At 43.3% G+C, this 144,179-nt stretch overlaps 1 protein-coding gene across 2 annotated transcripts; it reads right to left on the reverse strand.

Moving 5' to 3' along the window:
* Window positions 1-35,239: 35,239 nt before the first annotated feature.
* LOC121287178 (mesoderm induction early response protein 2-like) lies at window positions 35,240-91,503 on the reverse strand. 2 transcript variants are annotated; one of them, XM_041204803.1, is made up of 13 exons: window positions 91,449-91,503; window positions 81,705-81,792; window positions 70,176-70,297; window positions 69,077-69,211; window positions 66,991-67,114; window positions 63,603-63,691; window positions 61,980-62,052; window positions 57,615-57,766; window positions 56,285-56,366; window positions 55,787-55,881; window positions 47,545-47,672; window positions 40,915-41,045; window positions 35,240-36,587 (listed from the first exon to the last, which is right to left on the reverse strand). In XM_041204803.1, exons 1-13 carry the CDS (start codon window positions 91,455-91,457, stop codon window positions 36,118-36,120), a joined length of 1,698 nt encoding a protein of 565 aa, XP_041060737.1. In that variant the 5' UTR covers window positions 91,458-91,503; the 3' UTR covers window positions 35,240-36,117. The 2 variants fall into 2 exon arrangements, with proteins under 2 accessions (XP_041060737.1, XP_041060738.1); XM_041204804.1 differs by having other exon boundaries at window positions 91,288-91,467.
* Window positions 91,504-144,179: the final 52,676 nt, after the last annotated feature.

The following is a 144,179-nucleotide window of genomic DNA, read 5'->3' on the forward strand; positions in this document are numbered from 1 at the left end:
GTTATCTAGTAGCATGATTAATTGTTAATAGTCACCCTCATAATGTTCCACAAAATGCACACAGAAGTGGACATGCTAACACATGGAAGCTATTTCTTAATTCATGAACTCTGTGAAGACGCACTCAGTAATGAGGCAGGTATTAATGCTTTCAGCATCTGAATGGCCATTCTGAACTCTAGCGAAAGGAAATAATGATTTAAAATGTACAAAATATCTATGTTTTTGCTGTCAGATCACTATTTAGTAATCAGCTGGCTACAATCATATCTCATGTGAAATTTGCTATTATCCCTCAGCCTCGTTTTACAATACCATGTCGCTGTGTCCCAACCTAGCTTAGCAAATTCCTCTAGGCAACACTTCCTCCAGTCATTTGACACTTAATTATTCTTGGTTTCCTGTTCCACCACCAGTTGTCACTCTTTGAGGCATGTTGCCAAAGGAACATAGGACTTAGGAACAGGAGCAGGCCATTTGGCTCTCCGAGCCTGCTCAAGCATTCAATAAGATCATGGCTGGTCGGGTTGTCATCTCCACTCCACTTTGCTATCAGCCCCCCATAACCCTTGACTGTCTTGTCTATCAGAGATCTGTCTAACTCTGCCTTGAATAAATGCAATGACCCAGCCTCCACTGCTTTCTGGAGAAGACAATTCCATATACTAGTGACCCTTTGAGAGAAACAATTTCTCCTCATCTCCATCTTAAATCACAGAATCACAGAATTTTAGTGGCAAAGGACGAGGCCATTCGGCCCATCGTTTCTGCACCGGCTCTCCAAATGAGCGTTATGACCTAGTGCCACTGGCCTGCACTGTATCCCTGCACAGTTTATATTCAAATAATCATTTAATGCCCTCTTCAATTCTTTGATCGCACCTGCCTCCACCACACTTCCAGGCAGTGTATTCCAGGCCCGAACCACTCATTGTGTGAAAAAGTTTTTTCTCACATCATGGTTGCTTCTTTTGCAAATCACTTTAAACCTGTGCCGTCTCATTCTTGATCCTTTTACAAGCTGGAAAAGCTTCTCCCTATCTACTCTTTTCAGCCCCCCTCATGATTTTGAACATCTATATCAAATCTCCTCTCAGCCTTCTTCTCTCCAAGGAGAACAGTCACAACCTCTCCAATCTACCTTCATAGCTGAAGTTTCTCATCCCTGGAACTACTCTTGTAAACATCCTCTACACTCTCTCCAATGTGTTCACATCCTTCCTATAATGTGGCACCCAGAACTGTACACAATACTCCAGTTAAGGTTGAACGAGTGTCTTATGTAAATTCAGCATAACCTCCCTGCTCTTGTACCCTATGCCTTTACTAATAAAGCCCAGGATACTATATGCTTTATTAACTGCTCTCTCCACATGTTCTGTAACCTTCAATGATCTCTGCATATATACACCCAAGTCTTTCTACTCATGCACCCTCTTCAAAATTTCACCACTTATTTTATATTGTCTCTCCATGTTTTTCCTACCAAAATGCATCAGCTCATACTTCTCCGCATTGAACTTCATCTGCCACCTATCTGCCCACTCCACCAACTTGTCTACATCCTCTTGAGGTTGCACACCATCCTCCTCACAGTTCACAACACTTCCAAGCTTCATATCATCCGCAATCTTTGAAATTGTCCCCTGCACCGCAAGATCTAGATTATTATTGAGAGGAGAGTGCAAGAGGAGGACTCTGGGACAGGCAGTCAGCAGCACCTAGAGGACAGTGCAAGAGGGGGACCCTGGGGACAGACAGTGAACAGCACCTAGAGGAGTGTGAGAAGAGGACCACGAGCTAGGTGGTCAGTAGCACCTAGAGTGTGAGAAGGGCAGCAGCGGCGAGAGATAAAAACCGGCGGCAGAGAGCCCCTTCAACCTGTTTCTGCCCATCAGAGTCAAAGTGTCACGTCAAAGGAAAACAGGTAGGTGATTGATGGGTATCTCTTCCGTGTCTCTTTTCATTGGCCAAGTGCTTTAAATCAGGAGCTGAAGAATACAGTTAAGAAATTCACTTTTAAAATATTTGACATCCAAATTAATTAATTAAATAGAATAGAGATGGCTGGGCAGGCGATGTGTTGCAGCTGTATTGCAGTGGGAGGTGGTGGACGCCAGTGTGATCCACGGTGACCACATCTGCAGCAAGTGTTGGCTGCTCGAGGAACTTCAGCTCAGAGTTGATGAGCTGGAGTCTGAGCTGTGGACACTGTGATACATCAGGGATGGGGAAGAGTTACCTGGACACTGTGTTTCAGGAGACAGTCACACCCCTTAGATTAATTACGTCAAATCTGGACTGTGGTCAGGGACAAGAGGGTGTAACTCCGAGTGAGGCAGGTATGGAAATCCAGAATTTAGCTTTGGAGGAGCCTCAGCCAGTGCCCTTGTCCAAGGGGTACGAGGTTCTTGCTCCTGGTGTGGATGAGGGCACAGACTACAGGGAGGATGTGCAAACTGACCACAGCACTGTGGTGCAGAGCACCATGCAAGTGAAGGGAGAAAAGGGGAATATGGTAGTAATTGAGGATAGCATAGTTAGGGGAATAGATGGTGTTCTCTGCAGCAAAGATAGAGAGTCCCGAAGGCTGTGTTGCCTACCTGGTGCCAAGGTTAAGGACATCTCTTCTGGGCTGGAGAGGAACTTGGAGTCAGAGGGGAAGGATCTAGAAGTTGTGGTCCACATCAGTACCAATGACATAAGTAAGACTAGAAAAGAGGTTCTGCTGAGGGACTATGAGCAGCATGGAACTAAATAAAAAGCAGAACCACAAAGGTAATAATCTCCGGATTACTACCTAAACCACATGAAAATTGGTGTAGGGTAAATTAGATTAGAGAGGTAAAAGTGTGGCTCAAAGATTGGAGTGGGAAAAATAGGTTCCGATTCATGGGGCCTAGCACAAGTACTGGGGAAGGAGAGAATTGCTCCGTTGGGATGGGCCCCATTTAAACCATAACATAAACAAAAATTGTTGGAAAAACTCAGCAGTTCTGACAGCATCTGTGGAGAGAAAGACAGAGTTAAAGTTTCGAGTCCGTATGACTCTTCTTCAGAACTAAAGAGCAGTAAAAGTGTGGTGAAAGATATACTGTTTAAGGGGGATGGGACAAGTGAAGCTGGATAGAAGGCCAGCGATAGGTGGAGGCAAAGGGGAGAATGCAAAAGATGTCATAAACAAAAGGTCGAAGGGGCGTTGATGGTGGTGATACCGGCTAAAGGAGGAGCTAAAAGTGACATTGAGAGTAGAAAGCAGGATAAGCAAGTGACAGGTGGCCCTAGTGGGGGTGGGGGGAGGGGACGGTGTGGGAGAAAAGATTGAAATAGGTAAAGAGGTGGGGATAAATCAATGAATGGAAATAAATTTTAAAAAAATAATAGAAATAGGTGGGAAACCTGGGCTCGGCACGATGCTGATCTCTTCTTCCGCCGCCTTTGTCTCCGTGCTCACTTCTTTGGGCAGGAGTCCTCTCCCCGTTCTACGGATCCTTTTACCCACCTCCAATATTCTCCCTCCACCTGGATTCCTCCCTCTGGCCTCTTACCTGCTCTTGATCTTTTCATTGAGAACTGCCGGCATTACATCAGTCTTCTCAATTTCTCTGCTCCTCTCACCCATTCTAACCTGTCTCCTTCTGAACTTGCCGCACTCCGTTCTCTCATGTCCAACCCTGATTTTATTATCAAACTTGCTGACAAGGGTGGTGCTGTTGTTGTCTGGCGTACTGACCTCTACCTCACGGAGGCTGAGCACCAACTCTCAGACACTTCCTCCTACCTCCCCCTGGACCATGACCCCACCACCAAGCTTCAAGCCATTGTTTCCAGGACTGTCACTGACCTCATTTCCTCTGGAGATCTTCCCTTCACAGCTTCCAACCCTCATAGTCTCCCAACCTTGGACAGCCGGCTTCTACCTTCTCCCCAAAATCCACAAACAGGACTGTCCCGGTAGACCAATCATGTCAGCCTGTTCCTGCCCCACGGAACTCATTTCTTCCTATCTTGACTCCCTTCTCTCTCCCCTTGTTCAGTCTCTTCCCAGCTACATCCGCGATTCCTCTGATGCCCTACATCATATCAACAATTTCCAGTTTTCTGGCCCTAACCGCCTCTTCACCATGGATGTCCAATCCCTCTACACCTCCATCCCCCGCCAGGATGGTCTGAGGGGTCTCCGCTTCTTCCTTGAACAGAGGCTTGAACAGTCCCTATCCACTACCACTCTCCTCTGCCTGGCTGAACTTGTTCTCTCACTGAGCAATTTCTTCTTAAACTTGCCTCACTTCCTCCAAATGAAAGGTGCAGCAATGGGTACCTGCATGGGCCCCTGTCTCTTTATGGGTATGTGGAACATTCCTTGTTCCAGTCCTATTCAGGCCCCCTCCCACAACTCTTTCTCCAGTACATTGATGACTGCTTTGGTGCCACTTCATGCTCTCGTCTGGACCTAGAAAAATGTATTAATTTTGCTTCCAATTTCCACCCCTCCATCATTTTCACATGGTCCATCACTGACACTTTCCTTCCCTTTCTTGATCTCTCTGTCTCAATTTCTGGTGATAGACTGTCCACCAATATTCCTTACAAGCCTACTGACTCCCACAGCTACCTCGACTACAGTTCCTCACACCCTGCTTCCTGTAAGGACTCCATCCCATTCTCTCAGTTCCTTCGCCTCTGTTGCATCTGTTCTGATGATGCTACTTTCCAAAACAACGCCTCTGACATGTCTTCCTTCCTTCACCGAAGTTTTCCATCCACAATGGTTGACAGGGCCCTCAACCATGTCCGACCCATCTCCCGCGCCTCTGACCTCACACCTTCCTCTCCCTCCCAGAACCATGATAGGGTCCCCCTTGTCCTCACTTTTCAACCCACCAGCCTCCGCATTCAAAGGATCATCCTCCGCCATTTCCGCCAACTCCAGCATGATGCCACCACCAAACACATCTTCCCTTCACCCCCCATGTCGGCATTCCATAGGGACCGTTCCCCCCGGGACATCCTGGTCCAATCCTCCATCACCCCCTACACCTCAACCCCCTCTCACGGCACTTTCCCATGCAATTGCAGAAGGTACAACACCTGACCCTCACTTCCCCTCTCCTCACCGTTCAAGGGCCCAAACACTCCTTTCAAGTGAAGCAGCATTTCACTTGCACTTCCCTCAATTTAGTCTACTGCATTCGCTCCTCCCAATGCGGTCTCCTCTACATTGGAGAGACCAAACATAAACTGGGTGACCGCTTTGTGGAACACCTTCGGTCTGTCCACAAGCATGACCCAGACCTCACTGTCACTTGCCATTTCAACACATCACCCTGCTCTCATGCCCAAATGTCCGTCCTTGGCTTGCTGCAATGTTCCAGTGAAGCTCAACACAATCTGGAGGAACAGCACCTCATCTTCCGATTAGGCACTTTACATCCTTCCAGACTTAACATTGAGTTGAACACTTTCAGATCATGAACTCTCTCCTCCATCCTCACCCCTTTTTGATCCCCTTTTCAAATATTTTTAAACGTTTTTATATATATATATATATATATTTCCCCACCTATTTGTATTATTATTATTTTTTAAGTTTATTTCCTTCATTGTTTTATCCCCACCTTTTAGCCTATTTTAATCTTTCCTCCCTCACCGTCCCCTTCCCCCACCCCATGCCAACTAGGGCCACATGTCACTTGCTCATCCTGCTTTCTACTCTTAATGTCACCATTAGCACCTCCTTTAGCCAGTATCACCACCATCAACACCCATTCGACCTTGTGTTTATGAATCTTTTGCAATCTCTCCTTTGCCTCCACCTATCGCTGGCCTTCTATCCAGCTTCACCTGTCCCACCCCCCTTAAACAGTATGTATTCCACCACATTTTTACTTCTCTTTAGTTCTGAAGAAGAGTCATACGGACTTGAAACATTAACTCTGTCTTTCTCTCCACAGATGCTGTTAGAACTGCTGAGTTTTTCCAGCAATTTTTGTGTTTGTTTCAGATTTCCAGCATCCACAGTATTTTGCTTTCATTTGAACTACGCTGGGACCAGTGTCCTGGCGAATCATATAACTAGAGTTGTAAATAGGACGTTAAACTATTTAGTAGGGGGGAGGGTTCAATTGAAGGGAAGTTTAAAAAATCAGAAAGAAATGAGAGAGCAGAGGTGCAGGGTAGTGAAGAGGCAAATGATAATCAAAGCAAAGTGTGACAGGGAGGGAGCAGAAAACATAAGCAGAAAAGTGCAGCAGAAATTAGAACCAGAACGAGTAATAATGTTAAAAAGTCAAAGCTTAAGGCTCATTATCTGGATGCATGCAACATTTGTAGCAAGATAGATGAATTGACAGCAAAATCGAAACAAATGAATATGCCTTGAAAGCTATTACAGATACATGGTTACAGGGTGACCAAAACAGGGATCTCAATATTCAAGGGTATTCGATATTCCAGAAAAATAGGGAAAAGGAAATGGGGTAGCTTTGTTAATAATGGAAGGTATCAGTGCGGTGGTGAGTAGGATATCGGTGCAATCGGTCGTGATGTGGAATCAGTTTGGGTGGAAATATGGAATAGCAAAGGGAAGAAGTCAGGGGTGGGAGTTGTTTATAGACCCCCCAAGAGTTGCCTCACTGTAGGACAAAGTATAAATCGGGAAATAATGGAGTAGTGTAAGAAGGATGCTATAATTGTTATGGGTGATTTTAATCTGTATGTTGACTGGACAAATCAGGTTGGCAGGGATAACATGGAAGACGAGTTTGTAGAGTGCATCAGGGATTGTTTCTTAGAGCAATACATTGCAGGACCTACCCAGGAACAGGTTATTTTAGATCTTGTAATGTGTAATGAGGTGGGATTAATAAGAGATATCACAGTTAAGGGTCCTCTAGGGGGTAGCAGTCACAACATGGTAGAATTTCAAATTTAGTTTGAGGGCGAGTAACTCAGGTCTCACACCAGTTTCCTCAACTTAAATAAGGGCAATTACAGAAGTATGAGGAAAGAGTTGTCTAAAGCAGGCTGGGGAAATAGACTAAAGCGGAGGTCAGCAGATGAGCAGTGGCAGACATTTAAGCAGATATTTCATAATGTTCTGCAAAAATTAATCCAGGTCAAAAAGAAAGACTCGATGAGAAGGATGAACCACCCCCATGGTTAACAAAGGTGGTTAAGGAGAGTATCCAATCAAAAACGAAGGCATACAAAGCATCGAAAACTAGTGGTAGGCTAAAGGATTGGGATTTTTTTTAGGAACCAGCAGCAGCTGACTAAAAAGCTAATAAAAAGGGAGAAAATTGATTATGAAAGTATGTTGGCAAGAAATATAAAAACAAACAGCAAGAGCTTCTATGGGTATATAAGAAGAGAGTGGCTAAAGTGAGTATGGGATCCTTGGAGGATGTGACTGGAGAATTGATAACGGGGAACAGGGAAATGACAGATAATTTGAACCAATATTTTGCATTGGTCTTCACGGTGGAGGACAGTATAAACATCCCAAAGATATCAGATAAGCAAGGAGCTAATGGGAGGAAAGATCTTGTAACAGTCTTTACCACGAGGGACAAAGTGTTTGACAAACTAATGGGACTAAAGGCAGACAAGTCACCAGGACCTGATGGCCTGCATCCAAGGGTTTTAAAGGAAGTGGCTGCAGTAATAGTGGAGGCATTGGTCAAAATATTCTAGAACCCACTGGATTCTGGGACAGTCCCAACGGGTTGGAAAACCGCTAATGTGATGCCCCTGTACAAGCAGGGAGGGAAACAAAAAGCAGGAAACTATAGGCCAGTCAACCTAACATCTGTTGTTGGGAAAATGCTAGGTTCCATTATTAGAGAAGAAATAGCAGGACATTTAGAAAAGCTTAACACAATCAAACAGAGTCAACATGGTTTTGTGAAAGGGAAATCATGGTTGACAAATTTGCCAGAGCTCTTTGAGGATACAACAAGCAGAGTTGATAAAGGGGAACTGGTAGATGGAGTGTATTTGGATTTTCAAAAGGCATTTGATAAGGTGCCACATAAAAGGTTATTGCACAAGATAGGAACTCACGGTATTGGGGGTAATGTACTAGCATGGATTGAGGATTGGTTAACACCAGAAGACAGAGTGGGGATTAATGGGTTTTTTCAGGTTGGAAAGACGTAACGAGTGGAGTGCCACTAAGATCAGTCCTAGGACCTCCATTATTTACTATCTATATTAATGACTTGAAGGGGGCAGAGTGTAATGTATCCAAATTTGCTGATGAATAGGTGCGAGGGCATGTTGTGATGAGGACATAAGGAATCTGCAAGGGGGATATACTAGGTTGAGTGAGTGGGCAAAAACTTGGCACATGGAGTTTAATGTAGTAAAGTGTGAGGTCATACTCTTTGGTAGGAAGAATCAACGGGTAGATTATTATTTAAATGGAGAGAGACTCCAAAAAAGTGCAAAACGGGGGATCCGGGTGTTCTTGTGCATGAAACACAAAAAGTTAGCATACAGGTACAGCAAGTAATTATGAAGGCAAATGGTATTTTGGCCTGCATTGCTAGTGGGTTGGAGTTTAAAAATAGGGACATCTTGTTATAACTGTACAGGGTGTTGGTGAGGCCCATCTGGAGTGCTGTGTACAGTTTTGGTCCCTGTACTTAAGAAAGGATATGATGCCATTGGAGGCAGTTCAAAAGAGATTCACTCGGCTGATTCCTGGCATGAAGGGGATCAAGAATGGTTAAACAGGTTAGGCCTTTATTCATTAGAGTTTAGAAGATTGAGGGGTGATCCTATTAAAACATACAAGATTCTGAGGGAGCTTGACAGGGTAGATGTTTCCACTAGTGGGGGAGTCTTGAACTAGAGAATATAGTTATAGATAAAGGGGACACTCATTTAAAACTGAGGTGCAAAGGAATTTCTTCTCTGAGGGTAGTGAATTTCTGGAATTCTCTACACCAGAGAGCTGTGGAGGCTAGATCACTGAAAGTATTTTAAAGAGGAGGTAGACAGATTTTTGAAATATCGGGGAGTTGAGGGCTATGAGGAGCTGACGCGAAAGATGAGTTGAGGCCTGGGGCAGGTCAGCCATGATCTTATTGAATGGCAGGGCAGGCTTGACGGGCCGAATGGCCTATTCCTGCTCCTATTTCTTATGTTCTAATGTTCTTACTAATATATATCACGCAAAACAAGGGTCCCAATACCAACCCCTGGGGAACTCCACTATAATCAGTCTATAAAATATCCATTAACCATTACTCTCTGCTTCCTATTTTTCAGCAAATTTTGTATCCCCTTTGTTACTGTCCCTTTTATTCCATGAGCAATAACCTTTTTCAAAAGTCTGTTGTGTGGCACTGTGTCAAATGCCTTTTGAAAGTCCATGTACACCACATCAACAGCATTACCCTCGTCGACTTTTTCTGTTACCTCTTCAAAAAACTCCAGCAAGTTAGTTAGAAATTCATGCTGGCTCTTCCTTATCAACCCATATTTTTCCATGTGACTACTAAGTCAATCCCGAATAATTGTTTCTAGAATCTTGCCACTGACTGACTGACTGATCTGTAATTGCTGGGCTTATCCTCACAACCTTTTGTGAACAAAGGCGTAATATTTGAAATTCTCCAGTCCCCCGGCACCACCCCTGAGTCTAGGGAAGACTGAAAGATTATGGCCAGTGCTCCTGCAATTTCTACCCTCACTCCCTTCAATATCCTTGGATGCATCTCATGCAGTTCCAGTGTCTTGTCAACTTTAGGTACTAACAGTCTATTCACCACTTCCTCCTTTTCAATTGTGAACCCTGCTAGTGACAGAATTTCCTCATCTGTCACCATGGTCTGAGTAGTATCTACTTCCTTGGTAAAGACAGATGCAAAAATTAATTTAATACCTCAGCCATGGCCCCTTTGTGCATGTGTAAATTCCCTTTTAGGTTCCTAATCAGCTCTACTCCCCCTTTTACCACCCTTTACTATTTATATGCCTATAGAAGACTTTGGGATTCCCCTTTATGTTGGCTGTCAGTCTTTTCTCAATCCAACTTCGCTTCTTCAATATCCTTTATCACCTCCCCTCTGAATCTTCTGTATTCCTCTTGGTTCTCAATTGTATTTTCGACCTGACACCTGTCATAAGCATAGTTTTTCTTCTTTATCTTAATTTCTATCTCCTTTCTCATCCAGAGTGTTCTGGATTTGTTTACCTAACCTTTGCCTTTCGAGGGAACATACCTTGACTATGCCCGAACCAATCCTTTTTATTGAAGGTAGCCCATTTTTCAGCTACAGTTTATTCTGCCAATCTTTCGTTCCAGTCTATCTGGCCCAGCTCCGTTCTTGCTCCTTCAAAGTCAGCTCTCGTCCAGTTAGTTATTCTTACTCTGGATTGCCTATCCTCCTTTTCTATCATTATCCTAAAACATACAATACAATGATCACTGTCTCCTAAATGTTCCCCCACTGACACTTGATCTACTTGGCCCACTTCATTTCCAAGGACCAGGTCCAACCAGGTCTTTTCTTGTTGGTTTGGACACATGCTGCTGTAGAAAATGCTCCTGATCGCAATCCAGGAACTTTTGCCCCCCTCCCCGCCCTTTACACTAACACTGTCCCAGTGCACATTTGGGTATTAAAGTCATCCATTATAATGACTCTATAATGCTTGTATCTCTCTGTAATTTCCTTGCAGATTTATTCTTCTACATCCTTCTCACTATTTGACAGTCTATTGTCTACAATGAGCAATGTAATTTCACCCGATTTATTCCTTAGCTCTAGCCAAATTGATTCTGTCCTTGAGCCCCCTGGGACATCCTCTTTCTCCAGCACTGTATTGCTCTCCTTAACCAATACTGTCATCCCTCCTCCTTTCCTTCCTTTCCTATCTTTTCTGAACACCTTGTGCCCGGGAATATTTAACACCCAGTCCTGCCCTTCCTTGAGCCAGGTCTCTGCCATGTGGAAATATGATGTTGTGGTGATAACAATCTGTGCCTGTAACTCCCCAATCTTATTCACTATACTCTGTGCGTTCACATACATGCATAATAACCCTGATTAAGATTTTGTTACTTTCTCCATACCCAGATATTATCTATTAACTTACTATTCTCTATACTAATACTATCAGTCCCTGGTACTCCTCTCTAATATTTTCTCTTGGTTCCCACACTCCTGCTGAGTTAGTTTAAAGCCCTCCCAACAGTACTAGCAAAATGGCCCACAAAGAACTCAGTCCCAGCTCCATTCAGGTGCAACCTGTCCAGTTTGTTCAGGTGCCAACTCCCCCAGACCCAGTCCCAGTAATCCAAAGCCCTCCTTCCTACACCATCTTTCCAGCCATGCATTCATCTGCCTTACCCTCCTATTTCTGTACTCACTGGCACATGGCACTGGGAGTAATCCGGAGGTTACTACATTTGAGGTCCTGCTTGCTAATTTTCTACCTAGCTCTCTAAATTCTGATTGCAGGACCACATCCCCCTTCCTACCTAAGTCATTGGTGCCAATGTGGACCACGCTCTCTGGCTGATCACTCTACTCCAGAAGAATGTCCTGCAGCCGCTGTGACATCCTTGACCCTGATGCCAGGGAGGCAACATATCATCCTGGAATCATGTCTATGACCACAGAAATGCCTGTCTGTTCCCCTAACCAATGAATCCCCTATCACTATAGCTCTTCCTTTCTTCTTCCACTGCTTCTGTACAGCGAGCCGCTCATAGTGCCACAAATATGGCTCTGACTGCGCTCCACTGAGGAGCCTGCACCCTCACCAGCTTCCAAAACGGAAAACTGATTTGTGAGTTGGATCCCAAGGGACTCCTGCACTACCTGCCTACTTCTCTTGGACTGCCTGGTGGTCACCTTTCTTCTCTCTGTCTCCAGGCCCTGAAGCTGCAGTGTGACCACTTCTCTGAACATGCTATCCACGTAGATCTCAGCCTCACCAATGTGCCACAGTGACTCCAGTGGCCGCTTGAGCTTTGAAACCCGAAGCTCAAGTTTCTGCAGCTGACAGCTCTTCCTGCAGATGTGGTCATCTAGGACATTGGTAGCATCCATGACTTCGGACATATTACAGGACACGCATTCCACTTGACTGAGCTGCCCTGCCATGTCTTAACTTTATTTCCCTTATGTTAATTTTATTCTACTTTGGATTATTTATATTACTTTATCATATTGGCCCTAAATTTCCCTTATTCCTGGCGCTTCTCAGTTAAATCCAAGTATAGCAACTTGTTTAAAAGTATTATACTTTTCTAATTGACTCACCAGGTCCAACTTACCAAGGCTGCCGTGTTTCTTTGAGAAAAGGCAGAAAAGGAGAGGAGCACCCCCTCCCTCCTCACTGAACTCTCTGTCACCAAACCCTAACTGAAGCACTCTACTGCAGCCAAAAGCAGCACCCCTGTGCACACTCAAATGATAGACCTTTTATTCTTAAACTGTGCCCTGGCGCTCTCAAAAGTGGAAACACCCTTCTGGTATAAATGCTATCAAATCCCCTCAGGATCTTATATATTTCAATTAGATCACCTCTCATTCTTCGAAACGCCAGTGGATATAGGCCCAACTTTTTCAAGCTAAGATAAGCCCGTCATCCCAGGAATGAGTTGAGTGAACCTTCTCTGAACTGCCTCTAATGCATTAGATCTTGTTTCAAATAAGGAGACCAAAACTGTACACAGTATTCCAGATGTGGTCTCACCAAGGCACTGGACAGCTGCAGTAAAACTTCCACACTTTTATATTCCATTCCCCTTGCAATAAATGCCAACATTCCATTTGCCTTCCTAATTACTTGTTGTTCCTGCATGATAACTTGTTGTGATTCATATACCAGGACACCCAAATCCCTCTGTACCACCAAGTTCTGCAATCTGTTTCTGTTTAAATAGTATGCTGCTTTTCTAATCTTCCTGCCAAAGTGGACAAGTTCACATTTTCCCATAATATACTCCATCTGCCAAACTTTTGCCCACTAACTTAACCTACCTATATCCCAGTGCAGGTTCTCTACCTCCTCTTGACAACTTGCTTTCCCATCTATCTTGGTGTCGTTGGCAAATTTAGCAACCATACTCTTGCTCCCTTCTTCCAGATCATTAACATAGATTGTAAAATAGTTGAGGCCTCAGCCCTTGCCCACAACCCTATTCCCTCTATCACTAGAGATCCCTACTGAGATCTCTCTGCCTTATTGCCTCTATTTTAAAAAGTCACTCCGATCATGCCTTTGCTTATCACTTTGCCCATCTCCACATCCCCTGCTGCTCACAATCAATTTACCTCATAATTTTAAGGCACTTTGTGGTACCATTCTATACTTTAGAAGTACTTTGTCAGCTGTTCATATCTTGTGCCTGAAAAATGAATAATTAATACAAACGAGTAGTGACTGGAAGAATTATTTCAATTAATAATTCGAAGTTATTTGGAGTTCAAATTTTACACGGAATTTGACTTGATTAGGAAATGTTGCATAGTAACAGTTTCATGCAAAAGAGCTTTTGATCAAACATCTTCCATCTCCACGGTATACTCTTGGCATGTTTTGAATAATGCTGAATTCCATTTGTTGACAAGGAGCTATCAAGCTCCTTTCTGAAACCCGTAAAAGTTTCTTATTTCACCATTCATGCCGGTATTCTGTTCCACAGGCCTTTTTTTTCAGTAAAAAGTTCCTCTTGAATTTCCTATTTTCTTTTATTGTCCTTAATTTGTAATATGATCCTTTCATGCTGCCTAATAATTGACATGTTTGTAGTGTGCAGCCAGTGCTAACTGTGCTCTTCAGTGGCTCTGCTCCTCAGCAGGAGGCCCAAAACCACGAGAGACTAGCCATGGTTAAAGCTAGCCTGCGCTGCTTAAAAGCAAGTGCCAGAAATCATTCCACAACTGATTCTGCCCTGGGAAAGACACAAGAACGGAACAACACTGGAGAGAAAGGCTGCAAGACCTTACAATGTTGTGCTTGAGGAACTTGGTTGAAGAGAGGAGAGATATGTTCTATCCACAGGGGGCCAGATGAACTCTCATAAGGGGGTGGAATCAGGTAGCTGGGGCAGCCAATGCTAGGAGTCAAGCCCTGACGACTTGGATGCTGTACTGCAAAGAGGTTCAATTAGCTCATGAGTGGCGAAGGTCATCGAATGCATCTTCAAATGCCAATCTCAACAACTGCACCACTGGTCTCTGACACTGTTCAATGCCCCATATCACCACCGCCCCATCACTCACCTACCGACAATCAATCATGACTCATATTTATCATTTATAGCTTCACTTCACCCTCACACGTTCATCACTGTTTATGGATTGCGCATCGTCAGCTATTCAATCATGACTGCCACCTTACCCAAACATATTGTACAATACTCGCTGACACACTTCCTTATCTCTTGCAGAACAAGGCAGTGCACAATTAGAAGCAGCAGGTTCTAGCTGCCAGGGGCAGGGGCCGTTGCATGTCCTTACCTCCATTTGGGAGACAGTATTTGCCATCATCGGAGTGGCCATCACTGAGACCAAGGCCAGCACTGGGCCAGAAACAGATAGAAGATGATGGTATCCTCTTATCTAATCTTTCATGGTGTATGTTCTTTTTGCTTCCCTGTCTCCCCACCTCAGCACACCCCTACCCCTTGTGCCTTTCTCCTTTAAGACACACAAGAACTGCAACTGGCCAGGCAGTGCTGTAAGAACAACGGGCAGAAAAGGAAAAAAGACAGTGGCTTGATCTCACACTCTCAGCCACCAGCTCAGACACTGACACATGACTACTTTGGGAGAGGTGAGACACTGGGCACAAGCAGCCTGTAGCCAGGGCAGGTGGCACAGGTGCCAGCTTGCAGAGCTCAAGGTTGCACACTAGTTCTGCCACAGAGGACTCAGGTGAGCACCTCAAATGGGTAGGCTATTGAAGGCTGGTGGTTGTGCACAATGAAATGTTTGGTCCATTGGCAGGTCTGCTAGAAAACCTGTATGCAACGTCAAGGCACATGGAGAAATCCCGCTCGAACCTTGCATAGGCCTTTGCGTCCTGTCCAGCATGGAAGTGGTGGCCAACTCTATTAGCACGCTTGTGGACCCACCCATTATGCAGCGCCTAATGGTCAATGTCTTAGCTTCTGGTGCAGTACAAGCAGAAGCCACCCAATATCTGAATTCTGCAGTGAAAGCTCGGATTGAAGTCATGCAAGATCAAGTTGCTGTGCTGCAAGCTCAGGCTGCTGCCGAAGTAGCTCTGGAGGCTGACCATTCACTGGGGCATTCATAGCAGTCCTGCAATCTGCGCTCCAACAGATTATTAAGAGTACTGAGGTACTGCCTTGGGAGAGTGGCAAGTGGTTCCGTTTGTCCTCCCAGCGCTACCGATTCCCGTGCTATTGCTGTCAGCCAGCCAGCCCAGGCTGCTGCCACCTGAATCGAGACAGTGCAGCCAGTACCCCGGGTCTTCCAGGGCTGTTTGAACTCATCCTGCTAAGCCACCTGCTGTCTCCCCCATTGAGAGTTAGCAGCCTTCACCAGCCAGACTGTAGGGTGATTAGTTGACATTTGGCGTGGCTTGCTTCGTAAATTTGCTTTGGAAGGTTTATTCTGTGTTGGCGTTTATTTTTTTATATTGTAGCCAAGTGAACGCTTTGATGGTCAGTGACGAGGGGCCATAAGGGGCATAAGAATTTTCCATGCCCGCTGGCAGTGGGCGGGACAACATGGCGTGATCGGTTTCACGACAGCGAGAAGGCAGGTCGCGACCTTTCGCTCAGCTCGCTGAGGGTGGGGCTGCGTTTCCCGCCAATGGTTGTTGGGGACCTCATTGTAATGCATCAGCGTATCATTCAAAGGCCATCCTGCCAGGCTCTTGGGCCCCCACCGGATCGTCCATCCGCATCAACGGGAAAGCACGTCGAACGTGTTTCTTAACGGCACAGAGGTGACGTGCGCTTGGCGGCCTTCAATTTGGGGAAACTGAGGCGGGTGAACAGAATCATTTTCCACAGCTCGCCAGGGTTGCCTGTTGCTTTGCAGACTTCAGGGGCACCTGTGGGGTGGGGGATGGAGGGGGGGTGGCCTGGGTAGTGCTGCCCTGCCTTGGAGGCAAATGATTTCAAGGGGGCGGGGGGGGGAGTGGTGGGGGGGCCGCGGTTTGTGTCCAGGAGCAACAGCTGCCCAGCCTCAGAAGCGACTGTCGCTGTTGTCGGGGGGTGGGGGAGGATTAACTGCTGCCCCGGCGTTGTATCCCGCGCACAAGAAATCGAGGTGGGGGTACAGGGTAGACGAGGGAAGTGGCCACACAGAAGGGGCACCTGTATAAACTGACCATTTTTCTGCAACTGAGACAGTTCAGGTGCAGCCACAGTGATGTGATTGGGGTCGGGCTCCTAGGCTGACCACCCACGCAAACAACGTGGGGGCACCAATGTGCCACCAAGTGCTCCAGACCTTACACCCTCCCACCCTCCACCCCCATCCTCCCGGCACAGACTGTGAGTCAGCGGCCATTTTACTGGACCACAGAGCAGTTGGACTACACACATTGTACAATCTCCTCAACAACGCTGGCCATGTACCAGTCACTGCTGGAGGTGCTCTCAGTCCCTTGCAATCTCAGCATCTTGGCTAGGAGCAGCCGCCCCCATGTCGCAGGCTGACAGGACAGCCATGCAGCGCACTCATCTCTGGCCATGCGAGGGGCGGCCAGCAACCTCTGGGAAGTGTTAAGGGGCAGCCACACAGGACCAGGAAAGGTGCTAAGTACACCCATGCTAACCACGTCTCTTTCTCTCTTTCACGCCGCAGGAGGACAACATCAGGAGCATGGAGCCTGGTGACCTAGCTGTCTGGCTGATGAGAGCGAAGAAGACTGAGGAGAGAACGACTGAGGCTCCTGCCCGCATATAGACAGGAGCAGCAACTTCAGGAAGAAGGGGCTGCTGGGGCTTTCTGACAGGCCGCCCAGGAGAGACAGAGAGCTGTAGCTGGTCGGCGCCTTGCAACATCCAGGGTCTATAGACGCCACCTATCATTCCTGCAGATGACTGAGAACCATTGTCGCCGATGACTGCTTGTTTAGGGGCCTGGTCGCTCACATCTGCCCCTTACTGCAGGACTTGGTGCCAAGGGGACATGGAGGGCATCTACTGCCAGTGGCTGTGAAAGTGACCGCGGCACTCAATTTCTATGCCAGTGGCTACTTTCAGGGTTCCACAGGTGACGTCTGCAGGATATCACAAGCCTCCACCCATAAATGCATCCATGAGGTCATAGATGCCATCTTCTCCATGGCACACGACTTTGTGCATTTCGCCTGGGACTGGGACAGCCAGGATTGCAGGGCCATCGGATTTGCCTGGATCTCGGGATTCCCACAGGTGCAGGGTGTGTTTTGCCACACCCATGTGGTGCTTAGGTGCTTAGGCTATACGTGGTGGATTATATCAACCACAAGGGCTTCCATTCGCTGAATGTGCAGCTGGTGTGCGACCACCAGAAACACATCCTGCAGGTATGTGGATGGTTTCCAGGGAGTGTGCACGAAGCCTACACCCTCAGTCAGTCACAGATCCCTGGAGTCTTCCAGGGTCCACAGAAGCTGCGGGGTTGGCTGCTTGGGGACAAGGGCTACCCACAGAGCCTGTGGCTGATGACACCCGTGTGGTGGCCTCAGACTGCAGCAGAGCAACAGTATAATGAGGCTCATGCTGCAGCTTGCAACTTGGTAGAGCAGAACATCGGAATGCTGCAAATGTAGTTCCGGTGCCTGGTCAGGACTGGTGGAGTCCTGCAACACAGTCTGCAGAGGGTGTCACGCATCGTCATCATTTGCTGCGCCCTTTACAACCTGGCGCTCCCACGGGGAGATGAGCTGGCTGAGGAGAAGATGGAGGAGCTGCATGTGTCCTCCAATGAGGAGGACGCTGACGGGGATAAGGGTAAGGAGGCCCTCAGAGGCGACGATGATGGGGATGAGGCCCTTGCACTTGCTAGACGAGGCAAGCGCGCTCTGGGATGCCTTCATAGCTGCTAGATTTGTGGAGGATGATGGCGACATGCAACGAGGTGACCCCATAGATCCTCACAGCACATTTATGAACATTTGACTCCAGTCTGGCTTATGGTAGCGTGAATACCCTCTGTGAGAATGCTCCTATCATGGAGATGCAGTGGAGGCTCTAATAGTCGCTTGATTGTTGGAGGATGATGCCGACATGCAGTGAGGACACTCCATAAATCTTCACATAGCCTCTGAGAATGTCTGACTTCTGTTTGGCCGAGGGCAGCTCGCTTGCACTCCATGAGCAGGATCATATCATCGTGACGCAGCCAAGAAACTTTAGAAGCATCTGATCCTTTGTCCACATTCAGCACCTGAGCCCTTCAGGTGCTGGAGCGTATCATCAGTGGTCATAGATGCTGAAGAGATGGGGGCCAGCCCCTCCTTAAGGGTGCTGAGAGCTCATCAAGAGAATGAGAGAACTCTGTGGTGCCTGCCCACTACATTCTGGCAGCAATGACCAGCACCTCCGAGGTACAGGCATCAGTAATGTTTCCAGGGAGTGTGAGGCTGGACCATCACTGTGGTCTGAAGGCTGCATAGAGCACAGGGAAGAGACCCTGGACTGAGACACCTGCCTTTATCTTGTGTAGAAAGGTTTCACAACTGAGTGACAAGAACACTGCTCATCAGAACAAGGAGCCTTAGGCAGGGAGACATTCTTGAGAGTTTACTGACAATAGTGAACAGTATGTACAAGTGATTAACACCCATGCACAGGCTGTGCAGCTAATTCTCCTTAACTTTCCTAACCCTGCCTATACGAATTGCTGCTTCCAGGACATCCACAGTGGAGGTGGAGGCAGTCTGCTGACTGCGACGGTGTCTGTGATGACTCTGGAGGGCCGAGACTTGGATGGCCCTGGCCTGCTTTCAGGGTCCTGCTGTGTGGCAGTGGCACCCTCCTCGGCCTGTGAAGTGGGAGCTGCTGAGGTCACAGGAAGAGGGGATTCGGATCGGCCAGTCTCTCCCGGAGTCACCTGGATGGATGGCCCCAGAGTGAGCACCTGCTGATCCTCCTCCCTATGGGTGCCCACGGGGCCCCAGTTGACTCCTCAAGGAGCAGGGGTAGCTGGAGTGAGACTGAGCTGCCCCATACCCCATACACATTGTTGTAGGCCAACTATGGCGTCATCGATGGAGTTGAGCCCACACAGCAACACAGGAGCGACGTCCTGGGCTAAGATCTCCATAGCCCGGTCAGAAAACGGGTTGTCCAGATTACATCCTCATTTCCTCTTGCTCCTCTTCAACTGCTCACTATACAGTTGATGGCAAGGGCCATACTTTCATGATGGTAGAGATGGTACAGAAGACCATCATGAATCTTGGCACCCACTCTACTGAGGACTGCTGGGCTGCCCCAGTCAGGCAGCCAAATTTTCCTTCCAGCACATTCTGAATTCTGCACTTCATGTGGCAGCATGACTTTCATTGTGCACACATGGGCAGTATGTATACAAAGCTATACGTCATCATCAACAGGTAGCTCTTGTTATTTTGTAGCAGCCTTTGGTTTGTTGCAGTGGCTAAAATACAGATAACAAATTGAACTGCTGCAGAATAAAGGCATCATGACTGCTGCAGGATACCAGGCATGATATGCTGCATATGACCATATATACAACCTGCATACCAGCTCCACATTGAGACGGTGGGATTGCTTTCTATTGAGATGCATCTTAGAGCCAACAAGTGCCCACAAAGCAATGCATGTGCAATCAATGGCACCCTGTACCATAAGGAAGCCTGCAATCCTAATGAGACTGTGCGCTATCTCCGCCTGCTGTTCTCTGGCATGAGAGAATGAATCAGTCAATTCCCTTTGAATAGAGATGTCAATGACCTCCATTATGCAACAGTGGATAGCAAACTGTGAGATGTTGCAAATATCACCGCTCCAGACTGGAAGGAGCCCAATGCATAAAAGTTCATGGACACAGTCACCTTCACAGCCGCTGGCAATAGGGACCTATCCCTGTTCTGAGGTTGCACTTATGGCTGCAGATTAAGTGAGGTCACCCCCTACAGGAGCACAGATATCTGACACACTGTTCTTTGCAGGGAATAGCTCTCTAAATGCCTTGGGCAGACATGGTATCCTGCACAAAACCCTTTTCCCCCACATCTGACTCCTGCTCCAGCTTCTAGCATCTTGCCATGCTCTGTGTGCCCTTTATTCATTCCCCGAGTCACGCTGTGCTCCAAGGGGCATACTACTAATTCTTAGGAGGAACTAATTTATTCAGAAGCCCCTCTGTAGACTTCAGCAACTTTCAAGAACTCTAGTAAACAGCAAACACTTAAGTAAATATGACAACAGCAAGTATAAATCAATCAGCAACTAACCTGAAAGTGGTTGATGATCCTCTTAAATAGCATTGGTGGAAGGGGTGGGGGGAGCGCGGGGTTCTTGCTGCTGAACATGTTCTGCTACACGTGATTAAGAGAGGGTACTAGATGAAGGATTTTTAAAAATCCTTTGATGGGATGGGGCAAGGCCAGCGTATGTGAACCATCCCCAATTGCCCTTGAACTAGGTGGTTTACTAGACCATTTCAGAGAGCAGTTAAGGGTCAACCAAACTTCTGTGAGTCTGTTGTGGCATTGCAGATGATGTGCACCAGGCAGATCAAATCCATGTGGGAACTTGATTTTGCAATTTGTAATTATTTTGAGATGTGTGCCCTGAATTCAATAGTAACAAGTCCACCAAGACTTGAGAATTTTTTAGAAAGCTAAATTAAACATTTATTAACAAAAGTTTTCAAGCACATACATAGGTCTACAAATTACTATAACTCCTAAAACCCATCATTGATCTGGCTTCCAGTTACATCCCCATTAAGACAACAGTAAAAAAATAGACTTTAAATAGATACGGGCAAGTCACCACAATACCCTGGGCAGTAGAATTCAAAATGGCTTTTCCCAGATTCAGTTTCTATAGACAGCACCTTACTGCGCAAATACTGGAGGCATTTCACACTTCCGGTAGATCTTGTAATGCCTTCCCTGACACATAGTTTCATATCCCTTTATACATGTTTCTCCCCTTTAATGCAAATTCCATTGTTCTCATATGTCTTTGGAATTTTACTTTTCTCATAAGATAAATATTTTCACAGTGCTCATACTATCAGTACGCTTTAGGAAAAATAAACACACTGCTTGGCCTAGCTTCTCTGGCTAGGTGTAACATCCTACCATCTCTTTGAAATTCAAACAATCCTGATTTATCTACAAATGCAAATTCTCCTCACCTCACATTCTACAATTTCAGCCTTGCTTCTTTTGATGAGTCAAAGCCTCTAGACCAGCTGTCTCCAATTCAATTAAATCCCACACACAAACCATCCAAAGCCCACTATTAACCTGCTTTTACAATAAATCACAATAATATTATGAGAATTATTATACTTTTGTGACAGTCTGGAGTCACATATAGGCCAGGTTGTGTAAGGACAGCAGATTTCCTTCCTTAAAGGGCATCCCTGATTCATTTTTACAACAATTAATGATAGTTTCATGTCACCATTACTGGACTAGTTTCAATTATAGATATTTTTAATTAATTGAGTTTAAATTTCACCAGCTGCCATGATGGGATTTGAACCCATATCCCAAGAGCATTAACATGGGTCTCTGGATTACTGGTCCAGTGACATTACTGCTATGCCACCATCTCTCCAAATCTAATCCTAAAATGACAGAATAACGTTAAATCAGTGTTACGTGCTGACTGATGCTATGATCTGCCTATGCTTCATACTTTTGTTTGACGCTCAATCCACAAATACCAATGCCCTTACCAATATAGCACCTGGCATACCTCATGCAAAATGTGCTAGCATGTCATGGACCCTGTTTTGGAACTCTAAGGGCATTCGCAGCACCCCATAAAAGGTCTTGTCCCTTTGTGTATAAATTCTGCACATAGCAGTAACACATATTTGGATTCATTTTGCAATATAGTGGAACAACAAGTAATTAGAAGACTATTAGTTCTGAATGATCAAAGACAGACTCATAATACGTAATGAAAAATTTACAGTGAGGTTAATGTGCCATGCCGTTATTCCTTAAGATTAACGAGTGAGATCATTCTCCATTAGAATTTTTTTTCCCCCAAAGCAAAGTACTTTGGCTGTAAAACAAAAACAGGATTACCTGGAAAAACTCAGCAGGTCTGGCAGCATCTGTGGAGAAGAAAAGAGTTGACGTTTCGAGTCCTCATGACCCTTCCACAGAACTGATCTTTCTTTACAGGGAGAGGGAAATATAAGCTGGTTTAAGGTGTTGGGGGGGCCGTGGAGAAGTAGAGGGGGGTGTTAGGATAGGAGCAGATCATCAAAAGATGTCACAGACAAAAGAACAAAAGAACACAGAGGCGTTGAAGTTGGTGATATTATCTAAACGAATGCGCTAATTAAGAATGGATGGTAGGGCACACAATGTATAGCTCTAGTGGAGGTGGGGGACCATAAAAGATTTAAAAATAATGGAAATAGGTGGGAAAAGAAAAATCTATATAAATTATTGGAAAAGAAAAAGAAAAAAAAACAAAAGGAAGGGGGAAGAAACAGAAAGGGGGTGGGGATAGAGGAAGGAGCTCAAGACCTAAAGTTGTTGAATTCTTTATTCAGCCCGGAAGGCTGTAAAATGCCTAGTCGGAAGATGAGGTGCTGTTCCTCCAGTTTGTGTTGGGCTTCACTGGAACAATGCAGCAAGCCAAGGACAGACATGTGGGCAAGAGAGCAGGGTGGAGTGTTAAAACGGCAAGCGACAGGGAGGTTTGGGTCATTCTTGCGGACAGACTGCAGGTGTTCTGCAAAGCGGTCGCCCAGTTTACGTTTGGTCTCTCCAATGTAGAGGAGACCGCATTGGGAGCAACGAATACAGTAGACTAAATTGGGGAAATGCAAGTGAAATGCTGCTTCACTTGTAAGGAGTGTTTGGGCCCTGGACGGTGAGGAGAGAGGAAGTGAAGGGGCAGGTGTTACATCTTTTGCATGGACATGGGGAGGTGCCATAGGTGGGGGTTGAGGAGTAGGGGGTGATGGAGGAGTGGACCAGGGCGTCCTGGAGGGAATGATCCCTATGGAATGCCAACAGGGGGGAGGTGAAGGGAAGATGTGTTTGGTGGTGGCATCATGCTGGAGTTGGCGGAAATGGCGGAGGATGATCCTTTGAATGCGGAGGCTGGTGGGGTGATAATTGAGGACAAGGGGGACCCTATCATGGTTCTGGGAGGGAGACGAAGGTGTGAGGGCGAATGTGCGGGAGATGAGCCGCACACGGTTGAGGGCCTTGTCAACGACCGTGGGTGGAAAACCTCGGTTAAGGAAGAAGGAGGACATGTCAGAGGAACTGTTTTTGAAGGTAGCATCATCAGAACAGATGCGACGGAGGCAAAGGAACTGAGAGAATAGGATGGAGTCCTTACAGGAAGTGGGGTGTGAGGAGCTGTAGTCAAGGTAGCTGTGGGAGTTGGTAGGCTTGTAATGGATATTGGTGGACAGTCTATCACCAGAGATTGAGACAGAGAGGTCAAGGAAGGGAAGGGAAGTGTCAGAGATGGACCACGTGAAAATGATGGAGGGGTGGAGATTGGAAGCAAAATTAATAAAATTTTTCCAAGTCCCGACGAGAGCATGAAGCAGCACCAAAGTAATCATCGATGTACCGGAGAAAGAGTTGTGGAAGGGGGCCGGAGTAGGACTGGAACAAGGAATGTTCCACATACCCCATAAAGAGACAGGCATAGCTGGGGCCCATGCGGGGACCCATAGCCACACCTTTTATTTGGAGGAAGTGAGAGGAGTTGAAGGAGAAATTGTTCAGTGTGAGAACAAGTTCAGCCAGACGGAGGAGAGTAGTGGTGGATGGGGATTGTTCGGGCCACAGCTACCTCGACTACAATTCCTCACACCCCACTTCCTGTAAGGACTCCATCCCATTCTCTCAGTTCCTTTGCCTCCATCGCATCTGTTCCGATGATGCTACCTTCAAAAACAGTTCCTCTTTCTTCCTCAACCGAGGTTTTCCACCCACGGTCGTTGACAAGGCCCTCAATCGTGTCCGGCCCATCTCTCGCACATCCGCCCTCACGCCTTCTCCTCCTTCCCAGAAACATGATAGGGGCCCCCTTGTCCTCACTTATCACCCCACCAGCCTCCGCATTCAAAGGATCATCCTCCGCCATTTAAGCCAACTCCAGCATGATGCCACCACCAAACACATCTTCCCTTCACCCCCCCTGTTGGCATTCCGTAGGGATCGTTCCCTCCGGGACACCCTGGTCCACTCCTCCATCACCCCCTACTCCTCAACCCCCACCTAAGGCACCTCCCCATGCCCACGCAAAAGATGGAACACCTGCCCCTTCACTTCCTCTCTCCTCACGGTCCAAGGGCCCAAACACTCCTTTCAAGTGAAGCAGCATTTCCCCCAACTTAGTCTACTGTATTCATTGCTCCCAATGCCATCTCCTCTACATTGGAGAGACCAAACGTAAACTGGGCGACCACTTTGCAGAACACCTGCAGTCTGTCCACAAGAATGACCCAAACCTCCCTGTCGCTTGCCATTTTAACGCTTGCCCACATGTCTGTCCTTGGCCTGCTGCATTGTTCCAGTGAAGCCCAATGCAAACTGGAGGAACGGCACCTCATCTTCCGACTAGGCACTTTACAGCCTTCCGGACTGAATATTGAATTCGATAACTTTAGGTCTTGAGCTCCTTCCTCCATCCCCACCCGCTTTCTGTTTCTTCCCCCTTTGGTTTTTTTTTCTTTTTCTTTTCCAATAATTTATATAGATTTTTATTTTCCCACCTATTTCCATTATTTTTAAATCTTTTATGCTGCCCCACTCCCACTAGAGCTATACCTTGAGTGCCCTACCATCCATTCTTAATTAGCACATTCGTTTAGATAATATCACCAACTTCAATGCGTGTTCTTTTGTCTGTGACATCTTTTGATGATCTGCTCCTATCCTAACACACCACCTCCCCCCCACCTTAAACCAGTGTATATTTCCCTCTCCTTGTAAAGAAAGATCAGTTTTGTTGAAGGGTCATGAGGACTCGAAACGTCAACTCTTTTCTTCTCTGCTGATGCTGCCAGACCTGCTGAGTTTTTCCAGGTAATTCTGATTTTGTTTTGGATTTCCAGCATCCGCAGTTTTTTGTCTTTAGTACTTTGGCTGTATCTGGGTCTCCTATAGCAATATTCTGTTGTACAACAGAAGTACTTCAGCAATAAACAGAAAATTTTGGGAAATACTCAGCAGGTTAAGCAGAATTTGTGGAGAAAAACAGAATTAACGTTTCAGGTCGATGAACTTACATCAGAACCTTTGCAGCATTAGTTATAAATTGAGACAATTCCTGCAGCCTCCCAGTGCTCTTGCAAACTTTAGTGACTTCATTAATGCACTAACCTTGCGACTAACAGATAAGGGGTGAATCTTTTTTGCCTAATGTTGAAGTGTTACAGGGACCATGGGTGTTCCAGTGGAAAGCATGGGTTTCTGCCTTGTCCACATTGATAGAGAGGCTGATACCAATGTTCACTAAGGAACGGTCTTTGGAAGAGAAACGTTGCAAATATATCTGGAAAACATCAATCAGACAGCTTAATAAAAGTTTGGGTAGTATAGTTCGAAGCCTTATACAGTGGATTGAGAGATTAGAAAAAGTGACAAAAGGCCCATCAACTAGAGATGAGAAATTATGTTTTAAAAATGTTATTCAGGCATGATATAAAAAGAGAAGGCATCTAACCGTAGGAAGAAGAAAGCTAGAGATAATTTTAGTACTGTAATGAAAGTTTGTGCAGGTTTTTCAAAAAGAACAGATAATGACATGCAATTTAATGAAAACAGCTCTTCTTGGAGTTATTGGTTCAGTAATGTATTAAATATTGCACTAATGGTGACAATGAACTATTTTTTCTTCTCCAGGTCTACTTCAATGCCTCAATTTTTTAAAAGGGAGATAAAGAATTGATAAGGGGTAAATCTAGACAAACCATTCATCACCAGGTCAAACAAGCTAGGCAAGTGTTTTTATTTATCAAGGTTTTATTATATAGTACAAAATGACAAACATAGGCTTTTTCACAATGGACAAACAATACTAAACTGGTCACAGTTTGAGAGGGAAGTCTACATTACTTTCAATTATTTCAACTGAATCAAGAACAATTTCAAAAGTACATTAAGAAATGTTGGATACAAATATTCCTATAAAGAAAAACAGTAGAGAAACTGGATAATGAAGCAAGATTACTGAGGTACTGTGTTAAGTATCAAATCAGATTGGCCATGTACTGTAATTTTGCATCACAAGGTGTGGTCCACATCAATCTAACATCCAGGATGAGTCCACACTTTATACATATGTAGCCAGTTACTCTGTGGCTAGTCTTCCGCAACCTGCATGTGAAACTTAAGGATGCAATTACAGTGCATGCAGAACAGTCACACAGAAATATTTGGGCTAAATTAGAAATAGAAGAGGCTTTTGCTGTGGATGGGTGTATCGAAACATTAAAATGTCACAATGCATTTATCGCTTGGTATGCAGACCAGATATATGTATGCAGACGTACATTAAATTCTGGAATTTGCAGTCTTTCAGAAACTTTAATGGGGAGGAAAAGCATCTTATGTAGTGCATCTTTTCAAAAGTGAACAGCAAAGATCCCAGTTATTTCTCACTGTATCTTTTTCCACACTTCCAACAGGCCTACATTCATGTTACTTTGGCAGATGACAGAAAATGGAAGTCAACAAGTTAAAAAGAAATCTTTGAAAATGAAGAATCACCATAGCTCAACTTTTACTTCTGAAACCAATGACCCATCATAGGTGGCACTGAATTATTGAAATATTTTCTCACAACTGAAGTACAGTTATTTTGCACTCAGTTAAGTTTCTATATAAAAAAAGTCCTGTGCCCTCCCTCCCCAATTACATTCATCCAGACCTTTGCCACTTATGATGTGCTATTAGATGGCATACAAAAATGACATGTTCATTTTTGCACCATGTTCCATTTGCAGGGTAGTCTGTAGTGAATAACTTAAGCACTGAAAACAATGCCACAAATGGCATTTTCAAAAACACATTATTCCATGTTAGTAAAAGTTGCACAGCCTGCAATCTCACAATTCCAAATGCACACAAGTACACATTTCTTCCGTTATCTTCACATTTACCACTTTTACTCAAAAGTAATTTCAGATATTAGACAAATCTTTTTCAGATTTTTCCTTTGATTGATCTGTGTTCAAGAAGCCGCGCACACATTCCTTCGATCGGCTCTGGTGCTCATTCAAAAACAAAAGGCATTATTTGCACTGAATGAACAGAAGTTGAGCATAACATATTCATGAATTTATGTAACCTGGAATAACTTACTCTTCTTTCAGATGACAGTGTTCTTTTTTTTCCCTAATTCATGTACACAATTTGATATTTAGATCAGTTACACCCTTTATGAAAGCAAAGTTTCTACTCTAACCATTGCAAGAGTGCCACTCTTTTAAAAACAGCTACATTTGAAAAACAAAGTGGTCTCTTGCACAACCAATATTGCAATGATTTTCAATAAGTTAATGAATTCCAAATACTTCCAGTTAAAGCTAGTATGACACAATTTGCATTTTCATAGAATGGCATTCAGAGTGGCCAAGGATCTTACACACCAACGGGCAGCACTTTGCCAAAATCATAAGATAAAATTCACCATAAGGCAATAATGAAGATATTAAATACTTGTAAAGTGTTTGCTTTCATCACTGTACTGGACTTTCACTTCTTGGACTTTGAGCACAATATTGTAGGCACATTATTACAGACCTGTACAGGCTGGAATTGACAAGTCACAATGACATATTTTTCTGCATTTGAACAAAATTTTCAACATTTCCAACTATTTTGAAGGTTTCAAAAGGGCATTAATATGTAACACAGTAATCCAAATAAGTGGGTTAACTGATAATATGTGCAAAACATTAACTACGTTGATAACCATCTTATTTTCAAAACAGTTTACAATGCATTAAAACACTACAAAAGATCAAAATGATAGGTACAGCACAGTGAAACATGCATTATATGAAGGGGAGAATGTCAGTTGGAATGGGCAAAAGAATGATTTTCTGAATGAGGTGGAATCACTAATAGCTCATTATGGAATAAAATGATTTCAAGTTTTCTTAAAGGAGGTGGCTCAAATGCATTGATAAATTACAACATACAGCAAAATCACTCATCTCAATTAACACATTTTGAAGTATTGAAAAATGTCAAAGTTGAGAGAACTGGAATAAGCTGTAATGAAGCATGGATGTTATGGTGCTTATTCACACAAAACAGAGAAGTGCCACTAATACTGATCTTGACAAAATGTATATGCAACAAAGAGGAATTTCCCTTGGTTTTCAGGGTGGCTGATGAACAAAATACTCCCAATTGAAGTATAAAATACTGTGCAATATAAAACTGAGTTCTAGAGATCAGCCTATGCAAATTTGCAAAAGTGAATGTCCTCGATAGTTCCTTTCAAGTCCTGAATATAAAATCTTACAGGCACAGAATGTTGTTATCCATTACCATCTTTTAAAGCGTAGTGTAGACTTCACCAGCTAAATGACCACAAAAATAAATATATTTCACCATCTAGTGGTTACTTCCTAGATTGCAGCAGAGTGCTTCTTTCTGACAACCTAGGCAGTCCAGGAAATCTACAAAACATACGAACTACAGGAGTTTAAACATCATTACAGCATCAGTCTTATAACTTATATTTACAAAGAAACATCAAAAATATTGTACCACTATTTTTCTTCTTTACAACAGGAATTTCTTATGCAATTCGGACTTTTAGTGCCAAGCTGTAGGTGAAGCCACAGTCCGAGAGTAATAGAGGGCAGTTACATACAAGGAATGTTGCAATTTACAAATGTGCAATTGGCTGTCCAAATACTGGGTCCTTATTCTATCTCATAGTGAAGTCACATACATGTAACATGCATGAAAACAATGTCTAATCCATATACACTTTCTCCAGTCTAGTTAATATATAAAAAAAAACATATTTAGATTCAAATAAGACAACAAATCTGCACAAATAGAGGTTATGCTTATTTTCAACTTCAACGTAAAAAAATAACTATTGTAGATAGAACACATTTAACCCAGTCACATTTTGCCCAGAGCATGGGTTAGAGAATTCATACATATAATTTGTCCTCTTCAATGTACAAATTTTGTTCTTTAAAATACCCGAAAGAAAATATGCATGTTGTTTTAAAGTCAATCTTAGAACATGACAAGTAACTTTAAGCAATGAATGCTATTTTTAAAATATGCACACATGGTTTTCTCAGAAAAATTAGCATTTAAGAAGTCAAAACTAAAAATCTATGGGACTGTATTGCTTCCATCCCTAATGAGAAGTTTTGACCCTTTTGCTAGATAGTTTCACAATTGCCAATTGCCACTGGGTACCTCACTCAAGTGAGGATGTTTAAGCCTAGGTATTGAGTAAGATACTGGTCATGTGAGGTTTGGCTCTATCATGTCCTCACCCAATCTTTACACTTCGAGTAGGGATCAATGTATAGAATTCAGAAGTAGAAACCATGATTGCTTTTGGTCTCCTAACCCAGGGGCACTTAGCCTTCAACTGCTGCTCTGCTTGTGGTCAGCTAGGTATGTACAGAGTGTGAAGCATGGTATCCTCCTGATCTGTTTTGGTTACTCATTGGACCAATTTGCTATGTCATAAGAGACATGTCATAGATCAATTTTTAAATTGGGCAATAATAATTTTATGTTTCAAGCTCATTCTCCTTCTGCAAAGAGCACATTTGAATACTTTATATGATCATGGCACAAAAGGGATCCCAAATCACACTGCATTTGGAGGATATGACACGTAGTACAGGGACATAACTGGTTTCCATACTGATGAGCTTAAATACATTGCTACCCAAAAACTGCACTTCAAGCCTGGTCTTTGGTTCAATTAACTATGCTGAGGTGGGCAAAGTGTCAAAAGATTGATGCGAACACCTGAAATTTAAAATAATGAAAATTTCTACATATAAATATATATATATAAAATAAAAAGTACGAGTGAAACATTGGCAAAACTTCCAAAAAATATTCGGGTTTTCCTTTGTAAAACCAAAAAAAAATCATAAGATTGAGTAAATTTTGGATTTGGTTTTTGCTCATCTTGTGAAGCCAAGTTTTCGATGACACCCAATTATGAAGCATTAAGAAAAGACAGCAAAGGGATTGCACATCAAGACAAAATGACAGAGGTTGATAAACATTAGCAGCAGTAGGACAGTACTTTTCTTTCAAAACACGCATACTTATTATTAGTTTCTTCTGTAAGACAGCACTTTTGTTTCAATTAGTACAAATATAGAGTAAGTGCAACATTTTACAATGCACCGCATGTTTTGTAACATACATGACTTCTCTATGGTTTCCTGGCTACAGTATCCAAGAACAGCCCAAGATGCTTTGGAAAGGAAAATATCAATAACACCTCACATATTTTTCTGAAGCACGTCCCCTTCTAACACCTTAAACTGCACACACCTGTCTCCAAATTCCTGGTTCCCTCCATGGCTGATTCTACCTTGCGATCCTAAGCAAAACAATTAGGGGGAGTTGGATCATCAGCCACTAGGATTCAACACCTGAGGGTAGGTTCTTTGCAACTAAGCTAGCAGGTTGCTCTTCATAATGCCCATTGTAACTGTATGAACTTCCTTGTTTTTGTCTACTGAATTGATGCACAGCTTTTGTTTAATCCATCTGAAGTGTGACTGATAAAAAAATATTATTTAAATTTACGGAACTCCAACCCCTTCACTGACTGAAAACTAATTTTGGTTTGAACAAGGTACACTTAGGCTGGTGTTATGTCTATTAATATTCATTATGTCAGTGAAGGGGTTAAATGTCAGTCACAAATAACTAATGGCTTGCACAGGTTAAATTACACAACTGAAAATGTACAAATATACATTATATGTTTACTTCTAATCTTATAATTCAGTCCATCAATGACAAGGAGGATCAAGTCACTGTAATAGTAACAAGGCATCTATGATGCAGCAACCACCCAAATACACAGTTGTTGTGCCATAGAAATCATTTCAATGCCACATTATAGGGTTATATTGCAATGGAACTCTACATTCCTGTAGGATATTCTCACAAAAATACATGTTATTAGTTCAGATTATGCTACACAGAACAAGAATAAAATTTTCATTCTCTCTCAATATAATACACCATGGACTGTGACTTATTGCTGCTTCTAACCATTGCATGAACACCTACAGCTTTATGAATAGATTTGTCGATTTTTCTTTTTACATAAGAGTATTTGAAGTTTGTGGAAACTGTAAACGTCCATTATAAGTTTCAGAAATACAAACTTGGCGAGGATTGCAGACAATTAAGCCAATCTAACTCAATAGTATTAACTTTTTCATATTTTGCAAGCCTGGCCAATTCCCTGGGTAGTAGTGCATACATACAGCTTTTGTGATCTCCCAACATTGCTCAAGAACACACATTTTCTCCCACACTCAGTTCAGCACCTCAGCTGGCCTCATGGAGCTGACCTTTGGGAGTTGTAGTAAAGTTCCCCAAATGTTAATCAGATTTGTTGTTAGCTAACTGCTGTTATGGACTTAGTGGTGATGTAATTATGATCGCATCTTCACAACAAATGAAAACGCCTTTGTGCCGGGTTCATTGTGATTAAGATGCGAGCATGTTCACTCCTTGCTCTTATTTATTCTTTTCACTCCACAACCTCCAAAAATAAATCAAGTTGGACAAAATAACATTTGCGATTTGGCCATCTTGCAGCAAGTTTTATTAAAAAAAATTATAATCCCATCAAAATTTTGGGGAAACCAGGAGTTATCATAACCACGAGAGGGTTAAAATAAATGCAGACATGGAGTCCATGACACAAGTAGAAAATAAGAGGAAGCAACAAAGCAATGGTGAAAGGTTTCAAGAAGGAACGTGTACATAGAGTGCATGAATAAATAATGCAAATGTGAAGACACATAAAACAACCATCATCTATCAATAATAACAGACAGTCCAGCCTTCACCGCATTAAGGTTTTAAAATGATCAGTTTCCTTAGAGCCGTACCAACCTCACAATTTCATAAAATTTAAAGCAGGAATGGGGAAAGTGGGTGACAAAGTCAGATCAAGGCTTCAGTCTGTTTTAAATATTATGTGAATTAGAAAAGCATGCAGAATGGGACTATTTATGAAGTTCATTATTTTTCTCAGTTGGCAGTTTTAAGCACTAATCTAAAGAATGGTCAGGTTTGTGTGCCCAGTGGTCCTTTCTGGGTGGTGAAACAAAATTCCTCCTCCCTCCTTTTGAAGCGAGAAACATAACACTCCCAAACTTATGAGCAGAGGGAACAAAAAGAAAAGAAAATGTCTGCTTTTCTATGCAATTAATGACCTGCTAATGAAATTACGCACTTCAACACTGCACCTCCCTGTGATTTGTTATCAAGTAGTTAAGTAGAGAGAGCAGACATTCTGCAGATTCTGGCTAAAAGGAATTTCACGCCAAAGAGACTAAGGGGATACTGTGCAAGTGATAACATACAACGGCCGCACACAAGAAACTCTGCAGTTCTAACTAATGGCACTTCATTCTTCACAAAAAAAAGTGAAAAGCCAAATCCTTTCTTTAAGGAGCTCAAGTCCAAAGATATCAAGAGAACGTTATCCAGGTGCTGGCAAGAGAGGGAGAAAAAAATTAAAAAGAAATCAGGACAGAACAACACCCTAACAAACATGAAACACAAGCTGCCCTCCAATAGCTCTGGGGCCGCACTTAAAATGCCAATTTGCCAGCAAGTGGTACATTTGGACACTGGTGATATGCAACATGCATAACGTTCAATGCTGTTCGGAATTTTTGGTTCGCCTCATCCTTATTCCCACACCATATTTTATCAGATGTCACTACTCACCTAAGTAGTAACAGTGCAAGTTTGAATTCATTAGAATACCATTTGAAATAAGTGGTTGTTAGAATATGGACATTTCCAACAGTTGCACAAGCTTGTCCTATACAACAAAAATAAAGAATGACCCTGAGAACATTCCAATTCTGCACTTATTGGATTTTAAACATGGCATCGATGATTACATTGCCCATAGAAGTGACTGTAAGAATCATATTATTAAACTGCAGCAAAACTGAGCATTTGAAGAACTTTCCTCCAAAAATTGCTTGTCATTACGGACAATCTCAGCTTTTTCGCTACTACAAGAGAATTTGATCAAAGGACATCTCTAACTTAACTGCAGAGCTTTGGTTTAGTTTGATTTGTGCCCCTATAAATTTATGGACCTCTTCCCAATAAACATAATGGGACTCATGAGGGGAATCCAAGGTTCTTGTTAAAACGGCTTTTAATACTCATTCACACCGAGAGGTCATGACACGAAATTTTCTTACGCAATAACTGCAACAAATTCATCCTCTCAGATTTTCTGTTTTTATTATGCTTGGAGCTATAAATGGCAAAATGCATAGCTTGCAGGTGGGAACAATTGTCCTGGAATTACATTGTGTTCTCTGGAACACAATCAAGAACAAGAGCAATAATATTGTAGAAAGTTTGTGAAGTACTCTGGCATAGACATGATATAGAGTTTCATGCAAGTTTGTACCTCCTCAGTATTAAACCAAGATTTCAATTAATAGATGATTCATATAAAAAATTAAAACTATAAAGGCTACTGTAAAATAGCAGCACAAATATACAATTTTTACTTCATCGCAAAATCTAAACTTTACGAACTAAATGGCTCTTATGTTTTGGAGGGAGTAACTCAATTGTTCATTATGGTGCAAATGACAGACAGTACAATTTAGAGTACTTCAAGATTCAATCACAATTTAAAGGCAGTGAACTTGGTGTTTGATGCAGCTGCAAACATCCTCTTCATCTTTACTCATGAAAACAGAGATGAACTAAGATAGAATCTGGCATTGGTCTCTAGATATGCAGTACCCGACATACAAGAATACTGCATGTAGAGAGAAATTCTCAGTTTGAGAACTAAGTGGGACCTACTGAGTTGTATGTAAAATGACTTATGACATAGTGACTCTTATGGACAGCCTAAAAATACTGAATAGTAAATAATTCTATGCATTTCTAAAGAGTTCTTTTAACATTCAGTGGGACCATTGGATCAACACATAGGAAAAAAATGTGTAGCAGGTTATGACAACTTAGTTGGGGGAGGAGGGGCCAAGTGATCTGATGACTAAGATTTTCAGCAACATTTAAAAAAAAGTGTAACACAAATGGCTTTACGTGTATTATCCTTTGTGCGTTAGTCTATTGCAGTCTTGCAGAGGCAGTTAGCAAATCTGTTTTCCCAACAAACAGGGATGGTTTTTAAAGTAACACAGTGATGTGGTATGAAAGAGTTAGTAATGTTTGAGTGCACAGATCCTTTTCAGTGCAAGGATTACTGAAGTTTTGTTTTATTAAACATACATGCTGGAAGGCAAAGGTTACTGCAGCCCCCAGGACACTCAAACAATGTTGTGTCACTGTCTAAATTAAACTGCAACTCAACTGTAGTACAGAGAAAACTGCTTCACCACACTGCAAAGGATAGTGCAATTAAACAATTTAAAAACCTACTTCGACGTTACTTCATGGAAGAGGATTTCAATCACAAAGCAATCATCATTTCCCAACGATGAGTATAAATTTTAACCACTGATAATCTAGTTCTTCAGATATGCAGGATTAGCGTCTGTGACAAACTAAATGTGTTTCGATAAAGGAAGCAGTTCTAAATGTTTAACTTAATAGCCAATTAACTGGCCAGCAGCAAGGTGGGTATACCAGTGAATGAATTCCAACTGGACCATGGCTTGGATACTTAGGTGACCTATACTGTCTTCTTTTAAGAGGTTTAGCAGCTATTAAAAAGAATTGTACTTTTATATGGAGGAGGTGGGATGGGGGCAGGTCTTCTCTAATGCAAGGCTTTAATGTAAAAGAAATTCCAAACTTCCACAACCCTTATGTTCATGGAAATACAAATCCTTTCTGGTCCATGCAGTACCCTTTTATTAACACTAGATGTACAGCAAAATATTTACCACAAACCATCATCTAGTGGCATAAATTCAACACAGCAACCGGCTCACATTTTGGTATATGGAGTCCCTGGGACCCAGTTTCAGCAATCCCTAGTACTACCCTGGTTCTAGTGATTGGATAATATGTGCCCTCTCCTGGCACCCAGATCATTGTTTTGTACCAGTTCAAAATGGTTCAAGGTTGGCTCACCTCTGGCAGCTGGATCCAAAAAGGGGACAGATAGACAGTTGATACAAAATGAGGTTTGCTTAAATTGAATAGTTCATATTTGCCCAAACCATTCATAGGCTCAGCTATTCCATGTTTCTCTTTCTTGGTCATGAAAGTAGCTTCTTCCACCATTAAGGTGGTTTGGTTAAATCGAAGATACAACTAGAAATCTGTCACACACAAAATGCACACACACCCTTGTCCAAAAGGAACACTGATTAGCTTCTTAGAGATGCAGGAAATGACTGGAGTTGAACTTTAAACACCGTGCACAATAAAAAAAATGATCATGTCTATGACTAGAATAAAATGCCATGAATGAGACTTGCTGGTGAAATCGATATGAATCCAATTTCACAGACAAAACGAATACAAAAACTGAACAGGTGAAAAGGTTGATCTGTAAAGTGTGGGGAAAGTCTCCTCTCCATGTAACATCCAAAGAGGGTTAGATTCTATCCTTGTATCTGGGCCCAAAAATAAATGGTTCTTTCCTCTCAAGAAACAAATACACACTGTAAATAAATAGAAGACATCACTGATGTCATGCCAAAAATTAGATTTCCAGTAACTTTTAAAGTAAAATATAAATAAAATATTCTGTAAGACGCCTAGCTCTCACTGAGATAACGATTCCGAATGAATAGTTGCAGGGTGGTGCAATGTGTGAGCACTGAGCAAGCTGTTCACATCTCCAACATCAATACTTCCAAAATCCGTCACAGCAACAGACATTTTTGCCTGAGCGATGTGCGAGGTGTGGTTTTCAAAATCCACACTGCCAGGATTATCAGGCAGTCCGGGATTGAATGTTTTGGGTAGAGAGAAATCCATCTTCAATTTTTTTGAGGACATCTCCAACGCTGGTCTGTCCAGAATGACTTGATCCAGTTCCAGCTGGAAAAACCCAGATTCTGCTTGACTTAAGGTAACAGTATCACAGTCGTGTGTGGGTGTAACTCTTCCTTGGCCACAGATGGGATCCAGCGAACAACTTGTTTCAGATCGGTTCACTGGAGGACTGCAGTACTCAAACATCTGGCTGTTACCACTCATGGTGCAAACTGCAATTTCGACATCTTGCTGTTCTGTAACGAAATGTGTGTGGGATGGGTTTGGGAATAAGTATTTTTTAAAAATCAATAGCTTGACATGACATACATTTGATCATCAATGTAGTGGAATTTATTCTTAAGCTAACAGGGAACCAGTAAATGTAATATACCCAAATTTCCAAAAGGCATTCAATAAGATGCCACAAAAAAGATTAACAGATGAGGACTCATGGAGTTAAGGGTAATATATTAACAAGGATACAGGATTGGTGAATAGACAGGGAATGAAGAGTAGGCGTGAATGGGGCATTCTCAAGTTGGCAGGACGCGTCTAGTAGACTGCCGCAAGTATCAGTGCTGAGGCCTCCAGCTATTTACAATCTATATTAATTATTTATTGCTGAAAAAAGAGACATGTCAAAGCTTTTCGACTTGCACTCATCAGGACACTTCGCAAGAATACAATATAAGGGGAAAACAACAATTTATTCTGTCTGAGAAGAGAGTGCTGATTAGTTGGCAAATGGACTCTGATTGGCAGAGGTGTTGCCATAGAGAATGCAATTGATTGTAACTGGCAGCCAACTGCCAAGCATCATTTGAAATTTAAACCAGGCAGCTTGACCCTAATTGGTTAAGGCAATCCTCTGAGAAATGAGTCAGCAAATGGCTGTTACTTATTTTGTTTAGCTGAAACAGGCGAAATGTGTGTACATGTTCTTTCTGTCTGCAAAGCACAGGGCCCTGTGTATTAATATATGTAGCTTCCAGTACTTGCAAATGCACCACACTGTGTGCCCGACTGACAATCTTAAATTGGTTGTCAGCATAATTTTTAGCACACTGAGGATTATTAGCAAACGTTGTCCAATTGTGGAATCGCATCTAATGTTGGACACTGTGTTATGAGTTTTGAAGCACAGGCTGGTTGGGTACCTTGCCCACTGCGAACAGTGGCTGGGACATGTTGTTTGACATGATCTGCCAGTCTTTGGGACGTATAGCCTACATACCTAACATCACACTGGCAATGAAATTCATAAACCACATTACTCTTTCGTGTGATGGGCAGAATGTCTTTTTGGCTTGACAGCAGCATCCTGTTAGTGGCAAATACCACTTGTGTTGCTACCACATTATAGCAGCATGAAACAGCTAGTTTCACCAGTTGCTCAAATTTTGAGATGCTTTGCCTTTCCAGGGTAATCTGAAGTAGAACTGGGCACTTTCAGGACCAAAAGTAATGGTCTTAGGCCCATTCCTGAGTTTGTGTGATATATAGCACAAAATGGTCTGGTCAGGGTAGCCACTATTCCACAGGATGCCTTTGATGCGCCCTGTTTCAGCATCAAGCTTGCATGATAAGCAAATGGCTAGGGTCCTATTTACAAGGTTGCCAATAAGGTCAATCTTATAGCATGTGGAACTGTAAGAATCCCAATGTATATATTGACCAGTGAAGGTAGGCTTGTAGTAGACTGTGGTACAGAACCCCTTGAAAGATTTCTCAACTAGTACGTCAAGGAAGGGGAGTTCATTTGACTGCTCCACTTCAAAAGTGAATTTCAGCACAGGATGGAGCCCATTAAGACAAGTGGATTTAAATTTAGCAAATGTGTCATCCACATATTGGAAATATGTGAGGGGTAGGAGGTTATATGTCATACCATTGAATACATGTTTCTCATGGAACCCAACAAAGATGTTTGCAAGAGCTTGGCCTAGAGGGGTTCCCATGGCAACACCATCTATTTGGGTGCACACGGTGTCTCTAAAACTGAACTCAACTGCGCAAGTTGCCGAGTTCATAAGTTCAGTGAATACTGATTCATGCAAAGGTGGTGGGTCTAGACCGCCATGATATAGTGCAGCAGCACAAATATCTATGGCTTCCTTAAGTGGAATATTGATGAATAGGCCAGCAATGTCAAATGAGCACGTGGACAGAGCACTGCTATCGATATGCAGGTCCTTATGGCCTTTGCAAATGTGAAGGAATCCTTCACTCTGTATGTGGAAAACTTGCTCAAAACTAGTTGTAACAACTCGCCCAACCATTTGGCCAATTCATGTTGTGCAGAACCGGCCACAAATGGGGCGTAAAGGGACATCACATGTCTTGGGCAGCCCATACATATGTGGACGCAGCGAGCCGTGAGGATGAACCCTGTCATATATATCATGCGGCAGCTCATCACTCTTACAGAAGTCCAGCCAATGTTTTTTTTTTAAGCTTACTTTGAGCAAGGCTGTTCGGTCATATTGAGCAGTTGGTCCAATGGATATGAAATTTGGACCCGTCATTAAGAATGGTGTACATTTTGTTGATATAGTCACTCTTTGTAAGGATGTCTATTCCCTTCCCTTTGTCAGACTTACTGGTGTGTATGTCTGAGTTGGTCTTAAGGCCTCACAACACTGCAAGACATTCGCATTGTATGTGAAAGTCAGACGGGTCATTTGGAATCCCGCAATATGCATGCACCCACATACGCCTCTACAACTCAGAGTCCACTTGCCAACCAATCAGCACTCTCTTCTCATACAGTATAAATTACTGCTTTCCCCTTATATTGGTATTCTTGCGGTGTCCTGGTGAGTGCAAGACGAAAAGCTTCAACATGTCTCTTTTTTCAGCAATACTCAAGTTCTGTATTACCAAATGACTATTAATGACTTAGATAAAGAGAGAGTTATGTAGTTTGAGAGTTAGAGAAGTTTGCTGACGATACAAGGCTAGGAAGAAAGTAAGCTGTGAGGAGAACCTAGAGAGGCTGCAAAGAGATGCAGCCAGGTTAAGTGAGCGGGCAACAAGATGGCAGGTGGAGTATAATGTGGGGAAGTGTGAAATTATTCACTTTGGTCGTATGAATAGAAAAGTAGAATACTTTTTAAAAGGCGAGGAAATTATAAATGTTGATGTTCAGAGAGACTTGGATATGCTTGTACATGGAACGCAGAAAGTTAACAAGCAAGTACAGCAAGCAATTAGGAAGGCCATGGCATGTTGGCCTTTATTGCAAGGAGATTGTGGTACAGGAATACAGAAGTCTTACTACAATTGCACAGGGCTTTGATGAGACCACAGCTGGAGTACTGTGTGCAGTTCTGGTCTCCATATTTAAGAATAGATATATTTGCATCGATGCAGTATAGCAAAGGCTCGCTAGTTTGGTCCCTGGGATGGATGAAAGGGTTGTTCTCTAATGAGGGGCTGAGTAAACTGATCCTATATTCTCTGGAGTTCAGAAGAACAAGAGGTTATATTGAAACATACAAGATTCTGAAGGTACTTGACAGGATAGACATTGAGAGATTGTCTCCTCTGGCTGGGGGATCCAGAATATCGGGCCAGGGTCTCAGGATAAGGACTGATTTAGGACTGAGATGAGGAGAAATTTCTTGACTCAAAGGATTGTGAATCTTTGGAATTCTCACTCCAGAATGTTGTGGATGCTCCATCGTTGACTATATTTAAGGCTGGAATAGACAGATTGTTGGTCTCTTAGGAAATCAAGGGATATGGAGAGCAGGTAGGAAAATGGAGTTGAAGGCCAAGGTCAGCCATGATTGCACTGAATGGCAGAGCAAGCCTGACAGGCCATGTAACCTACTCCTGTCCTATCTCTTGTGTCCTATGGACATATAACTACATTAGGAGTAACTTTTCTTGAGGTGCTGCTAATAAAGACCATGGAGCCATTGGGAAAAAGAAATCACATTAAGGGCAGGTGCAAATTTAAATTTGGGATATCTACCTCGCTGATCAACACAAAAGTAGTGTAAAAATACAATAATCTCAGTGCTTCAACCAATGTTATTAACTGGCTATTTCCTCAAAGCCCTGTGAATTCTGGAACTGTCAGAAATGTGCAATTACCAGTTCTAATAGAACATTGTCGAACAGTGTTTTACTGGTTAAACTGGATTATAGCTGTGAGCCAGCATATTACTGCAGATTAAATAGGGTAGCATAAGCGAGACAATTTATTTAATACACTGAACATTTCCTGATCAATGTGCAGGAAAATCACAAGCTACAGCACCAATGCTGCTCAGGGACCCTATGTAAATCACATAGGAAGTTCCAATAGGAATAAGAGACCAATCCAACTGGATTGCAAGATACTGGCCAGAATTTTGCATCTGAACAGCAGATTACAGATCGCGAGTGCAGAGTGGCAACAAGGAAATCCTTGCCATTACATTTAAACCAGAGGAGAATGAAAAAAAAAAATCACAGCAAAAGTCAAAATACTTTAAAAATGTAGATTTTTTTTTCTGAAGCGCTTTAGAGTTTCAGGGTGATAAGCTTTACCTACAAATATTTATGATGTCGCTGGGCAACAGAAGTGATTACCTGAGTTCTGAAGGACTAGTTGATCCTGCTCAGAGTCCAGTCTACTGGTAGCAGAGGAGATGGGTGGAGAGTTTGGAGTTCGGCTGCAACTCTCACCCTCGATACCGTCCAACTCCTGGTCCATGTAATCTCTTACCAAACGGAAACAAAAAAAAAACGTTAGCGCTGCTGGAGAGCAATTTCCAAGCAAGAAGGGAACAAATGTATGGAGAGATTAATCATAATTTCTATCAATTCAGCTCTCCAGTTTTCAGACATACAAACTGCAGATATTCCCTCTTGTCCTTGAATGGGTTGAGTGCTCAATGGCAAATCAGACAGGCTCCATTACAGCCATGTGGTCCTTGCTGCTCATATTTCCAACACGAGCTCCACCCTAACAACTATTTACATCTCAATGTAAAAGAGGATCATCAACTCTTTTTTTTCAGGTTTTAAACAGGTACAAGCCAGATAAACCCAGACCTTAAAAGTTACAACTGCCACACATTAAAATGTGGCCCCATGAAGCCACAATTAATGAGCCAAACTTTAGCAAGGAGACATACAATGGTAATAAATAATTTATAGACACATGTGGGCTCCAGTTCATTTGGGCAGCATGACAAGTTGTCATGTAACTCCATGTCTAACTGTAACTCATTATTACCTTCCTTTTGGCAAGAGATATACAAAATGCTTCCTCCAAAATTCAGCCCTGAGAAAATCTGACTGCAGAAGATTTTCCATCTGACAGCTGATCACTAAGAGTGAACATTGTGCACAAATGCAGCAACTTTCATAATATTTTTTATTATTCATTCACGGGATGTGGGCTTTGCTGGCTGGGCCAGCATTTACTGCCCATCCCTAGTTGCCCTTGGGAAGGTGGTGCCTTCTTGAACTGTTGCAGTTCATGTGATGTAGGTACACCCACAGTGCTGTTGGGAAGAGAGATCCAGGATTTTGACCCAGTGACAGTGAAGGAATGGCAATATATTTCCAAATCAGGTTGGTGGAACTTCCAGGAGGTTGTGTTCCCATCTATCTGCTGCCCTTATCCTTCTAGATGGTAGTGACCATGAGTTTGGAAGGCGCTGTCTAAGGAGCCTTGGTGAATTCCTGCAGTGCATTTTGTAGATGGTACACACTGCTGCTACTGTGTGTCGGTGGTGGATGGAGTGAATGTTTGTGAATGTGGTACCAATCAAGTGCGCTGCTTTGTCCAGGACAGTGTCAAGCTTCCTGAGTGTTGTGGGAGCTGCACTCATCCAGGCAAGTGGGGAGTATTCCATCACACTCCTGACTTGTGCCTTTTAGATGTTGGGCAGGCTTTTTGGGGAGTCAGGAGGAGAGTTACTCCTCACAGGATTCCTAGCCTCTCACCTGCTCTTGTAGACACAGTATTTATATGGGTAGTTCAGTTCATTTTCTGGTCAATGGTAACCCCCAGGATGTTGATAGTAGGGGATTCAGTGATGCTAATGCCACTGAATGTCAAGGGGCAATGGTTAGATTCTCTCTTGTTGGAGATGGTCATTGCCTGGCACTTGTGTGGTGTGAATGTTACTTGTCACTTGTCAGCCCAAGCCTGGATATTGTCCAGGTCATGCTGCATTTGGACATGGACTACTTCAGTATCTGAGGAGTCGTGAATGGTGATGAACATTGTGCAATCATCAGCGAACATCCCTACTTCTGACATTATGATGGAAGGAAGGTCATTGATGAAGCAGCTGAAGATGGTTGGGTCAAGGACACTACCCTGAGGAACTCCTGCAGTGATATCCTGGAGCTGAGATGACTGACGTCCAACAACCACAACCATCTTCCTTCATGCTAGGTATGACTCCAACCAGTGAAGAGTTTTCCCCGAATTCCTATTGACTCCAATTTTGCTAGGGCTCCTTGATGCCACACTCGGTCAAATGCAGTCCTGGTGTCAAGGACAGTCACTCTCACCTCTCCTCAGGAGTTCAGCTCTTTTGTCCATGTTTGAACTAGGGCTGTCATGAGGTCAGCAGCTGAGTTGCCCTGGCGGAGCCCAAACTGGGCATCAGTGAGCAAGTTATTGCTAAGCACGTGCTGCTTGATAGCACTGTGGATGGCCCTTTCCATTACTGATGATCAAGAGTAGACTGATGGGGCGATAATTGGCCGGGTTGGATTTGTCCTGCCTTTTGTGTACAGGACATACCTGGGCAATTTTCCACATATCTGGGTTGATGCCTGTGTTGTAGCTCTACTGGAACAGCTTGGCTAGGGGCGCGGCAAGTTCTGGAGCACAAGTCTTCAGTACTATTGCTGGAATATTGTCAGGGCCCATAGCCTTTGCACTACCCAGTGCCTTCAGCCATTTCTTGATATCACATGGAGTGAATCGAATTGGCTAACGACTGGCATCTGCGATGCTGGGGACCTCTGGAGGAGGCTGAGATGGATCATCCACTCGTCACATCAGGCTGTAGATTGTAGCAAATGTATTGATGTACTGGGCTCCCCCATCATTGAGGATGGGGATATTTGTGGAACCTCCTCTTACACTGAGTTGTTTAATTGTCTACCACCATTTACAACTGGATGTGGCACAGCTTAGATTTGATCCGTGGGATCACTTAGCGCTGTCTATCACTTGCTGATTCTGCTGCTTGGCACGTAAGTAGTCCTGTGTAATAGCTTCACCAGGTTGACACCTCACCTTTAGGTATGCCTAGTGCTGCTCCTGGCATGCCCTCCTGCAATTTTCACTGAACCAGGGTTGATCCCCTGACTTGATGGTAATGGTAGAGTGGGGGATATGCCCGGCCATGAGGTTACAGATTGTGTTCGAGTACAATTCTGCTGCTCCTGTTGGCCCACAGCGCTTCATGGATGTACAGTCTTGAGATGCCAGATCTGTTCAAAATCTATCCCATTAAGAACAATGGTAGTGCCTCACAACACAATGGATGGTATCCTCAATGTAAAAGCTTTCGTCTCCACAAGGACTGTGCAATGGTCACTGCTACTAATGCTGTCATGGACCGATGCATCTGCGGCAGGCAGGTTGGTGAGTATGAGTTCAAGTACGTTTTTCTCTTGTTTGTTTCCTCACCAACTATCACAAACCCAGTCTACCAGCTATGTCCTTTAGGGCTCAGCCAGCTCGGTCAATTGTGGTACTACTGAGCCACACTTGGTGATGAACATAGATGTCGCCCCACCCAGAGTACATTCTGCGACCGTGCCACCCTCAGTGCTTCCTCCAAGTGGTGTTCAACATGGAGGAGCATTAATTCATCAGGTGAGGGAGGGTGATACGTGGTAATCAGCAGGAGGTATCCTTGCCCATGTTTGACCTGGTGCCGTGAGACTTGATGGGGTCCGGAATAAATGTTGAGGACTCCCATGGGAACTCCGTCCCGACTGCTTAATGAGTGTGTGTGTGTGTATGTGTGTGAGAGAGAGAGAGAGAGTGAGTGTGTGTGTGTGTGTGTGCATGCGCGTGTGGGCGGGGGCAGGGTAAGGTAGATTACAGCAAAATACCCTGCATAATTTTTAAAAAAATGAATTACTGTAGTCTATAGGTTCCAGATAAAAAGGATGACACACATTGTATGTTTTCTATATATCAGTAAATTTTGCTTTGGTTTGCCCATAGAAAGTCAGGACAAAGCTTATTTCTCTCAGAGCACATCAGTGATAGTGTAGTTATAGGTGTGGGTGCTCCTTCTATTAGAAATGCATGGTTGCAGGTATGCCTCTGTATCACAGAACAAGGTGTTCAAACAACAAATGCAGGACACATGCAACATTTCATGTTGTACAGATGAATTATTAATCACATTTCAGAAAAATTGTAAAAGCTCTCTTTACCAGGTGGAGTTGGTTGAAGTTCTCTCTCAACTCCTTTTAATTTCAACTACAGGTCTAGCCCAGTAATTCTTATCAGCATTTGCAAATTCTGTTTTTTTTAACTTGATTACATTTTATGTTGTTAACACACCACAATAACATGCCTCCATTATATTTCTCAGCATATACATCCAGTTTAAAACAAAACACAAATCAGTGATCTCAAGAGAACAGTTTGAAGATCATCATTAATACCAGAAGTCGTAGATCTGTATTACAATGGAACAAATAGTTTCCATGTGATAAGCAAGCGTGGTCTACACTATTAATGCAAGGTTTATTTTCAGCTTCACAAATATGCAGCAAATACGTTTTCTAAATGCACAATTCAGAAAACAAAGCTTTTAAAAAGTGCATCAAATCTCTAATTGAAGATTAATGACTTACGACTGGAGACTGCCTATTTAAACCAGTTAACAAATAAGCAGCTGTTTTGCTTCTTGGTTTTCCAATAAACAAATTTATATATAGTAATTCAAGATAAATTGCAAGAATGGAAGTTGATCCTAGCAGGGTTATTGTCCAACATCCATGTGCATGTGCTTAATTGTGCACTAGTGACCCTGGGCTTATTCCTCATTCCACACAATGGCTATCTACTCTGTAACACCTCTACTTTCCAAACTCAAAAAGACTTCTACAGGGGACTTACTTGGACATATTGTAGTACAGGGCAGCGCAGCATGACTTAAAAATGAGCTTGGAAAGAAAATCTCCTTTTGGGGATAATTAACATCCACCTTAAGAGGTGGACAAGGCCTCTGTCTAAAGTTGCAACTCTGACTCAATCATTAATGTATGACTAGACACATAGGTCTGTTGAACTACATGATTCCTAATATTAGTATTGAGGAATTTCAGTGCTAAAAGATGACAATATGGGTGACTTATATCCTAGAATTGTCCACGTTTTCAAAATAAGAGAAGGTGCTGGCTGTGGGATTGGGGGCAGTCTAATAAAATTGGTAACCCAAGGATCGGAATTTGGACCTCTGTCCAATTTTTATATCAAAGGAACGGACTCAGATATAATGTAAACTAAAAGAGGTGGGGAAAGTGAAGAAGACAGCCCAGAAATTATAGAATTTGCTGGACAGGCAATTGAGATGTAACAGACGGGCATTCGGCCCGTTGTGCCTGTGCCAGCTTTCTGCAAGAGCAACTCAGGTCATTGCACTCGCCTACCTTTTCCCTGGGGACCTGCATATTTTTTTCATTCAGGTAACTATCAAACTTGCTTTTGAAGGCCATAAGTGAATCATTATCCGGGATGTTCTGGCTTCGTTTGTCCTACCTTCCTCATTATGGGAATGTGCCTCGACTGTACCTGACCCAACCCTTCTTTGAAGGCAGACCATTGTTCCATTACAGTTCTGTCTGGCAATCTTTAATTCCAATTTGTCTGGGCCAGATCCGTTCTCACCACAATGAAATTTGGCCCTACCCCAATTAATTATTTTTACTTTGGATTGGCCCTTGTCCTTTTCCATAGCCAACCTAAACATTATGATACTATCATTACTGTCCCCTTAATAGTCTCCTTCTGATACTTGATCCACTTGCCCCAACCTCATCCCGAGAACCAGATCAAGCAATACATCTTCTCTCATCAAGTCAGAAATATACTAATACAGAAAATTCTCCTGAACATATTCAAGAAATTCTTCCCCCTCTCTGCCCTTTACGTTATTACTTACCCAGTTTATATTTGGATAATTAGTAATATATTAGTAATAAGCCCTCTATCATGGCACCTCTCTGCAATTTCCTTGCAAATTTGCTCCTCTATGTCATTCCCACTAGTTGGCAGCCTATAGAATACACCCAATAGTGTATTCTATTGTTTGTTAGCTTTAACCAAATAAGTTCTGCCCTTGACCCCTCTAGGATATCTTCTCTCTGCAGCAACATCATACTCTGGTCAAACCACACAGTTCCTGCCACCAAGAAACAAGAGAGGCATTCAAGCTCTGAAGGCAATGCAGAGAAGAGATGCAAGGCTGATTTCTAGGGGTCTGAGTTACAATATTAGTTAAATCTTACCATTAGAGCCTGGAGAAAAGGCAACTGAAAATTAAACTTAAGAGCTATATAAAACAGTAAACAGTATGAAAAAAGTGAAAGAAAAGTAAATATATTTAAACTTAAATCTTGGAACAGGACAAGAGGCTACAGATTCAAATCAGTAAATGGCAAATTTAAACATTAGGAAGTTCATCACTTGGGATGAACATCAATAGAGCATCGGAGGTGAAAACCCTGAAATCAGCTAAAAGCTAATTAGATGCTGTAATGGAAGAACTTAAGGTCCTGTGTAAATGAATAAGCTAAGATGAGCCAAATTGTCTTCCTTATTTGTAACTCACGTTTAGCAAGTTAAGTTTGGGAAGAAAATGCCCTTTGTAATTAAACTATTAATGAATAATACCACTAATTATGTTGTATTCTGGAAAGGGTTTCAAATTTATTTCAAGATGTATTGTAGAAGACCCAACTATCAGTTGAAATATTGAAAGATTAATAACATTCTATTGTGAAGAACAGTCCATGAAGCAAACTTGCACACCAGAAATAGCCCTCAATTAATTTTCTAGACGGAGGAGAGAGAGAGCATGAGTGTAAGTGGGAGCAAGAATGAGTTAAAAAAAGAGAATTAAGTTTCCTGACTTCCAAGTATTTTATTCAAATAATAGCCACATTCATTTTACTATAAAATTAGTAATGACCTACAGGGTAAATATCCAGAGTAATACTTACAGAACACCTGGGTGAAGGCTGTACTTCTTTTTTCCAAATTTGGTTTGCTGGGCAAAATAGTCATAGCGTTCGGATTTCTTCCACATATAATAATATGCAACACACTCGCCAACAGAACGTGTTCTTACCTAGACATATAACATGGGTTCAAAAATGCTGCAATGTTGTAGAGAAAATCTACAATTTTAATGATCAACACCACCATCCAATTTCAAATTACACTGGGATTTATTTTAAAACCACAATTTTTTAGGTACAAATTTCTTGATCAATAATATTTAGACCATAGAGTGATAGAATATTAGGTCCATCACGTCTGTAAATATCTCCCCTCAAATAATTATCCAAATCCCTTCTGAAAGTTACTGCTGAATCAGTTTCTAGCACCCTTCCAGGAAGTGAATTTCAGGTCACAATTACTTGTTCTGTAACAAAATCTTCCATGTCCCCTCTGGATCTTTTGTTAATCACTTTAAATCTATGTCCTCTGATTATGACAAAAATTCCCTCCAAGCTGCTTGAGGGCATGCCTGTTTATCGATGCTAGAGTCCAGAACTCACCACGCAGAGGACAAACAGGTCATACACAAGAAGCTGCCCCTTTAAGATGTACCCATGTGCAACTACACAGCAATCTTAAAGGGGCCATGCAGTGCAAAAAGTGGGCCGTGCACAGCGAAGGAAAATTAGAGGGGACATGGTTATTGACCCTTCTACCACTGGACAGAGTTTCTCCTTATTTATTTATTTATAAATAGTTTGCGTCTGTCTTCAGGGAGGAAGATACAAAAAAATCTCCCAGGAATTCCAGAGAATCACAGAATCACAGTGCAGAAGAGGCCCTTTGGCCCATTGAGTCTGCACCGACAAGTGAGAAACACCTGACCTACCTACCTAATCCCATTCACCAACACTTGGCCCATAGCCTTGAATGTTATGACATGCCAAGTGCTCATCCAGATACTTTTTAAAGGATGTGAGGCAACCCACTTTCACCACCCTCCCAGGCAGTGCATTCCAGACCGTCACCACCCTCTGGGTAAAAAAGTTTTTCCTCACATCCCCCCTAAACCTTCTGCCCCTCACCTTGAACTTATGCCCCCTTGTGACTGACCCTTCAACTAAGGGAAACAGCTGCTCCCTATTCACCCTGTCCATGCCCCTCATAACCTTGTACACCTCGATCAGGTCGCCCGTCAGTCTTCTCTGCTCCAACGAAAACAACCCAAGTCTATCCAAAGGTCTAGTGAGAATGAGGAAGTGAAAAAAAGTATCCGTAAAGAAGTAGTACTGGAGAAATTAATGGGACTGAAAGTTGATAAATCCCTTGGATGTAATGATCAACATCCCAGAGTTTTGAAAGAGGTGGTTATAGAGATAGTGGATGTGTCGTTAGCTATCTTCCAAAATTCTATAGATCCTGGAGTGGTTCCTGTAGATTGGAAGGTAACAAATGTAACCCCGCTATTTAAGAAAGGAGGGAGAAAGAAAACAGGGAACTACAGACCTGTTATCCTGACATCAGTAGCAGGGAAAATGCTAGAATCTGTTATGAAGGATGTGATAACTGAACGCTTAGAAAATAATGGTAGGATTGGGCATAGTCAACATGGATTTTTGAAAGCATAATCATGTTTGGCAAGCCTGTTGGAGTGTTCTGAGGATATTACTAGCAGAATAGATAAGGGGGAACCAGTGATGTGCTGTATTTGAATTTTCAGAAGGCTTTCAATAAGGTCCCACAAAAGAGGTTAGTAAGCAAAATTAGAACACATGGGTTCAGGGGTAATATATTGACATGGACTGAGAATTGGTTAACAGACAGAAAACAGAGTAAGAATAAAGGGTATCTCAAGCTTCAGTGCTTGGGCTCCAGCTATTCACAATCTATATCAATGATTTGGATGTGGGAATCAGGTATAATATTTCTATTTGCTGATAACACAAAACTAGGTGGGAATGTGAGTTCAGAGGAGGATGCTGAGGCTTCAAGACGGTTTAAACAGGAGAAGTGAGTGGACAAGAACATAGCAGAAGGAATATAATATGGAAAAATGTGAGGTTATCCACTTTAGTACTAAAAACAGAAATGCATAGTATTTCTTAAATGGTGAGAAACTGGGAAGTGTTGATGTCCAAAGGGACTGGGTGTCCTTGTTCAAAGGTCACTGAAAGCTAACATGTAGGCGCAGCAAGCACTTAGGAAGGAAAATGGTACATTGGGCTTTACTGCAAGAGAATTTGAGTACAGAAAGAAAGAAGCCTTGTTGCAATTGTATAGAGCCTTGGTGAGGCTTATCTGGGGTATTGTGTACATTTTTGGTCTCCTTACTTAAAATAAGGTATACCTGTCATAAAGGGAGTGCAATGAAGGTTCACCAGACTGATCCCTGGGATGGCAGGATTGTCCTATGAGGACAGGTTGAGGAGAATGGCCCTATATTTTCTACAATTTAAAAAACAAACTTCTTACAGGGCTCGACAGAGTAGTTGCAGGAAGGTCGTTTCCTCTGGTTGAGGGGGTCTAAAACCAGAGGACACTGTCTTAAAATAGGACTGAGATGAGGAGGAGTTTTTTCACTCAAGAGGTCATTAATCTTTGGAATTCTCTACCCCAGAGGGCTGAGGAGGCGCAATCATTGGCTATATTCAAGACAAGAGATTTCTAGATATTAAAGATATCAAGGGATATGGCATTGTGGTAGAAAATCAGCCATGACCTGGTTGAATGGTAAAGCAGGCTTGAGGGGCCGAATGGCCTACTCATACTCCTATTTCCTGTTTCTGTATACTCCATCAAAGCCATTTCTGACTTTGAACACTATATCAAATCTCCTTTTAAACTTCTGTTATCATTCTGGTAAATCCCTCCTGTTCCTTCTTTAAGCCCTGATACCCTTTCAGAAGCGTGTTGCCCAGAATTGAATACGATACGCCAGATGAGGCCTAACCAGCGTTTTATAAAAGCTTAGCACAACTTTTTTTAAAATTCGTTTATGGGATGTGGGCATCGTTGGCTAGGCCAGCATTTATTACCAATCCCTAATTGCCCTTGAAGGTGGTGAGCTGCATTCTTGAACCGCTGCAGTTCAAGCGGTGTAGGTTCACCCACAATGCTGTTAGGGAGGGAATTCCAGGGTTTTAAGACCATAAGACGCAAGAGCAGCAGTAGGCCATTCAGTCCATTAGGTCTGCTCTGCCGTTCAATGAGATTATGGCTGATCTGATAATCCTCAACTCAACTTTCCTGCCTTTTCCCCACCCAGTGACAGTGAAGGAATGGTGATTTTTTTCCAAGTCAGGATAGTGAGTGGCTTGGTGGGGTACTTCAAGGAGGTGGTGTTCCATGAGTTGGCTGCCCTTGTCCTTCTGGATGCTAACTGTCGTGGATTTTGAAGGTGCTGTCCAAGGAGCCTTGATGAGTTCCTACAGTGCATTTTGTAGGTGGCACACACTGCTACCACTGGTGGTGGTGAGGATGGGGTGCCAATCAAGCAGGCCGCTTTGTCCTGGACGGCGTCAAGCACTCATCCAGGTAAGTGGAGAGAATTACATCAACAATCCTGACTTGTGCCTTGTAGATGGTGGACAGGCTTTGGGGAGTCAGGAGGTGAGTTACTTATCGCAGGATTCCAAGCCTCTGACCTACTCTTGTAGCCACAGTATTTATAAGGCAGTTTCTGGTCAATAGTAACCTCCAGGATGTTGGTAGTAGGGGACTGAGTGATGGTAATGCCATTGAACGTCAAGGGGCGATGATTAGATCCTCTCTTGTTGGAGATCATCATTGCTTGGCACTTGCGTAGCATGAACATTACTTGCCATTTGTTAGCCCAAGTTTGGATACTGTCCAGGTCTTGCTACATTTGGACATGGACTGCTTCAGTATCTGAGGAGTCACAAATGGTGCTGAACATTGTGCAATCAGCAGCGAACATTCCCATTTCTGACCTTATGATGGAAGGAAGATCATTGATGAAGCAGCTGGAGATGGTTGGGCCGAGGACAATATTCTGAGGAACTCCTACAGTGATGTCCTGGAGCTGAGATGATTGAACAACAACCACAACCATCTTCCTGTATGTATGACTCCATCCAGCGGAGAGTTTGCCCCGATTCCCACTGAATTCAGTTTTGCTAGGATTCCATGATGCCACACTCGGTCAAATGCTGTTTTGATGTCAAGGGCAGTCACTCTCACCTCACCTCAGTGTTTTGGTGTACTGGAACAACTTGGATAGGAGAGTGGCAAGTTCTGGAGCATGCCTTCAGTACTATTGCCAGAATATTGTCAGTATCCATATCTTTGCAGTATCCAGTGCCTTAATCCGTTTCCTGGTATCACATGGAGTGAATCAATTTGGCCAAAGACTGGTATCTGTGATGCTGGGGATCTCCAGAAGAGGCCGAGATGATCATCCACTTGGTACTTCTGGCTGAAAATTATTGCAAATGTTTCAGCTTTGTGTTTTGCACAGGTGTGCTGGGCTCCCGCATCATTGAGAATGAGGATATTTGTAGAGTCTTGAGTGAGTTGTTTAATTGTCCACCACCATTCACGAATGAATGTGGCAGGACTGCAGAGCTTGGTTGTGGCATCACTTTGCTCTGACTATTGCTTGCTGCTTATGCTGTTTGTACCCAAGTAGTCCTGAGCTGTAGCTTCCCAAGATTGACACCTCATTTTTAGGTATGCCTGGTGCTGCTCCTGGCATGCTCTCGTGCACTTTTCACTGAAGCTGGGTTGACTCCCTCGCTTGGTGGTAATGGTAGAGTGAGAGATATACCAGGCCATGAGGATGCAGATTGTGGTCAAGTACAATTCTACTGCCGCTGATTGCCCACTGCGCCACATGGTTGCCCAGTTTTGAGTCGCTAGATCTGTTCGAAATCTATTTTGGTACGGTGATAGTGCCACATAACACAATGGAAGGTATCCTCAATGTGAAGGTGGGACTTCGTCTCCACAAGGACTGTGCGGTGGTCACTGCTACTGATACTGTCACGGACAGATGCATCTGCAGCAGGCAAGTTGATGAGGATGAGGTCAAGTATATTTTTCCCCTTTTGTTGGTTCCATCACCACCTGCTGCAGACCCAGTCCAGCAGCTATGTCCTTTAGGACTCAGCCAGCTCAGTCTGTTGTGGTACTACCAAGCCACTCTTGGTAATGGACATTGAATTCTCTCACAGAGTTCATTCTGTGCCTTTGCCACTGTCAGTGCTTCCTCCAAATGGTGTTCAACATGGAGGATCACTGATTCATCAAGTGAGGTGGGGGTGTGTTGCTAGGTCTATCCTCAGTGGGACAGGACATACACATGGATGGTGCTACTGGTGTCTAGGACATTATCTGAAAGGTATGATTCCGTGAGTGTGACTATGTCAGGCTGCTGCTTACTAGTCTGTGAGACAGCTCTCCCAGGTGTTAGTAAGGTGCGGGGTTGACAGGGCTGAGTTTGCCATTATCATTTCCAGTGCCTAGGTCGATGCCGGTGATGCTTTCGGTTTCACTCCTTATCCAATTTTCAGTAGTGGTTTGGTACAACTGAGTGGCTTGCTATTTTCAGAGGGCAGTTAAGATTCAACCACTTGCTGTGGAGTCACATGTAGGCCAGATTAAGTAAGGGAGGCAGATTTCCTTCTCTAAATGGAAATTATACTTTTAATTCCAGATTTTTACTGATTTCAAATTCCACCATCTGGGATTCCAACCCTGGTCCCCAGGGCAATTCTCTGGGTCGCTGGATTTACTAGTCCAGTGACAACACTACTACGCCGTCGAAGTCTGTAACTATCCTCCTCACTGTTTATTACAAATATGAGTTTTATGTCATCTGAAAATTTAAAATTTGTATACCAAGGCCAGGTAATGAATATACATCAAATAGAGTAATAGTCTCATACCAATCCCTAGGGAATATCCCTGTATACTTCACCTCCAGTGTAAAAAATAAACTGTTCACCACCAGTCTCAGCTTCTGTCTTTTAACCAATTTCATATCCACATTGCCATTGTCCCTTTAATCCCTTTTCTACTTTGAGGACTGCCAGCTTTTTAAGTACCCCCTCTTTTATTTTTAATCAATCCAAGATTGCGAAGACATCCTCCTTTACAACTACATTGGCAGCATTCTCTTTGTCAGTAAAGACAGATGCAAAGTGCTCATTCAATAGTTCAGTTAAGCCCTCTGCCTCCACAAGATGATCTCTTTTTTGGTGCTTAAACTGCCCCATCTTTCCTTTGGCTATCCTTGTACTTTTATTATGCAAAGTTAATTTTTCTTTTTCAGCTAATTCCTTATTTACAGGATAGGTTATCCATTCTCTTCAGTCCATCTGGATGCATACCTCTGCTACTATGCTGAAAGGTCGTGCAATTTGCCAAGGTCCTGCCAAGCCACTTTACATTATTTAAAACTTATTTACATTTTATATTATTCAAATGGAGAGAGGCTACAGAATGCTAAGGTGCATAGGGGTCATGCATCCTTGTAGACAAAACAAAAAAAATGTTAACGTGCAGATACAGTAAATAATTAGGAAGGCAAATGGAATATTGGCCTTTATTACAAGGGGGATGAAGTGTAAACGTATGAAACTCTTGTTACAACTGATGAGACCACACCTAAAGTACTACATATGGTTTTGGTCTCCTTATTTAAGGAGGGGTATACTTGCATAGGAGGCAGTTCAGAAGAGGTTCATGAGATTGATTTTTGGTTTGGAGGGATTGTCTCATGAGGAAAAGTTCAGCCTATAATTACTGGAGTTTAGAAGAATGAGGGATGATTCTGAGCGCTTGACAAGGCAGATGCTGAGGTGTTTCCTTTTGTAGGAGAAGCTAGAACTAGGGGGCTTAGCTTAAGTAACGGGTCGCCCATTTAAGGCAGACATGAGGCAGAATTTCTTCTCTCAAAGGTTCGCGAATGTTTGGAATTTTCTATCTCAGAGAACTGTGAAGGTGGAGTCATTGAATATATGAAAGGTAGAGGTAGACAGATTATTGAAATACAGGGGAGTCAAGGGCTACGGGAGAAGAGCAGGAAAGTGGAGCTGAGGCCAAGACCAGATCAGCCATGGTGTTACTTAATAGTGGAGCATGGCCTACTCCTACTCTTACTCCTTATGTTCTTAGCAAGTTGCTTGGCTGGATCTACCCAATTCAATTCTGGAACATGAGAAATGTGTTATTTCATAAGAATAAGTTTGAGTGTTTACATATGTGAATGAAGTCAAACGGCTGAGAGAATTATTGTACAACTCCCTTCCTCAAATGGTTTTGACTTTTGTGTAACCTGGTTCTTTAAAGGCCAAAGCCAAAGTGACAACTTCTACGCTATCACTGAATAGAGATTGATGCTTTGGGTTCTTTACCCATTCAGAATCAATGACTATGCATACTTGAGTTGGCTGACAAAAATTGCAAAGCTGAAAATGGCCATGATGGCAATTATATCTGCGCACAACTGTAATCAATTATTTCATCTTTGTACACATTAGCTAAACATGAACAGAGGTAATTTCCAATAGTATCCATCTTCATATACAAGCAAAATAACTTCCACTATTAACCAAGCTGCTGCAACATATTAACTGAGGCTAAATCATTTTTCCTGTCTCACCCAGTGGACCTGGATGTGCAAAGCTCATATGGCAAATAGAGAGGAGTTCTAAAGAGAAACTTAAAATAACGATTACCATGTGTAGAGCTAAGCGACTAAAGAAGTAATGTAGCAAGATAATAAAAATCTTGCATCTACAGGCAATTCCCATCCCCTTTTCACTATAAATGTGGACACAAGAATTTATAATGGAAACATGTTGAATACATGACTTCACAGAGGACTAAATTACACTGTCACATCCTGATCCAATTATCCCATTATTTAACCTCTCTTCACCCAAAGGCTAAACTTGGTCTTGATTAGCTATGTGCAAGACCATGGGAGACTGAGGAGTTAAAAACATATTTTCTATTTATATATTTAACTTGAAAAAAAAATTTCATTTTATCCATAATAAAACCAGAAAATACTCAGAAATTTCAATAGATCAGGCAACATCTGTAGAGAGAGAAAAACAAGAGTTAATATTTCAGTTCGATGTCTCTTCATCAGGTCTAAAACATTAACTTTGCTTCTCGTCACAGAAACTGCCAGAACTGCAGTATTTCCAACATTTTCTGTTTTTCATTTCAGATTTCCAGCAGTGGCAATATTCTGCTTTTAATTCATTTTACCTTATTTGCTTGTATGAGATGGAAGTTTTTACCATGAACTCGAAGCCCATGTTCAAAATTTCTGCATTCCTCTTCACTCCAGGCACACAGTTCATCTGCAAATGCAAAAGTATGACAAGTTATCGTGAAAGAATAGTCATGTGATTTTTCAGGACATGAACAAAACAATTTCTAAGTTTCAAAGGAAAGGTTTATCACAATTGATAGCTGAGTAACAATTTGCAATACAAACTTGTCATTTTCTAATAACTTGCTGTTAGACTATAGCAAGTTACAAAAGTATAAAGGAAATTTCAGAAAGCCTTTCCATTATAATTAAAATATGCAAGAAACTGCAGAATGCAAGTATGAGTAGGTCAATCATGTTTCACACCTCCATTATGCATCTAGCACTAAAGAGGATTGGGTCATTTGGGAAGTGTTGGCAACAGAAGAGGGCTTTTCCCAACTTGAATTACTTATTAATTAGAGGTAGAAAGCATAAAAAAGGCTGCATACCTTGCACTACTTTGACATTAAATCTTAGTCTTCTGAGGGCTTCCTCTGCATTGAAGTTACATTTTACAAGTTCATACAAAGCCTATGGAGTTAAACGGAGATTGAAAAATAATAAAGGAATTGAAACTCTACTTCACCTAAAAATAGCTCTGTAGATAAAAACATGGACTACTTTAGCACTGAAATGACTTCAAGGTCTTAAAGCATTAAATAATTTTAAAATTTCTAAAACAAAATCAGAAATTGCCGGAAACGTGAATCATCTAGGGTGAGAACAGAAAGATCAGGAGCAGCTGATAATTCAAATTTTTGCTTTAACAAAACACATTTATTTTTTTCTCTCAGGTTCAGGTTTCATATCCGATATGTGAACATATCTCTTTTCTCCACAGATGCTGCCTGACCAGCTGTGTGTTTCCAACAATTTCTGTTTTTCTTTCGTAAGAACTAGGAACAGGAGTAGGCAATTCAGCCCATCGAGCCTGCCCCGCCATTTATTACGATCATGGCTGATCTCATTTCGGCCTCAACTCCAATTCCCCGCCCCCTCCCCATAACCTTTCAACCCATTACTAATTAAAAACGTCTATCTCCTCAAATTTATTTAGCATAAATTATTTCAGATTTCACGTATCTTCAGTTTCTTGTTAAAAGTAACCAATGTACATTTAGTTAATGAATAAATAGAGATGAGGAAAGCCACCTGATTTTTCTTAACATCGATAAAAGAAAGACCACCCATCATAGAGTCTACTTCAAGTCTACCATTCTATCCAGATGTTCATTCCATGTTTTAATCATTCTGGGTGAAGAACTTCCTGATGATACTCATCAAAAATTTGCCTTGTGCTAGCTTGAACAAGCACCTCGTTATCTCACTGGCAACAGTTCAGTTTGAAGTAATTGTCCAAATTTACTTTAATGCAAGTCAGTGGTCATATTTCATATGAATGGAAATGTCCTTTTAACAGTGCCAGCTTTACCTTGGCACTTGCACAACCCTTTCTTCTGTGTAGGTTTTGGAAACCTGTTGCTGATCTATGTCCATGAGTTCTTTTTCTGTCCCTCCTCCTGACACATCAAATGGAACATAAGAGCAATGGTAATGGTAAATTATGGTAAGAAAGAACTTTTCTGCAACATATCACAGCTGAATTGATCCTAGCATGAAACATATTTAGGATTAATTCAGTAGTGTATAATCTGGGATCATAGGTTCGATTTGAGTTGGTGCTAGATCTGCATTAAACTTAGATTGTTAGTGTATAGGGCCAAGTGGAGAACAGTTCAATTTCCCATTCTAATTAGTCTGTACGGATTGATTAGTCACCTGTTCACTATCTTTAATGAGTATTCCTTCAGGTAAACTCTCATTCACTTTCTCATCTCTTGCTCTCTTTACTGCTTTGTATAGGAACTCTTCAACTTGTTTTTCTGGAAGAACGTAGGGATCCCAAAGCAGTTGGTCCTCATTGTCATAAACTATAAATGTGGAAAAAGAGCAAATGCAATGAGAGTCAGGATATAAAAATATGAATCATTCAACACCAAATCAATATTATTAATAGCCTAACTGAAGAGTAGCAAGTATATCACTTAACAAAATGAAGCAAAGTTTGATATTTCAAAAATGCAGATTTAGCTGAGAGAACATACACATATAAAGTGCCTTTCACATCCCCAATACACTCCAAAATGTTTTACAGTTAATGTATTACTTTTGAAATGTGGTCATTATTATTTGTAGGCCAACATGGTAGCCAATATACACAGTAGGACCCAATAAATATGTGATGAATGACCAGTTAATATTTTTGGTGATCTTGATTTACATTTTGATCTAGAGAGTCTAGGAGCAAGTTTAACTAACGTCATTTGTTGTTAGATACCCTGCTACAGCGAAACCTGACCAATAATGTTTCTTCCACCAGTGTATCATAGCCAAGTAAAGAGTCAACTCTATTGATGGAATACAGCTGGAATTATAGTTTCCTGCAAAGCTCAGGGCACTAATGGTTCTGCAGATAAGTATGAGTCATGCAGAAAACAGTGGAGACATGAAGTGAGTCAGCATCTGAAGTGCTTCAATTGGGTCAGTGTATTTATTGAAACCGTCATCAGTGAGTAGTTTGTTTACATTAATGTTCCAGGAAAAAAAGTTTGTGAATTTATTACAACAATTAAAAGCAGCCTTCCACAGATTTTGTAGAGTCAGGCCAATATAATACCCTGTACCATATCCAGAAGATCACGAGCAAATCAACAAAAAAAAAACACATATAGTTGATGATTCTAACAGTGAACTTTCATATTCCACAAATGAAGAAGGGTGCCCAGCTAACTGGATGGATAATGCGTAGTTCAGAATAACACTGCCTGCATAAGTTCAGTTCCACTTCCGCCTGAGGTAGACTTGGGACCCGCCTCCTTGCCCTGACCCTGGCAATGGCAAACGACCACTACTATAAGTGATGACTAGCTGCATTGGCATGAGCCTCCAGAACTTATTTTGGTTTATTGAGAAACCTAGGGAAGGGTCACCCACACCTAATGTGCAGGACACCAGCAAAGCCAAAATATGTAGGAGAGGAATAGAGAGTCAGTGTTGATGTACGCTGTACACAACAGAGCAACATCCGACTGCTGAAACAATTTGCTGAATCTTACTGACCCACAGCTGGGAGGAACAGAGGTTGGGGGAAGAAGATAAAATAGAGGAAGCTGTGTAGGGATGGCTCCTTGTCACTGTCCTGCTTCCAGGGAAGTTTCCCAGCAGAGGGTTGCAAGGGTGGCCAATCAGCTGACTGCTGCATAGAGACAGGCAGCCGATTTGAATAATTAAATGACCAATTAAGGGTCATTTTACAGGGTTGCCAGCATATTGCCTCCCCACTGCAAAGGGGGGGGGGGGGCCGTGAGCTTCATGGAAGCCAATCTAAAGGTACCATCGGAGTCGGGGGCTCCAAGCCACACAGCTGGAAAAGACAGCCCCTATGGCCCCAAAGATCCTCAGCAGAATGGACTGCCCTGCAATTACGGGCCCTCCCCCCTCAGCCACCCTGAATTTTAATTTGTACTTACCTCTACAAGGCTACCTCCATATTGAGGCGTCCCACATGCCTCAGCAGTGCCCACCTCTCCTGGTGGCTCTGCTGAAACTTCAGAACTACTGATTGGACAGTAGCATCAAGTGCCCACCCACTAACCTTAATTGGACAGCAGGCTTTCAGGCAGCCATTCAGGAGGCCGCCTGCAGTCAACTGCAGAGCTGGTCCCACTGCTGGCAAGTGTGGGCTTGGAACCCACTTTTCGGTCTAATGTTGGGGTCCTGAGTAAGTTTCTGGGCAGGCAAAGACCATAGCTGAAGCTGGAAAACTACCAATACCAGTGGCCAGTCATGGGCTCGGCAGGGGATTGGGCTCCTTCACAGCAGTGAGGGGGAAGGGGCTATAAACTGATCAAAATAAAGTTACTTTAAATTATAGCATTAGAGCATAGATGGAGCAGAAATTGAGTCTCACAGTGTAGTCCAATATAGACCAGCATTGAAGTGTGGTCTTGATGACCCGAGAAGTACTGGAATTTGGAAGCCAAGTTTGAGAGAAGATCCAGATACAAATCTTTTCTAGGGCTCGCAATAGCCCACCTTCCACTACCCTCCGGGATATCTGCACTCCTCTAAATCTGGCTTCTTCAGCGTCCCCAATTTTAATCTCTGCACCATTGATGGCTGTGCCTTAAACTGCCTAAGCACTAAACTCTGGGATTTCCTCCCTAAACTTCTCCACCACTTGAGCTCGCTTTTCTTTTTTAAGACAATCTTTAAAACCTATCCCTTTGACCAAGGTTTTGTCATCTACTCTAATACCTCCTTCCGTGGCTCGATGTCATATTTTGTTTTAGAATGCTCCTGTGAAGCACCTTGGGGTGTTTTATTATATGAAATATGCAAGTTGTTGTTGTTATAAATGGTTATAAGAAGCCACAGAATGCTAACTTTTTTTTAAATAATGCATCATCCTTATCAAATGTCATTTATCTAATATAGTTTTTTGCAGTGCAGAAGTTAGGTAAATAGACATAAAATACAATGGGTATAATGCTTTAGAATCACTTCATCAGTGCATGATACCAGTGTAAACAGCAGGATCCAAAAGCTTACCATCATCAATTACTGGCACTTAAGAGGTATTGCAACTATTGAGCCTGGACAAATTAAATTTAATGGCTGAAAAATATTTATTCAATGGAAAAGCACATATCCTTTTGGCTTTTTAGATCTTATTACTAGCTCAAATGAACAGGATTTGTGCTGTATAAAAGATACACTTGTAAATAAATTGTACTCCATTTTAAATAATGGTCTAGTTTAAATCTCTAACTCATTCTACTATATGAATGGATGCCTGAACAAACTTATAGAGCAGTAGATCCATACAGACAGAAACATCTTTTGATGGTCAATCAAAATTCCTTCAAGCATCGCCTGACTATTCACAAACTAAATCCAGATATTAATAAACCATCCATCAAACTAGTTGGTGTAACAATCTTAAGCTGTCAACAACAGAAACATGGGTTTATAAAACACTTTTAAGCATTGGAAACAGGTTTTCAAAATGCTTCAATGTGAAGAAAAAAATGGATACTGAATGAGCAGGAAGAACCAGTAGATGAGACTAAATGATGTGGTTGAAAGGTTGGCTGAAGAAGAAAGTTCTGGAAAGATTTCTGAAAGCAGGAAGGAAGGGGTAAGACAGTGGTAGTTAAGAATGAAATTCTAGAACACAGAGGCATGGCGTGATTACCAATGACCTTTGTCAGAGTGTCAGCAACGACGTAAGGCTGAAGGGGATAATTGAGGAAGGGTAGGCGAAACTGTGAAGAGATTTGGAGAAAAGGATAAGAGATTTTGGTGTCAAGGGCGTGGGGAACAAGTGGATGGCGGCAAGAATCAAACTGCAGGAAAGCATGGGGCTCAGATCGAGCAAGCAGGCATTCTGAGTTTGTAACGATTTGTGGAGGATTGGAAGCTGGAAGTGCTCAGGTCAGCTCGATGAGCATAACCTTGTGATGATCAGAGATTCAACAATGCTGCAGGGAGAGGCAGTGGCAGGGATAGGTACCATTTCGAAGGTGGGAGCAGATCTTGTTGGTAACAGAGTTGATGTGGGCGAGAAAACTCAAGACCTCATATAGACAACATGCCAAGTTTCTGTATCACTGAACATTGCCTGAGCTGTCAAATAGGGAAGTTGAGAGGAGCCTTCAGTTTTCTCTACATTGAGTTGAAGGAAATTTTGATTCATGCAAACCAGCATGTAGAAAGGTAATTGGTGACTACTGAAGCCTGTCAGCCCTGCTACTATAGTATAGCAATAAATGCATTTCAACATATTACACATTATATATTAACATTAAAATGTCAAACTGCACAAAGATTATTCGGAATGATTCTAATATATTGCCCCGTGCAATATGGAAAACACAGGTCTGAAATTTATACAAATAGCTCAATGTCGGTTAAAGCCTTTTGATAATCGATAAAACATTTAACTAAACTGCTGCGGGTCCATGTGGACAAATATATTTCAAACGGTGCTTTACATAAAGGGAAGATTAGACATTTACATTTAGAGTACTGAGAGAAAGGTGTAAGGAAATGCCAATAAAAATGAAATTATATATTCCTTACCTTTTTCATTTTGCCTATATCGGCCGATGAATGGTGGAATAGGAGCTTGATACTGAGGTCCAACCATAATTTCCTGAAATAAATCAAGATAAATTTTTTGACACATTATCCTTCAGGATGTAAAATACTCTAAAACAAAACTCTTAAATATCTGAAAAAAAAACTTAAAATAACGGTGAAAAAAAAACAAGCATAGATGCTCTACCTACTTGCATACATATAAAATGTAAGCTAATCCAATGACTTTGACCTCCAAGACATTATGTAAATAACAATTAATCCTAATGGGCTCATATTTTAAAAATTCAGTCAGCCAAATACAAGTCGTACAGTGATAAATTTAAAAAATACTCTACACATTTCGTCGGCACATCATTTCAACAAGGTTACTACTTTCATTCCTCTGAGTACTGAAGAAATAAGGAGTTTCTGCATTTTCATTACCAAGTTCTATTTGAACAAATGGCACCTGAAAAAATAAATTAATTAAATAACACAGTTGTTATTGCTAAGAGACATGACTTCCATTAATGTCTACATTTATCATAACAGGTGTGATGTTTCAGGATATTTCGGCTATTTGTCCACGTAAGGAGATGTTAGGACAGGTCAAAGCTTGACCAAAAGAGGGAGGTTTTTAAGAAGCATCTCAAAAGGGAGGAGAGAGAGGTAGAGAGGCTTACAGGAGGGAAATCCAGAGCTTAGGGCCTGTGCAGTTGAAAGCACAGCTGCCAACAGCGGATTGAAGAGAATTCGGGGTGGGGGGGAATCTGCAAGAGGTCAGGATTGGAGGTGTGCAAAGCCTTTAGAGGATTGTAGAATTGGAGGTGGTTAGAGAGTTAGAGAAGGGCGAGACCATGGAATTATTTGAAAACAGGATGAGAATTTTTTTTAAACGGCGTTGCTCAACTAGAAGTCAAAATAGGTCAACCCAAGAGAAAAATGACTAATTTGCCAGAAGATGCTCTTCCCTCAGATTAAACAAGAAATTGGATAGACATCCACTTTCCACTCCCTCAAACAGCTTTGTTAACTCCGTGGGAGGTGCATTTCAGCAGGCAAAGGGCACCCTTCCATATCTCAAGTAACAATTTTTCATGTGAGTTTAAACAAACAGTCAGTTTTGACAGGCTATCCAGCCATGGGAGGAGTCACCACAGCCAAGGCCAATCTTTCTCATGCTCTTTTCAGCAGAAATCACTAGAGAGCATTCAAGAAGAGGGAAGATGGCTGATTTTCCTCTTGTCTGCCCAGGGGCACTTAGATCAATTGTGGCATCTCAGTACTAGGAATTTAACCAGAGATTTTCCAGGCTGTGTAACTCAGCTATACACTACCTCAATGCAATAACTCGAACTTGCCAGTGTTGTCAGGAGACAGCAAAAGTGGGAAGAAGAAAAAGCAATGAATATAAAATAATAAAACAAAAAAATATAAAAATGGAACAAATGTGGCAAGAAGTAGATTATGTTTTTCAGAAAAAGCATAACTCAATATTCAAAGTTATATTGTGACAGCTGTCCTCCACTGATGTTAACTTATCCGGACCTATGTAATAACACGTTTTCAGACACCGATGAAGGAAGGGAAATATAAACTACACCTTGTCCAAAAGGCACTAACCTTCTTACAGTCATTAGACAAAATGGAATCATCTTCTTCAGAGTCCTCATCTGATAATGACAGTTCCTTATCATCCTCAATAGAATTAGCTGGAAACAAAATAAAGCTGATAATTAATCCATGAACTAAATATTTAATTATAATTAACAGAGGCAATAATTATAAATTTTTATTGCAAGCAGCTTGAGCAATTCTCTGGTGTAAAAGTCAGACCGGCAAACTCATTTCAGGAAATGCAGCAACGTTATCTGAACAAGAATTTCTTTGATCCTGAGAACGATTATGCACGCACAAACTGAACTGAGCATGTCATTTTCCTCTATCCACAAAGAAATAAATGTCTCAATGACAGCTACAGAAATCAAATTAAAAGAGGTTTTACACGCCAACATTGGGCATGTGATCTCCATACCCATTCATGCAGTGCACGCATGTGCACTTTAACCTTTCCAACAGGACACATCATGACAAAAAGCAAGCACCACCTAATTGTGTTTGGGTGGAAAGCAGGTGTGAATTTTGTTGTGCAAGTCAACTTTCTCAGCCATCATTCAACTAATGACACCAAGAACCGCTTGTAACTTTGAGCCAAAAACTTAGAAGCTGCATTAAGATGTGGTACTTCTCTTAAGTTCATGCCGGAATTCAAACTTTTGACCAAAGAGAATGATTGCAAATTCTTGCTCTGAATGGCGTAGATGTTAGTCATGTAAATATGCACATTAAGTAACATTTACCTGTATTGGGTGTGAGGCATCTTTTATTAAAATGGTGTTGCCATAGTCACACCTGTAGGTAGTCAGCGACTTCTACTGGGTAACACTTTTTTCAATACAGCTATCATGGCTTCTTATCTCCAACGGAAACTGGCTCTTTCTATTTCAAATTTCCATCCTTTGGGACTCTTTACTATCGGTAATGGGATTCTTTCATGGGCTGAAGCAGCTTGCTAGTCCACTCTTTCCAAGAAAATATCTGGAATTCCAGCAGTGGGATGGATTGGGGTATGAAGAACTAATGAATAAATAAAGTTTCAAGTTCTACATCCAGTCATATTTCTTTCATGGAATTAAGCTAGGAACAGTAATGGGGGAGGGGGAATTCATTTATTAAGAATCTTAAGATGTTAATCATCTACAGATGAGATAACTGAAAGAAATACGACCTCAGGACTTTAAATTCACCTGAAGGGAAGCTCGCAGAGCTAATCTGGTTTATACCAGAGAAAAGAGACAACACAGAAGTCAAATAACTTGCTCACATGAGCTTCTGGAGAAAGTAATGTATGAGGAATATGGTGAGGTAGACCTGACTGATCCGTAAAAAAGGGAGGGCTTATTGGTCATATTGGCCTTTTCCAGGTTCTAAAAATTTGAATGCACTTGGGAACCTATGCCCCACAGGGTCATAATATATTCTGAAGATTCTTCCCTCTCACCCCAGTCACTTCTTTCTCCCCTAGTCTTCTATTTTCTTCTTTAAATTATCTTCTACTTGGATTTTGTCTGCTTATGACAAAACCCTTCATAATCACAGGATCAATCACACATATAATGTTATCCAGTATTCATGCACCTGCTCCAAACTTCATTGATCTTATCAAATCCCTCTTTTGATTTTCATCTTTAGTCCTAATCTGAAATACTATGTTTACCCCTTTTACATATAAAAAAAAATTAAGTGACAAGACTGACAACCTCAAGGATGCAAGTCAGGCGGGGCTGAAAATAGTTCAATATAAATATTTGGAAAAAGGATTAGCAGAAAGACATAGCACCAAAAGTTACTGGATCACACATCTTACTGGTTACTGTATCTAATAGAATCTCAGATTTAGTGGCCACGTTATAACCACAGACCAATCACATCTCTCAAATTGGATGAATATTAACCAACTTAATTCTTTTAGATTTAAAATGGTATGGCAAAAATGGAAAGAAGTGGTTATAACAATTGTACACAGTCTTATTAAGAGCACATCTGGAATACACTGACCAGGTTTGGACACTTAGTTCAGAATATATATTAAACTAATCTGTGAGCACTCAACATGAGCTACAATACCAAAACTTAAGTGACCTGAGTTATGAAGTTGTCAACTGAGATTTTTCTTCCCCCAGAACAGAAGACTAAGTGAAAACTTAATAAAATTTTTCTATATTAGGAGATTTAAAAAGTTAAAAAAATGGCTCATTTGTCTGCACTGTACAGAGTTTTAGAACTAAGCTGCTTAAATTCAAGCTACATTTTCTTTAGGGGATAAACAACATTTGGAACTAATTGACAGCATAGGCTGTGAACAGAAATTGTTAAATGGGATTTCACTCCTGAGATCTATGAAGGATTCATGGCTATTAAAATGATAAGGATTATTCATTAGAAAGAAAGGAAACATTGAAGTGGGCAAGAGGAGATGAACCGTTAGTCTTCCTATCCGGAATACATCATCCAGGTGGTTCTTGTGTTGCTACAGTCAATGGTCATAGGTGGAATATAACCAATCAGGGATGAAAAATCCACATCGTACAGAGATTTTCCCAAATTATTTGTATTGAGAGATCATGCTGCCTTTCTCCACCATGGTGTGCAAACTGCACTTGGCCAAATTTAATTCAGTCCTTCTCAAAAGGAATGTAATGGAAAAGGCATGGTTAAGATATGGTTAAGACAGCATATGTTCAAACTAGTAAACGATAACTTTAAAGACTGATATAAAGACAAAATACTGCAGATGCTGGAAATCTGAAACATAAACAAAAAATGCTAGAAAAACTCAGCAAGTCTGACAGCATCTGTGGAGAGAAAGACAGTTAACGTTTCGAGTCCATATGACTCTTCTTCAGCTCGAAACGTTAACTCTGTCTTTCTCGCCACAGATGCTGTCAGACCTGCTGATTTTCTCCAGCATTTTTTGTTTTTGTTCAAGACTGATATGAGGGTTCATTTAAAGCAAAGTGATCAACACCTAGGATGGACTTCCAGACAGAGAGGTAGAAGTGAAAACCATGGAATAATAAAAAAACAACAAATAGAGCAATAGGAGCACAGAGATAAAAACAAAAAAACTGCGGATGCTGGAAATCCAAAACAAAAACAAAAACAGAATTACCTGGAAAAACTCAGCAGGTCTGGCAGCATCGGCGGAGAAGAAAAGAGTTGACGTTTCGAGTCCTCATGACCCTTCGACAGAGGGTCATGAGGACTCGAAACGTCAACTCTTTTCTTCTTCACCAATGCTGCCAGACCTGCTGAGTTTTTCCAGGTAATTCTGTTTTTGTTTTTGAGTTGAATAGGAGCACAGACTTGTTCCGGATGAATGAATTATAACAAGTTAAATGGCTTTCTCCAACGGTAAGGACCTTGTAAACCATCACCTTATAGCACTTACATCTCAGAGGGTGGGGAAAAAGATCTGATGCTTCATGGGAAGTGACTGACGGAGTCAAATCATCTGCTGAAGACTGGGTTTCTTCCTCCTCTTCTCCAGAAAGAAGATCTTTAGCGATTTGTTCCTGTCAACAAAAAACAGGGGTTTATCATTTATGTTTTCTTAGTTATTCATATTTCAGCAGTCTTACAGCAAGGCCTGGACAACATTCAGACTTGGGCTGGTAACTGGCATTACCATCATCGAATCGCCCACCATCAAAATCTTGAGGGTCACCACAGGCCAGAAATGGAACCAGACCAGCCACATAAATACTGTGACTACGATAGCAAGTCAGAGATTGGGTATTCTGTGGCGAGTGACTCATCTCCCCACTCCTAAAGCCCTTTCACCATTTATAAAGCACAAGTTAGAATTGTGATGGAATACAGCTCCAACGCTCAAATTCAGACCAACCAGGGCAAAACAGCCCACTTGACTGACAGTCCATCCACCATCTTCAACATTCATCCCCTCCACCACCGGTGCATCAGGTCTGCAGTGTGTACCGTCTACAAGATGCACTGCAGCAACTCACCAGTGCTTCTTCGACAGCCCATAACCTCTACCACCTGGAAGGACAAAGGCAGCAGGTGTATTTGGAACACCACCACCTGCAAGTTCTCCTCAAGTCACACATCACCCTAACTTGGAAACATATCAATGTTCCTTCATCATCATTGGGTCAAAATCCTGGAACTCTATCGCTAACAACATTGTGGGAGCACCTTCACCACATGGATTACAGCAGCTCAAGAAGCCAGTTCATCACAACCTTCTCAAGAATAATTAAGAATGGGCATCAAACACTGGCCTTGGCAGGTGCTCCTACATTCTGTGAATGAATTAAAAAGTTACAAATGTACTTTATAATTCGCTGTGACTAATGATGAAATCAAATTATAAGCATACATTTTCCTTGCTTATTTGGAGAGGACCCTTTGTAAAGAGGACACAATTTGATAGACTCTTTATCGGAAAGTTTAATTTAATGAAATTTGTTGAACTTGATACCAATTGTGCAATAAACTGACAGTTTTTCTTACTGATCCTTCAATCATATAGAACAAAAGATCATTGGGGCCAAGCTACAAAATAGCAATACAACGAATCATGAGGCACTTAAGTCAGAAGAACAAAGCACAAGCGGTTAAGTGAATGTTAGTTGTAAGTTTAAAAGACAGAGATTCAAACTAACTGCCAGACATGAAGCACTTAAGCCTTCCTGTTTTGATAAAAGGTAGCTGCGTTATAGGTCTAAGGATGGAACTGCTACAAAAGCACAACACCTGAAAGGGAAAGACAGGTTAATGTTTCAGGTGTTGACCATCAGAACTGATTTGTCTGCCGTTAATTTTCAGCATTTCCTCACTGTGCACTCCTTCCCAACTCAAAATTCCATCTTTTTCTTAATCATTTTACTTGCATATTAAGTTTTCGAGCTGGTTAGTATTTTCAACTAATATCTGAGAAATGATTGTCCAGCATTTCATGCATTTACGCAGACTCCAAGAAATATGTTAAATGGTGTTTCTGAAAAAAGTAGAAAATGGTGAAAATTGCCAAGTAAGGTTTTTGAATTCCCACTGTGACTATGTGCAAAGTTGATGCCAAAACAGCAGGGTTGTTGGACAAAAGCAGCAGAGAAGCTACAAGTGCTTTTTAATAAAGGTGTGGATTTGGATGCAGTCAGCAACTTCACCAGCAAAAGCTTTTCCACACTAATCAGGCATGAAATTTGCAAATGACTACCTATATTTAATAGTTTTGATTATAGTATGCAAACTTTAAATGTGCCCATAATACAAAAAACACTCTTTTCTGATCGGTTATTCAGATTTTTTCAATAACCAAAAAAGTCACCATTCATTTCCACTATTATTTCATACCAGATCTCTCACAAACTTGTACATTTTCATTTGATCAGTATGAACAACATCAAGGGAGATCCACTAGCTTATTATAAAATTGTAAATGAATGTTGGCATCAATTGGCTGATTGCTTTAAAAAGAATGAAATCAACTCAGCAGATCCAGAAATGATTACCTTATCCAGAGTCATATCCGGCAAGTTATCAGCAAGCTCACTGGGTGAGCTGCCCTCACTTTCATGCTCCGAGATTGGATCGGATGCTTCATAACCATAAAGTGCTAGAAGTTCTTCGAAAGGCACATCACTTTCCTGTATAAAGAGATTAAAATAAGCAATCATGAGTCTTGTCACCTTGTTTCCTTCCTCTTCATTTGAATGGAAATATAATGTACTATAACTGTAAAAGGACACAACGTAGCACAGCAGTGAAACCACAAAGGGTGGTGAAATCACATTACTAGCCTTTACTGACAATTTTATTAAAAACAGCCTATACTGAATTCAAATTATTTGTTAACTAATTTTTAGCTCTGAATCCCACTTTGTTGTGTTATTATCTTAATTATTTATGGAGTGCAGTAGCATTGTGGTCATGTTGATGGATTGGCAATCCAGTGACCTGGACTAATGATTTGGAGAATGAGTTCAAATTTACAGCAGCTGGGCAATTTAATTTCAGTTAATTAAATAAATCTGGAATTATAAAGATAATATCAGTATGGTGATCATAAAACTACTGGACTAGCATAAAAACCCATCACGCTCACCAATATCCTTTACGGAATGCAATCTGCTGTCCTTACGCGGTCTGGCCTATACATGACCCCAGACACACAACAATGCGGCTGATTCTTAACCGTCCCACGAAATGACCTAGCAAGCCATTCAAATGTATCTCAAGAGCAAGTAGGGATAGGTGAGAAATGCTGACCTTGCCAGCCAAGCCCACATCCCATGAATTAATTTTAAAAATGCAACTTATTGGATTTTTTGCCATCTTCAGTGCAAATTGACAATTATTCAGAGTATATTGCAGTTCATCTACCTTTTCTGGATCTATCTTGTAACTACAATGCATATGGACAAATGGTTTTCATTGCTCCAAAGTGCGGAAGTAGCAGAATGGAAACAAAGATGAAATGCTCAACAGTTTTGAGAGTCATACAGAGATGACACTCATACAAATCTAGTTACTGAACAGAATCATGTATTGGGCCTACAAATGCATAGCATTCAGGATTTTAAAGTTTGAAAATCCTTAACATGAACTTACCCTTTCCAGATCCTCAAATGATTTATCGGCCTCAGGCGTCTCCTCCTCTTCCTGAGGCGGGTAACTGTGAGATAGGATATCGGCCAAATTGAATCTGTGATCTGCTGAGCCCATTGAGCCAGCTTAAAAGACAAAAATCGACTTTAACAATTACATATTCTCCTGCACACATTAGTACAGCCTAAAAAGAAATACACAATTCAGAGAGAGTTAAGAACAAATGGACATTAAGCAGAAATCTTCTAAAAAGTTAATTGATTTTTTACAAAAATGTTTTCTCCACATCTACATTATGCAGTTCTAAGAAATTATAGAAATACAACTGTACATTTATACCAATACAATAACCACTCATTACAATGTGCAAAGGTATTTTAGTTTCTGGAACACGTGCGACATTTAGCTACTACCCTTGTGTGTTTCTAAGGCGTCTACACTGGTACCCAGTGCATGCTGATGTAAATTATAGGCTAATTATTATTGGACAATGCTGAGATCCTGCCATGGGAAGCACTCATTTGTGATCTGTTAACATGCTGCTGAAGTGTTGCATGCTAAAACAAAAATGTATACAAAACTATTCAGGATTCCCTAAACATTAGCACTATTTCCCTTTAACACTGACTAAAGTTCAGTAAATATCAAATCTTGGTTAGACCACACCTGGAGTACTATGTGCAGTTCTAGTCACCATATTATAAAAAGAATATAAGGCACTGGTGAGGGTGCAGAGAAGATTTACAAGGATGATACCTGAAATGCATGCGTACACATATCAGGAAAGGACGAACAGGCTGGGTTTCTTTCTCTACAAAAATAAGGCTCAAGCGTGGTCTAATCTCTAGAAGTCTGAAAGGTTTTGTTAGAGTGGATACTGAAGGAATGTTTCCATTTGTGGGGAAGAGCATAACTAGAGGCCATGATGCGCGTATGCACGCACACACAATCCCAGAGCATACAAAATAGGAGTAGGTCAATCGGCCCCTCAAGCTTGCTCCGCCATTCAATAAGATCATGGCTGATTTAACTGCGCCCTCAACTCCACATTGCCACCTACCCGCCCGTCCCCACCCCTCCACACCCTTTCACTCCCTTGTTAGTCAAGAATCTACCTACCTCTGCCTTAACAATATTCAATGATCCTGCCTCTGCCGCTCTCTGGGGAATAGAGTTCCACAAACTCATCACCCTCTTACAGAAGAATTTCTCTTCATCTCCGTATTAAATGGGAGGCCCCTTAATTTTAAACTGTGTTCCATGGTCCTAGCCTCTTCCACAAGGGGAAAACATCTTTTCGGCACCCACCCTGTCAAGTCCCCTTAGGATCTTATATGTTTCAATAAGGCCCTCTTATTCTTCTAAACACCAATAGATACAGGCCCGATCTCCAAACTTTCCTCATAAGATAACATCCCGACCCCAGTTATCAGTCAAGTGAACCTTCTCTGAACTGCTTCTAATGCATTTATATCCAGATGCAGTCTCACCAAAACCCTATAACGACTGTAGCAAATCATCCCAACTTTTATATTCCATTCCCCTTGCAGTAAACGACAACATTCAATTTGCCTTCCTAATCACTTGCTGGATCTGCATACTAACTCTTGTGATTCATGTACCAAGACACCAAGGTTCCTCTGTACCTCAGGGTTCTGTAATCTCTCTCCATTTAAATAATATGCTGCTTATCTAGTCTTCCTGCCAAACTGGACAATTTCACATTTTTCCAGGAGAGGCAATGGCGTAGTGGTACTGTCGCTGGATGAGTAATCCAGAGACCCAGGGAAGTGATCTGGGGACTGGGGTTCGAATCCCACCACGGCAGATGGTGGAATTTGAATTCAATAAAAATCTGGAATTCAAAGTCTAACAATGACCATGAAACCATTGTCAATTGGGTATGCCCTGTAAAAGCCCATCTGGTTCACTAATGTCTTTAGGAAAGGAAATCTGTCGCCCTTACCTGGTCTGGTCTACATGTGACTCTAGACCCACCGCCATGTGGTTGACTCTAAAAGTTCTCTGAAATGGTCTAACGAGCCACTCAGTTGTAACAAACCGTTAAAAAGTCACAAAAAAAGGAATGAAACCAGATGGACACCCAGCATTGACCTAGGTATCAGAAATGACAACGGCAATCACAGCCCTGTCGACACTGCAAAGTCCCCCTTACTAACATCTGGGGGCTAGTCCCAAAATTGGGAGAGCAGGTAGTCAAGCAACAGACTGACATGATCATCCTCACGGAATCATACCTTACAGATAAGGTCTCCACCATCACCATCCCTGGGTACATCCTGTCCCACCTGCAGGACAGACCCAGCAGATGGTGGACAGTGGTATATAGTTGGGAGGGAGTTGCCCTGTGAGTCCTCAACATCGACTGCGAACCCCATGAAGTCACATGGCATCAGGCCAAACATGGCCAAGGAAACCTCCTGCTGATTACCACGTACCTCCCTCAGCTGATGAATCAGTTTCCTCCATGTTGAACATCACTTGGAAGCACTGAGTGTGGCAAAGGTGCAGAATGTACTCTGGGTGGGGGACTTCAATGTCCCATCACCAAGAGTGGCTCGTTAGCACCACTACTGACCGAGCTGGCTGAGTCCTAAACGACATGGTTGCTAGACTGGGTCTGCGGCAGGTGGTGAGGGAATCAACAAGAGGGAAAAACATACTTGACCTCATCCTCACCAACCTGCCTGCCGCAGAGGCATCTGGCCATGACAGTATCGGTAGGAGTGACCAGACGAAGTCCTGCCTTCACACTGAGCATACCCTCCATCGTGTTGTGTGGCACTACCACCATGCTAAATGGGACAGATTTCAAACAGATCTAGCAACTCAAGACTAGGCATCCATGAGGAGCTGCGGGCAATCAGCAGCAGAATTGTACACAAATGCAATCTGCAAACTCATGGTCTGGCATATCCCCCATTCTACCATTACCATCAAGCCAGGGGGTCAACCCTGGTTCAATGTAGAGTGCAAGAGGGCATGCCAGGAGCGGTATCAGGCATTCCAAAAAATGAGGTGTGAAGCTATAACACTGGGCTACTTGCGTGCCAAACAGCATAAGCAGCAAGTGATAGACAGAACTAAGCAATCCCATAACTAACGGATCAGATCCAAGCTCTGCAGTCTTGCCACATCCAGTCATGGATGGTGGTGGAAAATTAAACAACTCACTGGAGGAAGAAGGTTCACAAATATCCCCATCCTCAACGATGGAGGAGCCCAGCACAGCAGTGCAAAAGATAAGGCTGAAGCATTTGCTACAATCTTCAGCCAGAAGTGCCGAGTGGATGATCCATCTCGGCCTCCTCTGGAGGTCCTCAGCATCACAGATGACAGTCTTCAGCTAATTCGATTCACTCCACGTGATATCAAGAAATGGCTGAAGGCACTGGATACTGCAAAGACTATGGGCCCTGACAATATTCCGGCAAAAGTCCTGAAGGCTTGTGCTCCAGAACTTGCCGCGCCCCTAGACAAGCTGATCGGGTACAGCTACAACACTGGCATCTACCCGGTCATGTGGGAAATTGCCCAGGTATGTCCTGTACATGAAAAGCAGGACAAATCCAACTCGGCCAATTACCGCCCCATCAGTCTACTCTTGATCATCAGTAAAGTAATGGAAGGGGTCATCAAAAGTGCATTCAAGTGGCACTTGCTTAGCAATAACCTGCTCACTGATGCCCAGTTTGGGTTGTGCTAGGGCCACTCAGCTCCTGACCTCATTACAGCCTTAGTTCAAACATGGACAAAAGAGAAGAATTCTCGAGGTGAGGTGAGAGTGACTGTCCTTGACATCAAGGCAACATTTGACTGATTTGGCATCAAGGAGCCCTAGCAAAACTGGAGTCAATGGGAATCAGGGGGAAAACTCTCCGCTGGTTGGAGTCAATCCCAGCACAAAGGAAGACGGTTGTGGTTGTTAGAGATCTGTCATCTCAGCTCCAGGACATCACTGCAGGAGTTCCTCAATGCTTGGCCCAACCATCTTCATCTGCTTCATCAATGACCTTCTTTCCATAATAAGGTCCGAGGTTTGCTGATGATTGCACAATGTTCAGCACCATTCGTGACTCCTCAGACACTGAAGCAGACCATGTCCAAATGTAGCAAGACCTGGACAATATCCAGGCTTGGGCTGACAAGTGGCAAATAACCTTCGTGCCACACAAGTGTCAGGCAATGACCATCGCCAACAAGCGAGTAGCCAGCCATTGCCCCTTGATGTTCAACGGCATTACCATCACTGAATCCCCCACTATCAACATCCTGGGGGTCACCATTGACCAGAAATTGAACTGGACTACCCATATAAATACTGTGGTTACAAGGGCAGGTCAGGGGCTAGAAATCATGCAACGAGTAACTCACCTCCTGACTCACCAAAGCCTGTCCACCATCTACAAGGCACAAGTCAGGAGTGTGATGGAATACTTCCCACTTGCCTGGATGTGTGCAGTTCCCACAACACTGAAGAAGCTGGACACCGTCCAGGATAAAGCAGTCCACTTGATTGGCACCACATCCACAAACATTCACTCCCTCCTCCACTGATGCACAGTAGCAGCAGTGTGCACCATTTACAAGAATTCACCTGCACAACTCCTTAAACAGCACCTTCCAAACCCACGACCACTTCCATCTAGGTGAGCAAGGGCAGCAGATAAATGGGAACAGTATGACCTGGAGGTTCCCCTCCAAGTAACTCATCATCCTGACTTGGAAATATATTGCCATTCCTTCACTGTCGCTGGGTCACAATCCTGGAGCTTCCTTCCCAACAGCAATGTGGGTGTACCTACACCACATGGACTGCAGTGGTTCAAGAAGGCAGCTCACCACCACCTTCTCAAGGGCAACTCGGGATGGGCAATAAATGCTGGCCCAGCCAGCAAAGCCCACATCCAATGAATGAAAACATTTTCAAATGTTAAAATTTTTGTCCAATCACTTAACCTATCTATATCCCTTTGCAGATTCCTTACATCTTCTTCACAACTTATTTTCCTGCTCATCTTTGTGTCATCAGAAAGTTTAGCAATGATACATTTGGTCCCTTCATCCAAGTCATTGATAAAAATTGTAAATAGTTGAGGCCCCAGCATTGATCCCTATGGCACTCCACTCGTCACATCTTGCCAACTGGAAAATGACCCAATGATGCCTACTCTGTTTTCTATTAGCTAGCCAATCCTCCATCCATGCTAATATGTTACCCCCTACACCATGAGCTCTTATTTTACATAGTAACCTTTGATGTGGCACCAAATGCCTTCTGGAAATCCAAGTAGAAAACATCCACAGGTTCCCCTTTATCCATTTTGCTTGTTACTTCCTCAAGGAACTCCAATAAATTAGTCAAATATGATTTCCCTTTCACAAACCATGCTGACTCGGCCTGAATGCACTGAAATTTTCTCAGTGCCCTGCTATAACCTCAATAATAGATTCCAGAATTTTCTCTGTGACAGATATTAAGCTAACTGGCCTGTAGGTTCCTGCTTTGTCTCCCTCCTTTCTTGAATAGAGGAGTCATTTTCACTATTTTCCAATCTGATGGGACCTTTCCAGAGTCTGGAAATTCCAGCACTTTGTTATTCACATGAATTATATGAATCATAGATGAAATTGTGAAAAATCTTATGGTTTACATATTTCCTTCAAGTGGAAGACCACGAATAACACATTGATCAAAGCAAGACTAAACAAGTACACCTTTGGTCTGTCTGCAAGCATGACCCAGACCTTCCTTTAGATAAAAGCAAAATACTGAGGATGCTGGAAATCTAGAAACGTGGTCCATCACTGACACTTCCCTTCCCTGCTCTTTCAGTCTCAATTTCTGGTGATAGACTGTCCACCAATAATCATTACAAGCCTACCGACTCCCACAGCTACCTTGACTACAGCTCCTCACACCCCACTTCCTGTAAGGACTCCATCCTATTCTCTCAGTTCCTTCGCCTCCGTCGCATCTGTTCTGATGATGCTACTTTCAAAAACAGTTCCTCTGACATGTCTTCCTTCTTCCTTAACCGAGGTTTTCCACCCACGGTGGTTGACAAGGCCCTCAACCATGTCCGGCCCATCTCCCGCGCAACCGCCCTCACACCTTCTCCCTCCCAGAAACATGAAAGGGTCCCCCTTCTCCTCACTTATCACCCCACCAGCCTCCGTGTTCAAAGGATCATCCTCTGCCATTTCCGCCACCACCGAACACATCTTCCCTTCACTCCCCCGGCAGCTTTCCGCAGGGATCGTTCCCTCCAGGACACCCTGGTCCACTCCTCCATCACCCCTACACCTCAACCACTTCCCACGGCACCTTCCCATGCAACCGCAGAAGGCGCAACACCTGCTCCTTTACTTCCCCCCTCCTCACTGTCCAAGGGCCCAAACACTCCTTTCAAGTGAAGCAGCACTTCACTTGCACTTCCCTCAATTCAGTCTACTGCATTCATTGCTCCCAATGCGGTCTCCTCTACATTGGAGAGACCAAACGCAGGCTGGGTGGCCACTTTGCGGAACACCTTCGGTCTGTCCGCAAGCATGACCCAGACCTCACTGTCACTTGCCATTTCAACACACCACCCTGCTCTCATGCCCACATGTCTGTCCTTGGCCTGCTGCAATGTTCCAGTGAAGCTCAACGCAAACTGGAGGATCAGCACCTCACCTTCCGACGAGGCACTTTACAGTCTTCCGGACTTAATATTGAGTTTAACAATTTCAGATCATGAACTCTCTCCTTCATCTCCACCCCTTTCCGACCCCCCTTCTTCCAATAATTTATAATATTTTTACAAACATATTTTTCTTTTCCCACCTATTTTTAAATGTACTTTGATCTATTGTTTTATCTCTACCTTTTAGCCATTTCGATCCCTTCCCCCCACCCCCACTAGGGCCATCTGCCACTAGCTTGTCTTGCTTACTACCCTTAATGTCCCCATTAGCACATTCCTTAGATAATATCACCACCGTCAACACCCCTTTGTCCTTTTGTCTATGACATCTTTGGCAATCTCTTTGCTGCCACCTATCACTGGCCCTCTATCGAGCTCTACCTGTCCCACCCCCCTCTACCAGCTTATATTTCACCTCATTTCTATATTTCTTAGTTCTGATGAAAAGTCATATGGACTTGAAACGTCAATTGCATTCCTCTCCGCAGATGCTGTCAGACCTGCTGAGTTTTTCCAAGTATTTTTGTTTTTGTTTTACCCAGACCTTCCTGTCGCTTGCCATTTCAACACACCGCCCTGCTCTCATGCCCACATGTCCGTCCTTGGCCTGCTGCAATGTTCCAGTGAAGCTCAACGCAAACTGGAGGAACAGCACCTCATCTTCCGACTAGGCACTTTACAGCCTTCCGGACCGAATATTGAGTTCAACAACTTCACATCATGAACTCTCTCCTCCATCCTCATCCACTTTTTGATCCCTCTAATAATTATTATATATATTTTCTTTTCCCACCTATTTCTATTATTTTTTTACACTTATTTCCATCCATTGTTTTATCTCCACCTTTTAGCCTATTTTGATGCCTTCCCCCCACCCCACCCCACCCCCACTATGGCCATCTGTCACTTGCTCATCCTACTTTCTACCCTTAATGTCACCATTAGCACATTCTTTAGCTAATATCACCACCATCAACACCCCTTTGTCCTTTTGTTTATGACATCTCTGGCAATCTCTCCTTTGCCTCCACCTATCACTGGCCCTCTCTCCAGCTCCACCTGTCCTACCTCCCTTAAACAGCTTCTCTTTCACCACATTTCTTATTCCTCTTTAGTTCTGATGGAGTCATACGGACTCGAAATGTTAACTCTGTCTTCCTCTTCACAGATGCTGTTGGACCTGCTGAGTTTTTCCAGCAATTTTTGTTTTTGTTTCAGATTTCCAACATCCGTAGTATTTTGCTTTTAACTAAGCAAGTATGTTCAGGGAGCATCTCAACTGCTGTTGCTACATTTCATTTACAATTAGTAAATTTCTTTGAAGCCATGGTCAATTGTTGGCTTTATTTTATATATAGGCAAGATTTCAGAAAGTTGCTCTACAGTGCCATTTCCTGACCAGAGTTGCAACTATATAGCTGCAGGCAAATATTTGCATACTGTATAGGAAATCCATTCTAAATGTTTCAATATTAATTATTGATATAAAAGCATGACTAAAATGGCAACAGAAAGTAAAACAGAAATTAAGAAAACACAATTTAAAAAAAATAATTAGTAATCTTCTTTCTAAGAACAAAATGTTGGGCTCAGTATATTCAAGATAAAGATCAATATAGGAATGGTTCTGTGGGGATAGTTCATATGGTTCTGATGAAAGGTCACTCGACCCAAAACATTAGTTCTGGTTCTCTCCACAGATGCTGTCTGACCTGCTGAGTTTTTCCCTCCATATTTTAAATTTAAGTCGATACATGGATAGTGTGGAAAGGTGGAATTAAGGTATATCAGCCCTTATCTTACTGAATAGCAGAGGTTCGAAGGGCCAAATGGCCTAGTCCTGCTCCCACTTCTTCTACTCTCATATTCAAGGACAAGAAAGTGCTTTCTATATTCCCAATGTGGCATTAAATGAAGCATTACCCCATGACACTTCCAAAGTTGCTGTTAAGATATAGGAGCGAATAATTCAAAACTCTGTGCCTCTTGCACTCACAAACTGGGCGGGTTCTCCAGTGTTAAGATGTCAGTTCCTTGTCCTCATTTGCAAAACTTTCCATGGCTTCACTCCTTCCCAGCACTGATCACAACTTCTTTGTCTACATTTACAAATCTATACATTGCCTTGTCTCTTCATAGAAAAGTGATCATCTCCAACCACAAGTTCTCCCATGCACCCTATTCTCTTCTGACTTAATCTTTGTTTCCTGCTTGCTAAACCACTAGTGGGCTTATTTTTCAAAAATGTTTCCTGCTTACTCAACCACAATTGATTTATTTTTCAAAAATCATTCTTTTGAAATTCTCTTTATAAATCATTCCTCCCTTGTCACTTCACTAACTTGCTTGAAAATCTTTTTGTTCGATTTGTACTTTTGGGTTCCACTTCCCACATTCTCTCTCATTGTCACTTGATCCACTATCTCTTTATTAGTAAGCATCCTACACATTCTCCCATGTGTGAGCATTCTTCAAATATCTTTATCTTTCGACTTGGCACTACAGCCTTCCAGACTCAACATGGAGTTCAACAACTTTAGATCATAACCGCTGCCTCCATCTTGTTCTGTGCTTTTTCATTTTTTGTTTTGCTGACTCGGTCTTCATCTTGTTTCTTCCTTTATCCCTTTGTGTTGCATTCAGATGGTTTTTATGTAGCAATTCATGCCTCATTTGGGCACAACCTTTGTTTCTTTGCTCCATCCATCATTTTCTTTGGCTGTTGCATCATGAAATCCTTAGCTATTTATTCTCCCCTGGCCTCCACCTGATCACAGGCCTTCTCCTTTGGTCTTCTTGCCCCCTCTCCCTTCCCACTGACTTAAAAATTCTTACAGTTCTATCTTTCTTCAATTCTGCTAAAAGATCATTGACTTGAAACGTTAACTCTGTTTTTCTCCACCAATACTGCCTGACTTGCTGAGTTTTCCATCTGTTATTTTTCTTATTTCAGATTTCCATCATCCATAGTAATTTTCTTTTTTATAAATATAAGTTGCTGTTCTACCTTTGTCAATGTAGTCTAGCAACAGGTTATAATACATGGATATTCATTGACTTTCCTCACAGTAACCCCAAGAGAATTAATTTAGCTCCAACTGTTTCACAGGATATGGGCATCGCTGGCTAGGCCACCATTTATTGCCCATCCCCAAGTGACCTTGAGAAGGTGGTGGTGAGCTGTATTCTTGAACTGCTGCAGTCCATGTGGTGGAAATACACCCACAGTGCTGTTAGGAAAGGAGTTCCAGGATTTTGATGCAGCGACAGTGGAGGATCATTATCATGATACTTTTCTGTAGTTGCTGTCACCATCTCTACTTTCATAATAGCTGTATCTTTCTCTGAAGGGGATATGATGGTGTTTTTGGCAGTACTATGGAATGTCATATCTTCTAGTTCATAGTTGCTGCCTTGAGGAGCCACAGGTGATGTTAACTACAGCCTTCTAGGACTAGACATTCTCCTCCCCTGTACTCAATGCACCAGGATGACTTTGGCCATATCCATGAAAAACATCTGGCTTGTGAGAATGGTGTAGTGCCTTTATCTTCTTCAATCTATCACAGCATACAATGGACAATTCCATTCCCCTTCCACTGCTTCTTCCCCGTTGTCTGGATGTGTGTTTGTCCTCAGGGAGTTCCATTCTCATCTATTTTAAGGCGGACGGTGTACCTCCAATGAATACTTTTCTTTCCCACATCCCATCACCTCCACAGACCACTGCACTTCCTTATTTATATGGCATAATTCAGTCTCAGAGGGTAGCTTCCATATGTTGGTCTCGACACCCAGCTCTACTTCTCCACTCTTTCCCTTGACCCCACAACCATTCCTGTGCTGCCAATTTCCCTACTCTACATCAAGTTCTGAATCAACCAAAATTTTCTCTAAGTCATGGAAGACTGAAGCCAAGATTTTCAACTCCCACCCTTCCCTGGTCACTGACTCTTTCCCTTTCCTGATTAACTACTCAGACTGACCCAGGCCTCAAACTCCATGCCAATCAAAAGCAGAGCTTAAATCCTACATCATATCCTCCATCAACGCTACCACCCCCATACAGTCGCCCACCTCTGTGCCACCTCACTTCTCTTTTACTGAAACTATTACCCATAACCTTGTCACCCTTTAAACTCCAATTTCCATCTTGGTAAGAGCTGGCAGAGCCAGTCTGCTTTGGGGCGCCAAGACTGAGAGAGTGACACGCAGCATGACAGGTAGAAGAACTGCAGTCAGATAGCTCTATGACAAACAGGAAAACAGGACTAGTCCAGAAATAGATGGATGCACTCCCTCAGAGTGAACAGCAGCACCAACTATGGATTTCTACACATAATGGGCAAAATCTGAGTACTTAAACTAAAATTTTGGAAAATTACTGCTAACTGCCTCTGAAAACAGCTTAATGTTATCGAGGTAACGTTACAACTTTATAGTAAGTAATACTCTTCTTCATATTAGTCATGAATAACGTGAACAGTGCGATACCACAAAAAGTATGATTATTACCCCTCCTGCATTTGCTATTTAGTGTAGATCCCTGAGGCAGAATAACTCTACAGATATTCTCAGGTTTCCGAATGGTTTAACCCCCATATTTACAATGAGACATTCCCCAGAAGTGACATCACCAGAACACTCTGGCAGGAAGGGAAAGCCCCTATTCGAGGGTCTCTTAAGTCAGCAAAAAAAAGTGCCTTTTATATTTAAAGAAAATAATTGTCTAAGGTGTAATAAGTGAAATATTTGAACAAAAAGTGAATTTCAATAACCCTTACGAAGTCACAACTGTTCTTAAACTGTTAATATACTATACCTCCTCCAGACTGAAGCCCGTTTTCTAAGGAACATAGATTCTGTGTTCGATATAACACCACACGTGGACTCTGTCTACCAACAGAGGCCTAAAAGAACAAAATGAAAAACAATTAGCATTGTCCAAAACAGAAACTAGCCACAGTCTTTAGGAAGATATTACAAAAGCTGGACCAATCAAGGGCGCAAGCTGCTGACCTTGAAGTAAGCTTCCCATTAAGATATTGCAATCTGTGGCGTGGTTTCCCTTTTCCCAGCAACAGTTTAAACCTGGCACCAAGTGGAGGGAATGGCTTTGCCCAGTGATGTCAGCAAGCAGGTAAGCAGCGTTGAAATGTTCTCACAGACAGCAAAGCAGGAAGTTAAAAGCGTTCTATATCCTTCACTCCTAATTTCAATTTCCGTCGAGCAAAATAAATCATGATTAGTTTAAAAAAGATGCTAAAACAAGGTTAAACAAACTTTACTTTTTTTATATTAATGTCGAACTTATTCCGGAGAAATCTGACACTCCACAAATAAAATTTGCTTCTGGGCCAGTGAGGGTGTTTAGCAGTATGTCGTTAAAAAACCAGTTACATCTTATTCAACAAGGTGTAATTGTTTCAAGGGTTTTTACAATGAAATTAAAAGTGTTAGAGTGGAAGTTCTGTCAATTCATAAGGTTTCCCTTTGATTGCAGTCTGGTGGGTGCCTCAACAGCCTCTGGAGAAGTGCAAAATCATGAACAATGACTTATGGATTTCCATGGTATTGTGCAGACTTCTAAAGCTGCTGTCAGTTTCAGTGGAGTAATGTCAGCGAGCACTGACAGTTTCACTATTATTACCACCACAAAATCAGGCCAATATCCATTTTATACCTCAAAAAATGCTCTTTTTGCTGCTAAATACCACAGATATTGAAGGACATTCATATCAGCATTGCAGAAGGGAGCTCCAAATTTAAAAGTAATCTTTAAGATTGCCAAAGTCTTGTACGCGCAATGAAATTTAATCAGCCGAGCAGCTTAATGGTGTAGGAGGAGGTAAGAAGGAAATGTGCCTCAACATGGAGAGAACCTTCTTTAACTTGAAAACTTGATTTAGCCAAGATACTCCTAAACCTTAAACAACATCCCATCCTTGGATTATATTTGAATTGACCACTAAAGATTATTAAATTGGTCTGGTCTGCATGCAATTTCTGAAAGTTATTCCATTTTTACCTATCGATTAGTTTCTCTTCCTGCCCAATTTTTTCTATTCTTGGTCCCCTCTTACTTCTCATCAACAAGCTGTGTCTTGGCGACGTCATCTGAAAACACAACGTCAGATTCTACATGTTTGCTGATGACACCCAGTCAGCCTCACCACCACCTTTCTCGACACCTCCACTGTCTTTAATTTGTCAGACTGCTTTCCAGGCATCCAGTACTGGATGAGCTGAAATTTCCTCTCATTAAATATCAGGAAGACAGAAGCTATTGTCTTCGGTTCCTGCACAAATTCCGTTCCCTAGCCATCAACACTGTCCATCTCCTTGGCAACCATCTGAGGATGAACCAGACCATTCACAATCTTGGTGTCGGATTTGACCCTGAGAGGCGCTTCCAAATACATAGCCACACCACCAAGAGCGCTTACTTCCATCTCCATAACATCGCCCAACTCTGCTTAGCTCATCTGCTGCTGAAACCCTCATCCGTGCCTTTGTTACCTTTAGACTTGATTGCTCCAACACTTTCCTAGTTAGCCTCCTACCTACCACCCAGGATAAACTTGAGCTCATCCAAATCTCTGCTGCCCATAACTCGCACCAAATCCCATTCGCTAATCATCCCTGTGTTGGCAGGCCTACATGGACGTTGGCAGGTTGGGAACCCGATTTTAAAATTCTCATCCTTGTTTTGAGATTCCTCCTTGGTCTTGTCCTTCCCCAGCTCTACAGCTGTCAGAGATCTCTGAGATCCTCCAAATCTGGCCACTTGTACATCTCCAATTTTAATCATTCCACATGGTTAGCCGCGCAGGCCTTCAACGCTGAAATTCTATTCCTAAATATCTTTGCCTCGCTATCTCCTTTAAGACACTACTTAAAACCTACCTCTTTAACCAAGCCTTTGATCATCTGCCTTATACCTCGTGGCTCAATGTCAAATTTTGTTTGATAGTAAAACATACCGTGATACTTCACGGGTGTGCTATGTTAAAGGTGCTATGTAAATGCAAGTTGTCATTGTTATCCAGATACTAGCGCATTTCCACACAGTAAGTAGACAAAATGTTTCAGTTTTAAAATTTGAAATCATGGAGATGGAAACAGCATTTGGTTACTTGGGTACACACATCAGCTTGCGGCAAGAGGACTATGAGCTGCTCCTTAAGGCAAGCTCCACACATCTATGGGTTGAAATATTTTGCCACTTAATGCCACTCATAACCAATAACTTATGTATAATACATATGTGGTTTTATTTGTGGCAGTTCATGCACAAAGGAAATTGCAAGCCAACATTAATATCAGATTAATTTCAATCAGAGAACCGGCTATTTAAAATAGCCCATCATTTTTAAAATCAAATAACATAAATTGGTAAAGAAATGCTCAACAAGCCACACCAGTGGTACTTTTATTACATATCCCTTCAACATCCCTATACTACAGCACAGACATAACTGTATTACACATTCCAAAAGTAACAGTAAATAACAAGTTTTAAAATATGTCAAAGAAATCAACTATCATAGTAACTACTGAGAAGTTATGAGTTTGGAGTTTTTTTTTTCCAACTTTGTAAAGGCTTAAAGTTAAGCTTTGCACTCCCTAGATGTCCAGGGGTCCGTCACGTGGAATAACAGGGCTAATAAGTCAGTACTTTTGCAGTTTGACAAATTAAAGTGAAGCTAAACATACATTTTACAACTGTAGCCACTTCCATGCCTGTTAAAAGCACATCTGAACATATATTTGGCAATATATTTATTGCATACCTGCTTTCAAAAGTGATGAATTTACCTATATTACTCATTATTAACGTGATGCATTTAAGCAAGATTGAAACAATTTATATGCAATTATTGTAAAAAATGAAGTTCAAATGCTGGAATGTGCAGCATGCTGTGAATTTGGAGCTTTCTTTGTACAGCAATCGGCAGGGAATGAAATACTGCCACATAAATAGCAAATTAGAGGGAAGGAAACTGTAAAGGGAAGTACTTACCCCATAGCTGTCCAGCAGCGTTAGGTTCAAGCACTGTTCTACCTTTGCAGAGTAATTGTTCCAGATGGGTCTCAAATAACCAGCATTTTGCGGCTGAAAAGAAATCCACCGACATCAAGCAAAGGGATCCTATGGTGCACATCATCTGCGGTTTTCGGTTCCATGGTCTGTCATTAGACAACACCACTCTCATTCTGAAAATTGGTTCCTGTCGAGATTTGTTCTGAACACAGTAGAACTGGTCAAGGACCTCTCAAGTTTAAAATGGCTAGCAAACGTTGAGCGGAGGGACGCCTTTTGTCTTAAGGTCAGTTAGGTATCCGACACATGGCAAGCTATCATCATGTTCATGAGTTTCTGAAGCGAGCCAATAAGTGTTTTGTCTGCCCAATGTAGAAATCTATTAGGGAAATAACCCACTTGCCAGAGTAAAAAGAGCTTAAGCACATGCTGCTACAGGTTGGGTTTAAAGGATCCCACATCCCTCTTTCAATAGTAACTAAAAGAGAATAGGATATATATTTCAAAAGGAAAAATTTGCAGGGCTAAGGAGAAAGAGCTAGCACATTGACAATGGGCCAAATGGCCCCCTTCTGTGCTGCAAGATTCCATGATTCTATGGCAGTTTGACACTAACTTTACAAATAATGCATAATGCACAATGCTGGTATACGAGCTAACATTCCTCAATGACAGAGGAATCTAACCATATTATCAGACCTTACTTTATTCGTATTTTTAAAAAGAAACTATAAAATGATTGAAACATGTCTTTAATCAAAATGCTATTCCGATCCCTGCTCCATTGATGAGGATAGTTTCAATAAGAACATTTCAGCAATTACCAAATCATTTTTTAAAATAAATTCATTGGAAGCGGCATTGTGTTCATCTGTCCAAACATGCTGGTGTATAAAGTTGGCCGGATATGATAAAGTAGTCCTAACAAACCAAATTCAGCATTACAGACATGGTTCCAAATTAACTGTAAGAATTACCTTAAAATAATCCTATTTTTAAGATGCAGAATAAAAGGAACTAATGTTTTATCATATAATGTTTTCGAAGTGCATGCACAACTAAATTAGCTTTGAAATGTGACAAATCAGACTGCATTTGTGCATGTTACGAATCAAACTAATTCTACAATTATCACTAAACAGTAGAGAAAATAAGAGTTCCGCTCTAAATCATACTACTTGGCAATATACTGCCATTCCTTTATTGTTCCTGAGTCAGAACCCTGGAATCCCCTACCTAATGCTATTAATGAAGCACAAGGAAGGCAGTGGTTCAAGAAGGCTCACCACAAATTGTCAGGTTAACTGGCATTGAGCAATAAATAGTAACATGCCAGGGTCATTCACATTCAATCAACATTTTTCCTCAAATAAATTCCTTTGCCCATTTCACTCAACAGCATCTTCCTCTCCAGGTTCTGCTTTTAGATTGCATTACTGTATTTGGGCATGGTAAGGACACCCTAAATCACCTTTACTGAGAACACAAGGGCTGCTGGCTCAAATTTTAGTTTAGATCATTTGCCAGAAAGAAGAAAAGCATTAGGACACCAGTCAAGGTTGACTGAGGAATTTGAAATTCCTATTACCGTATGCCTATCATTCATTGTACCTTAATAAAACCTGCTACAACAGTTTAATATATGGTAAACAAGTATCCTTATACATCAGAGGAAGTAAAACAAAAAGAATTCTTTATGAGAGAAATTTTAGTAGAGATATAGCAAATGAAATACTGGATTATGAAAAATACATCAAACATACCATGACAAGGACAGAAACTGATGCAAGAAACAATTTTCTTGTACCAAATCTGTTGTCACTGATCCTACATTTTGTCACGACTCACTAGGGCTAGTGCGCTGTAATATCAAGCCCCACTGTTCCCCGAGCCATGATAAATGTGAAAAAAGTTTGACCAAACCACCAGATTGCCCCAATTCTACCTAACTACTTAATTTAGGTTAACAGAATACAAGCACCAAGTTTGTAAACTTAATAAGTAAATAAATGTTTATTGAACAAACTGTTGTTAACCAGTGGCACGCACACACGAGACACAAAAGAGACACAAAAACATGGATTTAAGGGTAGGATAAAAAGTTCAATAGCACCAATTCCGGAAAACAAGATTCAATGGATTGATTTTGATTGATGTCTTCCAAATTCCTTCAGTTCTTGTTGATGACACGAGGTCGTCTTCCAGCACTTTCAGTATTTAGTTCACTGGTTGAGCACTTGCCTTTCAATGCCTCTAACAGTGATTTTCCCCTTTGCCTCTTGACAGAGGTTTTCAGAGTGAGAGCAGGTTATAGAGATATGAGGAGAAAAAGCCAGAAGTTTTATTTTTACAAAGCATTGTCAGGAACAGGTGGTGAATTCTATCTCATGACACAATTGCCTTCATAGAGAAAGCAAAATCAATGGTTGATTAACACAGACACCCTAGTCGGGTATTGAAGCGGTGTGCAGAACTAATGATAAATATCATATTAATTTAATCGCATGCACTGTTAATGTCGAAAGACATGTTAAAGTAACACATAATTTGTTACTTCAACATGTCCTTAAACATTGAGCTTGTACAAGTAACAGTACACACAATTAAATACAAATACTAGAAAATGCGCTTCATTCACTCTATTCTACCTCAGTGCAAGCAGAACTCACAGAAGACTACCATCTGAAGAGCACCATATCCTGAGCACCAAATGTCACCGCCACAGATACACATACAATGGCAGCAGACTTAGTAATGTTGAGGAGAAAGCTTAAAAGTAAGGCAAAGTGAGGAAGATAGAGCAGCAGTGGTAGTTTGAGAGGTCCTTTGCTACCCAGTTTGATGCGTACTTCAGAGTTCTGTTACAGTAATGATCAGATATACTGAAAATAAAAAATTGCAGACTTGATCAATCACCTGCATTTGATCCTTAAATTGAGTATTACAATCAATTCAACCAAAAATAACAAAGCCATCAGCAGAATTTATTATAAGTAACAATTCCTGTTGGCCAGTTTGTTGTTTTCGTTCACTTTTCTCTTTCAAGAGTATTCCTTTATAAAATGCAAACAATCAAGGAAAACAGGATAATAACAAGAAAGCCAAAAAAAGAGAACGAGAAAACAAAAGGTGGGAAGTGGTGGGTGAAGATGGAAGAAAGCTGTGCTTTCACTAACATAGGCTTAATGCGAGTGATTTTCCACATTTCAGCACTACACAGTTAACAATGCCATCGTCCCATCTGCCACACACAATGGATCAAGGTGGCACAACTTAACTTGATGGCACGGTAGTATTGCCAGGTAGAAAGAAAACTGTAGAAAGTTATACAAGGCTAGTCCTAGCCTCACTATTCTCATTCCACCAAAGCAGAAAAAGTTCTTCTTGATGTGAAAATACTTTGCGATCAGTATGGGTAGTGTTCAACAGAAAACTTCCCAGGGTTCCATATTCAGTTCGGCATCACTGATGTTAATGGTTTAACATACTGCTTATTGAGTGCAGGTTACTTTCTTTAGATTTGTGGTTAAGTCCACAATTCTTCATTACTGCTGCAATTGTGTGTATGAAACGTCAGTGTTACTGGGCACAATTTTCAGCAAACATCAGTCCATGAATAACCCTGGCCAAACCGTGCAGTCTGTTCAAATTGAAGAGTTTTCCAGATGTACCAAACTTGATGAGTGTGTCACTGTATTCCAATCTTTTGTGACAGTAATCATTGCTGTCAAGACTGAAGAGGCTCAGCACAAGAACACAAGCAGGTTTGATCTTTTAAAGATGTTAAATAGTTTGAAAAGGGCACCATCTATACATAATCTCTCAATCACACCCGACCTGTAGTTGATGAACAAAGTCCACACAACCTTTTCCAGACATCCAAACTTGGACTACAGTTTCTGCAATCAAGACCTGCAGACTTCATCAAACATCGAAGCAGAATTCCAGACTATTATCTGCATTTTTCTTTTATTTGGTGCATGATAACGATCATGTTGATTATGCTTCCTTTCATTCTGAATCCATTCTATATTTCTCAAAGGCACCCGTAAACACTGGCAGCTCCTGTTCCCCTTTGAACGTCAGCGTAAGTTGGATTATCCACTGGCCACATACTGTATTTGCACACTAGGAGGGAGAGAAGGAGGATGCCAAATATATGGCTGTCCAATATCTGGTGTGAAAGTAGCCAAAAGGTTTCTCTCAAGAAATTCTTAATTTTCTTGTACTTCAGCAAGGATGCACACACAAACACACTCTTCATTGCTGAGAATTTGTTTTGGGTTTTCTATGAGAAACTGCAGCCATTATTCAAGGATCACTCACCTTGAAGGGACGTGCAATTTGTATTTTTTAAAGGAATATTCAATTGTCGACAGCATGCTTTAAAAAAAAAAGTATATTAACAGAGGGTTATGCCACAACATTGTGCTCGGTGTTCCTTTTACCCATTAACACAAACGGTTGGCTTGTCGGCAACATTCCACTGTGATCCGGGAAGAAACATTTTTTAAAAAAAAAATAAGTAAATACAAGATTATAGCTTAGTAGCCCTTTGGGAAATCGTATAATTGGGATTGTCACTATTTTGCGAACTAAGATTAATCGAGAATACCCTCAATCCTTACTTTGCATTGCAGGGTTATTTCACCTTTACTCGCTCGGCCCCCGTGTGCTCCTGCATTGCTCGCCGTCCTGTCGCTTCTTTCAGCTTCTACCGAGCTTCCCGGTTCCAACGCTCTTGGTCTATTCAAAACGGAGTTTTTCAAACTCAACAACAATCCCACATTCTACGTGAATTTCGGCTGTTTGACGCACTCCTCCATTCAGTTACAACCAAAGCATTTCCATCTTGCTCGCCTTACGTCATTTGGTCGATCGTCGGGACACAGTTTGCCACACACGATTGTGATGAAACAATGTCCTGCATTGCACTGTTGTACAATACTCCAGGCAAGTTAGCATTACTGTGAATTACAGCGTCCGGAGCACCACTGCCGTGCAATTTAGCGGCAGAAATGAAGCACCAGAAAAAAAAAACACGTCCAATCACAAATCGACAACTCTGCTCAATTTTCAAAAATATAAAACTGTTTCGAAGTTCTTAGGAAAAAAGATACCCCATGTATTTATTTATAGGAGGCCACTAACGCTTCAACTTCTGCCAACTGGCTGAATTGCGCTGGGAGGCTGTCAGTTCAAAGATGAGCGAATCGGGAGCCTGGGCAGGTCCATTTCAGAACTAAAACAATTCCCTTGTTTGTAAGCGGGGTTTTTTCGAAGGGGGAAAAAAAAGTGAAATCTCACCATGGCGATCAACTATGCTTGCAATGTAAACAAGAGCGTATACTGGATCACATTCTGCATATACCTAACCGGGAGGGAGGGAGGGAGGGCGAGAGAGAAAGAAAGGTACATCATGTCATCTATTCCCAATATCTGATCAGAAACTAGGTGAAGGATCCACCGCCACCACCCCCCCCCAAAAAAAACCAAAGTCTCAACTCATGAGGATGTGCATTTCAAATGAAGGTACACTATTAATATATATATATATGCAAAAAAATCTGCTACACATATCTGATTAGAAACTAGGTGAAGGATCCACCACCACCCACTCCCAAAAAAAACAAAGTCTCAACTCATGAGGATGTGCATTTCAAATTAAGGTACACTATTTATATATATATATATATATGCAAAAATATCTGCTACACATGTCTGATCAGAAACAAGGTGAAGGATCCACCACCAACCCCCCCCCCCCAAAAAAAACAAATTCTCAACTCATGAGGATGTGCATTTCAAATGAAGGTACACTATTTTTATATGTATGTATATATATATATATATATGTGCAAAAAAATCTGCTACACATATCTGATCAGAAACAAGGTGAAGGATCCACCACCACCCCCCCAAAAAAAACAAGAAATTCTCAACTCATAAGGATGTGCATTTCAAATGAAGGTCCACTGTGTTAATTTATTTATATATATATATATATATATATATATGCAAAAAAAATTGCTACATAACACGCCATAAATGAAGCGCAGGTATGCAGTGCGAATAACGGAGCACAAATATGCACCAGGTTGAATGGAAACCCTGAAGGCTCATTCCTGTAGTTGCTTTCTGAGCTCCTCTGGGGCAATGTGGCAGTAAGTTTACAAACAGTGAGTAGGCTAAACGCGCAGGCGCAGTGCGCTCCGGGAACTGTCAGGTTGTCACTGAGCCGGGGCCGGGACAGGCGCTCAAACCAACCACCACCACCACCAACCACCACCAGCCCCCCCTCCCCCTCCCCACCCCCACACCCCCCACCACCCCGCCCCCAAACAAAATAAAAATCACTCGCCGTTAATGCCTGCACCCGCCGACTCCAAATTCACCAAAACCAGCGGCTCAAGCGCCGCTCCCTCGATCTATCCCTCAACCGCCGGCCGCTCGGGAGCCAGCAAAAACGCGGCGCAGTCATTAAATCACATCGGGGTAAAACCAGCTCTTGCGCCGCCTCACCTCCGCCATATTGTTTCTGTCTCTGCCTGGGAAATCCGAGCGCCTGGTCCCGGATGTTAGCCGGGGTGGGTGCTGGACAGCGCCGCTGCTGGCGGTCAGCGGGAGTGCAAGGACGTTGACTGCTGGTGTCACTGGGGCGCTATAGTTGCCTTTATTGCGTTTAGAGGGACCCTACCTACCAGGTCACTCCTTCCTCCTTGCAGTGTAAGAGATACCTTGTCTTTCCTCTTTCTCTCTCCTTTTTTCTTTTCTCGTATTTTTTCTCTTTCTTTCTCTCATTCCTCTCTCCTTATTTTTGTCTTTTTTTCTTTCTCTTTCTCTCTCTCTCTCCTCCAGGTCAACAGAACCCCAACAGGACTCAGTTTCTTACACTACAGCTGTAACTATACTTTAGCAGTACTTTATTTGGCCATAAAGTCCTCTAGTAGAAACACCCTGAGGTTGTGAAAAGCACTATAAAAATGCAAGTCTTTCTTTCGCATCAACAGTCTTGTTGGTGTCTGTATGGGTCAATTGGTAACACTCTTAACTTGAGACAGAAGGTTACGTGTTCAAGTTCCATTCCAGAGACTTGAGCGTACAAAACTAGGTTCCCACTCTTGTGCAGCTGAGGGAGTGCTACATTGTCAGACTCAGTGCCTGATCAAGAGATCTAGCACCAAGAAGGGGGAGTGGCCTCCGAGAGCCAACCCCTACCTTTGCTGCAGAGCCTCTTTATCCCATCTCCACCACCCCCATGAACCCCACACGCACTATCCGTAACCCACCCTCAATTCCCTTAGGCCTGGGGTCCCTTGGAGATTGGCTAGGTGCATTACCTGTAGCACCCCTCCCACTGGCGCTATCTACAATGCACAGCTTCCAGCCTCTGATTGGCTGGTAGCTTTCGTGGGCGGAATTTCTGCCCGAGTTCCTTGATCCTAAAGAAGGCTTGCCTGATGGGCACTTAATTCAGCAGGCCTTCCTCAAAGAAGGCGATGTGAGGCTCTTGTGAGCTGTCTGGCCGCTGTTGAGACCTCTGTTGCTTGCATGAAACACCACTGTTTAGTTCAGGTAACAAAAAGCTTCATCAAATAGGTAGCTTTTAAGGAGTATCTCAAGGGAGAACAGCAAGGTAGAGAGATGCAGTGGTGTAGGGAGGAGATTCCAGAGCTAAGGGTCTAGGCATCTGAAGGCATGGCCATCAATTGTGAAGTGATTAAAATCAGAGAAACTCAAGCGGCCAGAATTAGATGAGAGTGGATATTCTGGAGGATTGTGGGGTTGGAGGAGATTACAGAGTTAGGAAGTGCAAGGCCATGGGAGGATTTGAAAACAAGGATGAAAATTTCAAAATCAGGACATCACTTAACAGAGAGCCAACATAGGTCAGCAAGCATAGGGGCAATAGATGAATGGAACATGGTGCAAGTTAAGACGTGGGCAGCGGTTTTGGATGACCTCTAGTTTATAAAGAGTAGAATGGGGGAAACTGGTCAATAAAACATTTGAATGATCAAGTCTAGAGGTAAGAAAGATACGAATGGGTGTTTCAGCAGCAAATGAATTGAGACAATGAAGACAGTGAAGTAAGGCAATGTTACAGAGGCAGAAATTGGCAGGCTTAATGATGGCACAAATATGTGATTTGAAGCTCTCCTTTGGGTCAAATATGACACCAAGGTTGCAAATAGACTGGCTTATTCTCAGATTGCTGCCAGGCAGAGGGACAGAGTTGGTAGCTAGGGAATGCAGTTTGGAGTGAAAACCGAAAACAATGGCTTCAGTCTTCCCAATACTTAATTGGAAGAATTGTCTTGCTAATCCAGTACTGAATGCTAGATAAGCAGTCTGATAATTTAGCAACAATGGAGGAGAGAGGTGATAGTGAGATAGAGTTGGGTGTTGTTAGCACACACGTGCTTTCAGATGACATTGTTGGAGATTAGCATGTAGGTAAGAAACAGAAGGTGACCAAGGATAGATCCATGGGGGACACCAGAGATAATGACCTCTCAATTACCTACATTGAAATCCATTTGCCACTGTTTTGCCCATTCACTTAATCTATGAATATCTCTGTGTAATTTTATGCTTCCATCTAAACTACTTATCATACTGCCTGTCTTTGTGCCATTGGCAAACTTGGATATTTGGCTTTCTATCCCATCATATAATTCATTAAAAAATAAAATGAATAGTTGATGCCACAACACAGATCCTTGTAGGACATCATTAGTCACATCCAGCCAATTAGAGTGCCTGTACATTACCCCTACTCCATGTCTCCTGCAACTCAACAATTTCTTAACCTGGTCAATAATTTTCCTTCAATTCCAAGAATTTCAATTTTAGCCAATGAGGCACTTTATCAAATGTCTTCTGGAAGACCATATCAATGACATCCATAAACATTCCCCTGTCTACTACTCTAGTCAACTCTTCAAAAATACAATCATGTCTGTCAGCCATAATAAACCCTCTACAAATCCTTGATAGGCAGAAAAAATTCAAGAATTCAATTACTCTATTGTTAATTACGGACTCTGAAGGACTGAGGAGCAAATTGGCTGAGGTAGATTGGGAAAATACATTAAAAGGTATGATGGTACATAGGCAAGGGAGAGTCTTTAAAGAATTATTACATAGTTTACAGCAACAATACATTCCTTCAAGGCACAAAAACCTAAAAAGAAACGTCAATCAACCATGGCTAACAAAGGGAGTTAGGCATCATATCAGATGAAAAGAAAATGCGTATAAAATTGTCAGGACGTATGAAATAGAAGCAGAAGTAGACCATTCGGCCCCTGGGGCCTGCTTCACCACTCAATAAGATAATGGCTGAGCTGTTTGTGTTTCAAGCTCCACATTCCCGTCTACCCCGATAACCTTTGATTCCCTTGCCTAACAAGAATATCTACCTCTGCCTTAAAGATATTCAATGACCCCACCTCTACCACCTTCTAAGGCACAGAGTTCCCAAGTCACACAACTCTGAGAGAAAATATTTCTCCACAGCCCTGCCCTAAAAGAGCACCCCTTAATTTTAAAACAGTGCTCCTAGTTCTGGACTCACATACAAGAGGAAACATCCTTTCCACGTCCACATTGTCAAGACTATTCAGGATCTTATGTACTTCAATTAAATCACCCCTCACTCTTCTAAACTCCAGTGGAAACAAGCCCAGCCTGTCCAAGCTATTCTCATAGGACAACCCATTCATTCCTGGTATCAATCTAGTAAACCTCCTCTGAACCACCTCTAATGCATTTACATCCTTCATTAAATAAGGAGACCAAAACTGCACACAGTACTCAGGATGCAGTCTCACCAATGTCCTGTATAACTGAAGAATAACATCCTTACATTTATGTTCAATTCCTTTCATAAAAACATAGCATTCCATTAGCTTGCACAATTACTTCTTGTACCTGCATACTAACTTTTTGTAACTCATGCACTAGAACACCTTGATCCCTCGGCACTTTGGAATTCTGCAGTCGTTCTCCATTTAAGTAACATTCTGCTTTTTTGTTCCTGCCAAAGTGAACAACTTCACATTTTCCCACATTGTACTTCATCTGCCAAATTTTTGTCCACTCACTTAACCTATCTATATCTGTCTGCAACCGCCTTACACCCTCTTTGCAATATACTTTCCTACCTATCTTTGTGTTATCTAAAAATTTAGCTACCATGCCTTCACTCTCCTCATCTAAGACATTGATGTAAAAAGTTGAGGCCTCAGCACAGACCCCTTCCGGGGCTCCACTCATCACATCCTACCAATTGGACAAAGACCGCCATTTATACATATTTTATGTTTTCTTCCAGCTAGTCAATCTTCTATCCATGCTAATATGTTACCCCTAAACCATGAGCTTTTATTTTCCGCAATAACCTTTGATGTGGCACCTTATCAAATGCCTTCTGGAAATCCAAGTACAGTACATCTACAGGCTCCCCTTTATCCACAGCACAAGCTACTCCTTCAAAGAACTCCAATAAATTGGTTAAACATGATTTTCCTTTCACAAAATCACGCTGACTCTTCCCAATTACCTTGAGTTTTTCTAAGTGCCCAGCTATAACCTCTTTAATGGTCGATTCAAGGACCTTCCCCTCGACAGACATCTGGATAGCTGGCCTATATTTCCCTGTTTTCTGCCAGAAGAAGTAATAAACCTGAGGATTGGAAGGATTTTAGAATACGGCAAAAGAGGACCAAGAAGCTGATAAAGGAAGAGAGAATAGAATATGAAGTTAAACTGGCAAAATACTTAAAAATGGACTGTAAAAGCTCCTATAGGTAAAAAGGAAGCGTTTGGTTAAGACAGATGTTGGTCCATTACAAGCAAAGTTAGGAGAATTTATGGTAGAGAATTGGCAGAAAAGCTATATGATTACTTTTGGTCTGTCTTCAGTGAGGAAGATACAATAAATCTCCCAGAATTAGAGATCCAAGAGACTAGGGAGAATGAGGAATTGAAGGAAATTAGTATTAGTAAGAAGGCTGTATTGGAGATATTAACGTGCTGAAGGTTGATAAGTCCCCAGGACCATATATTCTATGTCCCCGGGGTATTGAAAGAGGTCGCTATGGAGATATTGGATGCATTGGTGATCATCTTCCAAAATTCTATAGATTCTGGAATGGTTCCTGCAGATTGGAAGATAGCAAATGTCGACTCACTATTTAAAAAGGGAGGGAGAGAGAAAACAGGGAACTTCAGACCTGTTAGCCTTACATCAGTAGTAGGGAAAATGCTAGAATGTATTATAAAGGATGTGATAAAAGGACACTTGGATAATCATGATCTGACTGGGCATAGATAACATGGATTTATGAATGGGAAATCAGGTTTGACGAAGCTGTTGGAGTTTTGTTGAGGATGTTACTAACAGAATTGATAAAGGAGAGTTGATGGATGTTGTATGCTTGGATTTTCAGAACGCTTTTGATAAAATCCCCTACAGAAGGTTGGCTATCACAACTAAACCACATGGGATAGGAGGTAATACAGTGGCATGGATTAAGGATTGGTTAACGGGCAGAAAACAGAGTAGGAACAAACGAGTCAGTCTCGCATCAGCAGGCTGTGACTGGTGGGGTACCGCAAGGATCAGTACTAGGCCCCCAGTTGTTCACAATATATATCAATGGTTTGGATGTGGGGACAAATGTAATATTTCCAAGTTTGTGGATGACTCAAAGCTAGGCGAGAACGTATGTTGTAAGGAAGATGCAAAAGCATCTTAAGAGGATTTGGACAGACTCAGTGAGTGGGCAAGAACATGGCAGATGGAATATAATGTGGAAACATATGAGGTTATCCATGTTGGTAGGAGGAACAGATGTGCAGACTATCTCTTAATTGGTAAGAGATTAGAAAGTGTAGATGTACAAAGGGACCTGGGTGTCCTCATCAATAAGTCACTGAAAGCTAACATGCAGGTACAGCAAGCAATTATGAAGCCTAATGGAATGTTAGCATTTATTGCAAGAGGATTTGAGTGCAGAAGTAAAGAGGTCTTGCTTCAATTGTATAGAGCCTTGACTAGACTGCACCTGGAGTTCTGTGTACAGTTTTGGTCCCTTTACCTTAGGAAAGATATTATTACCGTAGAGGGAGAGTAACAAATGTTTAATAGGCTTATTTCCAGGATGTCAGGACAGTTCTATGAAGGGAGATTGGAGAAACTGGGCCTCTATTCTCTTGGGTTTCAGAGAATGAGAGATGATCTCATGGAAACCTACAAATTACTTAAAGGGGCAGACAAGTTGATGCAGGTAAGATGTTTCCCCTGGGTGGGGAGTCCAGAACCAGGGGACATAATTTCAAAATAAGGAGGAAGCCATTTAGGATGCAGATAAGGGGTATTTTTTTACTCAGAGGGTTGAGAAACTTTGGAATTCTCTGCCCCAGAAGGCTGTGGAAGCTTAGTCATTGAGTATGTTTAAAGCAGAGGTTGAGAGATTTCTAAATACGAATGACATAAAGGGGTGTGGGGATAATGTGGGAAAAAGGCATTGAAGTGGATGACCAGCCATGATCGTATTGAATGATGGAGCAGGCTCAACAGGCTGAATGGCCTACTCCTGTTTCTATGTTCCTAAAATTTCCCGACAACAGGTGTTAAGCAAACTGATCTAAAATTCCCTGGTTTCCCTCTTTCACCTTTCTTAAATAGTGCAGCAACATGCACAGTTTCCTAATGTAAAGGAACCATTTTCAAATAAAGAAAACTTTGGACTATTTGTAAGGGTGTTTGCAATGTTTTCATCCACTTCTTTTAAAATCCCGGCATGTAAACGATATGGTCCTGAAGATTTGTCACTCCTTAGTGCCAATATTTTCTTTATTACTGTTATTTTTCTTCCCTTAATTTTAGAAAATCTTTGTCCCGGATTCAATATTAGTTTAAATAGTTTTCATTAAATGTTAGTTTTAAAGTTGAGCTGTGACTAACATATTGCTGAAAAAAGAGATATGCTGTCAAAGCTTGTTTTTTTATTCATTCACGGGATGTGGGCTTCGCTGGCTGGGCCAGCATTTATTCCGCTTCCCTAGCTGCCCTTGAGAAGGTGGTGGTGAGCTGCCTTCTTGAACAGCTGCAGTCCATGTGGTGTAGGTACACCCACAGTGCTGTTAGGGAGGGAGTTCCAGGATTTTGACCCAGCGACAGTGAAGGAACGGCGACATATTTCCAAGTCAGATTGGTGAGTGACTTGGAAGGGAACTTCTAGGTGATGGTGTTCCCATCTACCTGCTGCCCTTGTCCTTCTAAATGGTAGTGGTTGGGGATTTGGAAGCTGCTGTCGAAAGAGCCTTGGAGAATTCCTGCAGTGCATCTTGTAGATGGTACCCACTGCTGCTACTGTGCGTTGGTGGTGGAGGGAGAGAATGTTTGTGGATGCGGTGCCAATCGAGCAGGCTGCTTTGTCCCTGAACAGTGTCAAGCTTCCTGACTGTTGTGAGAGCTGCACTCATCCAGGCAAGTGGGGAGTATTCCATCACACTCCTGACTTCTGCCTTGTAGATAGTGGACAGCCTTTGGGGAGACAGGAGGTGAGTTACTTGTCACATGATTCCTAGGCTATGACCTGCTCTTGTATTTATATGGCTAGTCTAGTTCAGTTTCTAGTCAATGATAACCCTGAGAATGATAGTGGGGGATTCAGTGATGGTAATGCCATTGAATGTCAAGAAGCGATGATTGGATTCTCTCTTGTTGGAGATGGTCAATGATAGACACTTGTGTGGCACGAATGTTACTTGCCAATTGTCAGGCCAAGCCTGGATATTGCTGCAATTGTACATGGACTGCTTCAGTATCTGAGAAGTCACAAATGGTGCTGAATATTGTGCAATCATCAGCCAACATCCCCACTTCTGACCTTATGATGGAAGGAAGGTCATTGATGAAGCAGCTGAAAATGATTGGGCCGAGGACACTACCCTGAGGAACTCCTGCAGTGATGTCCTGAAGCTGAGGTGACTGACCTCCAACAACCACAATCAACTTCCTTTTTGCTACGTATGACTCCAACCAGCAGAGACTTTTCCCCCTGATTCCATTGACTGCAGTTTTGCTAGAGCTCCTTGATGCCGCACTCGGTCAAATGCAGCCTTGATGTCAAAGACAGTCACTCTCACCTCATCTCAGGAGTTCAGCTAGGGCTGTAATCAGGTCAGGACCTGAGTGGCCCTGGCAGAACCCAAACTGGGCATCAGTGAGCAAGTTATTGCCAAGCAAGTGCCACTTGATAGCACTGTTGATGACCCCTTCCATTACTTTACTGATGGTTGAGAGTAGACTGATGGGGTGATAATTGGGTGGGTTGGATTTGTCCTGCTTTTTGTGTACAGAGCATACTCGGGCAATTGTCCACATAGCAAGGTAGATTCCAGTGTTGTAGCTGAACTGGAAAGGCTTAGCTAGAGGTGCAGCAAGTTCTGGAGCTCAAGTCTTCAATACTATTGCCGGAATATTGTCAGAGGCCTCCAGGGGAGGCTGAGATAGATCATCCACCTGGCACTTCTGGCTGAAGATTATAACAAATGCTTCAGCCTTATCTTTTGCATTGCTGGCCTGGGCCCCCCATCATTGAGGATGGGGACATTTGTGGAGCCTCCTCCTCAGTGAGTTGCTTAATTGTCCACCACCATTCACGACTGAAGGTGGCAGGACTGCATAGCTTAGATCTGATCCATTGCTTGTGGGATCGCTTAGCTCAGTCTGTCACTTGCTGCTTGTGCGGTTTGGCATGCAAGTCGTCCTGATTTTTAAGTATAAAAGCAAAATACTGCGGGTGCTGGAAATCTGAAACAAAAACAGAGAATGATGGAAAAGCTCAACTGCTCTAACAGCATCTGTGGAGAGAAAAACAGGGTTAACGTTTTGAGTCCATATCACATGGAATTGAATGTTAACTCTGTTTTGCTCTCTATAGATGCTGTGAGATCTGCTGAGCTTTTCCAGTATTTTCTGTTTTTGTTTCACTTTTAAGTATGCCTGGTGCTGCTCCTGGCATGCCCTCCTGCATTCTTCATTGAACCAGGGTTGATCCCCTGGCTTGATGGTAATGGTAGAGTGGGGAATATGCCAGGCCATGAGGTTACAGATTGTGTTCAAGTACAATTCTGCTGCTGCTCATGGCCAACAGTGCCGCATTGATGGCCAGTCTTGAGTTGCTAGATCTAGTTCGAAATCTATCCCATTTAGCACAGTGTTAGTACCACACAACACGATGGAGGCTATCCCCAATGTGCAGGTGGGACTTCGCCTCCACAAGGATTGTGCAGTGGTCACTCCTGCCGCTACTGTTGTGGACCGATGCATCTGTGGCAGGCAGGTTGGTTAGGATGAGGTCAAGCATGTTTTTCCCTCTTGTTGGTTCCCTCACCACCTGCCGCAGACCCAGTCTAGCAGCTATGTCATTTAGGACTCAGCCAGCTCGGTCAGTAGTGGTGCTATTGAGCCACTCTTGGTGATGAATGTTGAAGTCCCCCACCCAGAGTACAAACTGTGCACTTGCCACCCTCAGTGCTTCTTCCAAGTGGTGTTCAACATGGAGGAGCATTGACACATCAGCTGAGGGAGGACTGTACATGATAATCAGCAGGAGGTTTCCTTGCCCATGTTTGACCTAAAAGTATCTGCTGATGCTTTATCCTGAGTGGTTTTCTTGGTAGTTTTTGTTATTAATGGTTCGTCATTGCCTTTCACTCTCAGAGGTGGGTCCCAAGCAGGTCCCAAGTCTATCTCAGCCAGAACGGGAATTGAACTTATGCTGTTGACGTTATTCAGAACCACGTGCCATCCATCTAGCCAACTGAGCTAACCAGCCTCCCACTTAGTGACCAAACCAGGCCAGGAAAGATGAGCACGTTGTCAAATTCTTCTACATCCTGATTTGTGTATCATTCCCAACCTTCTCGCTCTGCCTTGTCAAGTCTACTTCAGCACATCACTCCTCGTACCAACATACCTTGCAGGTGCAGCCATTCTTCTCTGTCTGTGCACTTCTCCACATCCTTATCTGTCCATTCGTTACCAATACTCTTAAACTTTATGCAATTTAATATCTATCCCTCATAGTCACACTCAACTGCCACTCTACATCTATCCATTCATTGGTTTCTTCTTTCCCTTCTTGCAGGAGAAGAGAGTACAAAACACGAGGAAGAGGCAGAGAACTGGAGATCCTCCAGTCATCATATAATGGATAGCTGCAAAGGAGGAGGTGCTGAACATCAGTGAAATCTTGACATGCTTGGCGATTGGAGTTGGGAAGATGGGAGCTGCCCAGTTACACGATAGCAGAATTAAATATCAGATAACCCCATGGCGCACAACATTTACTCATGTTGAATTAAAGTCAGCAGTGAGTGAAATGCATTTTAGGTGCATCATGATCACTTAGAACATTCCCATTCATGTCTTTAATCTCCCACAGATTTTTCAAGCATCCTGGAGCTGGTGCAGGAAGAGAATGACAACAATTCGGAGGAAGTCACTCACTCTGAGGGTGCACCATCACAGGACTCATGTAGAACTTCCACTAACCGAGATACTCAAACTTCAGTGGCACTGGTAAAGAAGATAGTTGGGTTTTCATTTGACCACTCAGATACCACAAATGAGCAAGAGCAGATGAGACTCCCCACTGCTGTCCCTGACTCCTCCGTGTCAGAAGCTGCAAGATGCTTCAAGCTCTGCTGCTGAGCACAGATGCTGGACCTCGGGGGCTGCCAAGGATAGTTCTGAAGCAGCAGCAAAAATGTGTAATGTGCTGGAAGGCTTTCCAGCAGCATTCTTGAAGAGAGATTGGAGGAGTCTGTCTCAAGTATGAGTGATGTAAAGTTGCAGGTCTTTGCAATATCTTCATCCATGGAAAAAGAGTGGTCACCTGTTCAGGCCCTCAAGCCTGGCAATTAAATCAGTGTGTGCAGTCCAATGGCTTGTACACTATGAGTGAAATTTAATACCCCCTCAATCTGGGAGTGGGCTGGTGTATGGGGGTGCTGTTTAACCTGGTGGGGAGGCACAGGGTAGAGAACCTATTGCCTTCCTGACTCCCCCTGATTAAGTCCAGTGAGGGTTGAGGTCCGCCTTCCCAACCCTAGGTCGTTTGAGGCCCTTAAACGGCTACTGGTATTCTACCCTGGCTTGCCTGTGTGTTGGCTGCGTTGGGGTAATCTCCTGCTTGGGCACCCTGCGCCCAATGGAGGACACTGTCGGCAACAAGGACTGCCCTGGAGTGACCCAACACCCCTTACCTTCCAAACCGACCCTCCTCCCTCTCAACAAGGCCTGCCTAATTGGCCCAGCAATGCAGCTCCACCTACGTCTCCTCCTGGGCCTCAGTGGCTGCCCTTCCTCTTGGCCCTGCTGCAATCTCAGCAGTGTCCATGCTCCCGATGGTGCTGCTGGTACTGAAGAGCTGCTAGCAGCTCCCAGAGGTGGGATCCTGGTCCTGAAGACTCCGAGAACCCTGATGGCAGGCAGGTAAGTGACTGGGATTAAATCCCATCGGGGTTCCCGGGAATAACCATGGCAAAATTGCCACTGGCTGTCCAGCTGGTGGACAGGGCAATTAAATTCAGCCCACCTTAAATACAGAATCACAGCATTTTAATGGCACAGAAGGAGGCCATTCGGCCCATTGTGTCTGCACCAGCTCTCCAAATCAGCATTATGACACAGTGCCATTGGCCTGCCTTTTCCCTATACCACTGCACTTTGTTTCTACTCAAGTAATTATTTAATGCCCTCTTGAATGCTTCGATTGAACCTGCCTCCACCACACTTCCAGGTAGTGCATTCCAGGCACGGACCATTTGTTGTGTGAAAAAGTTTTTTTCTCACGTCACATCTGCTTCTTTTGCAAATCACTTCAAATCTGTGCCCTCTTGTTCTTGATTCTTTTACGAGTGAGAACAGCTTCTCCCTATCTACTCTGTCCAGCCCGCTCATGATTTGGAACTTCTCTATCAAATCTCCTCTTAGCCTTCTTCTCTCCATGAAGGACAGTCCCAACCTCTCCAATCTATCCTCGTAACTGAAATTTCTCATCCCTGGAACCATTCTTGTAAACCTCTTCTGCACTCTCTCTTAAATAGCATTCATGAAATCCTGCTGATTTGCAGAAAAGTGCTTCCTAGCTCATTGCTAGCAGGGAAGTGTGGGTGAGTCATTAGAGGGATAATGGTGAAAGGGCAGGGAAATTGGGACTTGGCTCAAAGTGCTTCCGCTTCTTAACCACTGCCCCCTACCTCAGTTGGTACTTCACATTACCTTGTATCCCAATGACAGAGTCTGTCCCTGTATAGGTGCAGCTGGAACCATCTCTGCAAGAGCCCTCGTAGACTCCAAAACCCAGAGAATATTGGCCAAGAGCATCTCAGTAGTAAGAGCAGGATCCTGCGCAACCTGTTTCTACATCTGCTGAAGTCCCAGCTGGTGCACCAAGTGTAAGTGCTTGGGAGATAAGGAGTAAAGATCCGTAGTTGTACAGGGTATGCACAGGGATGTTTCACAGTGTTCGATTCATAAGTTTCAGTTTAATTTTTGAGCCACGTAAATGTTATCTGTTTCCACCACTTTCCAGTGGTCCCCATTTTAGGTTGCTGCCTGGCAAGTGGCCTTTTCACTTGTGACGAATGATACAGCATGAACTGACACTGAGCAACGAGGGTTTATGAGAGGGAAGTTTGGTTGTTTGCAGGACTGCTTTGTGTCAGCAGCATTAGCGCAGTTTGGGGGGAGGAGGCTAAATAACTTTTGAATGTGGTTGTCGGATGGGTGGACTGGTGGAACATAAGTTAACCTCACAATGATGAGGACATCAAGGGCAGCAATGAGCACTGTTGCTGCTGCATTGGTCGCAGCACAGTGCTGCCTCCTCTTCCGCGGAATCATGTGAAGAAGCTATCCTCTGCGGCTTGTCCCTCCTGCAGGTCAAAACTTCATTGCTGTGCAACGTTGTGCAGGGCACAACACACCACAGCCATCTGAAGATCCTTGCTGCTTGGTTTTGAAGGGCACTCCCAGATCGGTCCAGGGACTGAAGCACATTTCCAGTTTGTTGATGACTTGCTCAATGATATATCTGGCTGTCATACTGCTTTTGTTGCATTGCTTCCAAGCCTCATTAGTTGGATTGCGGATGTCATCAGCTACATTTTAAGTGGATATCGTTTCTCTCCCAGCTGCCTGACGGTAAGTCTGTTTTGAGATGCAAAGCAATCAGGGAGGGTGGACTGCTGCAGGATGAAAACAACATGGCAACTGCCTGAGAATCTTATGCACTTCTGCATAAATGTCTTGTGGTTGTACATCAGCTGGGGTGGAAGCCCTTGCAGTTGATGAACACTCCTGGGTGATCTAGGGGTGCCTTAATTGCCACATGTGGTGGATAATGATGCCTTGTACCTGTGGGAATCAGCCAGAAGCACAAACCCAAGTGTCCGCTAACCCTGAATAGCACCATCCGTGGCAAAGTTGACATAATTGCCTGTCCTGGCAAATAAACCATCGCCTATCTGATGTACTTGTGGACTGCTCACTGTGAAATCGAGCAAAGGCCTCCAGCAGAGTCCTGGGATAAGCCAGAGGCAAAGAAGCAAGAGAGCGGAGGTGACTTGGACATACACTGGTAAAGTGTGGCTGCCAGGTTTACTTGGGAGCAGGTTTTGTTCCATCACCTGCAAGAGACCCTGAGCCTCCTGAGACACTGATATTTCAGTAGAGGCAGCTTATCTTCTGCCTGTAGACCCAATGTTGCGGGTATGACCTCCTGTGAGCTGCAACTCTCTGCTCATCCTCTCTGTCCTGTGAAGTGATTGCGCGGTGCAGGCTGATGCTGCTCCTGCAGGTGCTATTGATACTGCTGGTCATCTTGGTATTCCCCTGAGGTCCAAAGTAGAACAGCATAAGTGGCATTCATGCTGATCTGATACATCACAACTCCAAGCTGAAAATCAGGCACACAAACATCCAAAGTTGCGAAAGTAACTTCCCTACAAAAGTTCTATGAAAAAATATTTCAAACAGACAAGCATCAGTTGTGAGGTTTCAGCAGTTATTGGCAGATTTCGCTGCCATGCCTTTAGCCCCCTCAGTTGTTGCTGTCTCCTCACCTTCCTTTAACTGGCGAGTTCCAGGAAGAAGCCCATGGACCTATAGTTACATTCCAAAAGCCATGTTAATATTGCTCTAATTAAGCAATTAACGTATTGAAATTGATGACTCGCCTCTCTCAAGGGGGTTGCCTGCACACAGCCTAATACGCTGAACTTAAATGTGGAAGTTGGCAGGTTGGAGCTGGTTTTCTGCTTTTAAGCCCTCCCACCCACTCCCAAACTCATGTGCACCGGCAAGTTAAAATTCATCCCTTTAATTTTTAGGATGGAATTTTCCACCCCTATTGGCATTGGACGTCATGGTGGCATGAGCAGACATTATGGTCAGAAGGCCAAGAATTGGTTTCACGCCGTCATGAAACCAGTTTGCGATCATCCATTCCACCCATCAATGAAGGGCCACTTTCCTTGGTACCGGTTGTCGAGAATCTAATTTCAATGCATTTGCACTTCATCATCTTGCCTGCTCGCCGGAATCATCCCTCCACATCAAATTTACCGCCCACGTCTGTGGGAAAATACACCGGCCCAGGACACGTTTTGACAGGTGTGTCTTTTAGGGAAGGAAATCTGCCACCCTTACCCAGCCTGGGCTACATGTGACTCCAGGCCCACAGCAATGTGGTTGACTCTTAAATACCCTCTGAAATGGCCGAGCGAGCCACTCAGTTGTATCAAATTGCTTCCAAGTCTGAAAAAAAGGAATGAAACTGGATGGACCAATTGGCATCGACCTAGGCACCGAAAATGACAATGGCAATCTCAGCCTTGCTGACCCTGCAAAGTCCTCCTTACTAACATCTGGGGGCTAGTGCCAAATTTGGGAGAGCTGTCTTACAGACTAGTCAAGAAAAAAGCCTGACATAGTCATCCTCAAGGAATCCTATCTTACAGATAATGTCCCAAACACCAACATCACCATCCCTGGGTATGTCCTGACTCACCAGCAGAACAGACTCAGCAACCCACTGGTGTACAGTGGGAAGGTTAATGCCCTGGGAGTCCTCAACATTGACTCCGGACCCCAGGAAGTCTCATGACACCAGGTCAAACATAGGCAAGAAAGCCTCCTGCTGATTACCACTTGATTGGCACCACATCCACAAACATTCACTCCCTCTACCACCGACTCACAGTAGCAGCAGTGTGTACCATCTACAAGATGCACTGCAGGAATTCACCAAGCCACCTTCGACAGGACTTTCCAAACCTATGACCACTACCATCTAGAAAGACAAAGGCAGCAGATAGATGGGAATGCCATCACCTGGAAGTTCCCCTCGAAGTCACTCACCATCCTGACTTGGAAATATATCACCGATCCTTCACTGTCACTGGGTCAAAATCCTGGAACTCCCTTCCTAACCAGCACTGTGGGTGTACCTATACCACATGGACTGCGGCAGTTCAAGAAGGCAGGTCACCACCAGCTTCTCAAGGGCAACTAGGGATGGGCAATAAATGCTGGCCCAGCCAGCGAAGCCTATGTCCCGTGAATGAATTTTTTAAAAAACCAAGTGTGACGTGCAGAAGTCAGAACTTACTATTAGGGCCTTCTGGACATCCTAGGAACAGAAGATGCTGGAGCGCTACAGCTACCAGACTCTGGAGAAACACATGCATCATATGAAGGTGGATTCTCATAGCCATGGCTCTGCTGCAAAGCAGCTCATGGAAGGTGGGAGGTCTCCGGTAATATCTGGGGTCTGCTTTGGGGCATCTTGGTCTCAGCCATGGGCTGCTACAGATGATCATTGAGGGTGGTGGGGAGAGGAATGTCTAGGTTTGACTGGGAGAGGAAGGCGTACTGGGGGTGGGGGGGGGTGGTGAAGTTTAGGGGGGAACAAAGGTGTCGAGGGGGTGAGGGTGAGTTGGGGGGAGGACAGTATAAATGAGGGAGAATGTGGCAACTGGGAAGGTAGTTGTAAGGAGAAGGAAGGTGTAAGGGAAGAGTTTGGAGGGGGTAAGGAGTTTGGGAGGAGGGGGTAAGGGTGGAGTAGGGGGTAAGGATGGGGGAATTCCAGGTGAGCGTGCATGGGACGGGTCTGTGGAGTCAATGACTGCCACCTGGGGAGCGGACTGAGGGTCGGGGTGTTAAGAGGGAATGGGTGAGTATGAGAGGGGGCTGAGTGAGCATGAAGGGTGGGAGGGTGAAGGTGTAATGGTAGTGATAGAAGGGATGGCAAGGGTAGCTGGTGGGGGCTTGAAGGCCGACATGGACCTTGGGGGTGAGAAGGAGGAGGTCGGGGAGGGAAAGTGTAATGAGGGAGAATGTGGCAACTGGGAAGGTAGTTGTAAGGGAGAGGAAGGTGTTAAGGGAAGAAGTTTAAAGGTGGGGGTAGGAGTTTGGGGTGGACGAAAGAGTCTGGGGGGGAGGAAGGAGTTTGGACAGAGGCTGTGGATGGGGGTAGGATTCTCGGGAATGTGGGGAACATGCACGTTCACCTGGACATCCTGGAAAGAAAAGGGTTCTGGTGGGTAGGTGACAGTGAGGGGTGGCAGGTGATGCCAGGGGGGTGAACAGTGATGGGGAAAGAACATGGGTGACTGGGGGAGGGGGAAGGATGGGGGAGCTGAGCAGAAATGTGACAACTACCATTTTTCTCAAATTGAAAGTGAGCAGGTGCTGCAAGGGACTGCGGTCGGTGGGTGGGTCGAGATGCAGGTCAGCTCAGACGGACAACTGAGAGAGAACCCCAGCAGGCAGCATTGAAAATGCTCGGGACAGTGAGTTGAGTGTGATGGATGAAGGCTCCGCCTGTGAGGGAGAGTGCTTGCATGAGGCTCCGATAGGACCTGCCACACACACACACACTCCTTCCTCCAGAATCACTCATGGTCTGGCTGCATGAAGCTGAACTGCTGGTGGGGGGAATGCAGGGTGCGGACTCGTGAAGCCTGTTAATGAAGCTGAAAGACACCATTGCACATGATTCAGTGAAGTGAATATATTTTCAGATCATAAAATGACAAAACGTGCTCACCCGTGCAACTACTTGTGATCAGAATTTCTAGGCCTTTTCTAGGCCTACCACTTCTTTTAGGTGCTGCCTTGACATCCACAGGAGAGGGGGAGACTGCCTGTTCAATGGTTGGCCCTGTTGCCTTCAGCATGGGTACTCTGAGGAGTCAAGGCCTTTGGGGCCCCAGCTTGCTTTAGCTGTCCTCCTGTGGGCAGCTGCTCCCACTGTGGCGACAGAGGATGAGATTGAGGGGGGGGTCACCGTCAAAGGGGACTAGGAGGCAGAGGACAGCTTCTGAAATTCCTGAGCAGATGACCCTGGGGTGTCCAGCTGCCACTCCTCCTAACTTCGGGTGCCCGAGGACCCCGGCCTGACTCCCTGAGGGGAAGGAGCACCTGGGGAAATGTCGAGTGTCCCGTTTGCCTCAGGCGTTGCCATTGCAGGAACTCACCCATGGCTCCTGCAATGGAGTACAGATCTGCATACATCTACGTGTCCTGCTGGACCAGGGTTTCCATGGCATCAGCCATCCATCCCATGGAGACCTCCATATGCGTGGGCCCCACTTTATCAGAGAGCAGGCGGACGCGGTCCTCCGACTTGCGTGCCACTTTGTTGAGGGCTTCCAACTACTCTGCGTGATTTTCCCCACCTTCGGCTGACTCTTCACAGTGAGTCGGAAGGCTGAATCCAGAGGCTCATCACCTGACCCAGACCTCACTGATGCCTCTTCCTCAGCAGTCCTCCGAGTGCCGGGGAGCTCGGCCGAACCTGCCTCCTCTTGCTGCGGTCCCGCTGAAGCATGTGTCTCTGCACTGGTGGACGGTGCGTGCAAGTGCTGTGTCGGGCCTTCCAGGCTGCTTGTTTGCAGCTTTCCAATGGGGGAGGTGTCCTCTTGGCTGGAGGTGAGGACCTGGATGGAGCTGAGGGACTGGCTGGCTGAGGGGGTCAGTCGCTTGGCAGAGCTCCCTGTGAACCAAAGTAGAGATAATTAGTGCATGGCAGCAGAGTCAAAAAGCAGGAGAGGGAGCATCCCTCTGCACTGAGAGAGGGTGATGTGGTGCAGGATCCTCATGTGGGTGTTTGCTGACCTCACTGTTGCCATAGGCACGGCCCACATCCTCACCAGTCAGCGCAATGGCCCGCTCCTGAAAGTGAGTGAGGGGTCTAATGTGGACCACGCTACCACCGGTCTGGGGCTTCTCCCTGCTGACATGAGCAGGCTTCTCCTGCATGAGAACAGATGGAGAGAGTGTCAGCAGGGCACATGGCATTGTGTGGAATCTTTGTGTGGTGACCAGAGCTATGGACAAGAAGAGGACACGAGCTTTGGAGGATATGAGCCTGTTGGGTATGTGTGAGAATTAGTGGTGTTGTCCCATGAAGTGCGAGATCCCTGTGAACGTGTGATGGGTTTGTGAGTGAGTGTGTGAGTTGCGAGTGATGAGAAGAGTGGCTTACCCTGGCGGAATGGATGAGATCATTCATCCTCTTCCTGTATTAAATGGCTGCCCTCTTTTTGCAGAGTGTTGGCACCGACCACCGTCACCACCTCCTCCCATGTTAGATTGGTGACCTTGCTTGCTGATCTTCGCCCAGGGCAGGGGTAGAGGACTTCACAGCGGGCCTCTGCCTTGTCCAGTAGGCACCCCAGGGAAGTGTCGCTAAATTTGAGGGCGGAATGATTCCTCCCTTTGGGAGCCGTCGGTTCCCAGCAGCCTTCTGTCCCTTGAAGAGTGCTAGCTTTGTGCAGGGGTAGCCTTGAAACATGGCGTCTACTATAGTGAAGGCCTGAGGTGATGGCTGGCCAGTTTAATCAGAGGCTGCGACATCGGTGTGTTTACTGGGACAATTTGGCGCAAAATGCCAAGATTACAGCTGGCAGGTACAACATCCTTTTCTCCGCCTGCTACAGTACTTAGTCCAAACCTGGGACGGTTTCCCCTTTAGTTTCAGGCCAGGTTCACATTTACCAATAAAAACTCAGTTAGTGATGAAATATCTCAATGTTGTGACATGGTGACTTATTTGACAGTAATCCTGTTGGCTGGGATACAACACAAAAATTTGACTATGATACATTGTAGAATATAACACAGTTGAGTTTAAGACCAGTTAAACCACTTTGTGTGTGCATTCCTTGATAAATAAGCTCTCCAGCGCTAAAATCCTCTGCATAGAGAACAAAGCTCAGTTAGCTTGGAAACATTTTTTTTTCAAATTCTCCCGCCTTTCCTTGTGTAAGTGACTGTTCTTTGTTCATGAAGCTGGGCAATGAGTATTGCCAAGATTTTCAACAAATATGTAATTACAGTCGAACCTAATCCTGTCTTTAGTTGAAACTCATACACATAATTTTCAAGTAGGGCTCACTAGTTAGTGATTAGTGGAGGGAATCCTGGCAATTTTTTTGACTTTGTACTGCAACTAATTGTAATGCATTGCACATGTCTCATAGGAACATAGGAATTGCTAGATGAAAGAAGACCAACGTCTATCTAGTTCACTTTCTACCATCCTGGTATGCACAATGGAGTTTTTGACTAATCATAGCAATCTATCTCCATCAATTAATCAACAACAAACTCAGAAACGACATCAGAAAAACTCTAGGGCTGGAGAGCTTTAGGAAGCATAGGTTCAATGCCACATTTTATCTCATCACGGGCACTTAACAATGTATTGTCTCAAATTGTAGGGCTCCTCCAGGTGAGTCTAGCAAAAGCATTGCTCAAGGGCGCAGCTTGTGTGTCCTAAAATGTTCCTTATGGTAGGATTGAGGGCGTGCTGTGCCTGTGCGCACGGGCTCCTGACCAAAAGTCACAAGACATACCAGAAATGGTTACCTCTTGTCCCCCAGCAGCGAGCGTTTGACTTTTCATCATGGGTTAAATACAATTGGCACAGAAATGATAGAATTGTGACCACTTCTGGGAAAACAGTCATCCACATACATGATGCCCTGCCTGGATTGGCTTCCCAGCTGCCCATCGAGGGAGTGCAGTCTCTTTCAGTTCATGAAAATCACAGTATCTTTACAGTGCAGAAGTGTTCATTTGAGGCCCATGCAAGGCAATGTACAGCCAGTCAATGGCATTCTGCAGGCACTTAATGTAATGTCTTAAATTATTTGTATACTGTAAACTCATAAGAACAACTAAACTCAATGCAAACCAAGGATTGAACCTGGGACCTCCTGGTCCTTAGAATTGAGTATCACATTGGAAGAGTGATTATCTGCACACAGCCCTTTAAACAATGGATTAACAAAATTACCATGCTTAGTTTAGTCAGATATATCCTTTTTGTTCAACAGTAGAGGCAGTGAGAATTCCAGTGCTATTATTGCTGGCATTGTGTGTAGTTAGGACAGTCCTTCAGCCCTGCACCAAATCTGGAAAAAATGCTCACCAGAGGTAGATTGGTAATTATTCTTGAGTTAGAGGCTAGATCTTCTATATTGTTATTGTTGCTTTGCAAATGCTCTCTAATCATTGTACTTTGTCTAAATTAGTAACCCTACAGGCTTCGTGCAAAAGCATAAATAGTAAGAACATGTTAAAATCAGGTGTACAAGAAGTTCAGAGAAGCAAAGAATGAAAGATCTAACTTTCATAACTTTTAGCCTTTATGTCGCTACACACAGAATGCATTAAAAAATTATAATATGATACCCAGAAATGTAATGATTGGAATCATTTCAGATCTTCCCAAAAGTGCTGCTGCTGCCTTGTAGCTACCACTGCCAGGAGATCTGTTGTCATGGTATGTCACGCTCGTCCATCTTGCGCCACCCTCACACATCCACTGCAGCTCATCTGCAACCGCTCTGTGACATCTGTCATCCAACCCCTCTTCCTGCTGCCAACCACTTTAGAAGTAGCTCTAGAAGAGATCTCTGTAGTTTTTCAGCTCTGATCAAATGGCTAAAATACTGACATTTTCCTTTCTGGATGCGACTTTTTAAGAGTTCTTTTTGCTCTTGCGACTTCAAGCACCTCTTCATTGATTTTATGGTCTGTATATGGAATTTTGAGCATATGTCTTAGCATCCCCATTTCAAAGGCCTCTGTTTTCTTCCACAACTCTTTATTTATTGCCTAGGTTCCTGAGGCATACGGGAAAGTGGATAGAGTGTAGCAATTTATGGGCAGAATTTTATGTCCCACGGGCGAGCGCTCACTTGTCATCGTGCACTCTCGTGATATTTTGGTTGGCAGGTGCCAGAGCCGTGCCCACCATTAATTAAGATGTCACTGAAGGCCATTAAAAAGCCAACTGATGTCGATTTTTCTTTGCCTGTGTGATGTCACGCTCATCACACGGGCAAAATGGGCAGGCGGCCAGCCGACATTTTCCAAAACCTCATCCACGGGCGGAATAAAAGGGGTGAGCAGCATTACCAGTGGCAGTAGTGGGAACTTTGGTACATAGCTTGCTGCTGGTGACTTATTGGTACTTGGCAGCTTCATCTCTGTTTGGGGCTTCATTCTTAACATTTCCAGGCTTCACTTCAGGGCTCCTTGGTGTCTCCAAAGCCCCCGGAGGATTCAGACCATGTGGACCTTTCCAGGTATCAGACAGCCTTCCTTTATCCTGGTAAAGGGGATTGTGGTCTCTGCTGGTGGCACCACCTCTGAAGAGGAAGAGGGGGGCAGAAGGGAGAGAAGGTCAGCTGTCCCAATGCAGCTTCCAGAGGAGGGACGTGTGGAAGGAGAGGCGCAGGCACAAAGGGCGCAGGAAGTCCAAGGCAGAAGGGGTCGCAGAAGCTGGCACTATTCTGCTGCCAGGGTTTACAGGCAGCAATGCAGCTCCCTTAATATGTCTGTTCTGTTCAGGCAGGTACTGACCTTTATTCTTTACTGTATGGATGAGGCTAGCCAGGCTGAGCGAGTCAGAGGCTTTGCAACAATTGCTGGCTTCCCCCGTGTCCAGGGTGCTATAGACTGCACACATGTGGCTATCAAGGCGCCAGCAGGTGAGCCCGGTGCCTTCGTCAACAGGAAGGGCTTCCACTCCATGAACGTGCAGATGGTGTGTGATCACAGGTTGCAGATTCTGCAAGTCTGTGCAAGGTACCCAGGCAGCTCCCATGACGCCTACATCCTGAGACACTCCCATGTGCCGAAGCTCTTCAGTGCTCCAGCCCGAGTGGATGGATGACTGCTGGGTGACAAGGGCTAACATTTGAATAGGTGGCTCATGACACCTCTCCACCATCCAAGAACAGAAGCAGAGAAGTGTTACAATATGAGTCATGCCTCCACAAGGGCGGTGATAGAGAAGACCATAGGTCTTCTCAAGATGCGCTTCCGTTGCCTGGACCGTTCAGGGGGTGCACTACAATACCCCCCTGAGCGGGTGTCACTGCTAGTGGTTACATGCTGCGCTCTCCACAGTCTGGCACTGGCAAGGGGGACCCACTGGAAGAAGAGGATCTTGACGCAGCTGCTGTAGGTGGTGTGAGTCAGCTTCACCTCTGATTTCTGAGCAGTCCGAATCACTCCCACTCCCTGGGTTCTAGACCTTGGATTTATTTGGGGGTTGTGACAAAGTGCATCAGACAATTGGTTTTGGTGCAAGAAAATTTACTGAAGTCACAAATGAACTTAAAACATTAGGATTACACTGAGATTATACAGACTTATAAAGTACACTTAATTAAGAATGGGGAACACACGGCATAACTAGGGAAAATCACGCTACTAATCCCCTTACCCTTGTCCCACCTCCAAAACCTAACTAAATTGATCTAGGAGAGGTCAGGGATCATGCTCACCAACCAGGGTTCCTTGACAGTTCGAAATCCGGCCAGGTAAGCCAGTTGCTCTTTGTGTCCTCTGGGGCCTGCCGTCCCCACGTGGTCCTGGTCTGTGGAATCTGCAAAGGTTCTTCAGTTGGGTGGAGGGTGCGGTTGTGGGTGGTCGATCTTCATGGAGGGCTGCGGTTGTGGCCTTGTTGTCTTCGGTTGAGCCTGCCACCCTGTGCCCCTCGCCGTGATGTTGCCTGTGGGCCTGCAAACCTCCAGATCTTCTTGCTTAAACTCTGTTTCAACCATTTCAAAAACTGTCCACCCTCCTGCTAGCTGGTTTCTCTCTTCCTCCTTCGTAACTGACCAGGCTAGTTATACTCTCTTCGAATTTCTTATCGGAATCCAAATCAAGGTTAGTTCTTTGTTTGACTTTGGTGGGCTTCCCTTAGTGATTGTTGTCTCGTTGTTTTTAATGGGCTCGCATGATGTTTATCATTGTCTTCCTGCCCCGTAACTAGTTTTGAACTGAAAGCCATTGTATGTGTGGAGTATTGATGGGTTTGCATAATTGCATTGATTGTGCCTTCCTGCATTGGTAGCTAGTAGCGATTATTTATGCAAGATTTTGATGTAGGAGTCCTCCACGTCACCTTGCCTCCCAGCGGCCATTCCTATTAGGGCGAGTAGAAGTATGCCCCCCCACCCCCCCCCATGCTATTGAAATCCTTTCTGTAGGGAGACATAAGAGCATATAGCCAGGTCCCAAACGCATTCACTGGCTTGGGTAAAGCATAGTCGAGTCTTGCGACCTCGACTCAAAACAAACACTCTTAAACAATAATACTTAAACTACCAACCACCTTATTTAAAATGTTACTAAAATACCCAAACTTAACAATCTCAAAATTAAATAACAGAAGCTATGTACATCCAGCACCTGTGCCTGGGCGGCCAGGTTAATCCCTGTTCGGGCTACAGCACACTACTCCCTTCGGTGTGGCCGCCCTGTCCTGTACCTTTGGTCTCTCGCTGGCTGGGGACCTCTGTCCTCAGATCGATCCCTGACTTGAGGGGCTGCCCTTTTAAACTGGGGAGCCGGTGACCACGGTTTCTTTGGCCATGGCGCTCGTGGGGACCTTCTAGGGACTCTGGCTGGTGGGGGTTTTCTGGCTGGTGGGTCTTCAACCTGACCCACTGTCCCCTCTCGTGTGGCCTGTGGAATCTCCACTGCCGCTGGCTGGGGATTTCTATCCTCAGGCTGTATCTCTTCTAAACCTGTGTCAGGGGCTGGTAACTCTCTGCTCTCAGGTCCCACCTTGTCTGAGTCCCAGATGAGCGGGGGAGTGTCCCAAACGGTGGGTGGAATGGCCCTTCCCTTAAAACAAGCCACTGCTCCTGCTTGTACAGTCTGTGAGTTTGCTTCTGCTGCAGGCTGAGGATTTTTATCCTAAGACCTTGCCCCAGCTGGTTGTTCCCTTCTCTCGGATTTAAACAACTTACATTGGTTAATGTGGACTGCTTCCCGTCTAGCTTTATCTATGGCCCTTTCTCCAGCACGTATTGTCAGGCCCAGGAATTTCACCTCCTGCTGGCCAATCTGCACTTTTTTTGAGTTCACTTTAAAACCTTCCTGCCCGAGCAGTTCCAGCAGTTCAGCCAGAAGTGGGCCACGCTCCTCTCTTGAATCGGTGAATAGGAGCAGGTCATCCACATATTGTACCAGCCGCCTGGGCTGTCTGAAGCCCTTTAAACTGTTTGCCATGCATTGGTGGAAAATGCTGGGGCTATTGTGGAAGCCCTGAGGCAGACAGTTCCAGGTGTACTGTTGCCTTTTAAAGGTAAAGGCAAACTTGTACTGATCCTCTCTCCTTAAAGGGTTGGACCAAAACCCGTTGGAGATATCCAGCACCGTGAAAGTGGTTGCGGATGCTGGGATAATTCCTCTCAGGTCAGCAACTGCTGCTACCGTGGGTGCACAGACTGGGATGTTACTGTTGAGCACCCGATAGTCCACTGTGGCCCTCCAGGAGTTGTCCAGTTTTCTAACCGGCCACAGTGGAGAGTTCACGTGGGTGGCTATCGGTCTCAGGACCCCCTGTTGCAATAAGGAGGACATGGCTGCTTCCATGTCTGGCTCCACTTCCCTGGGAAGTTATATTGCTTTTGTGATTGGGCCATAGGGTCCCCATCTACACTGACCTCAAACCCGTTGACCCTCCCACAGTCGTGGTTGTGTGTGGTAAATGTGGCTGGGTGGGCTCTCACAAATGCCTGGAACTCCCTTGGGGTATTACTGACCATGAGTTCGAGGTTATAACCCTCTTTCGGCTTCATGGTGCACAGGGTCCCCTTCCCCTGTTTCCCTGGGATGATACTACTCCACCTTCCTTTCCTGTTTTTGCCCCCCCATAGGCAGTGATTCCTCAAATCCGCTAGGATCCCGTGGCCTACAATAAAGTTGGCTCCCAGGATCCCTTTTCCACCCTCCATTTCCCACTTCATTAGGATACAGGTCCACTTGGAGTGAATTGTTCCTAATCGAATGGTCAGCGGGATGGAAAATGAGCCAGCCTGTTCTTTACCTGTGAATCCTGACAGACTGTATGGGACTCCATTAGATAGAAGTGAGGTGGTGGGGTTAGCTGAATGGATCACGGTACATGATGCTCTCGTGTCCAACAGATAGGTCCCCTTTACCTCTTCTACCTCTATCTCAACGAGGGGTCTCTGCCATAAGTCATAGGTAAGGGAACACAGGTAAACAGGCTGCGCTGGCTCTAGTCAGGGTTGTGGGTTAGATGGGGCTGATGGGGTCAGCGCGCCAGTGGTGGCTGCTACCTTCCCTGGGCCAGTCAGTAGGGTTCTCATGGCATCCAAAAATGACTCAACCGTAGCAGAAGGGATTCCTGTCTCTGCCTTTTTGGCTGGGGCTGAGAAATTCTTTCCCTTGTTATCTTTCCAAGGATTCTTACACTCCTTCCTCCAGTGTCCATTCTTCCCACACCCATAACAGTTGAGCTTTGTGCTGGGAAGGTTATTCCCTTCCTGATGCCACTCCTTCCTACCCTGGTCAGGTTTCATTTCATGCACTTCCTCTTTAGGTGGATGTGCATCAGTTCCTTTACCATTACGGTAAGCTATGGTCAATTGTCTGATCACTGAGTTCGGTAGTCAGGGGATTCTTTGGGTCAAGCCACATTCCTGCTGCGGCCCTGACCTGTGGCAAGCTGTTTTTCACCTGACAACGGAGTCAGTGGCCCCGCTGAGGTCCAGGTTAGCCCGGTGAGGTGTCCCACTGCATGCGCTCCTATACACCGGCCACAACCTGTCTGCAAAAGCCTGCGGGGGTTCTCCTATGAGCTGCACTGTTTTTTCCATCCAGGAGAAAGGACTTCCCTCATTCATCCCCATGGCCTCAAGAACTTCCTCCTTGAGATCCCCATAATCACACTGTCCCATCTTACATTGGTCAGATAGGGACTGGAAGAGCTCACTCTCCAGGGAGAATAGCGGCATTTTGGCCTGTTCAGCATCATTGCACTCGTTGATGCTTGCTGCATGTTCCACTTCCCTGAAGTGGACTGAAGGATCCCCATTTGCCGCAAGTTTAGTTAAATGGCCCTAAGCTGTTGGGTGCCATGGGGAACTATGAGCTGGTTTTGAATGGGTCCCTTATCCCCGTTATCAGCGGGTGGGCTGAACCTTTGCTGCCGGGCCGGGCACATTGGCCCCGGTCCCAGCCTCTCTTGCTGGGGGTTTTCCTCCTTAGCTTCTGCCCCTAATTCCACTGCCTCCTCCTGCCAGATTTTGCTAAAGCTTGGCGCTATGGGTAGTGGTCACGGGCTCTCCTGCTCCTCAATCAGGTAGTACCTTGGCACGACCTGTAGTGTCTGAACCATCCTCTACAGGTTCTCTGTGAAGTTGACCTGGGCTGCACGAGGGCTTATGAGGCATGCCCGACTTTTGCTGTCCTTAGAGCAAGGTTCAGACTCTCTATCTGCTTCTGACAGGGGCCCTGGTCTGCATCCTCAAACCCCTGTGCGCTCACTATCTTATAGGCTGCCGGTAAGCCTTTTACTTTCTCCTCCTGCTCTCTAACTTGTCTTGCTAGGCGGGCATTCTTTTCCCGTAACCCCAGCTCATTGTTCTTGGCCTCAGTGACCTGACACTGTAAATATTCCTGCTGGGTCCTATGCTCCCTCACTAACTGCACCCTTTCCTGGTTCAGAACCTGCAATGCTAACAGTAACTTCTCCCCAGCTAGGGCCTTTGTTTGGACTTCCAGGGCTGACTCCCGAATCTCAGCTGCCTGTGCTTCAACGAGCCAGTCCAATAGTTGGATCTGTTTCTCGAAGCACGTCAGCCAGACGGCCTTTTCTATGGATTTTTTATGATCCTTCCCTTCCGTCCATTTAGTTGCAGAATCTACCAGGCGCTCAGCCTTTAACAGGTTAGTGACTCATTTTTTCCCATATTCACCTTACTGAACACATAATTTGAAATCCTCTCTTCCATTACCGTTCTCTTTTCCAAATCAGTGTCCACTGCATCTCATCAATTTTGCCAAGGTCCTGCCGCGGTCACCATTATGTAGGGGGTGGTGGTGTGTGTCAGCTTCACCTCTGACTTCTGAGCGGTTCGAATCGCTCCCAGTCTCTGAGTTCTAGACCTTGGACTTATTTGGGGATTGTGACAAAGTGCAGCAGACAACTGGTTTTGGTGCAAGAAAATTTATTGAAGTCACAAATGAACTTATAACATTAGGATTACACTGAGATTATACAGACTGACAAAGTACACTGAGCTAAGAGTGGGGAACACACGGCATAATGAGGGAAAATCATGCTACTAATCCCCTTACCCTTGTCCCACCCCCAAAACCTAACTAAATTGAACTAGGAGAGGTCAGGGATCATGCTCACCAACCAGGGTTCCTTGACAGTTCGGAATCCAGCCAGGTAAGCTGGTTGCAGTTTTGGGGTACACCCTCTGTGTCCTCTGGGGCCTGCCGTCCCCAAGTGGTCCTGGTCTGTGGAATCTGCGAAGTTTCTTCCGTTGAGTAGAGGACGTGGTTGTGGGTGGTCGATCTTCGTGGAGGGCTGTGGTTGTGGCCTTGTTGTCTTTGGCTGAGCTTGCCACCCAGTGACCCTCGCCATGATGTTGCCTGCAAAACCTCCAGATCTTCTTGCTTAAACTCTGTTTCAACCGTTTCAAATAGTGCCCACTCTCCTGCTAGCTGGTTTCTCTCTTCCTCCTTTGTAACTGACTGCACCAGTTATACTGTCTCTCGAATTTCTTATCGGAATCCAAATCAAGGTTAGTTCTTTGTTTGACTTTGGTGGGCTTCCCCCGGTGATTGTTGTCTCATTGTTTTTAATGGGCTCGCATGATGTTTATCATTTTCTTCCTGCCTAGTATCTAGTTTTGAACTGAAAGCCATTGTATGTGTGGAGTATTGATGGGTTCACATAATTGCATTGATTGTGCATTCCTGCCTTAGTAGTTAGTAGTGATTATTTATGCAAGATTTTGATGGGCTTTAGTTTTGTGTAACATGAAGTCTTTCTCTGGTTTGATTGTTTTAAAGGGAAGAACGTGTATTCTGTGTCCTCTCGTTATCTGGTTTCAGGCAAAAAAACCACACTGCACTCAACAAGCCCGGTCATGTCCAGTTCCAGGCCTTCATGAGCATAGCCTCCTGTCTGCAGGGTTCCACACTCAACTCAGCAGTTTAAAAGTCCAAAAGTCATATCCTTGTTGATGATATGAAAAATGTGGAAATTTTGAGAACCCTTCACTGCAGAGGCCATAGATGATGAGTCCAGTAGTGATTCTGAAGAGGAACATGGCGAGGAGAATGCTGAGGGCTTGGAGGCAGACCTCAGTAAGCTCCAGGGAGGCAGGGACAGTAGGGATGCATTGATCCAATGCTCCTTCAGCAAGCCTACAAAGATCATCTTCAACCGCATGCTGGAGCTGCCGCCTCCATCCCAGATGTCTGAAATGACCCTTTCATTTGAATCCAAAGTCCACTCAGTGACTGTGCAATAAAGTTTAGAGCATACCCTGCACCAAGAAAACAAAAAGGTGAAGCATACTCAGACCATTACAACATAAGCAAAATTTATCTCATTTTGACAATCCAAAAAAATTTACATAACTTTCCCAGGTCTTCATTCCCAGACCAGTAAAGATAAACCAAACATAAATTAACAGAAAACCACTGGTGACCCGTCCTCTTGTGCTTATGGTGCCTCTAACTTACGTTTCTGGAGTGCTGCTCCTCGCTGGCACCGGTATTGAAGGAAGCCTTCTGACTCTGCTATCCTGTTGGCCTTGATGACCTTAGTGGTCATCCTCTGGCCAGTGGAGCCTGTACTGGCCCCAACCTGGAAGGGAGAAGCCAGTTCCATGGCTAGCATCTCCCCAGTCATCGCAGCCTCATCAGATGCAACAGTCACTGTTGGCGGAGGGGCAGAGATGCTGCTGCCATCATCCAGAGCACCCTGAGAGGAGCCTGTAGAGACGACAAGCAGCTTGTGCACCAATGTGAGGTTTCTCTGGACCCCCCTGCTCACCATTGATGGCACTCAGCTGGGATATTGGGTGCCTCATCCATCTCCCACACTGGCACTGACCACTTGTGAGGGCTTGCAGGCACGAGCGCAACCCCAGGAGCCCCTGATTCTGTCCCTGGAGCTGCATCTCCATGAGAGTCATCACTGTCTCAATGGAGGAGGCAGTGCACTCGGCTATGAGCGTCAACACAGTGCTCACGCTCCACATGGACTCCTCCACAATGGAGACCATGGCACACGGACCCTCATGGATCTCCGCCAGATCCTCCCAGACATCTCACTGGACATCCAGCATCTACCGCCTAATTTTCAACTCCAGAGGTTCATCATTGATCTTTGACTGAGCATCATCCTGGTAAGCATCAGTCCTCTGACTGCCGACACCCTGGGCACTCTCTGCCTCCACCTGTACCTCAAGTGAGTGTGAAGCGCCCTCACCAATGTGCATTGACATTCTAGTCGCCCAACTGATGCCCACCGGGATGCTGGTATTTACGCTGGTGGCTGCTTCAGAGAGCGGGTGTGACACAGGTGCAAGTGAAGCTCCTCTGCCGTCAGGGGTGACCCTTCAGGGCCCACAGAGAAATTGTGTGCTGGTGAACCTAAAAGGGAGAACAACAACATATCATTAGCTTAAGTCATCACACTGTCACTGTGCATGCCAAGCACTCTGGTGAGACAATGGAGATCTGCATCAAGGTTCCATCATCTTTCAATGATCAATGGGAACTCCAGGTTCAAGGCTCCCATCAGTGAAGGGACTACACTGAAATGGTTGGTTACACAATCCGAAACTCTCACCTCTGTGCACTGCCCTTCTACCTTCATCTGGCACCCCCACATCTCCATGCCTGGTTGCACAGGATGGGTGCCACCTCTTGAGCTTGAGGGTGTCCTGCTCAAACCTGCTAAGCAGCTGGAGTGTGGGTAGGCCTCTGCCGGTATGTGCCCTGTCTGCTTGGTTATGACTTGTCTTCTCCTGAAAGGACAGAGGAACATTGATTAGTCCACTCTCTACCTGCAGCACTATTGCATCCTAGCCAACCCCAGTTGAGGAGAACCTTTCAGGGCATGGCCCTCGAGCTGCAAGGCACTCAGTCCAAGCAACCAGGGCTCAGCCCCTTGGCCAACTCCGGTGCCATTGGCAGTTGGCGCTCAGACTCTAGCACCCCTGAGGTCCACAGGGGAACGGCCACACCTTAACACTTCTGCACACTGATCCATGCCAACATGGTACTCAATCTTCCTGAGCGCAGCAGGCAAGTGAACCTCTTCCGGCACTGCACCCATGTGCACCGCACCATATCATGGCTGTTCACCAGCGCTGCCACTTCCTCCGATGCCCTCTTGGTGAGGTGCGGTGGCCTCCTCCTCCCATCTCTGGGGACTAGGGTGTCCCTCCTGACAGCCGCCTCCTCCAGCAGGACAGCGAGGAACTCATCCACAAAACAGGGGGCCGAGTGCCTTACCCACTTGCCCTCCTCCCTGGCCTCTCCAGCCGTACTCTGCTCCATAACTTGAATGTTGAAGATGCGGAGGAGATGTTCTTCTGTGGCAGCCTGGGCCATTGTCAAACTGGCCGCCGGGTGGCCATTGGACCCGGTGGCCGACAGGCACCCATCTTCACTTGGCCCTTCCCGACCAGTGACGAGCCGCATCTCACGCTGGTGGGCTTTAATTGCCCCGCCAGCTTGAAATTGCAGTCGGGGGGCTGATCGCGGGTGGGGGACCATTTCCTGGCTACTCTCGGGCCTGTCCACCACATCCACCCAACGACCTCAAAATCCCACCCTATGAGTTTTCTCCTTGTTACAAGCATGAGAGCTTTTGTTGTTAACACATCCTTCATCTTTATAAAATTACTTTTGTCTATCTCTATCATTCTAATTTTAGCACCATTTATTGGTAGTCTTGAATTATATGCAGGTCCCATTTATTGTCGTGCATGGTGCTGCTGCCATGCAGGTAGGCTGTTTCTAGAGCAGTCTACCAGTCTACTACTATCATACCCTGGACGGTGCTATTCTCCAGTCCCACATTAACCCGTGCTCTGCCGAGCACTTTTAAATTTAAAGGCATGCAGGTGCATACGACACCATACAGCAGGAAGTACATCTAATTCCCTGAATATTTGTTCTGTGTACAGGTTGAATAATTTTGGTGACAATACACAGCCATGTGTTACTCTGCTTGAAAAATGTCCGATTGTCTGTCTTCTAGCCAGATGCGCGCTGTTTGGTCCCAGTATAGGCTCTGGATAAGTAGCACATCTTTACTGTCAATGTCACGTTTTAACAGCAGGTCTATTAGCTTTTGGTGATAAATACAATCAAACGCTTTTTCATAGTCTCTGAAGCATATGTTCTTGTTTACTTCTAGACATTTATCAAAGATTGTTTTTAGGTTAAATATTTCTTGTCTTGTTCCCACTCCAGATCTAAATCCAAACGGTTTCACCTATGTCTGCTTCAAATATGTTATTGTTTCTTTCTATTATGATTTTCAAGATCAGTTTAATGAGATGACTTGCTAAGTTTATAGTTTTAAATTGATTGCACTCCATTATTTAGGTTTCTTAGGTAACTTAATGAATACTGAATGCTTCAAATCACTTGGAATGCATCCTTTGCTATATATTTGATCACAAATTTTTGATATCACTACCAATTCTGTTTCTTCAAGGGCTTTCAGATGTTTTGTTGTTACTTCATATATGTCTGGTGCTTTTCCTGTACTCATCAATTTCAAAGCATTCTTTATCTCTGATATCATAATGTTTAGTCCTTCATTTGCCTCCATATCTTGAGGACTCCCTCGATTTTGATCACCAAACAATTCACAAATATTCTGTCCATCTTTTTGCTGCTGCATCCCTTTCAAACAATGGTTTATCATCTTTATCTTTTATGTACCCGCTACCTGTTTTTATCCCTTTCTTTCTATCTGTCAAAGATTTCATCTTCTGGTGCTTAACTCTCACACTATGATTTCTTTCCAGCTCTTATACTTCATCACATTTCATTATACCACTTCTCTTTAGCCTGCCTACATGCATTCTTTATTTTCTTTTCAATTTCCTCATACTCAGTTGTGTTTCTTTTCTTTCTCCTTTCTATCATCATTGTTAGTGTCTCGTCTGTCATTCACTTCTTGTCTCTTTCTTTTCCGTTTTGGTATTACTTCCCTTGCAGCATGTTATGTACTCTCTTTCATGTTTTTCCATTTGCTTCCTATTTCTTGTTGTGAGATCTCAGCTCATTCTGTTTCCTCCGTCCTGAGATATTCATACTTTTTCTTTACATTTAAAGTGAATGCCTCTCCGATGTTCCCATCCTTCAACATGTCAAGGTCTAAATGGTCACATATCTTTTTCTTTTTTGATATTTTCAGTTTCATCTTAATTTTTGCCACAAGGAGATAATGATCTGATTTTATATCCATGTCGGGCTATGTAAGAATGTTCTTTACACTGTTTCTAGAATGTCTTTTCACCAACACATGTTCTATTTGATTTCTATATGCATTGCCTGGGCTTCTTCAAGTGTACAGTCTTATTTTTGGTTGCTTAAAGAAGTTGTTTGCCACCATCAGATCATGTTCTTGACAAAACTGTATCAGTTTCTTTCCTTTTTCATTTCTCAATGTAAGGTCATATTGACCGACATGCATTCCTGGTGTTCCTTCACTGACTTTAGTGTTTAAGTCGCCCATTACAATTACCACATCAGTTGATTGAACTTGATCAGAACATTTCAGGATGTCGCCATAAAATGCCTCTATTTCCTGCTCACTGTGAACTTATGTTGGGACATAAATTTGTATGACAACCAGATCAAAAGGCTTTTATTCGATCTTAATCATGACCATTTTTTCGGAGATTGGCCAGTAACCTTAAACTGATCTCTTATATCTTTTGTTCACTTGGATTCCTATTCCATTCCTATGTTTCTCACTTGCTGAGAAGTAGAACACTGATTCTTCTTTTCCATCTAGTACCTCAATACAGTGCCCACCCATTACCTGTATGCAATTATCAAGCTTCCTTGCCTGATGTAAAGTCCTTATATTCAATGTTCCTATTTTCAAGAAGTTACCTCTTCCATTGAGTGCAACAGGCTTAGAAGCTGAACTCTCTTGTGAGTTTAGGTCAACTTCATCAAAAAATTGTTGGTTACTTCGTTGGACAAGGGCTTCTCCTTTCCTGTCACTATCTACATCAGAATCGGTTACATGGAAACCAACCTCTTCTATATCCCCTATTCTTTGACTCTGACTTTCCATGACTAACTATGGGACTTATACTCTGATGTCCCAGGTGTATCACAGTTGACTGGCCACATTGCCTTACTAAGTGTCATGCTGTGCCCTTGGGCATATCATATACCTTCCTGGTGTCTGTCTTCTGATCCAATGTCCTAATAACTTATAAGAATCCTCTGCCATTCCTAGACTTTATTCATGATAGAAGGGTTGATGTCCACACGCCACACCAGCTGAAGCTGATGGGCCCTTTCTTAGTTTTCATGACTGCCGAGTCAACATCCCAGGGTATGGTTGCTGGTGTGCACAATTAGTTATTTGAACTCATAAGTGAGAGTTGGAGAGTTGTGGGGCACTGGTTTTCCCTACTCACACCCCTTTAGATATGGGTGTGCGGCTTGGCAGGGATCAAAGATACTAGCCCTCTCTAACATTTCCCATATACCCCCAATTCCTGTAATTAGAGAATATAATTTAGTACCTTATAGCTTCTGGCTATTTTACTGGTATCAGGAGGGAATATTTATGTATGTACATATAAATGATACTTTGGACATGACACTGTGTGAATAAAACATAAGGCAAATTTTCTGCTGGAGTAACATCAGCAAGGTTTGTGCACAAAATATTTTTGTGCGGTGTCAAGCAGAGATATTTTTAGAACTTAATATGTCAATTAGGCTACCATTTCTGCAAGCTATATAACTGCAATGCAAATTTAACTGATATAAAGTTCTAAAAATATTCATTGTTGACATCATATGATAAGCAAGGATAAAAACAATCCACTTTCACATGAACAACTTGCACTTCAAAGTAAAAAAGAAGAAACAAAACAAGCCATGAGTGGTTTTTTACCAGCAATAACTTTAACAGAAGGGACAATACAACATTACAAGTCTGTGGAAGGTGCCCTTGTAATTCAGGAGTTACTTAACCTTATTGCTGTAAAAAGCTTTTTATGACTTGTGGATATTATATTTCCCTAATAACACATTCTCTACCTGACACCCTGTTGTTATAGGGCAGTAATTGTTCTGTTTGATTTACCTAAAGGACTTATAGCAGTAACTATATACCTGAAACCTGTATTTACTACAAAACTATGATTGGCATAGTAGAGTCCTGTAGTAGTAGGCCACCCAATGGTGTGTCAATTGAAATTATGCATTTTAATAACTGCTAATGACCCTTCTGATGTTTATGAATGATCTGGCTATTGGAGGTAAAGAAGACATCATATAAAACAAAGCACATTGGCATGTCCAGGTTCAAAGGAAGTGAATTCAGATAATTTGTCAGAGAATGCGTTTCACACTCCAAGGGCAGAATTTTCACTTCGGTGTGTCCGACCCGCTCGAGTGTGAAATGATGCAGTTGACGTCAGGCGAGTGTCCCTATGTCAACACGCAGTCGCGTGCCCGCCAACAATTAAAAGGCCTGTTAAGGTCATTAAATGATCAATTTAGTTAAATTTCAACGGCCTTTGCGCTTTTTAGGAAATCTCATCCACGGGCGGGATTAAATTTCCTAAAGCAAATGAAAATAAAACAAAAATTTTAAAATTTAGTTGATAACATGCCCCTGCTCATGTAACAGTCACATGAGGATGACATGTTTTATACCATTTTTCATTTCTTTGTTTTTTTTAAAGCTCTTCATCTCCCTGAGGCAGCTCTGTGCCTTAGGGAGATTCTCAATCGCGCACCCGCGTGCATGCACGAAGTTCACACTCACCCCACTTGCCCTCTGTTATGAAGCTATTAATGTATATAATGTTGAAATTATATATTTTTTTAAATAGAGGTTTAGTCTGTGGGTGTGTCTTTATTGGATTAAAGCCAGTTAGTCTGGGTGTTTTCATGTATACTAGTTTTGAGATGTAAGAGGCGTAGAGTGCATTTGCATTTTGTTGAATAGAGCATTCAAAAGGGGAAGTGAAATCTGGCACCTAGTTAGCAGAGACCAAGCAATGCTAATATTACTAATAAAATTGGTACCATGAAAGAGGTTTTATTGTTAGAAGAGGTGGAGTTCCAAGGGATTGGTGATACAATGAGAATTTACATTTAATGAGAGGTGCTGGGTAGAACAGACAGCAATTTTGTGTGTGCAGAGCAGAGGCATGTAACTTCAAAGCCTGTAAGCCTTCCACTGTGTCTACAAAGGAACCAAAGTGAAAGGAACCTCATTTTGAATTTGTACGGCGAAAATGCTTTGCCTGGTGTTGCTTAAAGTCTATGGGTTGCTGTTGCCTTAGTGGAGGTTAGTTTGGGAATTTGTTATAAGTTATGATAGTAGTAATTTGTAACCATGGGCAGAATATCCCCCCAGTTGGGGGAGAAGTTCAGGAGCGGGCATGTGCAGGTGCATCTCCGATCGGTGCCTCCAATTAAGGCCCACCCAGCATGACATCTGCCAGGAAGTGCTACGCACTCCCTGTTTGGTGGGGGGGATTCTCTAAGCAAAGAGTGTGCTCTTTTACGCATGTGCATGAAAGAGCACACTCATCTTCCTGAGGCTAAGTGCTGCCACAGGGAGATCGGCGCCAAATTCAAAAATGTTAGAAGTAGAAAAATAAAATTTCCTTGACAGGTCCCCTCATGTGACACTCATGTGACACTGTCACATGAGTTGGGGCATGTCCATCACTTTTAGTTAAACTTTTATTAGATTTTTAAAAGCCTACATAAAACCTCATCCCGCCCATGGATGAGGTGTCCTGCTTTCTCTGAAGCTTGCCAGGGCTTCCGGCCTGCCCGCCGACTTTAAGGTTGGATGGGCAGGCCCTTTAACCATTGCAATTATATTTTAAATGGTCTCAATTGGCTGTTGACAGGTCAGCGGGTGCACAGCTGATTCGGCTGCGCCTCTGCTGCCTGAAAATTGAAATGACGCGGCGCGAGGTTGGGAGTTCCGCCTGACATCATCCTGCGTCATTTTACGTGTCAGCGATAGGGCCCCGCTCCCTGCATGCCGACCGGGAATTCTTGCCCCATGTGTATATGTTTAACTTGTGTAAATTAATAAATGTCTCATGTAATTTGATATAACAATCTCTCGAGAACTAGTGGTTTTATGCCTGAATTTAGAGCTGCATCTCAAACATACCAAATGAAAATATAGGTTATGACAGAGTTTTAAAGCTTCCCTCTGGGATTTGTAAATAACAAAGCTTCACCAACTGCTGTGTCATAACGCCCTCCTCCCCCATGCCCGCACATGCAGCGCTAAGCGCCGCTGCTCACGTTTCATGCTGAGCGGGCTTTAATTAGCCCGCCAGCATAAAATCAACTTCTGGCCTCGATTGCGGGCGGTGGTCAGCTTCCAGACCTCCCCCGCCGAGCCCGCCCAACAAGGGCTAGATTCTTCCCCAAGTAAAGTTGCAGCAGTCCGTGGGTGTGAACGGCCTGGATATGGATTTTAAACTAAGGTCAAAAACATACCTTCCATCATACAAAAGAATGCAATAATTGTGTGATCTCAATTTAGATAGCAAAGTTGCGTGCAGCCAACAGAGATAAAAGGCATATTAGTGCCACACAAATAATCCTTAAAGTTGCCAAGGAACTGATTACTTTTTAATCTTAAGGAAAATCAAAATACAACCTGGACAGCTACTGATATTACACTTGCAATACATGCTGTTTACTATAAATGACTTTAAAACACAATGTTAGGTAATTTAATACAGATAACTTGCTTACTACAATGATTGTTCTTGAAAACATGTCTGACCTTTAATATCCTATTGAATTTATATACTTATCTTATATGAAATGCTGTGTTCCTCATGCACGTCTCTTGTAAATGCTTCACTTACTTTCTGTAACATTATTTTTAGTGTAATTTCTATCTCACATAATTTAGCATCAAACTTTCTTATCATGCTTAAACTTACTCATTATTATACTTACCTCCCACTGAGTTGCCCCCGGCTATGTCTCTAACACAGGTAGCACTGTGATCCCTGCTGCCACAAGTCTTAATGAGCACTTTGAACAGTATATAGTAATTTCTAGAATCACCACCTGCGTAGGGATATAGCACCCTTCTCCACAACTCCCCACCCAGTGCCAATGTTACAATGAACCATTCTGATCACACCAGCAATGCCAATGTTGAAACTGGGCTGCAAGAGAATGCATGCTTTAAGTTGGTAATTAAGCACAGTCGTCCCCAAATGGGGAAGGATTAGGGAATCATTGCAAGAATATATAAACCAGTTCATTCTGGGTGTTTGGGAGAGTCTGTGATTTTACTTTGCTGTCTTGGAAATAAACCTGTTTTAAGATACAGGCTAGCTTCAGGCTCTTTCGTCTTTGACATACAATTATTGAAATTAACATGCAATCCACTTCACCAATGCTTCCATGCCTTGAAACTACTCTCACACTCACATCACCCGCAGTTTTCCAAAATCCTGGAACCCTTTTTCCATTTATCATAGCCCAGCTACTCTCACCTCCAATACTCCCACACCTCACCTCCCCTTCCCACTATTCCCACTACAAAATCACATCACTCTCTCCTTAGTTCTTCAATCAGGAACAACTTCTGACTCTGTCAATTTTGGGATTGATTTATAAGAAGTGATGTGACATAGAACTCGATGTAGAGCAGTTTCTTAAATTACTTCCATGTAAACTCACCAATGTTTAGACTTTGTAAATTTAAGGGGACCAAGACTTGAGAATGGTTAGTCTATGGTTGACACAAGAAGGCCAAACAATTACACTTTAAAAAGACATGCTGTTGCACTAAGTTAGAGCTCCATTGTTCCAACAGAGCCCTTTTAAACAGATGATTTATTCTGAGCATCCGGAAAGAAAATCTGCTACTTATTCATTGAAGAAAATATAAGGAAAATTCATTGATCTGCACTGCTCACTGTGTGTGGACCTATACTAAAGAGATTGTGTGGAGAATTGGTGCTACAGAATAATATACCTATTTTGACAATGATGCTCTTAAGGATGGATCCCTGCTGGGAACGTGCGATTAGTGAATATATTCTCTATTTTTCAATGTATAAAGCAGACTGAGATGAACATATTTATCCTTGAATGAGACTCTTTACACAGCTGTTAATTCTTTATTTATTCATATTTTTTTGGATGATTCATGCACATTCAATATCATCATTCAAACTTCTGGTAATCTGACAAAGTTGTTTCTGATGAACAAGAGCTACAGGCACTCTCAACCCAATCCTTCTAAATAGCCAAATCAAAGTTGTAGCAAAATCTTAGATGTAGGATTTTAGGAGCTGGACTAAGCTTGTGTAAGACAGGTTTATTTTCATGAAGAAATAAACAGCTTGTGATTTTATTTTGACAACAGAATTCATTTCAGAGAAAATCTCTTTCTAGAAGTCTTTTGCTTGTATGATATGATCGTCTAACTCTAATCAATTCCTTTAAAGTGGAAAAGCATTCTCTTTACACTAAAAGCAAGAATTTCTGCAGTGCCACTCCTGAGAACATGCAAGACATTAGGTGACCATTTTCCAACCAAGTTTTTGATATATCAAACCATTGTATTGGATCCATACTCACAGTGGTCCTTGTCTAAGGAGGATTAAAATAGAGGCTATCAATGTGCAGTCTGCAGTTTAACAGTGGCAGAAAGATGCTTTTGGTCTGCAGTACATTTATGAGTAGATGGTTTTTATTGCAGACATTGTAAAACAAATACAATGATTTTTGGCTCTTCTGCTATTGGCCCATTTACCACCATATGCATACACTGATCCAAATTCATATTAAAAAGAAATTGATTATTTGCAGTATGTTCTATTTCTATATTGTAATCACAGAACTCACAACTATTTTTTAGGTTTTCAGCTTTAAACTGCAGAGAGAATTACTGACTCCTTTTATCACTTTTTCACAATAACATAATCTTGACCTGAAGTGTGTTGTATAGAATACATTCAGATCAGTCATGGGGAGGGACGGTGAGGGATGATTCCTGGTCCTCCTGACCTCCAAGCAGTCCTGTAAAAGGGGCACATACCTATTCTCCAAAGCTGTCCTCAGTTTCCTTGAGCTGGCTGGGTCTCTTGAGGCCTAGGCAACCCTGACAGCCAGGGCCAAACTGGTAAGGGAAGTTAAATATGAGACGCACAGACTCTTGTGATATCTATCTGGGAAACCCATCTACTGGGAGTGGGATGGCTGCTTGTCCCCTGTCCCACCACCATTAAACCCAGAAGTGGACAGATTGGAGGCCAGCTGGTTTGTAGCTAGAGATTTTTGAAATATTTTTACATCTCATCTGACCCCCCAACACACCCATTTTATGGAGGTTAAAATTACCCTCTTTGGTCTGATTAAAGCATTGCAAATATCACATCCTACACTTCAAACATTCATGTTAAAAAAAGCCATTCAGTACAAATACTGTACTGCATGAAATACCTGTAAACAAGAAATGATCATGGAAATCAAACTATGCTGTGGGGTATAACAAATTGGAGAATTTTTTAAACTCCTGCATGCTTCACAATTTTAATGCTGGATTGAATCTTTTCAGGTCATTTTATCATATTGTAATGTTGCATTTTTAATTCAGGTGATTGTCAAAAGAGCAACCAGAGTGTGTCCATAAGGCTGTGTCAAGAGAAGGCTACCTAGGTATTTGAACCATTCAAAGTAAATAAGTTAATGCTAACTGGAAAATCTATAATTTTAATGTAGAACCTCCGAATAAGAATCACACTAATTACAATCTCCACAACTTTCCACTGTTCTCTGGTGTTCCAGAGTGCAGTCAGCTGAACATAGCCTGAGTCATCGAATGTCCAGTATGGAGTCACAATTACAGTAACTAACTATTACCTGCATCCGACCAACAATTATACCCTCAAGAGATACTCAATTATACATCTAGGATAATACAATTTAAGGGCTGTAATTAACTAGAACATTCTGTAGCTGAAACAAACAACTAGTCATTTTTTGCAAGAATAACAATAGCCTAGAAATTATTGTTGGTGGTTTTAATGGATGGGTGTTTAACATCTTCATATAAGTTTTTAAAATCTGCTACTTTAATACAAGCAATACTTTCAATTGGTTAATGTCTCTGCTAATATAATTAATTGAGGGATGTCATACAAATATATTTCAGGGTTCACTTGTTTATATCAACAATTGTACTCTCTAGGCTAATATTTTCTCAACTATTAGCCAATAATGGGACATAACGCAATTCATCAAATAGTTTGTAAATCCATATGTTTATCCTTCTTTTATATATATCGCACCACAATAAACTTCCTCCTTTTCCTGTAAACAAAAACTTGAAAGCTCTTTCTAAATTAATTTGCTGTTACTCCACTAATACACTCCAGGGTGCAAATTTTAAAACTCTACTTCTTATTTCTAAGAAGAAATACTTCATGAAACTTTTTCTCCTTGATTCTTTCTTTCAAGTGAAACTGATCCTATAGTATCAAATTTTGCTGTTAAATTTCACCTAGGAAAAGATATAAACAAATGTAGAGTATTAATTACAAACAATTATAAAGTGGGAACAATTGCAATTTGTGCATTCTCCTAAAATTCTTCACTCAGGACCGTTGTGAAAAAGAAGCTTCCATCTGTAGATCTTGATAATATCATCTGTTAGCCCTGTCATGTACGGGTGCAATAGGACTATTGGCTACTCTGTTACCATAGTGTTAAACACCAGAGACCAATGTGGGTTGTCCATTGCATGAATCATTTCAACATAAAAGACAGGAAATCATATTGTTATTACTCAAAAGCTAGGAAATACAGCAAATAGACTGCAATACAGAGCTTGACTTGCATAATGTTTAAAACTGTGCCAAAATTAATAAATTAATCAAAATCCTAGGACAGGATTCTCCTCCCTCATTTTGTCTGAAATTAGGCAGCACAATAGCAAAGAATGAGGGAAAATTCTGGTGTTGAGAATGGCCTTCGCCTTGCTGCCTGGGTTTGGATCTCCTTCCCCACCCACTGCATTAAGGAGAGGGGGTCTGAATTCTTGATGAATTTTCCTAACTTCTCCATTCTTACCATTGCTTGCCAGGCAGGTCCACCATGTGCAAGGTGGAAGGGGAAGGGATATTAATTCTGAGGTCCTCCTTGCAGTGGCCTCAGCTCCCTACAGCATGGGCACCGCTCAGTTGGCTTTGTAACATCTTGTTGTCTGCTAAGACCTTCTGGATTGCTGCTTTGTAAGTTGTCTGGCCTTTTTTTGCCTCTTTAAAAACCCATCTACAGCACCACCAGTACTTTGCAACTAGGCACTGGTGGGCTTATTTTTGGCAGCAGGCATCCTACTGGGAGCCCACTCTGAATATGAAATAGCCCTCAATCTCAGGAATTTTCTTTTTTGCATTTCTTCAAATAGCACCAACAGATCTTTAAGATCCCACCTGAGAGATCAGATAAGTCTTCAGTCAAAACTGAAAGGCAACACTGCCACTCTCTCTAAATACAGCTCTGGAACATCAGATTGGGTTACATGCTTAAGAGTCTGGAGTGGGACATGAACCTACAACCTTTAGAATTTAGGGACAAGAGTGCTACCACTGGGCCAAAGCAGGTATAGCAAAGACTGAATATAATCTGCAGAATTAGCTAGATGGTACCAGTAACATACTTTGTCTGAATTAACTTTCACTTCTGCTTTGACAATAGATAGGATTCAGTCCTGTGTTGCATCATATTTTTTAATATTCGTTCATGGGATGTGGGTGTCGCTGCTGAGGCCAGCATTTATTGCCCACCCCTAATTGCCCTTGTTCAGAGGCCATTTAAGAGTCAACCACATGGCTGAGGATCTGGAGTCACATGTAGGCCAAACCACGTAAGGATGGCAGATGTTCTTACCTAAAGGGCATCAGTGAACCGGGTGGGTTTTTACAACAGTCAATGATGGTTTCATGGTCACCAACAGACTTTTAGTTCCAGATTTTTATTGAATTCAAATTTCACCATCTCCCATGGTGGGATTTGGACCCCAGTCCCCAGAGTATCAGTATTACAGAGTACAGAGATGCTGTGTTATGTCTCACATGAAGATGAACAAGCGACAGATATTATACAAGCATTGATCTGAGATCTGCATTTCCTCCTTAAAAGTATACAAAACTAGCAACAAGGACTTGTTCCACTAGTAATTTGGAGGTCTCTACTCAGGTAGAATGGAACTCTGCTCTCAGTTAAACTTAGCATTAACTTAGAGCCAACTGGATAGTTGGGCCTTTGTCAAATTAAAAATAATATTTAAAACATTCTAGGGCAGTCTTATTGGACCGGCTGGGAACTTCCTAAACGTTTATTTTGTACAGGCCGTAGCTATGTAACAGTCACTGCAAAGCTGTAGTAGTGTGATTCTTCTTCGAGGATGCACTACACCATTTGATCTGGGAGACTTCAAATGAGAATTATATCACACAGTTTACATCAATGTGAAGTAGCTTCAGATTTGCTACGGTCTATATATTAAAACAGATTTGAAAGATAACAATGACCTTAGTGGTGGAGCAGCTTATTTTAAATAACCTGAAAGATCTAGCAATGAGTAGTTTACAGATATGCATGTGGTTTTGTATTAGGTTTGCTCCACTTGTACAAGAAGACAAAAATCCTAAGGGGTCCATACATATCTGAAATTCATCTCCGATCATTGTGGTGCTTTGCAAAATATAGCAGGCACTTTTCCTCTTCCGCGCATCTATTAAAAGTAGTTGTAAAGGCGTCAGAGTGTATGAAATGCACAGGTAAAGAAGTTCTTATTAACAAAGAATAGTGGGCTTGATATCAACCATGCAACAATGCAATGAATCTTTGAGACTGGCAGTGCAAAATTTAGAGAGATTTAACCTTAAAGTCTATGGTTAAATGGTACAGTTACATTAATAACCTTTTTGAACATATGCATGGGAAGCAAAAAGCTTTAAGAATAATCGGGGTAAAAATTAATTTTCAACCTAGAAGATTGGAACGTAGTGATGAGGGAGAGCAAAGAAACCCTCTGGAAAAGCATGGATATTTCCCTGAAATCTGGAGATAATATTTCACGGAATTAATTGCTAACTATATTTCACAAAAGTAGGATGGTTGGGGGAGGGAAGATCTCCTGTTGCCTGCTTCTAATAAAAGTCTTGCATTGTGTGCTTCAACATCATTTTATGGCCTGCACTCCCTACCACAGCAAGTTTAGGTTATGATTGCAGAGTTCTGGGAGGTTTCCCAAGGTATGCTAAACACTAACTTTGGATGCTTTTTCACTTGCGTTTTCAATATTTTGTAACAAATTAGACCAAACTCTTGAGCGCAAATGTGAATTGGCAAGATTTTATTATCATGGCTAAACGAGCTCCCACTTAATTCCTGTGTCTGCTACTCTTAAGTAAATGTTAATTTATTTGAAATAAATCAAATCGTGATGATTGTTAAAAATACTGTGCACAGGTGCTTAGCATGAGTGCATTAAGCTTTCCAACATAAACTTTCCAGATTGGAGTTCTGCCCTTACATACAGTAATACTTGAAGGATGAAAAGAGTTCCATGGATAGGCTAATAAAGAAGTGGGTAACTGAGCCTCTAGACTAGGAGAGCCAAGATTCATTTCCCTGTCTGTACTGAGTTAGCTGATCTCAGCCTCAGCAGCAGTAAGTGAACCACAGCTGAATTCAGCACTTCCGTCTAGGGAGAGGAATATGCACTCAAAGTTTGTTGCTCAGTGAATTGTGCTAGGCAGTGTGAATGTCAGGTAAATATCGGATCAGACAGATGAATAATCTGCCGTGATTCAATTTTTGGATTCATACATGAAGACTAACTGTTTGGGTGAGATGCCAGAGGTAGCTGGCTGCCGTGGGATTATGAGCTAGCAAGGGTCAACAACAGGAAGAGAAAGTTATAGGAGGCAAACAATGAAACAAATGGTCACACCAGCAATAACAAATGCAACTATTGTGTTGCTCTGACACCTTGGGGTTAATCTTAGGTTTGTACTATTGTGCAATATGGGTGATGTTATAGAGTTGATTTCCCAGGCAACTTTTCTTGGTGGAAACATTGAACTTTATTTACAAGACAGCAGCAGCTACATGTGCACATTGAACTCTATTGCTAAGGAAGCGCTCTCGCCTAGAGGTTCCCCATGCTGCCTACCGATTGGTTTACACAGATCATGTGGTCTTATAACAAAATTATTCTTAAAGCTACAGTCCTACGTTTATCAGAACTATAATTACTACAGATGATTTCCAATACAAATGAGGAGAGATGCAAAACAGATTCATAATCACCAGATTTTCATCCTGGAGGTGGGTAGTGGGGATTGTGAAAATTCCGATGCTCGGCCCGCCCACCTCAAGAGGAAGTGCCCACAAGGATGGGATTTTCATTGTGGGGGTGGGGGGGGGGTAACGGAGTGGGGTGCGGGTTGGGTGTGGGGCGCGGTGTGGGTTGGTGTGGGGTACAGTGCGGGCTTCAGTCAGGCCAGCTGATCCGGGGAAAAGTTCGGAGGCAGAGTTGGGGGCTGCCCGGTGCCCACGGTGGGCCATTTAAAAGGCGTGTCTCAGTGCTGTGGGACTTTGTCTCAGTTAAAATAAAAACAGAAAGGGCCTCCAGCCCTCACCCCTCACAGCCCATCACCACATACTCTCCATGCCCCATCTATGCCACCTTCTGATCTCCACCCACCCCCACCCATGGCCCGTCAGGCTCCCCATGCTAAGCTACGGCACGTCCATGCCCATTCTAGGGGCGGTAGTGGTGTAGTGGTCATGTCATCAGACTAGTAATCCTGAGGCCCAGGCTAAAGCTCTGTGGACACAGGTTTGAATCACATCACAGCAGCTGGTGCAATTTAAATTCAGTTAATAAAAAGCTGATCTCAGTAATAGTGACCATGAAACCATTGTCATAAAAACCCATCTGGTTCACTCATGCCCTTTAGGGGAGGAAATCTGCCATCCTTATCTGGTCTGGCCTACATGTGACTCCAGACTCACATCAACGTGATTGACTCTTAATGCCCTCTGAAATGGCCCAGCAACCACTTAGCTGTATCAAACTGCTACAAAGCCTAAAAAAGGAACAAAACTGGAATGATCATCTGTCATCAACCTAGGCACCAGAAATGACAATGGCAACCCCAGCCCTGTCGACCCTGCAAATTCCTCCTTCCTAACATTTGGGGGCTTGTGCCAAAATTAGGCTGGTCAAGCAACAGCCTGGTGTAGTCATACTCGTGGAATCATACCTCACAGATAATGGCCTGAATTTTCCCATCGGCGATTTGGGGGCGGGGCCCACTCGCCGATGGGAAAATGACACCGGATGACGTTGGGAGGAACCCCCGACATCATCCCAGACCCTTTAAATTTTCAGGAAGGCGGGCGGACAGCAAAATCAGCTGTCCACAGCCGACCTGTCAATGGCCAATTGAGGCCATTGACAGGCAAATTAAGATAATTAAAGATCTGCCCGTCCAACCTTAAGGCTGGCGAGCAGGCCAGGAGCCCCAGCGGGCTTCTGATTATACATGAAACCTCATCCACTGGCGGGATGAGGTTTCATGTCCGTTTTTAAAAAGTCTAATAAAGTTTATGTCCTTTTTATTAACACGTCCCATGTCATGTGACATTGTCTCATGAGGGGGACATGTTAATAATTTTTTAATTTTTCTATTTTTTGACTTTTCTGACCTGTCACTAATCTCCCTGAGATAGGACTTTGCCCCAGGGAGCAGTGCACTCTTTCGTGCGCATGCGTGAAAGAGCGCACTTTGACAGATGGAGAATCCCTACCCCCTGGAACAGGAAGTGCATAGTGCTTCCTGTTGGGCAGGCTGCCGGGCGGGCCTTAATTGGCCCGCCCACTCAAAATGGCGGCGGGTTCCGCTTCGGTGGCGGGGGTCGGCTGTCTGAGGGCAAAATTCTGCCCAATGTCCCAGACACCACCGTCACCACCCTTGGGTGTGCCCTGCCCCACTGACAGGACAGACCCACTAGAGTGGTGGGTGTACCACCACCGTGGTGACACAGTGGTATACAGCTGGAAAGAAGTTGCCCTGGGAGTTCTCAACATCGACCCTAGACCCCATGAAGCCTCATGGCATCAGGTGAAACATGGGCAAGGAAACCTTCTGCTGATTACCACGTACTGTTCACCCCCGCTCAGCTGATGAAACAGTACTTTTCCATGTTGAACACCAATTGGAGGAAGCACTAAGGCTGGCAAGGGCACAGAATGTAGTGTGGGTGGGGGACTTCAATGTCCACCACCAAGAGTGGCTCAGGAACAACACTACTGACTGAGCTGGCCAAGTCCTAAAGGACATAGCTGCTAGACTGGGTCTGCGGCAGGTGTTGAGGGAACCAACAAGAGGCAAAAGCCTACTTGATCTTGCCCTCCCAAATCTACCCGTTGCAGATACATCTGTTCATGACAGTATTGGTAGGAGTGGCCACTGCACAGTCCTTGTGGAGACGAAGTCCTGTCATCATATTGAGGATCTCTCCATCGTGTTGTGTGGCACTACCACATGCTAAATGGGATAGATTTCAAATAGATCTAGCAACGCAAAACTGGGCATCCATGAGGCACTGTGAGCCATCAGCAGCAGCAAAATTATATACAACCACAATCTGTAACCCCATTGCATGGCATATCCCCTACTCTACTGTTACCATCAAACTGGGGAATCAGCCTTGGTTCAATGAAGAGTGCAGGAGGGCATACAAAGGAGCAGCACCAGGCATACCTAAAAATTAAATGTCACCCTGGTGAAGCTACAACACAGGACTACTTGTCTGCCAAGCAGCGAAAGCAGCATCTGATAGACAGTGCTAATTGATTCCACAACCAACAGATCAGTTCTAAGCTCTGCAGTCCTGCCACATCTAATCGGGAATGGTGGTGGACAATTAAACAACTCCTAGAAGAGGCAGCTCCACAAATATCGCCACCCACAATGATGGAGGAACCCAGCATATTCATGCAAAAGTTAACACTGAAGCATTTGCAACAATCTTCAGCCAGAAGTGCCAAGTGGATTTTAAAAAATTCATTCAAGGGAACGGGGCTTCGCTGGCTGGGCCAGCATTTATTGCCCATCCCTAGTTGCCCTTGAGAAGGTGGTGGTGAGCCGCCTTCTTGAACCGCTGCAGTCCATGTGGTGTAGGTACACCCACAGTGCTGTTAGGAAGGGAGTTCCAGGATTTTGACCCAGCGACAGTGAAGGAATGGCGATATATTTCCAAGTCAGGATGGTGAGTGACTTGGAGGGGGACTTCCAGGTGGTGGTGTTCCCATCCATCTGCTGCCCTTGTTCTTCTAGATGGTAGTGGTCATGGGTTTGGAAGGTGCTGTTGAAGGAGCCTTGGTGAATTCCTGCAGTGCATCTTGTAGATGGTACATACCGCTGTGATTGTGCGTCGATGGTGGAGGGATTGATTGTTTGTGGATGTGGTGCCAATCAAGTGGGCTACTTTGTCCTGGATAGTGTCAGGCTTCTTGAGTGTGGATAGAGCTGCACTCATCCAAGCAAGTGGAGAGTATTCCATCACACTCCTGAATTGTGCCTTGGAGATGGTGGACAGGCTTTGGGGAGTCAGGAGGTGAGTTACTTGTCACACGATTCCTAGCCTCTGATCTGCTCTTGTAGCCACAGTATGTATTTGGCTAATCCAGTTCAGTTTCGGATCAATGGTGACCCCCAGGATGTTGATAGTAGGGGATTCAGTGATGGTAATGCCATTGAACATCAAGGGGTGATGGTTGGATTCTCTCTTGTTGAAGATGGTCATTGCCTGACACTTGTGTGGCGCGAATGTTACTTGCCACTTGTCAGCTCAAGCCTGGATATTGTCCAGGTCTTGCTGCATTTGGACATGGACTGCTTCAGTATCTGAGGAGTCGCCAGTGGTGCTAAACATTGTACAATCATCAGTGAAGATCCCCACTTCTGAACTTATGATGGAAGGAAGTTGATGAAGCACTGAAGATGGTTGGGCCGAGGACACTACCCTGAGGAACTCCTGCAATGATGTCCTGGAGCTGAGATGACTGACCTCCAACAACCACAACCACCTCCCTAGTGCTAGGCATGACTCTAACTAGTGGAGAGATTTTCCTCTGAATCCCATTGATTCCAATTTTGCTAGAGATCTTTGATGCCACACTCTATCAAATGCGGCCTTGATATCAAGGGCAGTTAAACTCACCTCACCTCAGGAGTCTAGGTCTTTTGTCCATGTTTGAATCATGTTTGATCCATCTTGGCCTCCTCTGGAGGCCCCCAGCATCACAGATGCCAGTCTTCAGCCAATTCAATTCACTCCACATGATATCAATAAATAGCTGAAGGAATTAGATACTGCAAAGGCTATGGGCCCTGACAACATCCCAGCAATAGTGCTGAAGACTTGTGCTCCAGAGCTAGCTGTGTCATTAGCCAAGCTGATCCAGTACAGCTACAACACTGGCATCTACCCGGCAATGTGGAAAATTGCCCAGATAAGTCCTGTACACAAAAAGCAGGACAAATTGAACCCGGCCAATTACTGTTCAATTAGTCTACTCTTAATCATCAGTAAAGTGATTGAAGGGGTCATTGACAGTGCTTTCAAGCAGCACTTACTCAGCAATAACCTGCTCACTGACACTCAGTTTGGGTTCCACCAGGGCCACTCAGTTCCTGACCTCATTACAGCCTTGGTCCAAACGTGAGTTGAGGTGGAAGTGACTGCCATTGACATCAAAGCAGTCTTTGACCAAGTGTGGCATCAAAGAGCCCCAGCAAAAGTGAATTCAGTGGGAATTGGGGGAAAAATCTCCACTAGCAGGATTCATACCTAGTACAAAGGAAGATGATTGTGGTTGTTGGACATCAATCATCTCAGCACCAGGCCAGTGCTGCAGGAGTTCCTCAGGGTAGTGTCCTAGGCCCAACCATCTTGAGCTGCTTCATCAATGATCTTCTATCCATCATAAGTTTAGAAGTGGGGATGTTCGCTGATGATTGCACAATGTTCAGCACCATTTGTGATTTCTCAGATACTGAAGTAGTCTGTGTCCAAATGCAGCAAGAGCTGGACAACATTCAGGCTTGGCTGATAAGTGGCAAACATTTGTGCCACACAAGTGCCAGGCAATGACCATCTCCAGCAAGAGAGAATTTAATCATCTCTCCTTGACATTCAATGGCATTACAATCGCTCAATTCCCTCACTATCAACATCCTGGGGTTTACCATTGACCAGAAACTAAACTGTGGCTACAAGAGCAGGTCAGGGCTGAGAATACTGTGACAGCAACTCACCTCTTGACTCCTGTAGAGGGGGGTGATAGTGTGTGTCAGTTTCACCTCTGACTTCTGACCGGTTCGAATCGCTCCCACTCCCTGGGTTCTAGACCTTGGACTTATTTGGGGGTTGTGACAAAATGCAGCAGACAATTGGTTTTGGTGCAAAAACAACTGAGTTTATTGAAGTCACAAATGAACGTATAACATTAGGATTACACTGAGATTATAGAAACTTACAAAGTACACTTAGTTAAGAATGGGGAACACACGGCATAATGAGGGAAAATCACGCTACTAATCCCCTTACCCTTGTCCCACCCCCAAAACCTAACTAAATTGAACTAGAAGAGGTCAGGGATCATGCTCACCAACCCAGGGTTCCTTGACAGTTCGGAATTCAGCCAGGTAAAGCGGTTGCAGTTTTGGGGTACACCCTCTGTATCCTCTGGGGCCTGCCATCCCCACATGGTCCTGGTCTGTGGAATCTGCAAATGTTCTTCAGTTGAGTGGAGGACATGGTTGTGGGTGGTCGATCTTCGTGGAGGGCTGCGGTTGTGGCCTTGTTGTCTTCGGTTGAGCCTGCCACCCCGTGCCCCTCGCCGTGATGTTGCCTGTGGGACTGCAAACCTCCAGATCTTCTTGCTTAAACTCTGTTTCAACTAATCCCAATTGCTTACTGCCCGCTAACTGGTTTCTCTCTCTCTCTCTCCTACGTAACTGACCGGGCCAGTTATACTGTCTTTCGAATTTCTTATCGGAATCCAAATCAAGCTTAGTTCTTTGTTTGAATTTGGTGGGCTTCACCTGGTGATTGTTGTCTCATTTTTAATGGGCTCGCATGATATTTATCATTGTCTTCCTGCCCCCATAACTAGCTTTGAATTGAATCTGTGTGGAGTATTGATGGGTTCGCATAATTGAATTGATTGTGCCTTCTTGCCTTAGTAGTTAATAGAGATTATCTATGCAAGATTTTGATGGGCTTCAGTTTTGTGTGAGCTGAAGTCTTTATCTGCGTTGACTGTATTAAAGGGAAGAATGCGCATTCCGACTCCTCTCGTTGTCTGGTTTCAGGCAAAATATTCCACACTGCACTCAATAAGCCCGGGCATGTGCAGCCCCAGGCCTTCATGGGTCCAACCTCCTGTCTGCAGGGTTTTATACTTAACTGAGCAGTTTAAAAGTCCAAAAGTCATATTCTTGTTGATGATATGAAAAACATGTGAATTTTGAGAACCCTTCACTCCCCAAAGCCTGTCCCTTCTACAAAGTACAAATCAGGAGAGTGGTGTAATACTCTCTGCTTGCCTGGCTAAGTGCATCACCAACAACACTCAAGAAGCTTGAAACCATCCAGGACAGAGCAGCGCGCTTGTTTGGCACCCCATCCAACATTTCCAACATCCATTCCCTCCACCACCGACTCACAGTGACAGCAGTGTGTGTGCCATCTACCAGATGCACTGCAGCAACTCACCAAGGCTCTTTCAACAGCACCTTCTAATCCCGTGACCTCCACCACCTAGAAGAACAGGGGCCACAGATGCATAGGAACACCTTCACCTGCAAGTTCCCCTCCAAGCCACACATCATCCTGACTTGGAACTATATCGACATTCCTTCACTGTCAATGGGTCAAAAACCTGGAACTCCCACTCTAACAACACTGTGGGTGTGCTTACACCACATGGACTGCAGTGGTTCAAGAAGGTGGCTCACCCCTACCTTCTCAAGGGCAATTAGGGATGGGCAATAAAAATGCTGGCTTTTCCAGCAATGCCCACATCCTGTGAAGGAATAAAAATAAAACTCACCCACTATTCACTGTATAGGACCAATGAACCCTACTGCGACAGTAGGATGTGTAAAAAAAGCTTAAATAAAATCATTCATTGATAACTTTCCACGTTTTTAAAACTCCTTTTTACTGTAGCCCAATAGAACTGTTACTCATCCAGGATCTTTAAAGTATCAATAGCAAAAACTGTAAGCGCTTGAAACCTCTTTATCTTGTGTGAACAAACATTGTTAAATTCACTGCATAGATCAGGGAACCAAAACTGTAAATCGAGCAATGTTTTCCCTGGGGCTCAGGTTTTTCAACCGACTAATGGATTTCTGGCCTCTCGGTCAATAATACACAATGAAGCTTGGCTATAGGAGTTGTCCAGGGTTGGGGCAGCAAACCTTGACATGAGTGGCATGAGGAGGACCTTTTGATTTACATTTAAAAAGGTTCCCTCATGCAGGCTATGGTTCATGACACCTCTGGTGTGCCGTGAACCACTGCTCTTTGAAATGCTGGCCTAAATCCATGAAAATTGCAGAGGACTAGGACATGCCTTTCCCCCTAATGGAACTGGCCAGCTCAGGAGTGCAGGGTGCGTGTTCATGACCTGAACCAGCCCAGACCCTTATAAGGCATTCCTGAAAATTGGAAACCCCAGGAATGGGGTCAGGAATCCTGAAATTAGGACCCACAAGCCTTTTTTAAAGGGCTCCAAAGTCATCCCAATTTGGTGAAAGTTCAGCCCTAAAAGTCAAAATCTTCATCCATGAGTATTAATTTGTGCATGTGGTACAATCCTTGGTACAAAGCAACTCTTAAAGTAAGGAAAATTCAATGAATTTGTGTTCTGCCTGGACTTTGTCTGAGTTGCTGATATGCCCTGCTAATTAATGTGTCTGCAAGCTGCAAAGCTTCTGGCTCAATCAGCCTGGCTGGCCTCATCTGTGCTGTAGTGAATGAAAGTCAATGCACGGCTGAACAGAGCGTCAGTCACCAGCTTGACACAACTGTGGACAGCTGATTGGGAGACTCCACAAATATCACCCACTGACACCTGGAAAGAGCCGGAGGTGTAGAAGTTGAGGACCATTGTGACCTTCAGCGCCACTGGCATGGGGTGTTCACCCACACAGTTGGAGCTGATCTCAGAGCTGATCATCTGACAAATGGAGGTCACTGTCTCCCTTGAGAGATGGAGCCTCCTTTAGCATTGATCCTCAGACATATTGAGGTAGCTGCGTGGCCGCCTGTAAACCCTGGCAGCAGGATAGTGGCGTCTTCTGCGGCCCCTTCCGCATTGCACTTCCTGTTGGCCCTGCATCCCTTGTGCCTGCGCCTCTCCTCCCACAGGAGGCTGAATAGGGACAGCTGGTCTCCTCCCCCTTCTGGCCCTCTCTTCCTCCTCAGAGGAGGTGCCTCTAACCGAGACCACAATCCCCATTGCCAGGGTG

The sequence above is a fragment of the Carcharodon carcharias genome, chromosome 14 (genome assembly GCF_017639515.1).
Source record: "Carcharodon carcharias isolate sCarCar2 chromosome 14, sCarCar2.pri, whole genome shotgun sequence".
In the NCBI taxonomy this organism is placed as follows: domain Eukaryota; kingdom Metazoa; phylum Chordata; class Chondrichthyes; order Lamniformes; family Lamnidae; genus Carcharodon; species Carcharodon carcharias.

Excerpts from the sequence above, each read along its gene's own strand:
- LOC121287178 (XM_041204803.1), bottom strand. Across the intron at positions 62,053-63,602 it reads TGTCTAATGACTGTAAGAAG|GAAATTATGGTTGGACCTCA; the intron begins GTTAGTGCCTTT and ends GATTTATTTCAG. Across the intron at positions 57,767-61,979 it reads ATATAGGCAAAATGAAAAAG|TTTATGACAATGAGGACCAA; the intron begins GTAAGGAATATA and ends CCACATTTATAG.